Raw genomic sequence first — 131,121 nt, forward strand, 5'->3', positions numbered from 1 at the left:
TAGTAGATGGTTTAAAATAATAAAGCTGGCATTGAATATCTCTTTGAGCATGGTGAAGTTATTAATGACACTTTGGATGATGTATCAATACACCCAGCCACTACAAAGATATAGGTATTGTTCCTAACTAGTTGCCGGAGAGGAAGGAAAACGCTCAAGGATTTCACCATGAGGCCAATGGTGACTTTAAAACAGTTACAGAGTTTAATGGCTTTGATAAGAAAAAACTGAGAATGGATCAACAGCACTGTAGCTACTCCACAGTGCTGACCTAAATGACAGAGCGAAAATAAGGAAGCCTGTACAGAATACAAATATTCCAAAACAAGCATCCTTTTTGCAATAAGGCACTAAAGTAAAACTGCAAAAATGTGGCAAAGAAATTAACTTTATGTCCTGAATACAACACAATACTGGGTACCACTCTTCATATTTTCAAGCATGGTGGTGGCTGTATCATGTTATGGGTATGCTTTTCATCGACAAGTACTAGGGAGTTTTTTAGTACAAAAAGATTTGCTTAAAAAAAACATTTCTCTCTCTGCCAACAAGAGGGGTCACATGTGTTACAAGGTGTGGGTTTGTTACCAGGCCGATAAATGACAATATCCATATGGACCTTTGCAACCTAGGACATTCGTGTGACAGGACCTTCTTAAATAGTACTTGTGTACCCCTGATGTATACTAGTAGATCAGATTGAGAAAATATGTTAATGTGGATATACATATTAGACAGATCTGTCATGTTCTGTAATCTGTCAGCAAGATAAAGGATACCTGGGAGAGTTGTTGTTCTCTAAATATGAACATATCTGAAAATAACACTGTCATCCTTATAAGACAAACTGTTATAATAATTGAATTGCTTTACTTTTGCATTTTTTCAAAAGTTCTGCAAGCCAGTTGTCTCTTCTCTCACTGATTCATCCAGCAATCAGTTGATTCTATCCCCTGGGTGCTGAGCAACTCTGGACAACAGCACTTTAGGGATCCAAACATATACTCAACTTTTTGTCAAGATGGAGAAGGATGATGATAAAAGAAAATGTTTTAAATAAAAGTAATGACTAGTGTCATAGCTATACATAGATCTGAGCCTTATAGAAAGGTGGTCCTGTACGCACACTCTGTGTTGTTGGAATCTTTGGACATTAGACAATGTCTTGAGGGCCTGCTTTGTTGTCTGGGGTGTTGTTGTTAAACATCTACACTAGTTTCTCTGCAGCGCTGGCTGCATTCTTCTCCTTTCTGTATATAGAGTGGAAGGATATTGCCCCGATCGGATTCTTAATTAGCATGCCAATAAGACTTATAATAGGAGTAGTAGAAGGAAAAGCAGCCAGCAAGTGCTCAGCATATGTGGGAACTCCTTCAAGACTGTTGGAAAAGCATTCCAGGTGAAGATGGTTGAGAGAATGCCAAGAGTGTGCAAAGCTGTCATCAAGGCAAAGGGTGGCTATTTGAAGAATCTCAAATCTCAAATATATTTTGAATTGTTTAACACGTTTTTGGTTAATACATGATTCCATGTGTGTTATTTCATAGTTTTGATGTCTTTAATAGTATTCCACAATGTAGAAAATAATAAAAATAAAGAAAACCCCTTGAATGAGTGGGTGTTCTAAAACTTTGGACCGGTGGTGTATGTAATACTTTTGCATAGATGGAGGATGCACACAAGTTTTCTTCTAGTTTTAACTGATCTAGTGTAACACGGTAAATCATGACTTATATTTCCATTCTACAATCTATAGTGCTTTGCATATGACCATAAGGTGTGTGCCATGTTTGTAAAATAGGTATGGTAGATGTGTAGGGGTGAATGACAACCTCATGTTGGAGATTTACTGCCGAGGGGAACGCAAAGTGTGGCAGGTTAGGCCAGGCCTTTCATGAGAGATATCAAATTCCCTTTGAGGGTCCCCCTCCTTCTCTCCACATCTCTCTCTTTCCCTGTATGATTCTGAACTTTCCATCCACTCGCGCTCACTCTCTGTGTGCTTTGATCTCCCAACTGCTCTTTGATGGAAAGTCATAAAAAGCCTTTTTATTCAGGCCTATTTGATGGGGTTGTCACTTTGTACAGTGCTCTGAACCTTCCTTCCCATGCAGGGAGAGACAGGCCTGTGTGTCTGGCAGACCAGACAGGCCAATGGGTTCAGAGTGGGACCAACCAAGCAGGCCCAGGCCCCAGAAGCATAGCCAGCCAAACCCAGGAACTGACAGCCCATCCTGGGTTAGAGACAGCAGACAGCGCCGCCCTCCACCAGCACACATGCTTACCATTGGACCCTGTGTTGTGGTCGCTCACTGTAAATTATACCTCATCTGTCTCTCGCCACCTGCTTTCTATTCATTTCCACTCATTTTAATCATGGCTCCGGTATTCTACTCTTGTTTTTATTCTCTTTGTTATTTTTTCTCGGTCCAGACTGGGTTGGAGTAATTATTTTTTCCTGAATGAATGCACTTGTTGACATTTTTGGAACAAAATGATCAGGAGATGTATTATTCACATTCTTCCCACATCTAGTGATGGGTCGTTCGCGAACGAACGGCTCTTGTTGAAAAGTTATTTTTGGTGAACGTCGAGAACCGAATCACATCGGTGAAAGAGCCGTTCATTTGGCTCCCTGATTTGCATTCTGCTACTATAGCTTTTTGAGCTCCAGACAACAATAATCTGCTGATAAATTACACATTAATTCTCTCAATACTGTGAATCCTCACTGCAGAAACAAACATTTGTGGGGTGAGCGCGTCATTCTGGTCCATGCCAATTTTTTCATTGCATTTAAAAAAGGCTCTCTTTTTTGCAGCCAATCTAAGGATTTGGCCATGTAAAAATGTATTTGAAAAAAAATAGCATTTCACGTTCTGACATAATGGTAGCCTTCTTTCTCTGGGCTTTACATTTGATAATTGCACTTTTTTAATCATTCTAGGTTGATTTTTAAAGCCCCCATGCAGTCTTTTTATTTATTTTATCATCACTATAAGTTTAATAAATCACTGTGTGAGTTTATTTCATGAAAATAAGTCCAAATATATTTGCAATCACTTATTTCCCTGAGCCTCCTTTTGCCAATGAAATGCTCAGTCTGATCGTGTTGGTGTGTTAATACAAAAAATATATATCATCTAGAGTATAGATCCTACCTCGTTTACCCCTTCAAAGTAGGAGGATACATATGCAAATAAAAGATTATTGGTCAGAATAATCAGATCAAATTGTGATGTCAGGGCGATCTTTTTTTTTTTTTAGCTCTTTCACTAAAAGTGCATTATCATAATTTTCACAATTTCATATTTTACCCCCCCCCCTTTCCTCCCCAATTTCGTGATATCCAATTGCAATCCAATTACGATCTTGTCTCATCCCTGCAACTCCCCAACGGGCTCGGGGGAGACGAAGGTCGAGTCATGCGTCCTGTGAAATATGGCCCGTCAAGCCGGGCTTCTTAACACCTGCTCACTTAACCCAGAAGCCAGCTGTACCAATGTGTCGGAAGAAAACACTGTTCAACTGACGACCGTGGTCAGCTTGCAGGCACCTGGCCCGCCACAAGGAGTTGCTAAAGTGAGATGAGCCAAGTAAAGCCCCCCCAGCCAAACCCTCTTATAACGACGCTGGGCCAATTGTGTGCTGCCCTATGGGACTCCCAGTCCCAACCGGTTGTGATCAAACCCCAGACTGTAGTGATGCCGCAACACTGCGATGCAGTGCCTTAGACCGCTGCACCACTCGGGAGGCTTCAAAGTGTTATTTTGATTTCCAGAAGGGCAACCATCTCTGCAGCACTCCACCAATGAGGCTTTTATGGTAGAGTGGCCAGACAGAAGCCACTCCTCAGTAAAAGGCACATGACAGCCCGCTTGGAGTTTGCCAAAAGGCTCCTAAAGACACTCAGACCATGAGAAACAAGATTCTGACAAGCTTGTAGTGTCATATCCAAGTGTCATACCTTAAGCCATTTTGCCACAACTTTAGAAGTATGCTTTGGGTCATTGTCCATTTGGAAGACCCATTTGCGACTAAGCTTTAACTTCCTGACTGATGTCTTCAGATGTTGCTTCAATATATCCACATGATTTTCCCTCCTCGTGATGTCATCTATTTTGTGAAGTGCCCCAGTCCCTCCTGCAGCAAAGCACCCCCACAACATGATGCTGCCACCCCCGTGCTTCACGGTTGGGATGGTGTTCTTCGGCTTGAAAGCCTTCCCCTTTTTCCTCCAAACATAACGATGGTCATTATGGCCAAACAGATCTATTGTTGTTTCATCAGACTAGAGGACATTTCTCCAAAAAGTACGATCTTTGTCCCCATGTGCAGTTGCAAACCGTAGTCTGGCTTTTTTTATGGCGGTTTTGGAGCAGTGACTTATTCCTTGCTGAGCGGCCTTTCAGGTTATGTCGATATAGGACTCATTTTACTGTGGATATAGAAACTTTTGTACCTGTTTCCTCCAGGATCTTCACAAGGTCCTTTGCTGTTGTTCTGGGATTGATTTGCACTTTTCTTACCAAAGTACGTTCATCTCTAGGAGACAGAACGCGTATCCTTCCTGAGCAGTATGAGGGCTGCGTGGTCCCATGGTGTTTATACTTGTGTACTATTGTTTGTACAGATGAATGTGGTACCTTCAGGCATTTGGAAACTGCTCCCAAGGATGAAACAGACTTGTGGAGGTCTACAATTTTTTTCTGAGGTCTTGGCTGTTTTCTTTTGATTTTCCCATGATGTCAAGCAAAGAGGCACTGAGTTTGAAGGTAGGCCTTGAAATACATCCACAGGTACACCTCCAATTGACTCAAATAATGTCAATTAGCCTAACAGAAGCTTCTAAAACCATGACATAATTTTCAGGAATTTCCCAAGCTGTTTAAAGGCACAGTCAACTTAGTGTATGTAAACTTCTGACCCACTGGAATTGTGATACAGTAAATTATAAGTGAAATAATCTGTCTGTAAACAATTGTTGGAAAAATGACTTGTGTCATGCACAAAGTAGATGTCCTAACCGACTTGCCAAAACTATAGTTTGTTAACAAGACATTTGTGGAATGGTTGAAAAACTAGTTTTAATGACTCCAACCTAAGTGTATGTAAACTTAATTTGTTTTTCAACAGGACAATGACCCAACACACCTCCAGGGTGTGTAAGGTCTATTTGACCAAGAAGGAGAGTGAAGCAGTGCTGCATCAGATGACCTGGCCTCCACAATCACCCAACCTCAACCCAATTGAGATGGCTTGGGATGAGTTGGACTGTAGAGTGAAGGAAAAGCAGCCAACAAGTGCTCAGCATATGTGGGAACTCCTTCAAGACTATTGGAAAAGCCTTCCATGTAAAGCTGGTTGAGAGAATGCCAAAAGTGTGCAACACTGTCATCAAGGCAAAGGGTGGCTACTTTGAAGAACCTAAAATATAACATATATTTTAATTTCTTTAACACTTTTTTGGTTACTACATGATTCCATATGTGTTATTTCATAGTTTTCATGTCTTCACTATTATTCTACAATGTAATTTTTTTTTTTTACAAATTAAGGAAAACCCTTGAATGAGTAAGTGTGTCCAAACCTCTGACTGGTACTGTATGTAATTAGGCAGTGCTGTTGTCCCTCAACAGACAAAGGAAAGTAACAAAAAATAAGCTGTGTGTCCTGTCTGTATTTGGGGGTAAAGTGAGAGAGAACAAAGGGGGGGTGGAATGGTGGTGTGGAGGGGTGCCTGGGAACTTCCAAGGATGGACCTGTCCGGATGGCTCTCCTCTCCCTGTCCCCGCCACACAAAGGCGGCTGGATGAGCTGGCACAGGTCCAGTGGCGGAGCCCCCGCCGACCCAGGTGTAGGATTACGAGGCGCCATTCAGCCCAGGAAGTGTCCCATGTCGCACTGTCCCCTGGCCCATCAAAGGGCCTGCTATGTGCTCTCCATCTGCCCAGGCCAGGCAGGGGCCCATGGGCAGGCCCGTCAAGAGAGGGCCATTACCTGCTGCCATTAGCTCGTTCCCAAGCTCCTGTTCTGTTCTGTTCTGTCCACCTGAGCTGCACCAGAAAGGAAGGAAATGAATGACAAACAGAAACACTCTTGGAAAGACGTGCCGGCAGACTGTGTTACACCAGGATTTGGTTTAAACAAGGACCTTTTAGGATCCTTTGTTATTCAAGACAAATTTTCAACAATGGTTGGAGTGGACAAACTCCTCTCAGTTGGAAACGCTGGTTTCCAATGGCGTATTCTAAAAGCCAAAGCAGAGAGAGTGAGAGAGATATTGAGAGAGATATATAGAGAGAGAGACAGAAAGAGGGCAAGAAGGAGTTCTGAGCATTCAACCTGAGCTCCCTGAGTGTCAGTTTCCAACCAGATTTGGCCTGTAAAAATAAAAGTATCAATTTTTAAAAGATTCATTTTCACTGCTGACAATCTTATTACTTTCATGTTCAGACAGTTACACTCAGGAGCTATGACTCCAAGAGTATGCTAAACAGATGTGAAAAGGCACTACTGGCACATAATTTCTCTGTTAAACCAGTTTGATAAGCAACCTGTTTTCTGCTGGGCGGGAGGATTTCCTTTCCTTGCTGCTTTGTCTGTCTTCTCCATATGAAGGCTGTGAGGCCTCGTCTGTCTCGACTGACCCTAAATCACACACTCACATTCTGAAAACATCCTAAGAGCCATCTCAACTTGATTGCCACAATGTTATCTGTGCATTTCTAGACCAGGGTAAATGAACAGTTTAATTAGTTGTGACTAAGGAGTGGAGAGCATTGACTTACAACAAAACACAAGTAAGGACATGTTCATCTCACTTCAGTTCCTGGTGCATGGGGTTCATTCACTAAGTCAGCCTGCTTCTCATTTAATAATATGTCATTAAACACAGATATAAAAAAGATTCATCAAAACAAACCTGAGATGACAATAGAGAGGTACAAAACATAACATCACATCTAATCTATTTTCCATGAAAAACGGAAGTTACGAGTTCACCTTTATACATACACATCAAAGCACATGACTGGATTGACATCACCAAAGCAAGATTTCATTGAGAAATCAAGCCTCAGGTCACTGGGTCATAGAGCCACTGTCCACAAAGGAGGACAAATGGTCACCGGCTGACTGCACTCCTCTGAATAGCCGATCCCCAACCCTCACCACCCGTAATGACACAGTGTCACTGCGGGTGGTGTGGGGGCGGTAGGGGCGGCAAGGAACAAAGTGTGAGCCCCCTCGGATAGGGTAGAGGCCACATTTAGCCTGGGTCGGGTCGGATGGGTGGCAGGGAAGTCTGACAGGGAAGAAGGGGGCTAGATGAGGGAGTGACACTTTAAGCAGGGCTAGGCTGCATGTTGTTTCAGGTGGCCAAACTCACAGGCCCCCAGCTGGCTGCAGGATGCGGCCCTGGAGGCAGTATTGGCAGCTCATTAGCTCAGATCAAAGGGGACACTTCACCCTGAGTAAACCAGCTCCCACACACTGCCCTTTACCTTGCTCACCAACAGCCCATCTGATTGATATGCAGGCAATGGGGTTTCAATGAACAACATAAGAGTGACAGGGGAAGGAGTTGAGACTGATGGGGATGGTGACAGTCATCTCACCAACCCCATGATGATACAGAACAGAACACATTTGAACAAAATAACTCTGAGTCAGTCAACCCATTCCTCATCTTATATTTCCTCCTCTACAACTCTCTATTACCATTTAAAACACATGATGCATTTGTATTTAGCATGAATCAGCTACAGATTAAGAGAGAGCAGCCTGTCACATCCGAGGGTGGAGCACCTCGCCCCCTCACCCTCCTCAAACCTGCTGCCTCACAGGAAGTGGGCTAGCTGCTGATGTTGAAGTGTACTCTTCCCAGATGGAGCTTTTTTTTTTTAGCTGTTAGCCTGTTAACAGAAGCACTCAGGGGATGGGTAGTGCTGATGCTCTGTACACGAGCCAGGCCTGCGCTGCTGAATCAGGTCTTAAATATAGCATAGCCCCTGGTGACTCTATGATGCTGTTACTGCTGTGGGGCTTAATGAAGGTCAGCACGTCTCATGTCTCCGTGACTGACTGACTGACTGCTGAGGTACACACTAAACTGTCACTTCCTCTCCTCTGACTGCCTGCCTCCCACCCACACCCCGGCCAAGCTCTAGCCCCTCCCCCCTCCCCCACTTCCCTTCCTCTGTGAGGCAGAGGGTACTATATTCACACCTACTGTACCAAGGCTAACATGAAAGCTCCAAATGCTTAACGTGATGACAACGGAGATGAGTCACTCGATGGACAAGTGAGCTCAGAGACCCTTTGCCTTGATATAGTCATCCAGCAGGATTGAAGTGAATGAGGTTTTGAGAAGGATGTCTTATTTGAGGTCACTCTTGATAAGTGTGTTTGCTAAATGACTAAAATGGAACTGTGAAAGTACTTTTCTATTCTCTGAATTCTTTATTAGTGAGGTGTCGCAAGGGACCAAGTGGATGTACATCATGATAAGCGTAAGCATTGAAACTGCTGACAGCAAGCCCATGACTACACACACCCCCACACACATTTGACTAAGAGTTTACATAACGTCTAACAAACGTTAATAACTCAGCTTTTCAAAATGTCTTAAAGGTAAGTGCAGAATACCATCATGCTTTTCCTGACGAATAAATCAAACTAAATCCTCATTGCATTAAGCAGGCATTAGTGTGAATCCCAGGCGGCTGGTGGGACCTTAATTGGGGAGGACGGTTCATAGTAATGGCTGGAACAGAGTTGATGGAATGGTATCAAACAAATCAAACAATTTGTTTCCAAGTGCTTAATACCATCCCATTCCAGGTATTATTATTACCAGCCTGTGCTGTGAATGTACAGTAGGACAGCCATGCTGCCCTGATTGGGGCGCCCATTTTACACAGCCTGATGACAGTTTGATATGATGTATAATTCCAGCCATGTAATTACTTCCTGGTCTGGGCTGCTAGGCTGGGCCAGCCCATTGTTGGACTTGAATCTATCCAGTGCCACAAGATGCGAAGTGGAGAGCACCACTTTGGGCTGAGCCACACAGGGAGGATAAATATAAACCACACACACACAAACACACACAACGCACAGACACAGGCCAACAGGCTTTACCAGACAACCACAGGCGAGTACAGCCCTCCCACAAACCAAGCTGTCTGTAGCAGTGAAAACAGTCTAGATGTGCATGCCATACAGTGTGAGCATCCACCATGTCCATGAAGGCCCCGATGTAGGGCAGCCCATATGTAGCTCATAGGTCTCTATTCCTCTCCAAGTGGGATGTACCGCTATGAATCATGAGCCTGACTGGAGAATGAAGTGTGAGACGTCCCTCTTTCAGGGTTAAGGTTAGGGTCAGGGTTGTTTTGTGTTGTGGATGAGGGGGTACTGGGGTGGGGTCTCAGGGGGCGTGGATGATATGTGCACGGAGCAATGCGTGAAATGCCCAGAATGTGAGCGGCGCGAAGGGTGCTGCACCACGTCCCCAGCAGCAGTTCACGCTTCAGCGTTGGTTGGTCTTCCGGGTCCTGGTCACCTTCCACCAGGGTCTCAGCTTTCCCCTCTGTCACTGCAGGGGGATAAGGGATACTGCCTCCAGTCTTCCCACATCGCCCCCAGCTCACCAAAGGCCCACATCTCCAACATACGTTGTCCATATCAGCCCCTCTTCCTGTGGGTTACGTCCATGACCACAGAGGCCCTACAAAATATCTGTAGGTGGCCAAAAATCTGTACATTTCTGTAGGTGGCCAAAGCTGTGTTCATTTAGTATGGATTTTCTATCATATATTGTTATTTGAACTTGTGTATAATGGATCTGAATAGATTGAACAAACAAAAGTTATAGTTCTACATAGAGGAGAGGACAGTTTGTCAGCTGTGTGTTCGAGCTATAAAACTAATAAACATACCTTGCTTATTACATGATTATTACAGTCCATTGCTGAGTGTTATGAAATAAGACAGTGTTTACAGGTCCAATGAATTGAGCTTTGGTCAAAACTCATATTTACACAAGAACATTCTCCTTATATTACCTATGCTCATATCTAGATAGAAATAACGATTACATTTTGAGCAATTTCTAGGGAATATAGTGCTACTGTTTCTAAAAATGTGTATAGATCACAATGCAGTTCAAGAGTCATTCAATGCTCTCTGATTAAAGATATTGAAGTAATCACAATCAATCAATCTCAATTCTACCAAAAGGTGCTATATTCGGCTTTCGTTTCAAAATGGGAAGGCTCATCATATTATTATTCATTGAATTCAGATTGAGAAGAAATGCATATTGGCCAAAGTAATCAATCTTACATGAGACACTTACAATTATGATAGCGACACACAGACAGGAAGGCAGGACACATGCTCTTGTGTGTACAAACACACACACGTACTCCACACACACACACATACAAAAATATACACACATACTCCTCCCCTTCCTACTTCCCACAGACCTTTCTCTACTCCAAAGCACACAAACACACCTTCTGAAAACCCTGTTTCTGCAAATTCAGGAAGTCAATATTTGAGGAGTTAAAATTACCCGCCTCCATGTTTGAGATATGCCTTACTGCAAGGAACGTACTGCGGAATGCATGATCCCTCTCATGTTGTCATTGGGTCAGCACTGGAACGCCCAATCATTGCTTATTCATTAAAATCGTTTATTCTGTACAACAAGAATGGAGGTACCAAGAGGATGTGGGAGTGACCATAAAGATGATCACACTGACAAAGACATCTGCAATTCAACAGGCGCCCATGCATGCAAGCTACACAGCTGCAAAGATAGAGAGGTAACACTATGTTTGGATAGTTCATCTGTAGACGCTCTACAGACTACCTAGTCTATCAGTAATATTTCAACTAACTATCTACTGACCCTAACCTTAACCCTTATCCTAACCCTAAATGTAACCCTAGTCCTAACCTTAAACCTAACCCTAACTTTAGCAAGCAGTTGCTTATCAACAGATAGTTGGTTGATAGTGTGACCATCTACAGATGGAAAATCTAAACTATTCAAATCTGGACCATTCAAAGTGAGACTGAGACTGAGAAAGAGAAAGAGAAAGAGAGAGAGAGGGAGAGAGAGAGAGAGAGAGAGAGAGAAAGCTCAGTGGGTGCCACCAGGCAGGAAGAGAATTCCATAGCCATGTGTGATAGTGACCACTGCTACCCAAAAACACAATTGGAGCTGTGAAAGACCATCATTTCCCAAGTGGCATCCTAGTTCCAATGTGTGGTCATTAGCACTGAATAGAAATGATTACAGACTGGGCAGGAGATGTATCTATGTGTATTCACACTTTTCTAGTTTACCTTTATTTAACTAGGCAAGTCAGTTAAGAACAAATTCTTATTTACAATGACGGCCTACCCAGGCCAAACCCTAACCCCGGATTACACCGGGTCAATTGTGCTCTGCCCTAACCGCTGCTCTATAACAGAAGCTTTTATTCACATAAACTGATATAAAATAGCGTATCTCACAAAATTTTGAATCTAAGTGATTGCCCAATTGCTGCATGGTCTCAGATGAATTAATACATTCAAACCATTGCCTACTTATTTTCCCTTGAGCAAGCACTCCCAAACAATTACAATTTGGCAGTTAAAATAATGGTTAGGTTGGTTAGGTTGTCATGGAAATCTGTGCTAATGTAGTGGACTATTAACCTTTGACAGAGCATTACAGGCACAAGCTGGAAGCTGCTATCCGTGGGGGAAGGGCAGACAGTGGGATGTTAAAAAGGAAATTCACACTAATTTCCTTATTGTGGTTTCGGTCCTTATCAACAACATCCTGTTCTTTTGTGAATCCTGCCTGCCCTCATGCTGTTTGCGTTTCACAGTTTGGCGTCATAAACTGGCCTTTTACTGCGCAAGGACTCGACTCAAACTGCAACTGCACTAAATGGAGAAAGCAAAATGACCTTATTCGTAAATGTAAATAAATATAAACACAAGAGCTAGGCTAAGCAACAGCAATCTAAAAATGTCGTTGTTCTGCCCTTTGAATTGTGATCAACAATGTAGCCTACATGTAGGCCTACTAAAGTGATTGATATAATATAGTAGTAGTATAGTAGCCGATTTGCCCCAATCTAGGTTGGGCAAACATATTAATTTAGAGGTTTTACATTTGGGGCCAAGCTTTGATCTAACAAAGCTCTCCTGCATAGAATTTTATTCGCAGTTTACGCAGCTCTCCATGGGCTAATGCTTGTGTGTTTTCTGGAGAACATATTTAGATACATTAGTGTGGAATGTGGATGCATTTTCTATAGCCTACTCTATAATAACGACAAAATAAACGTAACCTTCTTTACACTACAATAGTGTGCCACATAATGACAAATCCCACTGGGCACAGACGTCAGTTAAATGTCTAGTTTTTATTGATATTTGGATGAGTTGTCAACTAACATGAATTCAACCAAAAATGACACCCAGTCATTGGATTTATGGTAAAAGGTCGGTGAAAAAATACAAAAATCCCTTACGTGTATGTTTTTTTTTTGCAAATCAATCCGTTTTCCACGTTGATTCAACTTCATCATATTGAATTTCTTGGTTGAAAATACATAAAATATTTATTTTCCTAATGTTATTTCCCATTACACAATTCAAAATGGTCACAATGGCCCTAACATGAGGTTAAATATTCGTAAATTAGCATTCCCTTTCAGGTCGAAGGCCCATTGGGAAACATGAATGAGTGAATGCATGGTGTGAGACTCATAGCTGCCTCATTCATTTAATTCTCTATGACATTGCCCTTGTGACGAAAAGCTCCCAATTCTTCCATTCATGAAATCTTGGTATTACGCTTGCGCAATGAAATTCGGAGTCCTCCCATTCATAAAAATGTAACCCCTGCATTTGAGCCCTGAGTCGTTCTGCCCTCCCATTCACAAAAAAATCGGTCAATGCATCTGCGCAGTTTGTTCTTTACCCTCCCATTCATAAAAACCCATTTCCCCATGTAGTTGCAACATCGTATCAAAAAGCCAGTGTCCTGACCGCAGTACGCATCGAGTGGATAGTGTTTAATAATTTTTCGCCTTGGCCTTTTTTCTTTACTTGGGAGTAATATCTTTGGAATATACATGCAGTCGTCAAGCTCAACAGAGAAATGCGCTGCTAGTCTGGAAAAGTAAGTTATTCTCTCGGATTTATGACGTTTTCGACATAGGCTAGGCGGGTTTGGGTATCCCATCACGTTTTGGTTGAACAAATTAGAATACTGTTGTGTTTACTTCAGTTTTGTGGTTTATGTGGGTGCGCTGAAAAAAAAGCTTGCTCTTTTGCAACAAGCTGTTCCCGTATTTACACGTTGTCAATATTTAACCATGGATCCTACAAGGTTGTGGGCGAGAGATGAATAATAATACGAATAATCGTTCATTATGATAGGCTAGGTTGTAAGCCGTTTATACACATCTGAGAAATGGTGTTGTGTTTAAAAACAAACCGTCTAAGGTATAACTAACGGACTGCTCACCATTCGCATTATTGAGGATCTTTGCGTGACGCTTCTCTGCAGCGTTTGAGCTGGCACATCATATGCATATGTCAGGTGGTTTTGTCATCTATTCCTTTAAATAACTCAACGTTTTAAAAGAAACCGTTTGTCCAATAAAATGAAGCAGTGTTTTGGTCTAAACGGCCACCCTCCTTTTATAAATCAATAGCGACTTGCGCGTAAAAAAAAAAAAAACAGCCTATGTTCTGTATGCGATGTGGCTATTATTGTGAATGAACGTTACTTGTCGAATGATGCTATCATCGTGTCTCGATTAATATTTAACCCGATTTTACATGTATTTAATATTTCTAGCGACTGTGGTGCCGCGTCGCCTCCGATTACAATCACTCAATTCACCCGCATTGAGGGGAGGGGGACACTTGTACCTTCTGTGGATTCACTAGGGTCCTACATTTGATCAGGAGCATTTGTCCCCCTGCCAGCAATGTCGCAACAGGTTTGTTCAGTTGTTCAGGTTTGTTCTTCATAAGCTGGTTTTTGCAGATCTGAGAGACACAGCCGTCACAATTAGGCTATATTCAGGTTCTGTGACTATTTCTCTGGCAAATGATCTGACAATCACATAATTATTTCAATGAAATAATCTATTGAGAGATGTATTGGTCAACACTATATGAAATATTATAAAGTTGATAGAATTCCCCTATACATGTTATTTTCTCTACATAGCCTACTCCATCATTCTTGACATGTAGGCTATAGGTCGATTTTCAAACAACTCTTTTATTACCTAATGCATTTCTACTTCCTTATGTCTAACAACCTGTAACCTACCACACTACATTGTAGTGGCTACTATAGAGTAACTGCTGAGTAGCAACTGTTTTTGTCCTGTAGATCTATTGGGAAGTTAAATAGTTGTAGTTATTGTCTAGTCTACTTACTCATTCTAGTTGTCTAGTTTCTGCATACTGGCTCGTAGTCATATGGAACCGTAGTCTGCATGCACCAAAAGAGATCCTCTCCAAACACCAGTGTCTGCCTTTTGTGAAGATCAGATGGGTACATTTGTTATTTGTTTTTACTACCATGAATAATTGTTCGTTTTTTTTTAACTACACACATTGTCTAGCCCTGTGAAACAGCCAAGGCCTACTTCATGCAATCAGTACATTACGAATAACTTACAACCTTTTAAGGCAAAATGAACACAGATCAAATGCAATAAAATCAACATTGCACATGGATTTATGTCTTCTCACCAATCATCTTTAAAAAAGAAGAAGCAATATCTATTGAATCTATGACTGGTCCTTTGGTGAATGTATTTATATCACTTAAAGTCATGTGTTAGTCTCAATCTGGTCTATGGGGCCCCTCTTGGTCTTAATCTAATTTGGTCTAGGTTGTAATTATTTTTGCACACAAGTCTTCCAATTAATGTTGGCCTTGTCGGTTTTTTTTTCTCATGAGAAAGTGTGGAATGTGAATTGAGTAAATTACATATTAATGTTGATTGTATTGCATTCGGAAACAATGTATAATTCAAATTTATTTGAAATAGCGTGCTTGTGAATATTAGTTGTAAACCGATACAGGACATTCTCTGAATGTTAGTTGTAAACCGATACAGGACGTTCTCTGAATGTAACTTTCATCAGTACCATCTACTGCTATGAGTCATTGTTGAGAATATAGATTTTATGCTGACTCATATTTTGCACAACCACCGACTGAGAGCCTCGTGTTAGATACGGGTTTGTGTAAGTAGGGTAGCCATTCCAGGAGGCTGACTGTCATCTCTATGTTTCTGCAGGACTGCTAGATGTTGAACTCTCTGTTTGCTGTATGAGGGACACAACTGCACAGATGGAGTCAAGGGTTCCCCACCACATCCCTGGAGTGTCTTCCTTCATTATATCCCAGCCGTTGCTGGACAGTAGTGTCCCCTATGGAAGGCTACAGCACCCGCTCACCATCTTCCCCATCGACCAGATGAAGTCCTCTCACATGGAGAACGACTATATTGACAGTCCGGCTGTGGTCTCCCAGCAACCCCCCAGCCAGAAGGTTGCCAAAAGGGGGCCCCACGAGCCACTGCTAGGGGCCCCCAAGCTGGCACGCTGCAACCCCAACGATGCCACCACACACCCCTGGATCTCCTTCAGCGGGCGGCCCAGCTCCATCAGCAGTAGCAGCAGCACCTCGTCAGACCAGAGGCTGCTGGACCACGCAGCTCCTACCCCTGTGGTGGACCACAGGTCCACAGTAGTCACCACCAGGACCCCCTGTTGCGAGCCCAAGGTGCTCACTTCCAAGCCTCTGGACCTAAAGGCTGCTGCCCAGGGGGCCATGGTGGTGGACAAGAAGCACATGCTGCTGTGTGAGATATGTGGTAAGTGCCGCTGCACAGAGTGCACCCTGCCCCGGACCCTGCCTTCCTGCTGGGTGTGCAACCAGGAGTGCCTGTGCTCGGTGCAGAGCCTGGTGGACTCGGCCACCTGCATGTGCCTGGTCAAGGGCATTTTCTACCACTGCACCGAGGATGAGGACGATGAGGGCTCTTGCGCCGACCGTCCATGCTCCTGCCAACAGTCTAACTGCTGCGCACGCTGGTCCTTCATGACGGCCATGTCCCTGGTGCTGCCCTGTATGATGTGCTACCTGCCCGCCATGGGCTGTGTCAAACTGTCACAGAAGTGCTACGATAAAACCAGCCGCCCGGGCTGCCGCTGCAAGAACTCCCAGCAGGCCTGTAAGAGTATGGATGCCAAGGCTGGAGGCCAGGAGAAACAGTCGTCATGATACTAACTGGCTGTTGCCTTATCAATACCCTTTGGATAGACCAATCCCCCCACCTGCTGGAGGACTTCCCAAAAACGATGGTACTTACAGAAGGGTTCACACCTGTCCTTCTCAGTTCTAGTGATGTTATGCCACACAAGTTAAAATAGGTCTGTCTGCTAGATCTGTTGGCCTAGACAACTGCTTGCCTCAGAACCCATCCTTATAAGTGTAACAGACTGGTGGATTTTGTTTTATAAAATGGCTGAAGGCACAAGTCATACTCCCTCTACACGGCTCTGAATTTAAAGCTTCATGATAGCTAGCTACTCCATGACAAATTGGACACCAGTTGTTTTCCCCCTAACATAAAGATATATGTTTGAGAAAATAAGCCTCTTCCAAAGCAGTTTCCCTCTATTTTTTGCAAACTGTTGGTTTTCCTTTTTGGTAGTTTAGGATACTTCAAGTGAAACTACCACCTACTCTCCCCTATATATGAACATTCTTTAGATTTCAGTCCCACACAAGCTTTCCTGTTGCTAGCTTGATGTTGAGCTTTTTAGGTCAAGGTGACAAAGTGAGAGGTAGTCATGTGGCTTTGGAGCAATAGTCTGTTTTTTATATTCTTGTTTGTGTGCTCGTACGATATGTAAGGTCATACCACAAGTGAGTGAAAAACTGTGTTTAGGATTGCCTGACTTGATCACTTTCTATTTCCTTGAGGGGAAACGTAATATCGATTTTAACCTAGCTTTTACCAATCACTTCAGAAAAATTGCATGTCATGCGCTGCATGATGTAACTTAGTGCTTAACCCCAGTGCTAGATGTGGATGTGTTGTCGAAAAACCTCCTCAGGGATTGTTCCTCATCAGTAGAATTTGGTCTAGCACGTCAAAACTGCTTGAAAGCCCAGTTGACTTCACTTTGCACAAGAGGCGAAGAACCGTTTAAAAAGGGCAAAGGGGCAATGGTGAATTATTTAGGAAGATTGAGAGGAAATGGGTGGAAAATAGCGTTTTCAGGAAGAGGGAGAAGGTAGAGTGAAGTTGTAGCGTATCTAGCCAGCCTTAGTTAAATCCAATCTGCCACTTGCACAACCTTTTTAGATGAAGCAAACCTCTTATGATGGACTAAAGCACAGTATTAAGTATAAAGGCTTAATGTATTTTGCATTACTCTGTGAACTACTTTGAGTCCACATTGTATACCCCACTACTCAAAAAAAAGTAGAGTTTGTCTTATGTTAGAAATATTCTTTATCTTTATTTTCTCAATCTATTTTTGTGTCTTGCATGGAGTTACAATGACTTTGCCAAAAGGAGTTTAGTATAGCTTGTTTAGCTGTCTAAGGGATCATATGTGTTATGCACTTGCCAAATGGTCGGAAGGCAATTGTTCTTAAAGGTACGGTGCCCTTTTTGCAGTTTGCTTCAGTTTGGCATATTTCTGTCATGTTGGTTCTAAGGTCCCCTAATAACATTAGGACCTGTCACCTTCTGATGTTTGTACTTGTCTTGTTGCACAACGCAGAAAACATACAGGAAAAAACACTGTTCTTAGTCTTGAATGTATAAGGCAATATTACTTTCAAATGTTTGCAATTCAATCCAAGGAAAGGTGCCAAAATTGGGAATGATTTTGTGGCTGGCAAAGCCAGGGAAAAATTGCAAATGTGTTGACAATATGTTATAGAAATAGACCTATGCAGGTGACATGCTGTTGTAAATAGTTTCAAGACACGTGTTCTTTAGAAGAGTTTTAAATGTCCTTGAAAAATTGCATGGTACATTATAACTACAATTCAGTACAAAATATATAGAGATATGTAGATATATATTTTGGGGGTGAAGTTGAGGGGAAGAGGGTGGGGGGGAAGACATATTTCTATCATAAGCACTTGACTTAGAAAAGTGTGCCCTGCAATAAAAATACCTCTGTTTATGCTATTCACGCCTAATTAGCAGGAGAGAGGCGAAGCTAATTCCCAGTCCCTCAGTGCCCCTGAAACTGTGGACCCATTGAATCCACTGAAGGAATACAATTTCGGCCTATCCGGATCAACCCATTTAGTCCTTTTTGTGCTCAGTGTCGCAACTTTTTTTCCCTTCCCAAGTTGTCCGACAAATACCCTTGGCTTGATTGATAAATACAGCTGCTGTGCATAAATTGTCAAAACCACCGGTAGGGAAAGAGAACTCTCTCAAGCTACATTCCATTCCATCTTGTTTAATAGTGGTTGTCTTTTGCTTTTCTGCTTTTTTTTAAATGTCTGTCTCTCACTGTGGCTAGGGTAAAATCCTTAGCTCCAAACTGCATTAGCTTTATGTTTATGCCATGTGTTTGCTGGCCTGTTAAGGTATTGAATGATGACCAACCATGACAACTCAATGATTAAACTTTTTTTCCCTGTTAGAATGCTGTGACTTAAACTCCATTTTGTGGTACACTGTGGCCACTAGAATTTTCTTCAACTCAATCAAAAGAACCTTTTAAACTGCTGGCTTCTGCTATTCAATTTCTTTGCCTTTGCCATGTCAATGTTGATTGAAAAAGAGCTTTTGTTTTGTTAAAATATAACAAAAAGAAAAATTCTCACATATAACATTTTCCCTTTATAGATATATTTATTTTGAAGTTCTATTTTATATAGTATTTATTTAGATGCCAACTTTTGTTCGAAGAAAGCTTATGTCGAAACGGAATGTACATTGACATTGGAAATATATATTGTTAAATATAAACAAGTTGTGGTGTCTGTTTTTGTCTCTTGTTACTGATATTTATCTACTTGAATCATACACAAACTGAACTCTTAGACAGACGGGAACCATATCAGTCCCTACTCTGGCCTTCTGCCATGTCTTTTCAAGATGCGCATGGTTGGAGGAAGATGGTTATGTTTTAACGCTACAAAGGAGTTCAGTTTCCATAGTTAGACTTAGTTTGTCATTTTGTTGATTTTGGAGCTGGGGAGTTATGGTTGGAAGTTACGGAATAAAAACGTGGGTCGGAAAAAGGCTGTTTCCTGCTCATTCTCAGAGGACCAAATTAAAACTGTTAATAATTTTCAATCAAAACATTTAGTGGTAGTCACTGTTTCATTTGAATGTTTCCACTTTCTGAATTTCCTTCCTCTTAGTTTAAATGGTATTATTCTCGTATAAAAGAGCGGTAAGCCACACTCCAATTCAAGCCAGAATAAGCAGCTTGACCCTACATTTTTCTGCAAGAAAAGATTACATTTTACGACTAATAATTCAGATATTTCCTCAGTCAGACAGAAACATGCCCTGGTCAAATTTCCAATCAAAGTCAAAGATAAGGTCTTGGTTGTGTGTAACTGTAAGTAGGAAAGACCGTGCTGAGCAAATCCTTTCCTCAATTTGGAAAAAACAGCAACATGAGAGGGTATTATCCTTCCAAGTTGTGCGTGCAAACGCTGACTGCCTGCATAATTAAGGGGTGGTATTCTATGTCTAGATGTGAAACATTCCTTATCTCCCAACAAGCACACCACCGTACGTGGCTGGAATATCTCCCTCCACTCCTCCCCCTTCCCCTGGGCCGACCTTTGCCGATTTCCCCCCCACCCCCCCACCCCCCAAGGCGAGGCAGGGCCCTGTTTCCTGAGTGTTACCTGTAAGCACCTGGGAGAGATGAGTGAGAAGCTGAGTTGACTTCCCCTCCTGGCTGAGCTGAGGCTTCCGCTGCAGCCTGTGGCTCTGGGGCCTGTCTGTTAGAACAGGTGAGATCTGAGACAAACCTGCCTGTTTACCTGCCTGCCTGTCATCTCCCCACCCTGCGCTACCCTCCCTCCCTCCTTCCCTCCCACACACCTCCACCACATCATCAGCTCAGGCATTTAAATTGCAGCAAGTAAAGTGAACAAACCCACCTCTCTCATACAGGAGGGTGAAACCGTAATGCTGGTAGGGGCAGTGTTATTATCTTAGCTAACCCTAGTATTTCTTGGCTGAGCTGTTAGGAAGTGTGCTGCTTCATGCTTAAGGTCAGTGCACAATGTTGAGAATAAGGTCGTCACACCCCTTCACACAGCATATTCTCTCACCCTGCAGGTTAGAACGGCTGTGCTTTCTTGCTGATGGCTCCCATGTGCAGCACTTCCTAAATTCCATTATGATCAAAGCTGTGAAAATATCTGTTAAAGGGGGGTTACATGACAAATAAACAAACAGTTATGGCCGACTTCATCAAATAGAGTACCAGTTCCTATAATTTTTATTCTGGTTTGTCCTTACTCTGATAGTATAATTCTCCTACATTTTATTTGTCACATGCGCCAAATACAACAGGTGTAGACTTTATCTTGAAATGCTTGCTTACAAGCCCTTCCCAATGACGCAGTGTTAAAAAATATGAATTTAAATAAAAATATCAACACAAGAGGAATAAAATACACAAGAATGAAGCTGGATACAGGGAGTACCAGTACCAGATCAGTGTATGGGGTATTTGAGGTAGATACAGTGCATTCAGAAAGTATTCAGACCTTAAGAGGATCTGCAGAGAAGAATGGGAGAAACTCCACAAATACAGGTGTGCCAAGCTTGTAGCGTCATACCCAAGAAGACTCGAGGCTGTAATCACTGCCAAAGATGCCTAACAAAGTACAGAGTAAAGGGTCTGAATACAGTGCATTCGGAAAGTCATCAGACCCCCTGACTTTTTCCACATTTTGTTACGTTACAGCTTTATTGTAAAATTGATTAAAACGTTTTTTCCCTCATTAATCTACACTCAAAGCCCCCTAATGACAAAGCAAAAAAAGGTTTTTAGAAATGTTTGCGCGTTTATAAAAAAAAAACTTATATCACATTGACAGAATTATTCAGCCTCAAGTCTTTTCACACAAGCGATTACAGCCTCGAGTCTTCTTGGCACACCTGTATTTGGAGAGATTCTCCCATTCTTCCCTGCAGATGCTATCAAGTTCTGTCAGGTTGTTTTCATCAAGGATCTCTCTGTACTTTGCTCTGGTAATCTTTGCATCGATATTTACTAGTGTCCCAGTTCCTGCCTCAGATAAACATCCCCACAGCATGATGCTGCCTCCACCATGCTTCACCGTAGAGATGGTGCCAGGTTTCCGCCAGACGAAACGCTTCAGGTCAAATAGTTCAATCTTGGTTTCATCAGACCAGAGAACCTTGTTTCTCATGGTCTGAAAGTCTTTAGGTGCCTTTTGGCAAACTCCAAGCGGGCTGTCATGTGCCTTTTACTAAGGAGTGGCTTCCGTCTGGTCACTCTACCATAAAGGCCTGATTGGTGGTGTGCTGCAGAGATGGTTGTTCTTCTGGAAGTTTCTCCCATCTCCTCACAGGAACTATGGAGCTCTGTCAGAGTGACCATCGGGTTCTTGGTCACCTTCCTGATCAAGGCCCTTCTCGCCTGATTGCTTAGTTTGGCTGGGCGGCAAGCTCTAGGAAGAGTCTTGGTGGTTCCAAACTTCTTCCATTGAAGAATGATGGAGGCCACTGTGTTCTTGGGGACCTTCAATGCTACAGAAATGTTTTGGTAACCGTCCCCAGATCTGTGCCTCGACACAATCCTGTCTAGGAGCTCTACAGACAATTCCTTCGACCCGACGGCTTTGCTCTGACATGCACTGTCAACTGTGGGACCTTATATACTGTAGACAGGTGTGTGCCTTTCCAAATAATGTCCAATCAATTGAATTTACCACAGGTGGACTCAAATAAAATACAATTTTATTTTTCACATACACATGGTTAGCAAATGTTAATACGAGTGGAGCAAAATGCTTGTGCTTCTGGTTCCGACAGTGCAGTAAAATCTAACAAGTAATCTAACAGTTCCCCAACAACTACCTAATACACACAAATCTAAAAGAGGTGAATGAGAATATGTACATATAAATATATGGATGAGCGATGGCCGAGCGGCATAGGCAAGGTGCAATAGATGGTATAAAATACATTATATACATATGATATGAGTGATGTAAGATATGTAAACATTGTTAAAGTGGCATTATTTAAAGTGGCCAGTGATTGTATATGTATGTAGCCATGCAGGCAGCAGCCTCTGAGTTAGTGATTGCTGTTTAGCAGTCTGATGGCCTTGAGATAGAAGCTGTACTTCAGTCTCTCGGTCCCAGCTTTGATGCACCTGTACTGACCTCACCTTCTGGATGGTAGCGGTGTGAACAGGCAGTGGCTCGGGTGATTGTTGTCTTCGATGATATTTTTTGCCTTCCTGTGACATTGGGTGCTATATATGTCATGGAGGGCAGGTAGTTTGCCCCCGCAGACCGCACCACCCTCTAGAGAGCCTTGCAGTTGAGGGGCGGAACTGTTGCCGTACCAGGCTGTGATACAGCATGACATGTTGCTATCTCTCGATTGTGGATATGTAAAAGTTAGTCAGGGTTTTGGGTGACAAACCAAATTTCTTCAGCCTCTTGAAGTTGAAGAGGCGCTGTTGCCCCTTCTTCACCACACTGTCTGTGTGGGTGGACCATTTCAGTTTGTCGTTGATGTGTACGCCGAGGAACTTAACACTTTCCACTTTCTCCACTGCTGTCCCTTCAATGTGGATAGAGGGGTGCTCCCTCTGCTGTTTCCTGAAGTCCACGATCATCTCCTTTGTTTTGTTGACGTTGAGTGACACCATACTCCGAGGGCCCTCACCTTCTCCCTATAGGCTGTTTGTCGTTGTTGGTAATTAAGCCCACTACTGTGTCGTCTGCAAATGATTGAGTTGGAGGCGTGCATGGCCATGCAGTCGTGGGTGAACAGGGAGTACAGGAGGGGGCTGAGCATGTACCCTTGTTGGGTCCGAGTGTTGAGGGTCAGCGAGGTGGATATGTTGTTTCTTACCTTCACCACCTGGGGGCGGCCGTCAGAAAGTCCAGGACCCAATTGCACAGGGCGGGGTTGAGGCCCAGGGCCTCCAGCTTGATGATAAGCTTGGAGGGCACTATGGCGTTGAATGCTGAGCTGTAGTCAATGAACAGCATTCTTACATAGGTATTCCTCTTGTCCAAATGGGATAGGGCAGTGTGCAGGGTGATGGCGTTTTGCATTGTCTGTGGACCTGTTGGGGCGGTGTGCCAACTGAAGTGGGTCTCGGGTGGCCGGTAAGATGGAGGTGATATGGTCCTTGATTAGTCTCTCAAAGCACTTCATGATGACAGAAGTGAATGCTATGGGGCGGTAGTCATTTAGTTCAGTTATCTTTGCCTTCTTGGGTACGGGAACAATGGTGGCCATCTTGAAGCATGTGGGGACAGCAGATTGGGATAGGGAGCGATTGAATATGTCCGTAAACACACCAACCAGCTAGTCTGCGCCTGCTCTGAGGACGCGGCTGGGGATGCCGTCTGGGCCAGCAGCCTTGCGAGGGTTAACACGTTTAAATGTTTTACTCACGTCAGCCGCTGAGAAGGAGTGGGAGGGTGCAGTTCTTGTTAGCGTGCCACGACGGTTGCACTGTATTATCCTCAAATCGGGAAAAGAAGGTGTTTAGTTTGTCTGGAAGCATGATGTCGTTGTCCGTGATGTGGCTGATTTTCTTTTTGTTGTCCATGATTTCCTGTACACCCTGCCACATACGTCTCGTGTCTGAGCCGTTGAATTGCGACTCCACTTTGTCCCTGTACCGGCATTTCACTTGTTTGATTGCCTTGCAGAGTGAATAACTACACTGTTTATATTCAGCCATATTCCCAGATCTATTTCCATGGTTAAATGTGGTGGTTCGCACTTTCAGTTTTGCGCGAATGCCGCCATCCATCCACGGTTTCTGGTTAGGGTAGGTTTTAATAGTCACAGTGGGTACAACATCTCTAATGCACTTCCTTATAAATTCACTCACAGAGTCAGCATATAGGTTGATGTTATTCTCTGAGGCTGACCAGAACATATCCCAGCCCGCGTGATAAAAACAATCTTGAAGGGTGGATTCCGATTGGTCAGACCAGCTACAAATGGTTCTAGTCACTGGTACATCCTGTTTGAGTTTCTGCCTATAAGATGGTAGGAGCAAAATGGCGTCATGGTCAGATTTGCTGAAGGAAGTGCGGGGGAGGGCTTTGTATGCATCGCAGAAGTTAGAGTAGCAGTGGTCAAGTGTATTACCCCCGCGTGTAGTGCAATCAATATGCTGATAGAATTTAGGTAGCCTTGTTCTCAAATTTCCTTTCTAAAAATCATAAATCCCCAGCTACAATAAATGCAGCCTCAGGATATATGCTTTCCAGTTTACTTAGAGTTCAGTGAAGTTCCTTTAGGACCATCTTGGTGTCTGCTTGAGGGGGAATGTACACAGATGTGATGATAACTGATGAGAATTTTCTTGGAAGGTAATATGGCCTGCATCTGATTGTGCGGAATTCTAGGTCGAGTAAACAAAAAGACTTGAGTTCCTGTATGTTGTTATGGTTACACCATGAGTCATTAATCATGAAGCATACACGCCCGTGCTTCCTCTTCACAGAGAGGTGTTTATCTCTGTCGGCGCGATGCCTGGAGAAGCCCGGTGGCTGACCCGATTCCGACAACATATCCCGAGAGAGCCATGTTTCCATGAAACAGAGAATGTTACAATCTCTGATGTCTCTCTGGAAGGCAACCCTTGCTCGAATTTCATCTACCTTGTTGTCAAGAGATTGGACATTGGCGAGTAATAGACTTGGGAGCGGTGAGCGATGTGCACGTCTACGGAGCCTGACCAGGAGGCCGCTCCGTCTGCCCCTTCTGCGGCGCCGTTGTCTTGGGTCGGCTTCTGGGATTAGATCAATTGTCCTGGGTAGTGGTCCAAACAGAGGATCCGTTTCGGGAAAGTCGTATTCCTGGTCGTAATGTTGGTAAGTTGACATCGCTCTTATATCCAATAGTTCTTCCCGGCTGTATGTAATAAGACTTAAGATTTCCTGGGGTAACAATGTAAGAAATAATACATAAAAAAAACAAAATACTGCATAGTTTCCTAAGGACTCAAAGCGAGGTGACCATCTCTGTTGGCACCATCTTACTCCAATCAAGTTGTAGAAACATCTAAAGGATGATCAATGAAAACAGAATGCACCTGACACCAATTTCGAATCTCATAGCAAAGGGTCTGAATGCTAGTTTTTTTGTTTAGAAATTAGCAAACTTTAAAAAACAAACTGTTTTTGCTTTGTAATTATGGGCTATTGTGTGTAGATTACTGAGGATTTTTATTTATTTAATACATTTTAGAATAAGGCTGTAACGGAAAGAAAATGAGGAAAAAGTCAAGGGGTCTGAATACTTTCCGAATGCACTGTATGTACATCAAATCAAACTTTATTTAACTTTATGCGCCAAATACAAGCCCTTAAGCAACAGTGCAGTTCAAGAAGAGTTAAGATAATATTTACCAAATAGACTAAAGTAAAAAATTATAATAAAAAGTAACACAATAAGAATAACAATAACAAGGCTATATACAGGGGGTACCTGTACCGAGTCAGTGTGCGGGGTAAAGCAGGGTAAAGTGACTAGGCACAAGGATAGAAAATAATACGAGTAAAATAAAGAACAGAGTAGCAGCAGCATATGATGAGTGTGAAAGTGTGTGTGTATGTGTGCGTGTGTGTTTGTATGTATTTCTGTGTGTTGTATCCATATACATGTGTGTGTTATGTGTGTGCGTATGTGCGTATGTAGGTAGTCTGGGTAATCATTACAAATCCTGTGCGTCATCTAATTAACATTATAAAAAAAAAATCCCTTCAAAATTTCTCAGTTTGAACTCAATCCATCCCAGCCGCTATCGGCCTTCCGCATCTGCAGTGGAAAGTGGCAGAGCTTCAGCACTATTTGTCAGACCAGGAAACTGAAAACGTCTGTAGCTGTAGCGTCCGAACAGTTTGGCTTACTAACTATTATGACACTCTATGGAAAGATGAGACTCATGAACACGATGGTGTTCTCCGTTTGGCTCTACCCCCACAAGTGTCACTGGACTCGTCTGAAAATAACCCTTACAAACGAATGGAAGTATGGAGGTAGTTTTGTGCCAACAAAAGAAAGGGGTAAAAAAAATATTGTTATTTTCGGGGCTTTCTCATATCTCCTAGATATAGGAGTGAAACTATAAAACCTTATTCCTTAAGATTTTTGACTATCTTTTTTGCCATTTATGAAAGTGTTATTCAGTTAATTTCTATATTTTATCAAATAATTTTGTAATATATATATATATATATATATATATATATATGTCTTTTTTTACATATAGAGGTCCTAAAATTCAAAATCAAATAGCTTAATGATCCATGGTATGACCATCTTAAAATAATTCCATATGTTAGCTTAGTAGATAGCAAAGCCCTTCTTTCAACAGAAGTGTGTCACCAGTCCTCCACCTATAGAGGACTTTGTTCTGTTCAGGCCACATGTGCCCTACTGTAAGGCCACACCTTTCTGGAAGTCACAGTGAGAGAAAGCCACAGCCACAGCAGACACACAGTTGGACTGTCAAAACAGATCACCCTGTCCAACTTTGGCCACATAACATCCGTTGATCCTTCTCTTTTTTTGGGCTGTTTTCTTTGCTTGGTGTTTCTCATGTTCAGCAGCCATTTTGTGCAGCCAGTCAGTTCGTGCTGTGACTGGAACAGACCTGTCTGCACATTTCTCAAGTAAACTCATCCATGTTGATTTGGTTCAAGTAAATGTCCCCTTGCAGTTTGGATGACATATTGCAAAAGTCCTTTCCACATCTGGTGTAGTACTCATTCCCCTCTCTCCCTCCCCATCCCCTCCCCTCTCCTCCTCCCCTCTCTCTCCCACTCTCTACTAGTAGTGAATACAAATGACATGCACTAGAGAGAGAGAGTCAAACAAAGTGCCTCTGAATGATTTGTGAGGTCAGGGAATTGGAGGAGAGATCATTCTGGGTTTTCCTACGGGACATGTGCAGGTCTGCAAGAATGCACGCTCAGATGGGAGGAAATGGCAAGTGCACGCTGTTTGGAAATGTAACTTTGACATTTAGACCTGGAGATTGCGAAAGCCATCCTGCACCATTCTTTTACTGGTATTCAGAGCCCAACGAACCAAGTGTGACAGGAAGACTTCAGCGCAAGAGAAACACACTTCAACACTGCAAGTGGGAGAGAGGAAATAGGGGAGCGAGTTGTGGAGAGAAAATGGAGGGAAATTGGGGCGAGAGCGCTGGGGGGGGGCTGTGCTGGAAGGAGATAGAGATAGAGAGAACGGGAGATGGAATTCAGAGTTGGCCAAAAGTTTCAGAGTGCACCAGCCAGACTCCTTCATTATCCGAACTCCGTGGCATCTGGCCAAGCAGCAACTTGAAACAAAGAGCTACTGTCTTGCATCATTTCCCCTTTCCCGAGGCCGGTCAGGCCAGCACTTCTTATCGCCATTTATTGCCGCCCTGTATCAGAGCTTCCACTCTGCTAACACCCATTCCAAATGGATTTGCACTGCTCAAAACACAGACAGTTGTAAAACGCATAGCACTGGTGTCTTGCAAGAGCATTTCATCTTGTAAATATGTCCTCTTGTTCCCATTATATGATTTCTTCCATTCACTACTTTGTGCAGAAGGAAAACATTATTTCCAAGAAGGCCAACCGTTTCAGTCAATGTTTGTGTGCAAAGACATGCAGCATATTCATACACAATGCCTATTAACTGGTGGATAAAAGTCGAAGCTCAGTAAACTGGATTTTTTTCATCTTTTAAATGGCTCAAGGAATGGTAACAAAAGTGAATTGAGGTGAATGGTAGGGGACAGGAATCTTAATGAGGCTCTTCGACCCACCACCATTATAAATAGACTGTGTAGTTTGACAATTTAATACCTGATTCTGTTGTATATGTCATGTGGATGAATCTTTCAACTTGAATGTCTTATGCCTGAGAGGAGGACATGTGTAAAAGAGCATTTCTGTGACACAAGCACACACACACACACACACACACACACAAGTGCACACACACAAGCACGCACCCAAATGCGCACGCACACACACAAACACACACTCATTCAGATACTCAAAACACACACACAATTCTCCGGCCTATGCACTCTCTGTGCTGCGTGAATAACAGCTCTTCCATAGAGCGCAGCAGTCCCCCGAGGCGCCAGAGGGGCCAGAGCCAACCAAACTTGGCTTCCGACCCCACAGCGCTGACACGCCCACTTGGACTTAGCTGCAGTGAATTCTTTGTAAGCGCATTGTCAAAGCCCAACACTTCCTCTGGAGCTCAGCCAAAACAACCGCAATAACATTTCATACATTTATTTCTCACAGAGAACACTGTTGCAAAACCTTCCCTCTCCATGTCTCCTCTCTTCTCCTCCCCTCTCTCCTCTCCCTCCCACACCCAGTCCAACTCTCACTGACTTCTTCTTCTCATGTTGATCCCAGGTGTTGTTAGTTCCATTACGTTATGTTGGTAACTACTTTGAACCCATGTTTGGGAACATGGAAAAGGGAGTGATGACACCAGTCTAGTGATTGTCAGTCTCGTGTCCTCTCTCAGTACATTCCATAAGGATAAAGGAATTTAGTGTATGTACCTGGCTATATGATGCAAATCCGTTTTTTATTTAACCTTTCTTCCAGTACCGCTGCCCTGCAGATCTACCATAGTAGTAGGCTAGAGACTCCAAGGCCATAGACTCAGGAAGCTGCTTTCTCTAGGCCCTGAGGGAGTATGGGAAGTGTGCTTTTCCAGTTTGCCCTGAGGTCCTGTATACGAGGACCATGAACAGAAGGATAACCAGTCAGAAGATATGATCTGCTATTTATGCAGCCCTCAGTGGCTCCTCTACTCAGGCAGCCGGCAGCTGTACTATGGGTCTTCAGCCACATTGTCTTCACTACTAATGTTTCTTGCTCTCTATTGTGTTTCCTCTTTTTACCAAACCTGTCTGAGGAGGTGTAGCCTGGCTGCTGCGGTTGCATTGTGAACAGGACACAAAAGGGGGAGGATTCCTGAGGTGAATGGTCAACATTGTTGTGTCTGTCCTCCTCACCTAGATAGATAGCGCTCTGCAGTTGGCTGAGATGTCTACTGCCGGGGGATAAGGAGGCGTTCTATGTGTCTGTGTGTGTGTGTGTACGTGCGAGTGTGCGTGTGTCATATAAAACAGCTCAACATCTCAATCAGTGGAGGCTCCTCAGAGGAGGAAGGGGAGGACCAACCTCCTCAGTGAATTTCATAAAAATAAAAATAGTGAAACATAAAAAACCGTATCCGTTTTATACTAAACACTATACTAAATATATTCACGTCACCAAATAATTGATTAAAAAAACTGTTTTGCAATGAAGGTCTACAGTAGCCTCAACATCACTCTGTAGGGTAGCACCATGGTGTAGCCGGAGGACAGCTAGTTTCCTCCTCTTGGTACATTGACTTCAATACAAAACCTAGGAGACTCATGGTTCTCACCCCCTCCCATGGACTTACACAGTAATTATGACAACTTCCGGAGGACGTCCTCCAAACTATCAGAGCTCTTAAAGCATGAAGTGACATGTTGTACACCCAATCAAAGGATCAGAGAATTAATCTAGTAGTGAAAGCATAAGCTATAGCTAGCTAGCACTCATTGCCTAAAATGTGGTGAGTAGTTGACTCAAAGAAAGAGAAAGACAATAGTTGAATAGTTTTGAACAAATCAAAAAATTAAGGAAAAGCAAGAGTGAGAGAGTTATCAAATCAAATCAAATGTATTTATATAGTCCTTCTTACATAAGCTTATATCTCAAAGTGCTGTACAGAAACCCAGCCTAAAACCCCAAACAGCAAGCAATGCAGGTGTAGAAGCACGGTGGCTAGGAAAAACTCCCTAGAAAGGCCAAAACCTAGGAAGAAACCTAGAGAGGAACCAGGCTATGAGGGGTGGCCAGTCCTCTTCTGGCTGTGCCGGGTAGAGACTATAACAGAACATGGCCAAGATGTTCAAATGTTCATAAATGACCAGCATGGTCAAATAATAATAATCACAGTAGTTGTCGAGGGTGCAACAGGTCAGCACCTCAGGAGTAAATGTCAGTTGGCTTTTCATAGCCGATCATTGAGAGTATCTCTACCGCTCCTGCTGTCTCTAGAGAGTTGAAAACTGCAGGTCCGGGACAGGTAGCACGTCCGGTGAACAGGTCAGGGTTCCATAGCCACAGGCAGAACAGTTGAAACTGGAGCAGCAGCACGGCCAGGTGGACTGGGGACAGCAAGGAGTTATCATGCCAGGTAGTCATGAGGCATGGTCCTAGGGCTGACATATGCTGACATATGTAATTGTTTTAAGATGGTCATACCATGGATCATTTAGCTATTTGATTAGAATTTTAGGAATCCTGTATGTAAAAAAAAAAAACATCCCAAAAACGCTTGCCAAACAGACCAAACAGACCAGGGTTTGGTGTTTGAGAAGTCAATGAAAGAAGTGAAAAATTCTTTCTTAGTTGTTAATTTTCTCGAAATTTAAAGGCACAACCTAGATTCGAGCCAATGTCTTAAATAGTTGAACATGTTATTACTCCAACCTTGTGAATGTGACAAACTGACTCATTTAAATTTGAGTAAAAAATAACTTCATATTGAAGGATTGCCTTTGATTTGACGGCCTGCACAGGCACAGTTTGGAGCGAGACAACCGTTATACCTACCCATGAGCTTTGCTAGCCAACTTTGCCATGACATCATCTATAATTGTGATCAGGGATTTCTATTGGAGTACTCTTGTGATTGGTGAGATTTAAACCCTCATCTCTCACGGGAGAAGCCAATGTTAATATACAGTGCCTTCAGAAAGTATTCATACCCCTTGACTTATTCCACATTTTGCTGTGTTACAGCCTGAATAAAATGTAAAAAATCAGCACCCATCTACACACAATACCCCATAAAGTGAAAACATGTTTTTAGAAATGTTTGCAAATGTATTGAATATTAAATACAGAAATATCTCATTTCCATAAGTATTCACACTCCTGAGTCAACACTTTGTAGAAGCAGCTTTGGCAGTGATTACAGCTATGTGTCTTTCTGGGTAAGTCTCTAAGAGCTTTCAACACCTGGATTGGGCAATATTTGCCCATTGTTCTTTTCAAAATGATTCAAGCTCTGTCAAATTGGTTGTTGATCATTGCTAGAACCATTTTCAGGTCTTGCCATCCATTTCCAAGTAGATTTAAGTCAAAACTGTAACTTTGCCACACAGGAACATTCACTGTCTTCTTGGTAAGCAACTCCAGCGTAGAATTGTCCTTGTGTTTTAGGTTATTATCCCGCTGAAATGTGAATTCAACTCCCAGTGTCTGGTGGAAAGCAGACTGAACCAAATGTTCCTCTTGGATTTTGCCTGTGCTTAGCTCTATTGCGTTTCTTTTTTATCCTTGAAAAATTTCCCAGTCCTTAACCATTAAAAGCATACCCATAACATGATGCAGACACCACTATGCTTAAAAATATGGATAGTGGTACATAGAAACATGTTGTATTGGATTTGCCCCAAACATAACACTTTGTATTCAGTGAAAAAAAGTTTTTTTGCGGTATTACATTAGTGCCTTGTGGCAAACAGAATGAATGTTTTGGAATATTTGTATTCTGTATAGGCTTCTCTATTTTCACTCTGTCAAGTAGGTTAGTATTGTGGAGTAACAACAATGTTGTAATAGCCATTAAACTATGTAACTGTTTTAAAGTCGCCATTGGTCTCATGGTGAAATCCCACTTTGACATTATGAGGTGTTGGCCAGTGACCAAAAAAAATCACAATTTAATACATTTTTCATTCTGTGTAACACAACAAAATGTGGAAAAATTCAAGGGGTGTGAATACTTTTTGAAGGCACTTTAGATGACATGGAGAATTCAATAAATCAGAGTTTTAATAGGAATAAAGTGCCAAAATTCAGCATTTTGACATGTCCCTGTGTCAACCCTGTGTCACTTCTAGGACATTTTAACACACTTAACCCCAAAATGTATGCAAGTTTTCACCCTCATTGTAAAGCCGTAGTTATTATGTTGCTTTGACAAAGTAATTTCTGAAGATTATTATGTATTTAATGTGATTAGTGATTAATTTATGTCTGTCCCTCCTTTTAAGAAAAAAAAAAGAAAAACCATATCCCTCATTTTAAGGTCAAACCTGTTATGTGAACTGAACTCTTGTTTTAATATGGTGAAAAGATTCATTTCAAAATATTTTTTCAAAAGATACATTGAACATCTAATAGTCAAATCATAGTGTAAAAGCAGGTGAGCTGGTTCTTCTATTTTTGGCAATTTTCTGCCGTTTTGTGGTTGAAAACTGAGCGGATCGAGCGTAACACGTCGACCCTGTTACCCATAGACTTTTTGTGAAGCTTGCATTCAATTGCCACTCCCTGTTGCACACAACAAAGAGTATTTCTGGCTGATTTAAGATTAAATCATCAACCCTGTTATGGTCAACCCTTACTTTATTTGGCACTTAATAGGCACTACTATAGTATTTGTTTTTATTTAATCTTTTGAGATGAGGAAATTCATTTTTTTAATGAAGTTTAACACGTGCTCTTTGTTACGTAATGTACAATTAGGCTAAATACAAAGTTTTCTTTTACCAAGTTACGTTACTTAAACGTCACCGAATTGATGGAATGACCCAAATGCAAATGTGATTTTTACGTGTAAACATCTTTCAGAAGTTGAAACTGCAATTCACATTTGAGGTGAAACCATGTTATTCTCCTAACATGAAAAGGTGGTGTTAGCATATGAATTATAATTGTAATACGTGTGAAATTCAAGCTCAACGTGTGAATACAGCCATTTCACATGTGAAAACTTTTTTTGTAAGGGATACGAAGGGCCCTATGGGTCCTGGTCAAAAGTAGTGCACTGTGTGAATAGGGTGCCATTTAGGGTGCAGTAACTAGGTCCATGAGGACAAATCTTCCTAAAGGCTTATAACATAAAATGTTGAAAAATACCCCCAGTCCTGTTTGAGGATGGGAGTGACCATGGCTCAGAGAGAGAGATGGTGGTTGGTTTCCAGAGAACACAGAGAGGTTTGTAAATCCAGGATGTGAGTAGGGTAGGGTAGGTGGTGTGTGTTGCGTATGAGCGAGCGGTGGCCTGGTCTGGAGCTGGCCGGAGGGCGGCTGGCAGCGTGCCCCCCTGGCCTAGGCTGCTGCTCCTGCGGCTCCTAGCGTAGGATGTGGTGTGTCACGATGAAATGCTTACGAGACACATCCTTCAGCGCCCGTCCTGTCGTCCAGGAGCATCGGATATTGGATTAGTGTGTTAATCTCTCCCTTACTCTTTTCTCACGTTCTTTTTTCCTGTCTTTCTCTCTCTCTTCTTCCCTCCAATCATCCCTCCCCTGATCCATCTTAACCTCTTAACCCATCCTCCACTCTCTCTCTCTCTCTCTCTCTCTCTCTCTCTCTCTCTCTCTCTCTCTCTCTCTCTCTCTCTCTTCAATAACCCACACTCCGCATCCCCATCCCTCCCTCCTCCCCTTCTTCTTCTTCTCTCCTGGTATTAGGGTGCAGAGGGAGGAGAGGGGGGTCAGTTTAATAAAGTCCAGTTCATGTGCTTGAGGATTTCCTTTATTTGTGAGAGAGAGAAGATCAATAATGCCCTTCCCGTCTGACGATCAGAGCGCATCTCTCTCTTTCTCTCCTCTATTCTGTATCATACTCTCTCCACCTTTCTGTATAATTTCTCCATCGCTCTCTCTCCCTCCATCTCTCTCTATCCCATGGGAGAGGAGGGGGGCCAGCTGGGAGAGAGGGGGCTCTCATCCGCCCACCCGCACGATTCTTTCCTGCCCCTGGGGGGCTGGATACAGGAGCTCCCCACAGCGAGAGGAGAGTGGGTAAGACAGCACCTGCTAGGCGACGGTGCCCCAGACAAAGGTACCTCTGTCCAGGCCTCACAATGGTGGCCCCTGCCTGCCTGCTCTGGCAGCCCCACAGCAAGCCATCCTTACAGTCCACATGTATACTCCCCTCCACAGCCTTTGCACAATGACTGACTGTTGTTCCCAGGGTCCCTCATATTTGGCCTGAAACCCTTCCTTTATAGCATAGTAAAGGCTGATCTCTGGTCGTGTGAATGGTTGGTGGTGTACCCCACACAGTTTGTCTAATAGGATGGTGCCCTGGGCCGGCGTGAGGGAGAGCTGATGGTCTGAGTGACTGGCAGAGAGTGTGGAGCCGCAGCACTGACCACTATATCTCTCTGTCTCTGGCCCTCTGGCCTTTGTTTGGATTCAAAGATGCCACTGGGCGGAAACAGCCCATGGAATTGATTTCTGGCCACTGGGTCTAGTTTTGAAGTGGTGGTGAAATGACTTCTTCTTGAGCAGCGGCTCCTAATAATGCATGAAGGAATTTTCACTCAGCCGAGATCTGCATCTCACTGGAGTTCATGTTTAAGGTTTCATAACCCCCCTCGCACCTCCACATTCACACACTAACAAACACACACACAGAGAGCCTGCTCAAATTTTAGACAGGATGTTGTTGTTTTTTACGGGCAAAAGTAGGCAGGTCACAATAGTCTTAGACCATTCCTCCATACAGAATCTTTCCAGATCCTTGATATCTTTTGTCTGCTCTTATGGACTGCCCTCTTTAATTCAAACCACAGGTTTTCAGTGGGGTTCAAGTCCGGAGACTGAGATGACCATTGCAAAATTTAGATTTTCTGGTCAAGTAACAATTTCTCTGTGGATTTTGATTCGTGCTTGGGGTTATTGTCTTGCTGGAAGATCCACTTGCTGCCAAGTGTCAGCTCCCTGGCAGAGGCAACCAGGTTTTTGTCTAAAATGTCCGGGTACTTGGTAAAGTTCATGATGCTATTGACCTTAACAAGAGCCCCAAGACCAGTGGAACAAAACAGCCCCATAACATCAAAGATCCACCGCCATATTTTACCATACGTATATGAGGAACTTTTCTGCACATGTTTCAATGTTTCAATGCCAAACCCACCAAAGAGCTCTATTTTCATGTCATCTGACCATAGCACCGCCTGGAGTTTGATAAACGGCATTGGCACTTGGATTGGAACCGGAAGCTATGGTCGGCAGAAAAGTACTTCATACTAAACGGTAAAGTATGGTGGTGGATCTTTGATGTTACAGGTCCCTTGTTAAGATCAATGGCATCATAAACTTTACCCAGTACCAGGACATTTTAGCCCAAAACTTGGTTGCCTCTGCCAGGAGGCTGAAACTTGTGGACTTGTGGATTTTTCAGCAAGACAATAACCCCCATAATTTTAAATTTGGTAGATTGAAAAAATACTCTGATCACGTATATTATTTAGGGTTAGGAAAATATTAAGGCTCTACAGGTTTGTGGAGACTTTACGCACTAAATATATTGGTGAATCAAAAAATACAGTGGTTTGATTCATCCTGAAAGTTGACATATTCAATTGTTCAGGCCATTAAATAATGGAAGGTGAGAAGTGTACAATAGGGGTTGAACAGTAGTCTATATAGTAGTCTATAAATCCTCACTGATCATGAAACTGCGATGACAACGGTCCAGTCCTCGTCAACTGTGTGCCAGGCTCCAGGTTTAAACTGCTCTGTATGGTCTGCCTTCCATAATGATTCAAATAGGCTACATGTCCCAAATTATTGCACAACTTGTAATACGTTAGCCTAATATGATCCGCTATTGCTAGCGATCCTTAGGAACAACAACACAAACGTCAGTGAGGAAAGAAAGGTAAACTAACGATGTAGTGGAATGATGCAAAATGTAAGGAAATGAACACTAAAGTTACAGTTATAAATGTATTTGGGAATAATTAAGAGATAATGCCCGAGAAGCCTGTGTTTGGAGGATATATTGGCACGGGTGTTGTGCGGCCCGAGACTAAGTCAAGTAAATGTTTAAAAGTATGAGAACAGCCATAATTCATACACATCGAAAGTGACCCATGAACATTTCTTTAAGATAAAAAAAAATGTAAATGTGAAATATTGGCGTTTATCGTGTTTGGAATTAAACCCAGCGATTTTTTCACGTGGCTTGTTCACGCGTGTCCAAAAACCATGTGTTTTTTAAAATGTTATTTTTTTTGTAAGGCTATACTCTGAGGGACTAGCATTTCTCTGTCCTTGGCTTTATGGTATATTCCATTCATAATAATCCTCCCATAACAGTGCATGCAGTCGAGGCAAAGGCCAAACACATGCAGGAGGTCCAATAGGTCCCTAATCCCTATTGCAGCACCTGTATATCACCGAATTATTCAATACGGTGCGCAGAACCATGTCTGTCAATCAGCTTTGAGAGAGAGTCCTCCGAATGAATTAATGTTAGCGTCTCTCTCTTTGCTTTCCCCCTGAGCTGGGTGACACTGGGTATTACTCTCCCCCTGCCTGCTCAAATGGCATCCAGATGAGGTTCTGCTGGAAATGAATAGCGAACGGAAACAAGGAAGTGAACGTTACATGGACATGCCATATGATTGGTTTAATTAGCGGAGGTGTATACAATGTGATTGCTAATCGGGGGAGGGATTGTAAGCAGCGCTTGATCCTGTCTGCTAATTATGCGACGACTAGGTTTCCTAAACCGGTGCCTCTGTCTTTCATCCGACCCAGGGAAGAAGAGGAGGGGGTCGGGAGGGTGGGGAAGGGAAGGGAAGGGAGGGGTGGCTCTGGGAAGGCTCACATGCATCTATAAACGTAAACATAGACAGTATGTACATAGCTTAGCTCACATGCACTGTCTCGTCTCTTATCATCAATAAAATCGTCTCCAAAAAGACTTCCCACACTGGTTGAAGGTGATGCACACCATGCCAACACAAATGCGCAGTTTAGCCAGTAAGCTAACGTTGGTCATGTTCTCTCTCTCTCTCTCTCTCTCTCTCTCTCTCTCTCTCTCTCTCTCTCTCTCTCTCTCTCTCTCAGTGATGAAGGCGGTTAAAATTGTGTCTACATTGGCCTACTCGGATTAGCGGTCAACCATGGTTGGCTAAATAATGTCTAGAAAGTGTTGCATAGCTCATTGGAGTTTGTGGAAAGTTGAGGGTGATTTATACGCAAGTGTACAGTATATCCGCAGTATTCTTGTTCTGTATGAAACCATAGTGCCTCATGGAGCAGATATTATTTATGGGTGCTGATGTGGCCGTATGCGCTTTTTGTTTTACATCACAGACTTGGCTTGAGCTCTCAACAGGAGAGAGGAGGTATAATTCAATTATGAACACAGTACAACACAGTGTGAACATAAGAGCACAGGGTAAGTGATGGTTTGTTGTGGTAGCGTGCGGGATGAAAAAATGAGCAGTCATAGCCGGGTATGACTTCTGTCCCCCTCTCTGGAGTGTACACTACTGCACTTTCCCTCCGTCAGACTGGATCTGGTCCATGTAACAGAGGTGGTTCAGGGAAACTCGCTCGGGTGATGCATAGTTTGCCTGAGACTTGCGTTAGCTCCTCACGGTCTTGTGGGGCACATTGAGCAGACACTCTTTTCCAGAGCAACTTACAGTCAGTACATTAAACTAAGGTAGGTAAGACAACCACATATCACAGTCATTAAGTAAAACCTTGATGTGCTGAATGATAATGGCAGTATGGCTCTAGCTGTTCTCTCTTTCCCTCTGTGCTCTAGCTAGCTATCTGCAGTGATTCCCTGCAGAGTTTTCAGACTTGTCTGTCCGCCACACTAGAGCCTCTAGAGCCCACCGCATGGCAGCCAAACTCCTCCTGAATATGGCACCACTGACTGATTAACCCATTGAATCTTATTTGCTGTTATTGAACACTGAGGGCTCTCTTTGACCGAGTCTATGGCTCAGTCAATACAACCTATTGGATTAGAATACATTACCTTACACCAGTCTCAATGGCTGTGTCTGTACTATAAAGCAAATGTGTTTGGTCTTAAGTGTGAAAAATGTTGCACCTGTTATGTTTGACCCAGTAAACGTTGTCCAATTTATTAAATCACTTAAATGGGACTTGTATCCTTACTGATGCAGGATGTGATTTATCACTTGCTATGTTTAAATTCCAACCTTTCCGGACATAGGGGAGAGTGGGGTAAGTTGGGCCATTTTTTACGTCCAGCATCACTCTGTCAAGGAAAATATAGTATTCTTTCTAACAAAGATATTTACATATCTTGTTAGAGCATGTTGTGTATAACTGGAATTAATCAGAACTAATGCAAACATTACAGTTTTGAAAACATAGCTTGTCCAAAAATGTAGCCTCTTGGCACGACTTACCCCGGGTATGGGGTAAGTTGAGCTAAGGGAAAGGGTAAATTAAGTCGCCTAGAAATTTCTGTACTGATTGAAATATTACCACTACCTTTTTAAAACCATGTCTATCTATATTTCCCAAACACAATCACAATCGCTTTTTTGTCTTTTAATCATTTTAAACATATTTTAAACACAGGCGTAACACCTAAAAAACACTTTGTACTTTTTTTAACATAGGCCAGGCCCTGTTGTCACCTCATATCCCAGCGATAATGCCCTGCAATACACTTGGGAAGAAGACACTTGCTATTGGCTCAACTTACCCCATGGCCATTGGCTCAATTTACCCCAAGGCAAACATTTTGGCAATATTAACCCACACAGCTACAAGGATGCACTTTCATGCTTGGTTTAGGACCTCATTATTGAAGCTTATAGAGACCCCAACTGATGTATAGAACAATCTTAAAATGATCTACTTTGGTTTAGATACAAGCATCATGAAACCTCTTGATTAAAATATTTTTTGGGGACCTAACTTGCATATCACTTTTTCCATGTGGTTTCTTCCTTGACAGACTCCATTAAATGATGACATTTTCCTAAATATTTGGTGAAATGATTCATTTTGTGTATGGTTTCCCAGAAACAAGGGTAGCTCAAGTTACCCCACTGTTCCCTATAGAGGAAAGTGAACAAATGTATATGAAGTGAAGATATGGATGAAGGGTATGGATAAAGAACCTATACAGTGTTTTCTATATCTTTGTGTTCTTGATTACTTTGTAAGAAGAAAGAAACTCTACTCCTCTGATACAATTAGCAGACATTTGCAGCCTTTGCAGCTGCATGAAACACTGGGACATGGAGAGTCTCCTCAGCTTGTAATGTTTCCCTTCTAATGAGAGAAAAAATGGTTTGAGCAATTTGGGCTGAGTTCTTTTTCCGTGCAGCAGCGTGGAGCGAGGGGTTGGGGGGGGGGGGGGGGTGAGGCTAGAGGTAAATTAACGTGATTGTGTTTATTTGTGGGATGTGTGTGGGACACAGGAAGCCTTGGGGGCCTGGCCTCGCACGGCCTCTGTCCTCCATAACTGCTGGGAATGGAGCCTTTGTGGAGCCAGCCCAGTGCAGAGGCAGACACTGTTTTCTTCAAACACATGCAGCAAACACCAGACACTTTTAACCCTTCCTCAGTACTACTGTAACACTTTATTTAACATGGCATGAAGATACAAGCTCCTATTCCATTTTTGTTTATATTCAATCTTATTTTTCCCCACCTCAGTGTATCTCCTTCTCTCTCATCCCCTCTTGCTTACTTCTCCTTCACTGCTTTGAACAGCATGTTGTAAAATACAAACACGTCCGTCTTTTTTTCACTCGCCTGAGGTTTCCCTTTAGTTTCCTTTAGTAATTTGACATTTTCACCACATCCAGTTTGGTTTTCTTGCTGGTGTCCTGGCTGGGAGCAGCAGGGCTTTTTCAGGAACATTCTCCCCCCTGCAATGCTCTCTTGTGTGGTTTCCTTATTGAGGGCCTCCAAAGCACATGGCTGTGGTCCCAGAGGAGGCCGGAGCAGGTTCTGAACCAGAGCAAACACGGTCAGACCAGCACAGCACAGAGCAGAGCTGAAGAGAGCAGAACAGGCCTCTCTCACTAGGCATAAACACCATGTAGCCAACACACACCAAGACATGTTTCATTGAGTAATTTTACTATTCCCTTTTTAACTTTATACAGTTTCTGCTACAGAAGGGGAGAGAGAGAGCGAGAGAGAGAGAGAGAGGGGGGGGGAGGGGAGAGAGAGAGAGAGAGAGAGAAAACACTGGAGCTCTGTCCAAACAGGTCATCTCCTCTTTGCGCCATTCAACCCTTTCAGTGGGAACACAAGCAGAGCCAAGACGTCTCCTCTGGCAATCCCTCTCTCCCACAGCTTATATGGGAAAAATATGAGTATAAAACTCAAATTTGTTAATGAATAATTTCCGCAGTCAGAATCTGTTCCCTGTCATTTGTCTTATTTTACATGCAGCAGAACGATGTCCAGAATTCCAGAGTTCAAATCATGATGTTTTGGGGCAAGAGGTAAAATATTAAATGGATTTGGGAAAATCAAAGCCAGGAGGTCATGCCGGGCAGATTGGAGTCAAGCCATTGTTCAGTCAATAAAGCCAGTTGTACATGAGTGGGTCTGATAAACACCAAGGGCCTGTCTCTTGCTTCCTGGGGATGAGGATTGGAACATAAAATGAGGTTTCTTTCTGATTGCCACACCACCCCCCAAACATGTTCCAATCCTCATCCCCAGGAAGAGAGAGACAGGCCTGAGTGGGTCTGATAAACACCAAGGGCCTGTCTCTCTCTTCCTGGGGATGAGGATTGGAACATGTTTTGGAGGTGGTGTGGCAATCAGAAAGAAAACACATTTTAGCTGATGGATTGACAATTCAATTGACAATTAAGCACAAATAATTCACTGTCATAATGTAAAATCCCCAGACTAGATCTATTAAACAGATTTCAAATGGACAAACATTTCAGCAATGCCTATCCAAAAATGTTGGAGGAAGAGGAGGAGGAAGAGGGGGAGGAAGAGGGGGATGAGGATAATTTAAATTAGGAGGGGTGGGGGAGGAGTATGCAGAGGGGAGGATGAGGAAGGAGAGGAGGCAGAGAGGGAGAGGAGGAGGAGGAGACAGCATCACTTAGCACTTAATGGATCATACTTCCTTCACACTAGCTAATTCCCAAATTTATTGGCACTGGAAAAGTGGCGCTGATTCCTGGAGCCGAGCCGCCGCTGAGCCTGCCCTCTACGCCTCACTGCATTTATCAGACTGGAGCACAGTGAGAGACTGTAAAAGGCAACATGACCCTTAATCTCTCAGCGAGAGAGAGAGAGAGAGAGAGAGAGAGAGAGAGAGAGAGAGATGGAGGAAGGGGATAGTGGGAGAGATGGAGTGGTGGAGAGAATGAGAGGGAGAGAGAAAGAGTTACGGAGAGGAAGAGAGAGATGGATAAAATAAAGAGGTGAATATAGAGAAAATGTGGTCAGAGAGAAAGAGAGAGGGGGATAGAGAGAGATAGCGAGAGAGAGAGAGAGAAGATTGTAGGGAAAAAGTAACACAAGGAAATAATTAACCTAATCCAGGACCAGGCCATGTATTTTATGGTCACCCAATAAAGTCAGCAGGATGTCTGGCTCAGGAGGGGAAGTGTGCCATATATCCATTATTTATTTATTTGTTTATTCCTTTAATTACTTACTTTTCATGTCTCAATACTTTGTTTTATAAGACAGGGATAAAAGCATTGATTCGTATTTGTCATTCTATGAAGGAAGTCAACGGAGTGGGTTTTCGTGGATTTTTTTTAGCACCATTTTTTTTGTTGAGTTATTATCATGATTTTTATTAAACAAACATTAGTGATTGATGTGGCTTTTCTGCATGTGGTTGATATTTTGGGTTCTGCCATGGCTTTAATGAGTATGTTGTAGCCCACTAATGTATGTGGAGAATAGCTAGTGCAAGACTAAGGGTTGTGAAAGGGACTTTTGGCAGTTTGCTGCACTGAATTGAAAAATCTAAACTGCAACATAATCAAATGAATGACGTTGTTTAAATTACCGCACAGACATTGAGGAGAGTACTTGGAAGGGAAGGCCTGGCTGTACTGGGAATGCCTGGATGTACACATCAGATAGCTCATTCTGACAGTGTACAGTGACTTGAAGACATAGACATTGTGAACACATGCAGACATTAGGTGAATAGTCACACCCAACATCCATGGAGACCAGATCACCCTAGGGTGATTCACCGCAATTCAGCTCTTTCCTCCAGCAGAGTAGCTGCGGTCCCTTTGGTCTAACAGCTTTCAAATCTGCACCCACCCAACTCTCCTACAGGCTTCCAGAGACACCCACCTATCTCTCCTACAGGCACGTCTCTCTGATTTGAGGACGAGGAGGGCTTAGTGGTGTCAGGGAGCAAGGAGGGAGCATTGTCCTGGAGGACAAGGAAGAGGACAAGGAGGAGAAGGAGGAGTAGGGGAGACCAGGGAGAGAGCACTGTCCCGAGGACCTATAGCGAGGAGGATCACGAGTCGGAGACTCTTGTTTTTTAATTGGCAGGCCAAGGAGGGAGAATTCCTCAATGACATGTTCTATCATATCCTAAGTGCAACCTCCTCTCTGCAGCATAAATAAAAAGGCCACCTGTGATCAGGGGAAGATAGATGATCCCCTCTCTTGGCTGAGGTGAGCCTCTAGTGACGTGTCTCGGCTCCCAGCAAGCTTTGCTCACCGCGTGGAGAAGGGAGAGAGAAGGGCAGATAAATTCCCTGTTTGTTTTGTTTAACGTGACAGCAGGAAGGAGAGCAGATTAACAAGCGCCGGGCCCTAGGCACCCAGGCACATGTTGATTGCACAACCAGGCAACTACTCTTATACACACTCATGCACACATATTCTGGCGTGCATACACACATACGCGTACACTCACACACATACACCACAAGCATTCACACGCACCCATGTGCAAACGCACACACTTACACACCTATTCATTTGAAATCCGTATGAACACTTGCATAACAAGGAAACTCTCCAATCACCCACACCAGCACACTAGTCTCATTAGTCCCAAGCGTGTTGTTGGTATACCATACAAAAGCTGTAATAATAGCTATAGCTACATTGCGAAAGACGTGGTCATTCAGTTGAAGTCAGAAGGCAACGATGAGCATTTGTGCATGAGGGTAACTAAGTGGAGTCAGACTCTGAGCAGGAAGGAGAGAGGGCTGCAGGGCTGCATCAGGCAGCACAGACTAACATCTTCTCCAGGTGGAACGTCTGTTATTATATTCTGCTGCTCAAGGGTCCTGTGCTGAAATTTCCTCCCTGAGATTTATTGACCCAGAGGACCCATGTGGAGAGGTGCTGGAGCTTGGGAGTTGAGTGGTGGAGAGAAAGAGAGAGAGCTGGAGAGAAAGAAAGAGAGAGAGAGAGAGAGAGAGAGAGAGACGGAGGAGCCCTTGCAGTACCATGAGCTGAGCATTCACATAATATTACACACACATCTCCTATTATGGTGGTTCTGCCCTGATCACTATCATGCATCTTATTTAGAAAGAGACTTAGCAAGAGACTATAGTCTTTTACATATCATCCAGAAAAGCCCATTCCTTCATTTCTGACTACTGGGCTTGTCAATCCCTCATACTTCATCCTTGTACAGTGTCTTGGGCAGGGGCGCAGCTTTGGTTTTAGAAGTGGGGGGGACATTATTTATTTATTATTACCATTTTTTTAATCCAGTCGGATAAACACTCTAAACAGCCTACCTGAGGCATCCCCATGGTCCTAAACCACACCATTGCCTCGTTTTGCATCACAATCCAATTATAAAACTGGGGGGAGACAAAAATGCAATTTCTAATTTACAGTGGTACCTGGGTTTTGACATGTGTTGATTGGAGAGCACATACTGTACGTACACTGTGTGTATGGGGAGGTTGAGGGCTTGTTCATGGTCATGATGACCAGCCAAGCAGAAAGGACCCCCATTTTACCCATTAACTTGCTGCGACCACTCACCTATGACCCCTGATCTGCCAGAATGGAGTTTTAATGGAGGGCAGATGGTAACGCCAAGTGGGCAGGAGGGGTGGGGACGCTCAGCTCGGCCCTGTGGACAACTCACCACTGTCTTGGGACTCTGCCTTCGCTCCCTCATTTTCCCTCAGGAGCAAGCCTAGTGAGGGTCTGGGAGAATGGCAGGGAGAGAGAATGAGAGTGAGCGAGAGAGAGAGAGAGAGCAAGAGAGCGAGAGAGCGAGAGAGCGAAAGAGAGAGAGAGAAGACTCAGGAGAGGAAGTTTACACAGCCAACTTTGGAGTGCTGCAGGAATATGGTTATTTATAAAGCTAGCATTCCCTTGCTAAAAACGAATAAATATGCACAATTGAAGGCATCCTGTTATTTTACGGTGAGGGTTGAGGAAGTTATTTTGTGGTACACTGATAACGTTGGTTAGAACACCAGGCTATAAATACTGTCAGCGCTGCTCCCTCACTCCAAATGAAAAACTGTTGTTGGACAACAGCAAAAAAAAAGCATCAAGTGGGTCATAAAAAAAGATCAAACGTTTACAACTGAGCTCCGTCAATCTCCATTCGTGTCAGATTCACTGTCACAACTCTGCTCTGTAAGACCCCACCATGGCATTGAGAACACATGTTGTCACTACACGAGGCCTGCCAAGAAATTCTTTCAAGGGCATGTTAATATTCCAGATGCTTTTGCATATAAACAATGGCAAATCGCACAGCGGAAATTTGAAATTTGGAAGCAGTGCAGCGTAGCAATAAAGCGATGTCTATCACATCAGCAGCCTGTCACCAGATCTCTGTGGTTGCTCAGCCCGGCTAGTCTCTCACTGTTTGTTCAGGATAAGGTCCATGTTTGGCCACTAGCTAGAGTCTCTGGGGGACATGTTTTTATGTAGAGCACTAGCTTATAATGCTTCAGTTCAACAGAGGGTCCCTCCCTCCCTCTATCCCTCCCCAGCAGTATTTAGCCATTTAGCCACCCCACTGGCCGTCTGTCTCCAGTCTACTCCCTGTGAGACCCAGACACACTCCCAGAGTTCACAGGCTCCAGGAGTAAACTGAGGGCAGCATGCCCCGCTGAAAACAGCGAGTCTAAGGAAGGGGAGAGGAGGGCAGGGGAGAGAAGGGAACACAAATGAGCTCTGACCCTAGTTTGGGAATGTTAACAACAACATATGTTTAATGACTAGGTTACTGGGCAAGGAGTCTTTCCTGATTATGTGACTGACCTGACCAGGAAAAACTCTTGCCTCTGGCTATACCCTATAGTAAGGGCCCAGAGTTTTTTGTATCAGGTCACAGCATGGTCAGGAAAAAAACTCCTCAGGAATGACAGCCTGTGATTCAAACCTGGATCTAAGTTCGTCTAAGGTCGTTATCATTAACAGAGATTACACTGTTGAGCTCCCTCTCATGAACCCATCTCTCCTACAGTCCCCTTAAAGATTGATTTTCCACTGCACCGCAGGTGGCAGCCTTCATTTTCCATGGTGAGGCAGACAGACGTCCACGCAGACTTTAACTACCGGCAGTGGCTTTAGGAGGTCCACCCAGCTGGAACATTAGCACCCTTCCCCATCCCTCCCGTCCCCCTGTCCCTGCCCCCGGCAGTCTAGCCTATGCAGCAGCGGGTAGCCTAGCCACCATGACCCCGGCCTGTTGCCGTGGGATATGAGCTGGAGCCAGCCAGGCTTGTTTAAGCCTTGTTTATGGCCTCTGAGTGGCAGGAAGTGCCGTGAGGGATTCCTGTTGAACCTGTCTTGTAGTTAATTTTACTGCCACTTTTTATTTACTGATAGTTGTGCTGGGGCCTTGTCATTCCATAAGAAACAAGCAAGCCCTTTTTAACCTCCTCCGCCCTTTTTAACCCCCTCCTTCTCCCTCCCCCCTCCGTCTGTGGAGGAGGATGATAGTGGGAAAGCCGGTCGGGTCAGAGGGAGATGCTGGTATCATTCGTTTCAATCAGCGGGTTTTGTCCTGGGAGTTTTCCCCGGGCATCGGAACTCTCTGTTTATTCCTCTCATAATATGTTTCATTCACTGGGGGACATCTTGATTAGCCAAAAGGTCTGTTTTTCATTCAAGACGTAAGATGGGAAAGAGAAAAGGCTAACCCCCCAAAAATAATGTCCTATATGCTTTTGTAATGTCTGCTAAAGCACGAAAGTAAAGCTTGACTAATCAAGGTTACATTAAGCTAAAGGTTGAATTACAGTTCACATCTACAAAGTTGCTGTAAGACCAAGAATAATTGAAATCAATGACACAGTGGCTTACTTTATTTCCCCTCACAATACAGATGTTGATTTCGACATAAATATCAACGTTTGTGTTTACGCCCTGTGAAGGACACGCGCGTGTATGATGTAAGCGTCAAGCGACTCGGTCCAAGAGGCTTTGCAGAGAGCGGTTTTTCCAGTGTTCACGTGGCGTCCGGCGCTATCCCAGGGTGCCCCACTCAAGGGCCATGTTTATGTGACTGGGCCGCACTCACGTGACAGATAAAGACTGGCAGCGTAAACATGAGTGGAGATACTGTACTGATAGAGTGTTCCCATGCTTCCGCTACCTTCTATTTACCATCTGATGAAGTGGGCAATAAGCCACGGCGAGGTGTGTGTGTGTGTGTGTGTCTATGCGTGGGCCTGTATTTGTGTACAGTGTTGTGTGCACTGGCCTGTTGGAGCAGAATGCCTGCTGCAACAAAAGCCCATTTCAACCTGGAGTGCAAGTATTGTCCGATGGGCATCAAAGTTAGGGCCAGGGTCAGACGGTGGCACCCCCCCCCCCCCCAAAGTTGAACACGTGTCCCGGGAAGACAGACGCGGATCCCCGTCCCACAAGGTAATCAATCTCAATGAAAGCACAGCCGAGCTGAGCCCGACACAGTTATCCTCATGTTCAAAGATAATAGCAATTAGCAGCCCAGAGTTGAACTGAGGGCAAATATCCGGTAGCACCTCCATCCTCCTCCCACACATGCTTTAATAATCACCTGAGAGCTGCTGCTGCTGCCGAGGCACGTGGAGGGCTGGAGTGAGACAGTAGTCAAAAACACCAGCCTTATTGAAGGCTAAAGTTATCTCATCCATAGTCTCCTAAATGCACTCTGGCTTTGGGTATGGAGGGGTCTTGACTTGTCTGATGCTTGAGGGATCTGAACAACATAGATCATTCCTGTTAGCTCATACCTCAGACTGTTGATGTCTTTCTCATTCCTGACTTATACAGGTAACTGCCAAAATAAAGGAAACATTTGAGTTGCTATGAGGGGTGCATTTTTCTGGCATGGGTTAGGTCCACTCAACCCCTTAGAGGGCAAGGTATAAACAGCAAAAAATAAACAGCCATTCCGAGTGACCACCTTCAACCTATGGTGAAGCATTCCTATCATGATGGGAGTGGTCTCTTCCAGGATGACAATGCCCCCATCCACAGGGCACGAGTGGTCACTGAATGGTTTGATGAACCAATTGTGTTCCACCACCATCAACAAAACACCAAATGATGGAATTTCTCGAGGAAGAATGGTGTCGCATCCCTCCAACAGAGCTCTAGACACTTGTAGACTCTATGCCAAGGTGCATTAAAGCTGTTCATGTGGCTCATGGTGGACCAATGCCTTAATAAGACATTTGTTGGTGTTTCCTTTATTTTGGCAGTTACCTGTATATTAACCGGATTGGCTACAGCAACATCAATGGAGACGGATCCTATTCCCTATATAGTGCACTGCTTTTAACCAGGGCCCATAGGGAAAATAGTGTACTATATAGGGAATAGGGTGCCATTTGGGATGCCCTCTGATAGGAAGAGCACTTGCACCACGATCCCAGTAGCCGGCGTCTCCATCATCGCAGCACTCTGTGTCGCCACATTCCATCCCCAGGCACCGGTGCATGAAGAGCCATGGCGTGAAAGAGGAGGGCTACCAGACAAAAACTTTCACAATCCATCACCAGGGACACCCTGTCCTGCTCTTGACCAAATAACCACTGTGTTCTCTCAGACCATGGGAATAAAGTCAATGTGCATAGCGACTTCTTTGGGGGTTGTGACAAAGCAGAGAACACATCTTCTACTTGTTTTGTCATTTCTGCAGTGGGAATATTGCTGTACACTAGATAATGACACATTATAAACCTTTATTTAAACAAACAAAGGAACAAATGAAACAACCTACTACTAAATGGAGGTGTACAGCCTCCGTTTTGAAGGGCCGATGTGAGGCCTATCTAGGGAAGTGGTTGACTGGGGCTGGCTGTGTAAGAGCATACAGGCAGGCAGGCATGCAGGCATACGGGAGGGAGGGCCTTATTACAAACAGGATGCATGTTTTGGAATATTTTTTATTCTGTACAGGCTTCTTTCTTTTCACTCTGTCATTTAGGTGTTGTTGATCCATCCTCAGTTTTCTCCTGTCACAGCCATTAAACTCTGAAACTGTTTTACAGTCACCATTGGCCTGAAATCCCTGAGCGGTTTCCTTCCTCTCTGGCAACTGAGATAGGAAAGCCGCCTGTATCTTTGTAGTGACTGGGTGTATTGATACACCATCCAAAGTGTAATTAATAACTTCACCATGCTCAAAGGGATATTTAATGTCTGTTTATTTTTTACCCATCTACCAATAGGTGCCCTTCTTTGAGAGACATTGGAAAACCTACCTGGTCTTTGTGGTTGAATCTGTGTTTGAAATTCACTGCTCAACTGAGGGACCTTACAGATATGTAGTCATTCAAAAATCATGTTAAACACTATTATTGCAAACACTATTATTGCACACAGAGTGAGTTCATATTATCTGACTTAAGCAAATGTTTACTCCTGAACTTATTTAGGCTTGCCATAACAAAGGGGTTGAGTACTTATTAACTCAAGACATTTCAACTTTTAATTTTTAATGAATTTGTAAACATTTTTAAATACATAATTCCAATTTGACATTATGGGGTATTGTGTGTAGTAAGCCAGTGACACAGATCTCAATGTAATACATTTTCAATTCAGGCTGTAAAACAACAAAATGTGAGAAAAGTCAAGGGGTGTGAATACTTTCTAAGGCACTGTAACAAAACAGGTTATAGGGGCACACAGACACACTGTGGCTGGAGTAGGGTTGGCGCATGGGGTTTAAAGGCCTTGTTCTGTCCGATCCAAAAAAAAGACAGACAAAGCTCTGCCCAACCCAGCCACCTGCCACATTCCCCGGCAAGGACAGAGCCAGCGGAAGGAGCCATTATTCAGGAAGCCCAGGCGGCTCAGGAGATCCTCTTAAACCCATTACCAGCGAGAGAGCCAGCACGCTTGACTTGAGCGTTTCAAAGCAGGAAAGAGCTAGCCGCCACCGTGCACATTTAAGGGGGAGGTAGGAGGGTAGGTAGGGGTAGAGGGCAGGGGTGGGGGGAAGACACAAACGGATTAAAAACAACCATTAACCTCGCCGGCAAGCTCCCACACCTACCTCACCTCAGAGATAGCGGGCGGGGGGCGGTTTGGGTTTGGGCAGACTCCCTTACGGCCTACGAAGTAGGAGAAATCCCTTCCCTTAGTGTTTGTGAGGGAGCAGAGACAAACTTAAATCAGAAGAGAGGAATTCTGCAGAAAACTTGATAGTATTATCAATCCAAGACATGCTCACAGAACGTTCATTTCCTCAAATGTCTTATCATATGATGAATAATAGGAAATTGTTCTGATCATTTTTATCATCTTTATCCTCTTCTTAGGCAAAGAGCCAGACACAGGCCATCTGGTTTATTCTGACACACACACCCCAATCCAACCCCACAACTTTAGCAAGAAATGTGATATTGGTTACTATACCCAGCCATAATGCTGATTGGTCATTCCCCACTGGTGACAAACTGGTTAAATCAACATTGTTTCAATGGAATTTGTCAACGTATTGTGATGTGGAATCTATGTGGAAAATACATTGGATTTGAAAAAATTTATCAACTGTTATAACTGTTGTTATGTCCACTATAGACTGGGCAGCACCTCCTACTGGAGAGTTGATGTATTTACAGCTATTCAGTTGGTCTCCCGTCCAGGGTTTTGACCAAGCCCAGTTTAGCATTGACATTTGTCACTGACTACTACCAATGTCCTATGATTAAGCCAACGAAACTATCCAAGCATTACATATCCTTTACATGTTAATATTTGGTTGCGTTGTCAACCAAACACAATTCAATATTACTCTAGTAAGACAGTAAATAGCCTGAAGTTAAGGCTATCTTACAAACTAATGGAACGGTATTTATTTAACCTTAAAATTAGTAACACATCCATGGTCCCATTTTCAGGTTAACCTACAGTAACTATACAGTATATGTCTTCTTATGTAATCGTAGAAAGCATGCATGTTCAAGTTAGCATGCAAAGGTTACAGGTCTGTGGAGATCATCACAAATGCTCAAATAATCTGTGCAGGATCTCAAACAGCAATGATCACTTGCGGTATGTACCTTTAACGTAATCTCAACTGCAATCCAGGTCATTTGGTTGTGCTATTAGATGAAGCGCAGTGATAACACAATAAGTTGTATAAATACAGAATATCTGACATTGTATTCCCATTTGAATTTGCATTGTGCTTTTAAATGGTTGAAAGCGCAGTGATAACACATTTAGGCGACAACTAAAACCAAAAATATGACATTGTTATCCATTGGAATTTGGTTGTGCTTTTTGATTGTTGAAAGCATAGTGATAATGCACCGGGAATTCAACACATTTCTGGCTGTCTTTTTGAGTGGGCGAATCAAGGCTGAAAACTCATTGATCAATGTCTCAAACAAATGTTACCCACATTTCCACGCTGAAATGACGTGGTGTGCCCAGTGGGATGAGGAATGCCGGGTTATCAGTATCACCATGGATGCAGAGCCCTCTGATTTATTAACAAGGATTTCCATTGCCTATACATTTAAGAAGTAATAAAATCCCCCTCTCCGTGTAGCATATATGAATGACTTTCCTACACAGCTAAATTAAAACACCACCATTCAACAAGTCTTGGGAGGCAGCAGGGAAATGTGAAAACAGTGCCTGTGTCTATATGTTTAAAGATGCAGTCTGGGATCTTAAGCACTTACAAATCCGTTACATATTCTTCCGAATTGCAAGTATAATTGTTTATTTTTGCAGGACGTAACATATCATACGAAATGGCGTAGTACACAATTGTGCACAATTTTCAGGGACCGGTTTCGGCTCGTGAACACTACTTTCAAACCTCTACAAAATCTCTGGAGCATCTCTTAAACAATGCTCTTTTTCCTACATGTTTTCTCAGTCATTTGGGCTGATTTAAGACCATTAAAGGCCACTCAAAGACTCCAGATTAACCACTTAAGATTAGGACCTCTTCCATTTCCCATCGTTATCCCCCACATCAAGGAGCACAACAGGACAGTCAGGCCCACCCTCTGTGCAAGACGGGGATCCATAAAATTACCCTGTTTTCAAGTGAGGTCACTGCCAATTAGGGTCCAGCCCTGGGCCTCAATACACACCCTCAACCCAGGAGGGGCTCAGCAACAAAAACCACGGCCCTAACTCTCGCACTGACAAAACCTCTCTGCTTCTCTCTTTACACACCCAGCCTGCATGGAGTGTACCTCCAGCCCCCAGCCTCCCACGCCCTGCCTCACAAGTTCTCCCCTTGTCCCTGCACTCCACACCAGTTCAGCCTTAGCCCTCGCACTCTAACCCCGCCTCCAGCACCTGTGCCCCTCCGGAGGGGGAGTTCCGGAGAGGAAGCCCTCCAGGCACTTCACAGATGGTTCCCAAATTACACCTTCATTATCCTTCCTGGCCCTCCGCCTCACCCTCCTCCTCCAGCCAGCACTTCCTCTCAACACCGCAACACTTCACAATGACTGTTACTCCAACACCTCAGCCGCTGACAGCTCACTGGGGGCACAGAGCAGGCAGGCTGTGGTGGACAGCCTCCCATCTACCACTCTCTCACCCTGCTGGCCCAAACACAACAACAACCCACTGTGGTGACTGGCGTCTATCAATCGGATGATTTAATTACAGGCTCATTAGAATGATATTTCCTTGGGTTTGATTCCTTAGGCCTTTTTAGGTCAGTGGAGATATCAAAAGGACACAACACTCCTGATGTCATGAGAGTGGAATGTGTATGGAGAAATAAAACAACATACACTGATGGCTGGCTATTCAGTGTGTCAGATTGTAAATGTGGATCTGAAGCCGTTGGAAGAATACCTGCCTTGTTTGATAATGACCATTAACCGCTCTGAGTATGTATCTCATTTTCCAACCTTTTAACGGGCCAACGGGAAATCACAGGGCCCAGCACACAGCACAATTAGTTCTGGTAGGAAAGCAGAAAAAATATGCACCTAACATGCATGACCAAGTGCCATTTCCAGGAGTTTATTGTAAAATGAATGTACCGTAGCTATGTCCCCCTTCCCCAAGCCTCTCCTTTCACCTTCACATTCCCCCCACAGGGAAGTGGGCTGCCTGTACTGCCTGCCTGGGCTACATACAGGATGCAGCGGAAGGGAGAGGAGGACCCTGAGGGCCAGGCAGTAGGGAGGCAGGCAGGCAGTAGGGAGGCAGGCAGGCAGTAGGGAGGCAGGCAGGCAGTAAGGAGTCATGCAGGCAGTAGGGAGGGAGGCAGGTTGTAGGGAGGCAAGAGGGAGGCAGGCAGGCAGTAGAGAGGGAGGCAAGCTGTATGGTGGAAGGGAGGCAGGAAGTAGGCATGGAGGCAGGGAGGGAGGGAGGGAGGGAGGGAGGGAGGGAGGGAGGGAGGGAGGGAGGGAGGGAGGGAGGGAGGGACTGACTGACTGATGACTGACCACTGCTGCAGTGCGATGACAGTGGGAGTGGTTGGATGAGTCATAGACAGGGCTATCTTATGGAGCGCATACATACATACATACACACACACACACACACACACACACACACACACACACACACATACACACATACACACATACACACATACACACACACATACACACATACACACACACATACACACACACACACACACATACACACACATACATACATACATACATACACACACACACACACACACACACACACACACACTCACACACACACACACACACACACATACACACACACACATACATACATACATACATACATACATACATACATACATACATACATACATACATACATACATACATACATACATACATTACCGTTCAAAAGTTTGGGGTCACTCGGAAATGTCCTTGTTTTTTAAAGAAAAGCAGATGTTTTCCATTAAAATAACATCAAAATGATCAGAGATACAGTGTAGACATTGTTAATGTTGTAAATTTCTATTGTAGCTGGAAACGGCTGATTTTTTTATGGAATATCTACATAGGCATACAGAGGCCCATTACCAGCAACCATCACTCCTGTGTTCCAATGGCACGTTGTGTTAGCTAATCTGTTAGCTAACTGGCAGCTTCATTAAATAGTGCCCGTAAAACACCAATCTCAACTTCAAGAGTGAAGAGGCGACTCCGGGATGCTGGCCTTCTAGGCAGAGTTCCTCTGTCCAATGCCTGTGTTCTTTTGCCCATCTTAATCTTTTATTTTATTGGCCAATCTGAGATATGGGCTTTTTCTTTGCAACTCTGCCTAGAAGACCAGCATCCCAGAGTCGCCTCTTCACTGTTGACCTTGAAACTGGTGTTTTGCGGGTACTATTTAATTAAGCTGCCAGTTGAGGACTTGTGAGGTGTCTGTTTCTCAAACTAGACACTCGAATGTACTTGTCCTCTTGCTCACTTGTGCACCGGGGCCTCCCACTCCTCTTTCTATTCTGGTTAGAGGCAGTTTGCGCTGTTCTGTGAAGGGAGTAGTACACAGCGTTGTACGAGATCTTCAGTTTCTTGGCAATTTCTCGCATGGAATAGCCTTAATTTCTCAGAACAAAAATAGACTGACGAGTTTTAGAACAAAGTCTTTTGTTTCTGGTCCTTTTGAGCCTGTAATCGAACTCACAAATGCTGATTCTCCAGATACTCAACTAGTCTAAAGAAGGCCAGTTTTATTGCTTCTTTAATCGGGACAACAGTTTTCAGATGTGCTAACATAATTGCAAAAGGGTTTTCTAATGATCAATTAGCCTTTTAAAATGATATTGGATTAGCTAACACAATGTGCCATTGGAACACAGGAGTGGTGGTTGCTGATAATGGGCCTCTGTACGTCTATTTATTTTTAATTTATTTTTAATTTTTATTTCACCTTTATTTAACCAGGTAGGCGAGTTGAGAACAAGTTCTCATTTATAACTGAACTGGCCAAGATAAAGCAAAGCAGTTCGACACATACAACAACACAGAGTTACACATGGAATAAACAAACATACAGTCAATAATGCAGTAGAGAAAAAGTATATATACAGTGTGTGCAACTGATTTAAGATAAGGGTGGTTAGGCAATAAAATAGGCCATGGTGGCAAGGTAATTACGATATAGCAATTAAACACCGGAGTGATAGATGTGCAGAAGATGAATGTGCAAGTAGAGATACTAGGGTGCAAAGAAGCTAAATAAATACAGTATGGGGATGAGGTAGTTGGATGGGCTATTTACAGATGGGCTATGTACAGGTGCAATGACCTGTGAGCTGCTCTGACAGCTGGTGCTTGAAGTTAGTGAGGGAGATAAGAGTCTCCAGCTTCAGTGATTTTTGCAGTTCACTCCAGTCATTCGCAGCAGAGAACTGGAAGGAAAGGCGTCCATCTAGGAATTGGCTTTGGGGATGACCAGTGACATACACCTACTGGGGCACATGCTGCGGGTGGGTGCTGCCATGGTGACCAGTGAAATTAGATAAGGTGGGGCTTTACCTAGCAAAGACTTGTAGATGACCTGGAGCCAGTGGGTTCGGCGACAAGTATGAAGCGAGGGCCAGCCAACGAGAGCGTACAGGTCGCAATGGTGGGTAGTACTGTACATGGGGCTTTGGTGACAAAACGGATGGCACTGTAATAGACTGCATCCAATTTGTTGAGTAGAGTGTTGGAGGCTATTTTGTAAAGGACATCGCCGAAGTCAAGGATCGGTAGGATGGTCAGTTAGCGAGGGTATGTTTGGCAGCATGAGTGAAGGATGCTTTGTTGTGAAATAGGAAGCCGATTCTAGATTTAATTTTGGATTGGAGATGCTTAATGTGGGTCTGGAAGGAGAGTTTACAGTCTAACCAGACAACTAGGTATTTGTAGTTGTCCACATATTCTAGGTCAGAACCGTCCAGAGTAGTGATGGACGGGCGGGCAGGTGCAGGCAGCGATCGGTTGAAGAGCATGCATATATTTTTACTTGCATTTAAGAGCAGTTGGAGGCCACGGAAGGAGAGTTGTATGGCATTGAAGCTCGTCTGGAGGTTAGTTAACACAGTGTCCAAAGAAGGGCCAGAAGTATACAGAATGGTGTCGTCTGCGTAGAGGTGGATTAGAGAATCACCAGCAGCAAGAGCGACATCATTGACGTATACAGAGAAGAGAGTCGGCCCGAAAATTGAACCGTGTTGCACCCCCATAGCGACTGCCAGAAGTCCGGACAACAGGCCCTCCGAATTGACACACTGAACTCTATCAGAGAAGTAGTTAGTGAACCAGGCGAGGCAATCATTTGAGAAACCAAGGCTTTTGAGTCTGCCGATAAGAATATGGTGATTGACAGAGTCGAAAGCCTTGGCCAGGTCGATGAATACGGCTGCACAGTATTGTCTCGTATCGATGGCAGCATATGTAGATATTCCATAAAAAAATCTGCCATTTCCAGCAACAATAGTAATTTACAACATTAACAATGTCTACACTGTATTTCTGATCAATTTGATGTTATTTTAATTGACAAAACAAGGACATTTCTAAGTGACCCCAAACTTTTGAAAGGTAGTATACATACATATATGTACATACTAGTGGTTATGTAGTGTACAAGTAAAGAGTGCTAACAGTGTTAGCGTCTATGAAATCCTCCTGAAGTAATTACAACATTATGGTTGCTATATATATCGTCAGAGTGGGAGACATATAAAGATCAGAGATCTTTGACACAGTACAATTCAGGCCCAAATAATAGGACAGTCATTGCTTGTGACATTCCAAACTGCAGCTGAGCTTGCTCTCAAGAGACGCCCACCTACAAGCTCTATATCCACCCTGCCCCTCACACACATGCACTTCCTCTTCCCCATCCCCTTAATCTCTCTCTCTCTTTTCTCTTCTTTCTCCAGCTCTGTTTTGCATTGGTTTTCAAACCTCTCCTCTTGGACCCACAGACACCTGATTCACCTAGTCAAGGGCTTGACGGTTAGTTGACCATTCGAATCGGGTGTGCTAGCTGCAGAATAGTTCAAACGCATGGATCGGCTGGGGGACCCCGATGCGAGGTTTGAGAACTTCTGCATCCAAATCCATTTGGTTAGATCATCGCAAGACAATAAGCTATGCAGGCAGCTAATAATAGGCCACACTGTGGAGCGGAGGGCCGGATGTGACAGCATGCAGCGTTAGTGGCAGTGCGTGTGCGTGCGTTTGGCCAGGCTTACAGCAGGAGATCCAATCCCAGCCCCTCCCACAGAGCACTGCAGCACTGACTCATACGCGATCAAGGCAGAGACGGCCAGGGTCTGCTGACTGACAATGAGCACACGCAAATACATTCCTCTATCAGCATCACACAGGCACAAATGCGTGCGCACCCACACACAGACACACACACACACACACAGCCTCACAGCCTACTGAGCACAGCTGGTTATCCAGGGAAAGCTCCAAAATACATTAATGTAATTGTATCAGCAATTCATTGACGAAAATGCCACACGCTAAACTGTTATGAATGAACGTTATGTGCATCCTAGAATTCTAGACTCTTTAATTAGACCGATTTTCCTTTCGGTCAATGTCGCACGTGCATGCAGGTTGCAGCAGGTATTTGACAAAAGTCACGGACAGATATTCACATACATGCAAGACAACCAATATCCACAGGCATTTCAGTATGAGTGGATAAGGACAACTCTCATTCACAAATACTGTACACACACACACACACACACCTACGTAGGCGGCAATGGATGAGATCAGCATACAACTCATTTCAGAGCTATTCAGCCCGGCTACTTTGGGAGCTCCAGCTTGCCTTCTTTTTTATTTGTGAATGTGTGACGCTTTGCTGCTTGGCTCCCTGACCCCACTCCCCTCTTCTCCTCTCCCCCTCCCCCCAGTGAAAGGAGAGCGGTCCATTCATGCATTCAGTCAGCCAGCCAGTCAGTCAGCTGGGAGAGAGAGAGAGAGAGAGAGAGAGAGAGAGAGAGAAAGAGGAAGCGGGGGAGGGCTGTGACGAATAGGTCACCTGGATTACATCACTGCTAGAGCAACCAAGCGATGGAAGCAGTGGGGGAGGGAGAGGGATAGGAGGAAAGAGCAGACCCCCTTCCCCTCCTCCCCTCTCCCTGCTACTCCTCCCCCTCCTCCCCTCTCCCTGCTCCTCCTCCCCCTCCTCTCCTGACGGTATGAGTCAGAGGCAGCCCAGTTCCCTTGATGCACTGCGGAAGCCTAGTGTGACGTCTCCCCAGCCATGCAACCCCCCCACTCTCCTCTCCCAGGCTCTGTCCGTTGCCTACACAGACCTGAGGACCGACTCAGCACTCTCTCTCACACATACTAACACCACAGAGCAAGTATCATTCACAAATACATTATCCTTACAAGTGAAATGACAAATGAGAAGCAGAAGACAAGGCAGGCGACAATCCAAAGCACTTCATTCATGAGCTACATTCAGATATGTCCTGCCAGATTTAGCCCAGAGATGAGAAAAAGGCATGATTCACCATAACAATGTAAGCCTTTTTTTTTTTAAGTGATGCCACTGGAGAGGAGGAGTGAGTCAGAGTGGTGAGGATGAGGAGCGGGTGGGGATGAAGATGAAAGTGAGGCTGAGAGGATGTGCTGAGCAGAGCAAGCATGTGGGGGGTAGGGAAGCTCTGGGCTGAACTACCTGCTGTCTGCCCCATGGCAACGGCAGCCCAACGATGAGTCACCGCTGCTCAACCGTCACCCCCGGCAACCAGCCTTCCCTCCTCCCTCCTCCCTCCAGCCAGTGTGAGCTAACATCCTATCCTCTCTTCTCCGCCCACTGTCAGGCTGACCTTATCAGTACAGAGTCAGCCGCATACACAGCCCCTGCCTCCCATCCCCCAACAAACTGTCACACACACACACACACACACACACACACACACACACACACACACACACACACACACACACACACACACACACACACACACACACACACACACACACACACACACACACACACACACACACACACACACACACACACACACACACACACACACACACACCTCAAATGAAGGGCAGGGAGGGGAGGAGCGATTGGGAGGGCCAGCATGATGTCAGTAGCAACTGGTGACACCCCCTCCTCCACACACAAACCTGCTCACTACACCCCTCCCCCTGAATACTCTGTTTAAGTTTTACAATCAGGTGATGGGCCTGCAATTTACTTGAGGCTGAATTTATTTTATTTTTATATTACCTTTATTTAACTAGTTAAGAACAAATTGTTATTTACAATGACGGCCTACCCCGGCCAATCCCGGAATACGCTGGACCAATTGTGCGCCACCCTATGGGACTCCCAATCACGGCTGGATGTGATACAGCCTGGATTCGACGCCTCTTGCACTGAGATGCAATACCTTAGACCACTGCACCACTCGGGAGCCCAATGTGGGTTGACGATCAACAGCAGGGTCGTTCCACGAAATGGGTGCCTTTTGCGTCCCTTTGATATTTTAAGTAGAAATTGTGCAACAACATATAATTTTAAAAGCCTTTTTAAATTCTCTTTAATATAGACCACATGGATAATTACATGAATCATAAAAATTCTGCATTTTGACATGTCCCTCCATTAACCTGTGTCACTTCTAGGAAGATTTCAACCCACTTAATCAAACCATTTCTCCATGTTTCTGTAACTCCCTGGCCATAGAGAGGGGTTTTTTGTTCTTTATTTTGGTTAGGCCAGGGTGTTACATTGGGTGGGCGTTCTATGTTCCTTTTTCTATGTTTTTGTATTTCTTTGTTTTGGGCCATGTGTGGCTCCCAATCAGGCACAGCTGAAGCTCGTTGCTGATTGGGAGTCACACATAAGGAGCATGTTTTTCCTTTGGGTTTTGTGGGTAATTGTTCTTGTTACAGTGGTTGCACCTGACAGGACTGTGTTGGCTGTCAGTTTATTGTTTTTGTAATTGTATAGTGTTTCATTAAATATATCATGAACACTAACTCCGCTGCGTTTTGGTCCACTCTCTCTAAAGGCAGTCATTACAGTTTCACCATTATAGTTATTTTGCTGCTTAGTGCACAGGGTTGGGGAGTAACGGATTACATATAGTTAATTACGTGTGAAGGATTACAAAAAAAACGGTAACTGTAATCCGTTACATTACCTGCAAAATAATTGTAATCAGATTACAGATACTTTTGAAAAACTACATAATTACTTTGAGGATTACTTTTACATTCAGAAAGGATGTTTGCGAAATAAATATTTGACACTTCTCTGTTTACTCAATGACATTCAAATCAGGCTTGAAAAAGGTGCTAATGTAAATTTGTTTCAACTGCGCGTGTTCGACCACTATGATGACACACCAAATGTGTTTGATGGATCATAGGAAAAGAGCAGGAATCGGCTTTTGTAGGCTACAGTCCAAGCTATGTCTTCCAATGGTGTGACTGCTGTCGGCATCCAAAGATTATCCAACTTGAGTAAACGCTTGGAGGTAAGGATGACAGCAGTGGTGTAGTCTATGGTGATGTGGTGATATGGATATCACTTATTATTGATATCTACATAGCGCATTGATGTAAATCACACTGCTGTTCTATCATTTAGCTATTTGCGTCTTACAGATTGTGGTTGTTGTGGATGGCTGTTCACAAATCTAAATGTGTATTTGAACCCAATACTGGTTGAAATCAAGAAGATTAAGCTGCCTATCAATCATTGTTTTTTAAACCAGTGGACAGCCAGTGAAAAATGCATTCTTGCAACAGCTGCATAGTGCAGATCCCAGTCTATGGAATAAAAGTGAGGCTTTTATTGCTCAATCTAATTCATGGTGATATTTTTTTTACCCATAGTCCTAATGGACACATGCTCAAACTCGCACACAATCTGTTGTTGCAACATCCATTTTTTGACTTCTAAATTATATATATATATATATATATATATATATATATATATATATATGTATTTTTTTTATTATTTAACCTTTATTTAACTAGGCAAGTCAGTTAAGAACACATTCTTATTTACAATGACGGCCTACCGGAGAACAGTGGGTTAACTGCCTTGTTCAGGAGCAGAAAGACAGATTTTTACCTCCTCAACTCGGTTACTGGCCCAACGCTCTAACCACTAGGCTACATGCCCCTATGGCTATCATTGATTGATTATTGAAGAATATAACTTAGAAATGGCTCATGAGCTTAGTTCAACTGTCACACTCCATGAGAACATTAAATATAAGCTTGTTTTTCTCCAATGTTTGTAAACATTGTAAATGTAAACAAACACTGTATAGCCTCATAACATGGTTAAAACAATCATTTTGATATCATGGATGGTCTGTCCTTGCATGCATAGCTCTGTCTATTAATCTGAGAGTGGTTACATTTCTCCAGGCAATCCCTCATCTTTTTACCAAAACAGAGGCAGGGCAACCATTTTGTTATTGTTTCATCTGTGGACTTGGCTTTTAAACAGCTGCATATTATCAAGATATCAAAGTGCCAACAAAAAGGTAAACAATGGGCCTATAGCAAATGCAGCATATGGCATTAATTTTTCACATGTAAATAGCACTTTTCAGTAGAGCTCAAAGCATGCCATTCCATGAGAGCAGCATTTATTTTTCAACTCAAATCAATGAGCCCAATCAGTCCTCCATGACAACAAAATAAACAACAGAGTAGGGCTGGCTAATAAGTCCTTAGTTTTGGGGTTATACTCAAGTAAAACAATTTGGCTAATCTATACTTCCATATTTCCAAGTCCTATTCTTGAAGATCAAGGGGTATAACATTTATTGGAATGACTGGAATTCTGAAAGACTTTGGTTTTTTATGTAAAGATATAATTTAATCGTATTATTATATGTAGTAGAACGTGATGGGTTAGAAGAAGCCTAAATAAATAACCCATAAAGTAAAATTGAACATCCCCATATATGTCCAGCTATGTAACTTTAACATTGACTTGTCCTGCAATAGATGTCGCTCAATTGGTAACATACATTTTTGTCTTCTTCTAATGCCTTTTAAGGGGAAAGTAATCTAAAGTAACAGATTTTTTTTTTTTAATTGGACAGGTAACTTGTAACGGATTACATTCAGAAAGTAACCTACCCAACCCTGTTAGTGCATGCTCTGCAAGCAATACAACGGATGAAGGCGTGGCAAGAGCAGATAGACATGGTTATGGGCAGCGAGGAAGAAAGTAAAGAGCTGAGTGCAGAGGTTTGATGTGTTTTGAGGAAGAATGGCGCCAAGTACAAACCGCACTCTGCTGTCTCTGATAGCTTTGCAATTTAACCTGACAAGAGTGAGGATGAATTACCTGTGGTTGTAGGTGTGATGAAGGTTAAATCAAAAATAAATCAAAAAGATATCCAAGCCTCACCCTGATGGTCATGCAAAGGATGAATTTGGCCCAGTGGGATTGTCATTTTTGGAGAAAGTGGATCGCTGCCTTTTGGCTGGCCCATATGTAGTATCAGGCTGGGTAGAAAATAAGTTGGGTACTGTTAAATCGGTGAAGGTAGTTCGAAGTGGTCTTGTGATGATTTTCGGTGTTTCTTCCGCTCAGAGGGAGGGCGCACTTTGCGTCACGTGCCTTGGGACAAAACCTGTGGCTTGCTTTGCTTTCAGGAGCAGGGCGCCTTTGAAGGAGTGATTACTGGGGTGGCGTTAAGTGTTGTGGAACAACTGAAATTGAAGATTTCCTGTGTCTGTGACGCCCGCCGTTTAGTGCAACGCAGACACAGTGGCGAGCATGGTGAAACTGAGAACCCACTGTCTGTAATTTTTTAGTTTTGAAGCAGAATATTTACCTGACAAAGTAATGTTAGGATATGTCAGTTATCCCGTGAGAGCTTTTGTGCCAAACCCACCAAGGTGTTTTAGATGCCAAGCTTATGGTCATATTGCAGCAGTGTGTAGGAGGGAGATTCCGAGATGTGAGAAGTGTGCAGGAGGGCATGGGACAAAGGAATGTGTAGCATCGGTGGAAAAAATTGTGTCAATTGTGAAGGTGCCCATGTTGCTGGTGATCAGAAGTGCCCGGTGGGAGATAGACAGGTTGAGGTTGCCAGAGTCAGAGGGATACAGGCTGAGATTGCCAGGGTCAGAGTAGCACAGAAGGTGTCGTGTGCTGAGGCAGTAAAGAGAGTAGAGGATGATGGGGGGAGTATTAGGCCTAGGCTAACACAGATTGATACAGTTTTGTGCTTCAGTAAGGTTGGCTTCTTAGCATTCATTTCCATGGTTATCAACTGTACTATAGAAATGGATGGTCAATCACAGAAAATAGATGTTGTGGTGGCAGCTGCAGAAAATTGCTTAGGTGAAGAAGGGTCACTTTTGATAAAATAGTGGTATATAGGTGTAGGGTTAGTTGGCGGTGCAATTTTTTCCTTTCCCGCTTCCTTTTTATTTTTGTATCAAAATGTAACATGATCTACCTCACAGTAGGTGGCAGCATGCACAAACACAAACAAATGCCATGATACCAAATAAGAAGAATAAGAAGAAGAAGAAGAAGAAGAAGAAGAAGAAGAAGAAGAGATCAATTGGGTTAGGATTTCTAAAACTAGATCCTGTCCAGAAACTTCCCATATGCACAAAAACGTAGGTTTTGCAAAAATTTGATTACATCCCTGTTAGTGAGCATTTCTCCTTTGCCAAGACAATCCATCCACCTGACAGGTGTGGCATATCAAGAAGCTGATTAAACAGCATGATCGTTACACAGTTGCACCTTGTGCTGGGGACAATAAAAGGCCACTCTAAAATGTGCAGTTTTGTCACACAACACAATGCCACAAATGTCTCAAGTTGAGGGAGTGTGGAATTGGCATGCTGACTGCAGGAATGTCCACCAGAGCTGTTGCCAGAGAACATAATGTTGATTTTTCTACCAGAAGCCATTGTCATTTTAGAGAATTTGACAGTACGTTCAACTGGCCTCACAACCGCAGACCACGTGTAAACACGCCAGCCCAGGACCTCCACATCCAGCTTCTTCACCTGCAGGATCGTCTGAGACCAGCCACCTGGACAGCTGATGGAACTGTGGGTTTGCACAACCGAATAATTTCTGCACAAACGGTCAGAAACCCTCTCAGGGAAGCTCATCTGCGTGCTCGTCGTCCTCATCAGGACCTTGACCTGACTGCAGTTCTTCGTCGTAACCGACTTCAGTGGGCAAATGCTCACCTTCGATAGCCACTGGCACCCTGGATGGAGAAGTGTGCTCTTCACGGATGAATCCCGGTTTCAACTGTACCGGGCAGATGGCAGACAGCGTGTACGGCATCGTGTGGGCAAGCGGTTTGCTGATGTCAACGTTGTGAACGGAGTGCCCCATGGTGGGGTTAGGGTATGGGCAGGCATAAGCTACGGACAACGAACACAATTGCATTTTATCAATGGCAATTTGAATGCAGAGATACCATGATGAGATCCTGAGGCCCATTGTTGTGCCATTCATCCACCCTCATCACCTCATGTTTCAGCATGATAATACACGGCCCCATGTCACAAGGATTTGTAATAAATTCCTGGAAGCTGAAAATGTCCCAGTTCTTTCATGGCCTGCACTCTCACTAGATGTCACCCATAGAGCATGTTTGGGATGCTCTGGATTGACGTGTACGACAGCTTGTTTCAGTTTCCCGCCAATATTCATCAACTTTTCACAGCCATTGAAGAGTGGGACAACATTCCACAGGCCACAATCAACAGCCTGATCAACTCTATGAGAAGGAGATGTGTTGCTCTGCATGAGCCAGTTTCATCATAGCGCTTGATGGTTTTGTGACTGCACTTGAAGAAACTTTCAAAGTTCTTGACATTTTCCAGATTGACTGACCATGTCATAAAAGTAATGATGGACTGTCGTTTCTCTTTGCTTATTTGAGCTGTTCTTGCCATAATATGGACTTGGTCGTTTACCAAATAGGGCTATCTTCTGTATGCTACCCCTACCTTGTCACAACACAACTGATTGGCTCAAACACATTAAGAAATTCCACAAATTAACATTTAACAAGGCACACCTGTTAATTGAAATGCATTCCTGGTGACCACCTCATGAAGCTGGTTGAGAGAATGCCAAGAGTGTGCAAAGCTGTCAAGGCAAAGGGGGGCTATTTGAAGAATCTCAAATATAAAATATATTTTGATTTGTTTAACACTTTTTTGGTTACTACATGATTCCATGTGTTATTTCATAGTTTTGATGTCTTCACTATTATTCTACAATGTAGAATTCAACCCCTCTTGCACTGAGATGCAATGCCTTAGACCACCGCGCCACTCGGGAGCCCAATGTGGGTTGACGATCAACAGCAGGGTCGTTCCACGAAATGGGTGCCTTTTGCGTCCCTTTGATATTTTAAGTAGAAATTGTGCAACAGATCATTTAATGTCCCTCCATTAACCTGTGTCACTTCTAAGAAGATTTCAACTCACTTAATCAAACCATTTCTCCATGTTTCACCATTATAGTTATTTTGCTGCTTAGTGCACAGGGTTGGGGAATAACGGATTACATGTAGTCAATTACGTGTGAAGGGATTACAAAAAAACAATAACTGTAATCAGTTACATTACCTGCAAAGATATTGTAATCAGATTAGAAACTTTTGAAACATGACATGATTACTTCGAGGATTACTTTTACATTCAGAAAGGATGTTTGCGAAAAAGATTCTTGGACACTTCTCTGGTTTACATGATTCCATGTTTTATTTCATAGTTTTGATGTCTTCACTATTATTCTACAATGTAGAAAATAGTCAAAATAAAGAAAAACCCTTGAATGAGTAGGTGTCCAAACTTTTGACTGGTACTGTATCTGTGACCAACAGATGCATATCTGTATTCCGAGTCATGTGAATTCCATAGATTAGGGTCTAACGAATATATTTCAATTGACTGATTTACTTACACAAACTATAACTCAAAAAAAATTGTTGTATGTTGCTTTTAGGTATTTTTGAACAGTTAGCTTAGCTAATTTGCCTGGGATTCTCCTTGAAATGTCTGAAATGCACTGACAAACCCTAACTACAAGGTTCCAGTGCATTCCTCTACCACTGTATTGACTAGGATTTCCAGAGCAAATTAAGCTTGAATACAAAATCATTCTGTTTTCTCCACATTGAAGGCTACATCTTAAAAAGTGACTTTAATTTCATTATCATATACATCAAGAACATCAATAGATTTCACTCGATGCTCCTATTCACAGACAACTCTATGGGTAGTTCCACAGGGTCAGCATAGAGCCGAGCTGTCTCCATATCAAACACTTTGAAAGAGGACAGAAAAAAGACAAAGACTGCCCCCTATTGTTTAACAGGAACAGTACATGCCATTGTTAAACAGATAATACAAATTATATAAATCAAATTTTATTTGTCACATGCGCCAAATACAACAGGTGTAGACCGTACCGTGAAATGCTTACTTACAAGCCCTTAACAATGCAGTTAAGAAAATATTTACTAAAACTAAAGTAAAAAATAATACAATAAAATAACTGAGGCTATATACAGAGGGTACCGGTACCAAGTCAATGTGCGGGGGTACAGGTTAGTCTAAGCATTATTTATACGTCACAGATTTGATTGCAAACAGCACTTGAAATAAACCACTAATGATTGAATAGTTACAGAATTGTCAGCATCCACTAGTTTACATCAAGAGACATAGAAATGATTTTGTCCAATTTATCGGCAGCAAAACAAGAGGTGTTTCCTCTCTGTTTTTCGTGATGGAGTTGAGGCCAGATAGCGAACTTTTCTAAAGAAGAGCTCAGATTTCCCCTTTTAGTAGATGAAAAGGACTCTGGTTCTCGGGAGACTAGAAAACGAGTCTGCCATTTTACGGATCTTGGCGTAGTTAATGAATCCTCTGAGGAAGAGCAAGAATCCTGGAGGACAGAGAATACAGTAGATTAGGGCGATAAGGGTCATTGTTATTTTAGCAGGATTTAACAGTAGTTCTTTTTCAATATTGTTTTTTGGATTAGCACTTCCCAACTTCCAGCTCCACAAACAAGAGTGCACCTTTAACACACACTATGCCAAAATCGCTCTGCCATTTCCTGGTTGATAAAATTCCAATAGTTCACCTAATTTCAGTTTGTGACAAAACCCACCACAGCCAGTGTAGAGAACCATATGTACTATCTAAACCACTGTGAAATATCTTCTCCAGAACCAAAAATATTGTATTTTTAGCTGTTAGAAGCTGGTGTACAAAACTGAAAAGTAAAAGACGCAAAAACAAAACTTAAGAACGAGAAGCATAGAAATAGTGCACATAGAACACATATGCCGCTTCTTTGACTTGCTTTCAATGAGAATGATGCATCTATAAAACACACATTTCTATGTGAATTTGGTTGAATCTCCCAAAAAGTTACATATAGAAGAGTTAAAGCTGCAATAAGGGTCATTGTCATAATGTATTGGATTTATGCACTCTATCTATTGAATAGATACCTTTACACCAATGCTACAATGTTTCTGTATTTAATACTACAAATGAGAAAGACAGAACTGGTTGTACTTACCCAGTACCAGGAACACCCACCACAGCCAGTACTGCCCATCAAAGTAACCAGGGAAATAGGTGGAGAACTAGGGAGAAAAATAATAATCACACAAACATAAAAGATAAGTGGACTGGTCATAGTAACCATGAACGTGATCTTGGGCTCTGGAAGAGGGAAACCTACACCAAACTGAAGTGCTTTGCCACTAGATGCTTCTTATGTTAAGGAACCACAATCTACTCTGACCAAAATATCACAACATATCATTTTAATAAAAGTATTTATTTGTTGTATATAAATATCAGGGAAACCTTTGTCTACCACCTTTACATCTCAGAGAGGGTTGGTAGGGAAATCTTACCCGGACAATGAGGATCCACTTGATGAGCGACAGGCCGAAGCCAGAGATGGCCCCGTAGCGGCCTGCTGCCGAGGTGGTCAGACAGAAGGACAGGAAGAAACCGATCCAGTTGAAAAGGAATGCCACTAAAGTGGAGGAAGAGAGGGAAAGAGGCGGTGTATATGGTCTACTAGGATGGGCTTTCTCCTCACAATATAACATTCTACGATCACATCAAATATCCATCAGATACCTTTATCGTGAAATAAATACATTACATGACTGTTCTTCATGTCGCCGTCGTGTATTATACCAACCCCCGTCCCAACCAAGGAGAAGGTTTTACTTCAAGATGTGACTTACTAAAAAAGGTCAACATGAAAATGCCATCGTTCCCTATCCGCAGCTGGTCTGCATCCTCAAAGTCGTCCCTGGCTACAAAGTCTTCATCCTGCAGAGATAGAGATAAACATACGGTAGAGATCATTATCAAGTCATTTTATGATGGAAATCCTATTAAAAAGGGTATATCAACCAAGAAAGGAAACATTCACGCTACAAAGCACAACTCCTTCTCTTCATTGACCCTTCGCTTTACATTTCTCTAATGTCGTGGATGGAGAAGGCATTTAGCTGGAAAGCTGCTGCAATTTAGTTGAAAGAATAACATTTGATGTGCTATCAGGAAATGCACCACTAATACGCTACAGGTCGATAGACAGGTCTCTGCAAATGGCTGCCACATCTTTGCCTAATGGTAGTATTCCATTCCACACACTTCCACCCCATTACTGTACCTCCAGTGCACAGCAAGTTAGTACATCATCAAAAGTCCCCAGTTGTTCCCTGTGCTGTACGCAAGGCAAGCAGTGTGTGGCAAAGAAACACAGACCAGTCATTTAAATGTTATGACAAGGTATGGCAAAACATTTCCCACTAGAGGGCATAGATGAGCAGTCTCATTATCTGACAGTGATTATTAGGGTGTCTGCCGACAATGTATGACTCACCATTTCAATACACTACTGAGTACAGTATATCTACACACACAACCATAGTTAAACAGGTTTGCTTTGATATTATATGCAATTAGATGCAATGGGGTTCATGGTGTTATACTCAGAAACTAGCCTACCTCCAGCGCTAAATGTAAACAGTACACAAAACAGAAGTGAGGTTGGTTGGGAGATCGGCCACACCTTTAAAAAAAAATATATACACACATATATATATATATATATATATACACACACACACACACACACACACACACACACACACACACACATACATATATATATATATATATATAAAATAGTCTGGCAAAACCACAAGGGAGAATTACGTGGAGTTTGTAACAGTGGGACACTCACCCTTCCAGCCACCAAGGGAACATGGGCTTCAGCCTTGGTTCGCTCCGCCTCGTCATAGGAAGGGAGCGTTGTGGCCACGTTGTATGATGGTGGCTTGGGGAAACCCCCATTTTCTTTGTAGTCAAAATAAGCTAAGAGAGATAAATAAGTTAAATTGCGGCGCATAAGCTGCTGTGTTACACTTCAGTGTTATCTATCCCCTTATGGTGGGCTAATTGCTGTAACAGCATAGGTAAACCTAACGTTAGTAGGGAAATCTCCACTGTGTCCGAACAAAGATACTTGATGGTCATAGTCTAGTTCTGGACTGTGTAATGTCCCTTGGAGTAAAGGTAAGGACATTGATTCCCAGGCCAAACCATAGTGCTGCTCTGTGATGTGTGTGTATATTGCGCTTTCACCTGCATTTTCTTCTGCAATGCTGCTGTAAGGGGGTGGGGCATCGGCTGCCACTTGGAGAGCCTCCTCTGGCTCCTCTTCATTGGGCAGCTGCATGGGGGAGGAGTCAATACACTGGTTAGGCCTAGATGACCGTGACAACGTCAACATGACAAAGAAATCAGTCCAAGAAATCAGTCCAAGCACTATTTTGCCCTACCAAGCAAAAAGACAGTAACTGCTCATAGCGTGGAACTGATAAATGGCTTTTAATTTACCTTGGTTTCACAGTAACTTTATGCAGTTACTGCTATCATGACCCCCATTTTCTCCAAAACACAATACAGTAGAGGCAGGATACTTGTTCACATGATTAAGCATGTATTTAATGTAGCAAAAAATGACATTCACTCATTTTTGACCAAATGAGCAGTTACTGCCTTTTTGCTTGGTAGGGCAGTATTGAGATGTAGCCTAAGGAAAACAAGCTACCTAAGCTACAGGGTCAGGCAACTCCATATTATAGCAGACTTATGGACAAGACACACCACAACGAACACCGGCCGTGCGCAACATGTCACCTGCTGGGTGTCAATGAACGATGGCGATTCAGCATGTAGAATCGTCAGGAAATGAACTGAAAATGAAGGCCAATGTTCAGTGGTCAGATGAGATAGGATGGCTGCCCGCTGCACAAGGTCGACGTTGAGATGGCATTTTCCCTCTTACAGGGTCACGCTAGGATTCAGCCAAAGATAGTGGATAAATAACAATGTCTTACTCAGGCCGTTTATCATTGAAAAAATGTCAAGTACTGGTCTGCTTAACGGGGTGGTTCTCCCATAGGCACCAGTGGTTCTCCCATAGGCACCAATGCAATAGCTGCTGGGTCTGGTCTGCTTAGTTCATTGACTTTCATTGAACCAGAAAAAATGAGCGAGTGGGATGTTTTCCTTCCTCTTCCGTCTCTGGTTCAGCATTACTCTTTGATCAGACCTCACATGACCTAGCTACTCATGTAACAAAATGGAAAGCAGACACCCACTGTTCTCCATTTTGGTTGTATAACAGAGATTGTTGTCCTCTTCAACCCCCCAATAAATGTTTATAGTATTTTGTATCAGTATGCAGGCCCATCAGTTGTCATGTTAACTCATTACTAACTTCCAAGAGGATTAGGCTCCAGAATATTGGTGAGTTTGGGCAGAGAAATACAGTTCACAGATGGGGCCAGCTGTCAACTACACTGTATAAAATGGTAGAAATCGCACCAAAGAATGTCACTTGTGATAATGAGCTAATATTGTTGATAAGGGCAGTCATCAGTTTCCTACTTACACTAAACCTAGCGGTAATGGGAGATAAAGGGATCAAATTCATGGAGGATATTGCACTAGCCCTCAATAGACTTCACCTAGCAACCTGGTTAGTCCATTCACAGACGCCAACTACCTTTACCGCTTATTGATGAAGGCATCTTTTTATTAAGTGCCCTGGTGCTCGCTCTAAAACATTAACACCTATCACTTGCGGTACGGTTTTGGAAACATAAGGAATGTACACTACATGACCAAAAGTATGTGGACATCTGCTCGTCGAACATCTCATTCCAAAATCATGGACATTAATATGGAGTCGGTCCCCCCTTTGCTGCTATAACAGCCTCCACTCTTCTGGGAAGGCTTTCCACTAGATGTTTGAACATTGCTGTGGGGACTTGCTTCTATTCAGCCACAAGAGCATTAGTGAGGTTGGGCGATTAGGCCTAGCTCGCAGTCGGCATTCCAATTCATCCCAAAGGTGTTCGATGGGGTTGAGGTCAGGACTCTGTGCAGGCCAGTCAAGTTATTCCACACCGATCTAGACAAACCATTTCTGTATGGACCTCGCTTTGTGCATGGGGGCATTGTCATGCTGAAACAGGAAGGGCCTGCCCCAAACTGTTGCCACAACGTATGCTGTAGCGTTAAGATTTCCCTACACTGGAACTAAGGGGCCTAGCCCGAACCATGAAAAACAGCCCCAAAATAAACTTTACATTTGGAACTATGAATTGGGGCAGGTAGCGTTCTCCTGGCATCCGCCAAACCCAGATTTGTCTGTCGGACTGCCAGATGGTGAAGCATGATTCATCACTCCACAGAGCGTATTTCCAATGTTCCAGAGTCCAATGGCGGCGAGCTTTACACCACTCCAGCCAACCGACGCTTGGCATTGTGATCTTAGGCTTGGCCATGGAAAGCCATTTCATGAAGCTCCAGACGAACAGTTCTTGTGCTGACGTTGCTTCCAGAGGCTGTTTGGAACTCGGTAGTGAGTGTTGCAACCAAGGTCAGACAATTTTTACGCTCTACACGCTTCAGCGGTCCCGTTCTGTGAGCTTGTGTGGCCTCCCACTTTGCGGCTGAGCTGTTGTTGCTCCTAGACATTTCCACTTCACAAAAACAGCATTTACAGTTGACCGGGCAGATCTAGCAGGGCAAAAATTTTACAAACTGACTTGTTGGAAAGGTGGCATCCTATGAGGGTGACACATTGAAAGTCACAGCTCTTCAGTAAGGCCAATTCTACTGCCAATGTTTGTCTATGGAGATTTTATGGCTGTGTGCTTGATTTTTATACACCTGTCAGTAGTGGGTGTGGCTGAAATAGCCAAATCCACTAATTTGAAGGCGTGTCCACATACTTTTTTAGGTGTATATATATGTATGGGCAGGCATAAGCTATGGACAACCAACACAATTGCATGTTATCAACCGCAATTTCAATGCACAGAAATACCATGACGAGATCCTGAGGCCCATTGTGAGGCCCATTTCTTTTAAGGTATCTGTGACCAACAGATGCATATCTGCATTCCCAGTCCATAGATTAGACTTAAATGTATTTCAATTGACAGATTATTTTAAAATTGTTGCGTTTATATTTTTGTTCAGTTTTTATGGTGTGTGTACAGTACCTGTTAGATATTGGGGGCTTCCTGGGATGTGCTTTTGTTTGTTATTGCTGTAAGAGCGAGTTAGCTAGCTTGCTTTAAATTGTAACAATCGCATTAGCCCCTGCTAATTCAGTTATTTCCATGCTAACAGACGAATCACGGATCTACAGTGTCATGACTGGCCTGTTCGGGTCAGGTTACCGTGGACCATAATCCTACCGAGATATCTCTCACACCCACCAGCGGGGGAGAGATCGAGAGGTATGGAGGTGGGGTTGGGGGGGTTTATGACAACTCCCGCCCATTGTAAATCTTAAGGCAGCAGACAAAATCCCTTTCGTCCTCTCAGTATGGAGGGATGAAATGTATGATGGGCCTATGGAGAATCTACCTCTGATCAGTAACATACAATAAATGGACTTTGGGACAATATGTTTCATCAACCAAAATGGTAGTAGTGACGATAGATGGAACACGAAAATGAATGTCGTTTTTGTTATGTTATTAAAAGTTAAATGACGACATTATAATGAAAACATTGTAACTTGAAGAGTTTTCACACTATGTACTTGATGTTTGCATACTGTACGTTGTGTGGAAAATGTCCAGATCAAAGAGAATGTTTTTGTAAAGACGAAATGTGAAGTTAGTTGTCTAAATTGGATCTGAGTAAAATCCAGGCCTTGCCTTGTAACTAGTTACGCCCAGAGAACTTGCCCTAAAGGCGGAAACGCCCATTTCTGACCCAAGGGTATAAAACATGTAGTTAAGAATTAACATAGCAGACTAATACCCTGACTACACCTCTTGCGTCGCGTGTGCGAACATTGCAAAATACATTTTGAAATCTATATTATTCTATTATTGTGCGTGCCAACGAGCGTCTGCGTTGCCAAAGGCTAAATAGAAGTCAGTTCTATTTGTGACGCAGATCGCGGTGGAAGTCCTGCCTCTCACATCTCCTCATTGGTTTATAGAAGCAGGTAGCCACGTGCCATTTCCTCATTGGTTATACCCACGTGGGTGACTGAAAGACGAACGAGGTCGGTGGCGGTAATGCACCTAATTTATGAAAGTTGCCAATTGCAATATAAAGTCCAGAGAAGAAAAAGCCTGGAAAGAGGATGACTAGATTCGGTTGACCGTTTTATGTGTGGATTAACATTCGGAATAGAGGACCTTGTGCATTTCAGGTAAAATAACAACTCAATGTTTATATCCCAGGACAAATTAGCTAGCAACAGCAAGCTAGCTAAATAGGACAAATTAGCTAGCAAGTGCAAGCTAGCTAGCTAAATTGCCATAAATGTTTAATGCTTTTCGACCTGTCCCCAAATTAATGTAATTGGTTCAGAGTTTGTTTTGATATTTTAACCTGCGTGTCGTGATCGCGTTTGGTGTGGGGGGACAAAATACCATTATGCACGATAGCGCGCACACACACAGCCGGTTTGGGTTCCGTGTAAGTGACCACGAGCTGCAGCCAAGGTTCGAATTAGTTGTAAACCCAAAATTCAACACGAGGTTGAAGAAGACAAAGGAACCTTTTTACAATCTATGCTACGGATGAGTAGCTGTGTCTAAGAGGGTGAATTCAAGCAGGACCACCCGGTTACCACTCTCCAAGGAATCGTGTGTCTACACTGCTTTCATTCCCACGCTGGAACCATCCACACGGCTGATTAGCCCTCCTCCGAAGAACCCTTTTCAGAGCAAGGGCGAGGAAAAAGACCACTAAGAGAAAGGACACTGACATCGTGAGGACAAACAGAGTTACACCCGGTAACCGAAGACGTGCGGTCATCAGAGAAGTCAGAAACCGGTCCACGATGAGACACCCCATCGGAGACCTTCAACATGTAATTACATCATTATATTCTGACCCATAAGAGCAGCAGTTCGAGGCAAGGTTAGGGTTAAAATCAGCATAGTTGACAAATGTACCCAAGTGTGCTTTTCACTCATTCTCTTTCTCCCGCTTTTGAAATCCCCATTTTGTGTAACGTGTCATATTGTGTTGGCCCGCTAGGGACCTGTTTCATTGTACTAAGTTCTAATCAATAGCCTAGACTGTGTGTATCTTATATTATCATTTTAGCTTGTTAATAAATAAATAATCAACTCAATTGGTGTGGTACGGACTTATTTAGTGGGACTCCGGTTTGTGCAGATTCCCGGATTATGCGATGTTCAGAATAAGACTGTAGAGGAATGTAATTAATTAGCGACTGTTGTAAAAATCAATATTCTTTGAGTTCATTTGGGAAATAGAAACTCAAAGCCAAAACTTTTGCATGGTGCTGGAGGTTCATTTGTTAATTTAATCACGTAATTATAAACCGTTAATCATTTGATGAGCAGCAGTCGTCACATTAATCAATACAATGTTACGACAACAGCCGTCAACATAGACTGAGTGTACAAAACATTAGGTACACTTGCTCTTTCCATGACAGACTGACCAGGTAAATCCAGGTGAAAGCTATGATCCCTTATTGCTTTACTTGTTAAATCCACTTCAATCAGTTTAGGTGAAGGGTAAAAGACAGTTTAAAGAAGGATTTTTAAGCCTTGAGACATGGATTGTCTATATGTGCCATTCAGAGGGTGAATGGGTGAGACAAAAGATTTAAGTGCCTTTGAATGGGTTATGGCAGTAGGTGCCAGGCGCACCGGTTTGAGTGTGTCAAAAACTGAAACGCTGCTGGGTTTTTCACGCTCAATTTTCCTGTGTTTATTAAGAATGTTCCACCACCCAATGGACATCCAGCCAACATGACAACTGTGGGAAGCATTGGAGTCAACATGGGCCAGCATCCCTGTGGAAAGCTTTTGACACCTTGTAGAGTCCATGCCCCAACGAATTGGGGGGGAAAAGGGGTGCAACTTAATATTAGGAAGGTGTTTCTAATGTTTTGTACACTTAATGTAATGTTGTCCTGCACATCTAATGTGCTTCCTTGTGTCAATCGTCAGATACTTACATGTACTGTATTTTATACTATTTTTGTCATTGTTATTATGTTTGATTACAAAATACCCAGTCTGATATTGACATGCAAGCATGAATCACGAATCTACAGCCATTGTCAGAATAAACACCAATTAACTGTGGTCGCTGGCTGAGTAGTTATTTCTTTAAAAACACAACACAAGAGACTTACGAAATACGACTGCATAGTTAGACTGGTGCCGAGACCAGTCTTGTCTTCGTGGGACATCTGTTACACTAGCTGACTAAAACTCAACACCACGATTTATGGAGTTGAGCGGCGACTAGTGTAGGCGGATTTGAGCTCCGAGGTCACATAGAATTACGTTTTTCTCATAAACGAACTACGGATTTCAGCACTTAAAGAGTAACCACTAACCAGCAATTACACAGAACGTCACATGTGTAATATTCGGTTATTTTTACGTGCCGAAATGTGTCGTTTTTTTTGTTATGCGATGTCTGCGCTCCTGTCCTGTCAGCACACACTAGTCGCTGCTCAACTCCATCGTAAATCGTGGAGTTGAGGTTAATCGCCTATTGAGTAGCTAGCTAGTGCAGGGCTCTCCAACCATAATCTAGCACACCCGATTCTAATAATGAACTGGTTGACAAAATAAACCAGGTTAGTTACAACTGGAGTTGGAGCGAAAACCTACAGGAGGGTAGCCATCCAAGGACAGGGTTGGAGGAGCGAGTGTGTACAGTAGTTAGCAAGTCAAAACATCACCTACAAATATTTGACCAAGTTAAATAAAATGTATTGCTAACCAACAAAAATGACTAGCATTTTAATTTAACTATAAAGCATCATGACGTGTTGATATTAACTTGTAAACTGACGTTTCAGTCACGGTGCCGTCACAAAACAATGAGGCCTAGATCCAGCCCGTTACCAGTGTTTCTTAGTAAACAAACCACAGTTAGCTAATGCTTGCTCGCCGAGACTTTTTTTACTCACCTGCTGATATCTAGCACACGGCTCAGCCATCCTAATATGAACAGACTCAAATCTTTGAATTAAAACAATCGATAGCCAATGTATTCAATACAGAAAGTATAACGGAAATATAAACTATTGGGACGCTGTCTGCTCAAGTCCCTCCCCTCTTTCTCTGCGTGCTTGTTACGTCAATACTCCAAAACTAGGTCACGCATCCGCTCTTTACTCTACTGCCCCCACAAAAACACAGGCATTGACAGTAAAATAATATCCATCTAATATTCCAGTTATTGTACATTTTGGCTTAAAGTGGCAATACTATGTGTAGACTACTCACTGTATTCCACTATTCAAAAACTTTAAAGGTGAAATAATATAGGTTACCTCTGAAGATTACATGCTGTGTTGCCAGTTCTTGTAGTTCAGCAATAATGAATACAGCAACATAACACTTAGTCTTGTAAGATGTATTGTATCTTTATTTAAAATAAAAAGACTAAAACAATACTCATGACACTTGGGTAAGAGTGTATTTGAGTCCTGTTTGATTAGTTTTTTTGTTCCTTTTGATATTTCACAAGAACAGGGTAAGTTGTGCCGATATGCTTCTGGTTGTAGTGGTGACAGACAATATCCACCTCATAGATACTGAAGAACACTTTGACACGCTCATTGGGTGAGACCAGGAAACACAGGGTATAAAGGGCAAACTCAAATTCAGGACTGACGCCAACGAAGATGCTGCCTTTGGGTTTTATTCCATTCTTCCAACTGAATTGTAGCGCCAGGATATGCTTGTTCTCGTCAGGCTGGTTTTTAAATAAAAGAGAGAAGAGAGAGACAACAATAAAGACATACAGGCCTACACCCATGGGACAGTCATTCAGTAGGTTTGAAATTTCTCACATTATTTCCAAAGAAGTGCCCTGGAATTAACTACCATCTCATCACAGTCACACAACTGATTCAACATGATAATCAAAACATACATTCATAATTTCAGTATTTTTTATCTAACCTGGGGGGAATTTGCGTTCACACTGTAGCCTTTGTAATCAATGTGTCCCAGCTTCTCTTGCAAATACAACTGAATCCAGTTATGAAAGCCGATGACTGTGCGGCCCCCTCTGGTCTCTCCGACAAAGACATGCTCAAACCCTGAGGAGTCTGGCCTGGAGGAACATGGGAGAACATCATGAGGCTGGAAAATCAGACTACTAATTTTACACCCTTTTTCTGAAGGGATGATATTGGGCAGGTCTAATGGAAGCTCATCCACCACTTGCGTGGCAGTACACATGATGAAATTACAGCACAATCTGGGTGTTAACATACAGTATAAGTATTAACTACTGAAAATAATAGACTACTCTTCTTCTCCTCCTAGGAATACACAAAGTTATGTGCAAATCAAGTCCAAATCATGCATTGTAATCGCAATTCAAGTCCAAATCATGGATTGTAATCTTGAATCAAGTCCAAATCATGCATTGTAATCTCAAATCAAGTCGAGTCACAAGTGGGTTTTTTTCAAGTCTCTAGCCTGAGTTTAATTTGGTAATTTTTTCCCCTAGATATAATGACTAATGTTCAAGTAGCTGTCCTTCGTCTACTCATTGAATGAAATAGCGGCCAGCCATTTTCATTTGTCTCATACAGTAAAATAAGATATCAAATTCTGACAAAGCAGTATAGAAACAGGCATTTTTAAACAATCCTTTCGAGTCATCAGTCTCAAGTCAAAATCGAGTCCCGAGTCTTGAGGCTCCAAGTCCAAGTCAAGTTTCAAGTTCTTTCCTGCCAAGTCATGTCTCAAATAATCAAATGTGTGCCTTGAGTCAGACTCGAGTCCAGTCTTGACCTGCAAGTCCACACTCTTTGCCATTTGAAAAGACTGGCATAAAGACAAAGGAAAAGAGAGTCTGAGGTGATGATACAGCTTTCTCTAATTGTGAATGGATTTTATACTGACTGAGCCTAACCCTAACCAAGGAAGAGAAAACATTTAGCAGCCTAATGATGAATTATTTTGACATCTGAAAAGTAACAGTTACGTAAGAGGAGAGTTCCACCCACTTGCTAGCTCCTCGTCTGGCGTACAGCTCAAACCAGATACGGTAGAGCTGCTTCTTGAATTCCGGTAATCCCTCTGGGGAGAGCTGTTTCTCTACTAGGTACTTATGTGCAATCTAAAAATGAGAGAAACATATGAAGACAATTTCAATCATGGGATGTTGATTGACTCACTTTCGCTGTTGATGTTCCAACTTGGCCATGGTTCTCCCTGTGAATTGATGTCACAGACATATTTTTTTTACTTTTTCTGATCACATTTATCTGTGATTTGACTTATGTTCCTTTTCATCTGATAAAATAAATACAGTTTTCTTTTTATCGACCCCTCCACCATATGTTTTAACTGGTACCTTCATGGTGGGCGTTCGAAGCATGCAGTCCAGAAACTTGTGGTTTTCTGCTTCCTCCTCTGGGGTTACAATCTCAGGCTCACCTGTATCACTTTCATAGTTATCCAGTAGAGAGATAAAGGCTGGAAGAAGACATCCAGTTTAGTTTAGAGTGTAGCGTGTGTTCTGATCTAGTAAGAGCCCAGCAAACATGACCCCATTGGCCCCATGTGGGTATTTGGTGGGCAAGGTGGGCAGGGGCTAGCCCACACAAAGCCTAAATCAGCCCAACATGGGCTAGCCCACAACAAGCCCAGCACGGCCTAGCCCACACCAAGTCCAAACCAGCCCGACACGGGCTAGCCGACACCAACCCAGCAAACTAATGGACACCAGCCCAACATGGGCCACCCCACACCATAACCAACACGGGCTAGCGTAGAGTAGGGGCTCATTAGAATATTTGCAGGCATGGTGTACAAATACCCCATTTCATGTTGTTAAGTAAAAAATAATACAAGATAAAAATTGCTGACACCATTCAAACCAATGAGGGTTCAGAACTTTACAGCCAATTATCTTTTAATTATATTTTTTAAGATACAAGTTCTTTTTGTGCAACCTTTACTGAGTCTCACTCCAAAAAATGTATATTGTACACTGCCAATGATGAAGTGGCTGTGTTTACACAGGCAGACCAATTCTGATCTTGTTTTCACTAATTGGTCCTCTGACTAATCAGATCAGCTCAGAAAAAGATCTGATGTGAAAAGATCTGTTGTGATTAGTCAAAAGACTAATTGGTGGAAAAAAGGTAAGGATTGGACTACCTGTGTAAACGCAGCCTTAGATAAGTGCATATGACATAAACTTTTATTTCTCTGCTAAAAATATGTATGACAGTAACAACTTTGTTCTCTTTCTGATACAATGTAACTGGCAGCCGATCCAAAAGGGTGGGCTTATTTCAAGTGACGTGAGAGCTGCCCTTGCGCCCACCTGCCCTGGGGCCAATGTGGAGTTTATGGGTTAAAGGCACATTGGCCAATGTGGGCAGCCTACATGAGGCCAATATTTTAGGCCGCATTGGGCCTACATCGTGCCAATGTGGACATGTTTGCTGACAGGACTAGTTTGTTTTGTCTATCCACATGTTCAATCAGTGGTGACCCATCATTCAGGTAGGGCTGAGCCCCACCTGTTTTGTTGCCTGTTTTGCATGTTATTTTGGCATTAGTACGTGTCACATATCAGTTTGCAAACAATACAAAAAAAATACATAATTGAGTTAATAAAGTTGCATACAAACATGGTCTCTTTTTTGCTTTCTTGAGTAAGGCAGCTCCAAAATGCAGGTGTTTGAGCCTAGCTCAGTGCTTTCTGTGGTTGTGGGACAGCCAGCGGAAAATACAGAGCGTAGGGGTTGGTAATGTTCTCTAGTTACGCCATAATTGGCGTCACCGCAAAATCTACAGGGGAGAGCTCGAAAATTCAAGCCCCTTGGGTGCTGCATAGATTTACATTAGAAGTGCCCATCCAAGAAGGCTTATGGTCATTGGCCACAGATAAAATGATGTCAGCTCACGTTATATCTACCAGTAGATTGTCAACATCATACTTTCAACATCATACTTTCAAAATCTTAGCTAGCAAGCTAGACAAGCAGTCATCATCATGAATCAAGTTGACAATCTACTGGCAAATTCTTTTCAATCCTTGTCATATGAAGAGAAATTATAGATAAATCGTATCGGTGCTCATTGGCCATTGGAAATAAACATTATACAACAAGTCGGAAATCGCAAATTCAACATTGAGTGTTTTGGAAGGAATCGGTGGCTAACTGCAAGCTTTGCAAAGCAATCACTAGCTTCAATAATTTCACTTCTATTCAGTGGAGAGGGTTTGTGGTCCAAGTCTGGGTTTAAGGGTCTCTTTTCCAAGCTTAAAAGGATAAACATTCACATGCAACACCATGGGCCAGAAAAGGTTGAATACAGTGGCCATGCTGTTAATCCAGGTGACTTCTGCCGCGTTCAAAACAACTGGAAACTCAGAAATCTCGGACTTCAGTGAGTTCAAGACAACTGGGAACTCTGAAAAAAAACTAGCTCCGACTGGAAAATACGTTTTGAACGGTCATCCAACCCGGAATTCCAAGTCGGGAACTCAGCCTTCTTCTACAGTAGAGCTTCGACCTGAAGATCACTGACGTCATGATTCGACCTTGTTTTTTTCAGGGTTCCCAGTTGTCTTGAAAGCACCATGAATCCAGAGAATGCCAGAGTATGATGACAAAGTGTGATGACAAAATTTGCCCACAAGAAGGACTGCCACCCCACCTTCCTGTTCAAGTGAGCACTGCACAACAAGATTAGTCCAAAAATGTATTATATGCTGCTGCATAAATTATGTAATATGCCAGGGAGATACATATACTGTAGCTAAGAAAGTAATACTAGGTGTACGTTGTGTAGTAAGCTATTAGTGGCCCATGTGCCTCACCCTAATAATTTGGTCCCTTTCCCCCTCATAACTTAGCCTACTGTTCTGACTTGGTGGTGCACATGTAGCCTATAGCCTGTTTTAGAGATATATCATAATTTAATATTGTAAGAGCTTTCATTGTTTGCTTATATGCCCCCTTTATTTATCCTACAGTTCTGACTTGGTGTACAGGGAGAATACTGTAAGAACAGCCCATGCTCTGAATTCTGTCGCTTACATTTCAAAAGTGCTGAACAAATATTTATATTGACTACGTCCGTCTTAGCTCGCTCATTAATGTCTATATCAAAATTACAGATTGCCTCTTATCCGCTCATCGTTCCCTTATGCCATAGTTTGTACATCTCAATTGTCAGTAGAACCTACATTTGTTTAAGAAAGTCAGCCATATCAGCTATGTTTTTTTTTAAATGCAGTAAACAAGGCTAAATGAACTGTTTCACTGCCAGACAAGGCTATGCCGATAGCCAGGTGTAGCAGTGGTAAGGATTCACTCCATGGTGTTGGAAAGAAAGCTCTGCTGTTGGGACAGGTTTATGTAGGCCCTAACAGTTTGTGGGCACCGCTTGTACCCGTTATAGTGCAATTAATGTATTGTTTAGTTTTGTGGCTTTGCTGGCATGCATTAAAAAAAAGTTTTGAGTTTGCTTCACCAAGATTTTCATGCTAAAATCACCACTTTGTTCAATTATACTTGAACTCCTGCTACTCTCTGCTTATGTAATACATTGCAGATATGACAGAACTTCCAAAGGAAAACAATGATAACACACAGGAAACTGCACGGTTGAAGGTAAAAGTTGATCCCAAAGCTCTAACCCTCACACGTCAGGCCCTTACCTAAGAAAGACTCCTTTTTGAAAATGCGTTCATCGACAAATGAGAACAGAGGATATCCGGCTCCATCATTGTCATCATTCATGTCATCATTCATGTCAGCATTCACAGGCCCAGCTTTCCCCTGCACAAAGCACAGCAGAGGAGGAAGAGCAAATCAGTTACATACAGTATTCCAAATGTCTAAGCACTCCCACCAATGATCCAGGAATATATATATTTTTACATTGTAACCCCTTGATGGAAAAGAAACATGACCCAGTGCCCTATAAAGCTGCAACTCCAGTGTTTTGTTTATGAGAGCCAGGAAATTCTAACAACAGCAGCATGTTTTCACTTGACTTGCATTCTCTCTCTCTCTCTGTCTGTGGCAGCTCTCTGTCTGTGGCACAGTGTCTAACATGCTATTGTGTCCTTTAGAAAGACACCACAGAGCAACAATCTAGAGCATTTTAGGGATCTAGATTTGTTCAATGTACTCTGACCTTCCTCATCAAATGCTTGTGGCCTCATGATGTTGTGCAAAAACATCCATTAGTTAATTTGGAGTAAAATACATCTGTACAATTTGTCACGGGAATGATGTGTATAAAAAAACATCCACAGCAGTGCCATTTGGATCGTTTTCAGTTTTGCTACCTGCAGAGAGATCCGGTAGTCTGTCCCTGGTTTCAGTCTGTTGACGTCTTTATCCCATATATCCTGCACCATGGCTGATAGCTCTCGGTCAGCTTCAATCATGATGTGACCGGTTGGTCCCTCTGTACTCTGCAGGCTACAGCTGACTGGGTCAGGTTCCTCTGGTGTGAAGAAATATCACATCATGTACAGTGACTCCTACGCTTACGTTGCTATACAACAACTCTAAATGGTGTTGTCAATCCTGCATTCCAACATCTGTACATTATACATCTTATACAATGTATAAATTACACAATCCTACTAAGTGTGGTAAATATCCCCCCAAAAATGTATACCCTCCATAAAATTGATATAACACATTTATTGGTCAATCAAGTCAATCACAGAGAAAAATTAAGTGTATGACAATTAACTATAAAATACAATTTCCAGATGTTATCACTGAATCATTCAGTGAACTGATAATCAACACACCAAAAAATTTGACAATTTCAAGCTAAAAATATTACATTAACACTTTTAGTTCAACATTCAGGTTTTGATTGACACTATCATCTAATCAGTATCTCACCATCGACGCAAGCTACTCATCATATATTACTGACCTTGTTCAGCTTTGGCCTGCTCACTGGCGTATAAAGAGAAGTGGTCTGTGGGTTTGGGGCAGCTAAGGGGATTCAGTCCTGTGGTCGAATTTGTGTGTGTGGAACTGGCCTGTTTGAAAGCACAAATCTTTACTAACATGCTGGGGGGGCGCTCCTATACCACGAGGCATGACAGAGGCCATTTTAAAAGGTTATCCACTGTCAGCAACTTTAGCCAAAGGGATTAAACTGTGTTGTACTGAGTGCTTTTGAATCACTTGCTACAACATGGACTCTCTTTGTTTCTTTAGTACTGTATTGTTCTTCTCCTGTCTCTGTGTCCTGTCCCTCCATCACCCTGTCCCCTTCCCAAGTGAAAACACATGGTAATAGTTGGTATAAATAAGATTAATTATTGTGTGTAATAAATAAGGTCCCTTGATAGGCATGGAGACCAGGGAAGCTGTGTTCCTGCTGAAGGACAGATTATAGGGGCCAGTTGAATCAAAGACAACAGTTACATTGTACTGTGTGTCTGTAATATCATGACAAACAGCTAAAACAATGCTCTCAATTCTCAAACATTTTGTAGATGAGTGGCATAAATCCAAAACATGTTTTAATACAGACCTGTTAAATTCATGACAGGAAATTCAAATATGTTTGCATTCTAAAATCGAAGGTTGATTTCGATAAAAGGCTGACTAAGTGATCAGGATTTAATCGAAGTCAGAACCTTCGATTTCAGAATGTAACCATAATCAGCAACATGTCTAAAACCTCTTCATGCTAGTTCATTACTTTTAGTCCAACAATCATTCTTGGTTTCCTCTGCCACCTGTATGACTCAGCAATGCCTTCTGTGTTAAAGACAATGACAGCACAGCCCTTGCACACTCTTGTGGAAGGAAAAGGCATTGTATGTTCTTGTTGGAAAGGTTGCGTCCTTCGGATGGGTCTCATCTCATCACTAATTCTGCAGTCAGATTTTCAGCAAAGCCAACAGTTAACTTACAAGGGAGGCAATATAATTAAAACGAGTAAGTACTTTGTTTAAAACAATGCCAAAAGGCAGAATTCTACCAGTAGATGGGTGCGACTATGGGACAAGATATAAGGAACTATAGTTGCATGCAGCGGTATCAAGCTTTCGCAAGTATAGGAATGGACTTAATGTTATCACATGTTCACTCTTAATACAGTGACAAAATAAACAAGGGAGTACATTTCTGAGTAACTTCATAAAACATGTATTTAGAAAAGGAACACATGAAGAATGTCCTAAAACCCCCAACATGGGAATGAACACTAAAACCAAAGGGTTTATTTATGTATGTTTATGGTTATTACAACACTTTTTAAATTCAGGACTACTGCAAATATCAACATTAACAGATTAAAGTGAAAGCACAATGTAACTATTTTAAGGACAGGACATGTATTCTGAATGTGATTTACATTGATGTCCATTTCCAAATCAGCCCCACTTTCTGCGATGAAGATCATAATGTGAGTAGGTAGTAACTATCAAATGTCAGGGTGGTTACGGACAGATCTTTTGTACTGAAACAATGCCCTATTTAACCTAATCAACAGTGTGCGTCAGAGGAGGTTGGTAGGAGGAGCAATAGGAGGACAGGCACATTGTAATAGCTGGAATGGAGTAAATGGAATGGTATGAAACATATGGAAACCATGTATCAACCCATGTTGTATTAATTCCATTCCAGCCTTTACAATGAGCCCTTAATCCTATAATTCCTTCCACCAGCCTCCTCCTGAGTGTGTCCCATTCAAACAAATCATGTTACATGACAAATAAAGTGTACCTTCTGGTGAAAAAGGAACAAAAACATACAAAAAGGACAATAGTGTGTCTAAAAATCATTTTCCAGAAACATAACATTAAATCATATTTCTTGATGGCCATTGGATGAATGTCACATTTGGCAAAGCTTTATTCAGCCTTTTTTTTTTTTTTTTACATCAAGCTGTGAGCTCATGGTTTAGATGGTATCCAGGTATACAGAGAGTTAACTCATGATTAAAGTGATTCTAAAAGGACAGACATGAAATTGTATAAACATTATCCCAAAATGTTGTCCTCTGTTCTTGATTGTAAGATTTCACCCCTGAATTTCCTTTTTATATTGAGATTGATAAAACATACCAACGTTATCTGTTCAAATCATCTAAACAAACTGTAACCCATTAGTTTTTGGTACACTCGCTCACACTCTCTTCATGAGTATTCTTTCAGAAAAATACTGGCCCTGAGTATTTGACTGCTGTATGGAGTAAGGTAATGTGCCTACTTCTAACTGGAATTGCTCTCCGCTAGCCATTCAACCATTAGAAATGACTGATATATTTTGGGTAAGTAAATGCCTGATCAATGATGGTGAGAAATTGTATTGGCTAAATCCATGGGCGGTTAAAGTGCATACAAATGAAGCACGCATGGGAGGTATTGCACATCAGTCCTCTTCATCACTCCAAAAGGCATCATCTTCATCAATATCCACACCCTGGAACAGCCTATAAAATAACAACAAAGAAAGAAGAAATTTGTAATTTTCACTCATTAATTAAGAAGCCAATAATAATAAAAAAAAGGGTTAGATAGACATTCTATGGGGCCGATTCAGACTTTGGAAATGTACGCCTTTCGTACACACCTCTCAGTAGTTGGTATTTAGAATTACCTTATGGAGGTGCATAACGAGGTTTGCGGGCGTGGTTCCCTTGCGCGCACTAAATACATTTAATTCAATACCAGAAAACACAATTTGATCAGTGAGTTTTTGTTCAATTAGTTTCTGTTCATTTATCTAAAGCAATCCCTTTAAATACGGTGTTGATTTAATTTGATCGGCCCAAGACTTGAATGTATGGAGAACGCGTTCAGAATATACAAAGATATGCATATGTTTTCATGGCTATTTGTCTCCGTTTCAGAACCCAAAAAATATTACATGAGTGCTCCCGAGTGGTGCAGCGGTCTAAGGCGTCACTACAGTCACTGGTTCGATTCCAGGCTGTATCACATTCTGCCGTGATAGGCAATCCCATAGGCCGGCGCACAATTGGAAATGGAGATACCTAGTCAGTTATACAACGGAATGCATTCAAGTGAAATGCGTCTTCCGCACTTAACCCAACCCCTCTGAATCAGAGAGGTGCGGGGCGCTGCCATAATCGACATCCACGTCTTCGGCGCCCGGGGAACAGTGGGTTAACTGCCTTGCTCAGGGGCAGAATGACAGATTTTTACCTTGTCAGCTCAGGGATTCGATCCAGCAAGCTTTCGGTTACCGGCCCAATGCTCTAACCACGAGGCTACCTGCCCCAGCGTCGTCCGGGTTTGGCCGGGGAAAGGCAGTCATTGTAAATAATAATTTGTTCATAACTGACTTGCCTAGTTAAATAAAAAATATATACATATGGAGTCACTAGAGTGCGATGAGCCAAGAACTGTGTGAAGGCAAGTGCCAAGTCTTGCGCCAAGTTCAATGTACGGTTTGAGCTCCATAATAAGCCTACATGTTCCGATTTATTTTGACTACAATTTGTATTTGGCATTCATTAAATAGTATCCACCATTACTTGACACTCCGCCACAACTACGTAGCAGTATTTACGGAGGAAATAAATAAAGGTAGGCTAAATAATACGATGTAATGGAATAATACGAATGTAGGGAAGGGAACGAACACTAAATTGGCTGTTAAATATACGTGGATATTACTTATGGTTGCTACCGATAGTGGTTAATAATATTTAACAGACTATAGCCTACAAATTTAAGGAAACAGAAAAAGTCGGGGGCATATGATTAAAACATTCTAGTGAGGAAAAACGGTACATTTGGCACGACTCTGTCTTGTCATCCAATTTGGCTTGCGTCTCCAAATTGAATCCCTGCAAGTTATAAGGCCATCCAATAGTAATTCTGTATAAATGGCACAGCATTTCATACTTCACTGTGGGAATGGGGCATAAATAGGCCTACCTGTCATGTTGATATGCTTTTCAGTTTCCTGCCATACTGTATGACTGGTTTCACATGAATCTCCAGCGATCATAAGGTAAAATTGTAAACATAGATAATATAGCCTATCGTTTTATCTATATTAACAATCCCATTATCCAAACGGATTATTAATTTACCTAGCTCTTTTGACAATTTATAAATTACAGTACATGGAGAATACAGTTGTTAATATTGGAAAAAATTAAGTAGATGCTTTTTCCACTTGGAACCAGCAGGTTCACTCAACTGTATTCACTGTTTCCTCGTGCGTAAAAGTGGTGGAATTATTAGGGAATTAAGTCCAGGTTAGAATAGGATGCATCTGTAGACACACCTCTGCCACACCTGTTTCTTTGATCTCCACCCTAAACTCTTACCTTGCTGGCAATGGTAATCTCCCCATGCTTAAGTTAAAGTTCAGAATACGCATAGAGAGAAAAGTGAAATTTAAATTGATGCACGTGTAACTCGCGTCTGAATTTCCCCCTATGTGCATAATCCTTATGTATCCTACACCTCAAAAGGACACAGAGCCAACTGTCACTGACCTTCTGCTGAAAAAGAAAGGAGGACAAAAGCAAAGCCACTCACTGGTTGTAGCAAGGCGAGGAGGGGTTGTTGAAGTGGCTGTAGGGGTTGACACGTGTGAGCTGGCCCAGACACAGCCAGCAGAAGTACTGTTTACACGAGGTACAAGTCATCTTGTTGCAGCCATCAACCTTCTACACGTAAAGACAGAACAGAGAAGATGATAGATCAAAATCATGTAGGAGCAGAAAAACATATGCATACTAACTAGTTATAAAGCTGTGTGGTGCGGAGAGCAACATACCTGTATATTAGTGCCACAGCGAGGGCAGCCTTTACAGTTCTCATTAAGCCAATCCCTGCTGAAGGATTCCTCCACAGCACGCTGGATGACCCGCTTCCCAAAGCGCTGCTCCATGAACTTCTTCCCCTCGGCACTGGCAGATATATACTCATCCCGCAGGCCTCGCAGCTCATCTACAAGGCAGGAGGTAGAGAACACTCAATACCATAACCATTACTCTAACCTACATTTAGATTGATAATCTTTAGTGTATAGACTGTGCACAGCATAACTCATTAATTGTCAGGTAATATACTATATAATACAATGTAAACTATTTCCTTTACCTGCTGTGACCTTGCAGTGGGACAGGCCGTGGTATCCCCGTTTGCAGAGGGTGCAGAAGGCGTACTGGCAGGCAGGGCAAATGCCCATGGTGGTGTCTGGCTCCACCATCACAGCCTGGCAGCAGGACTGGCGAGGGCAGTACACCACGTCAGCCATCAGATCCAGGCTGGACTGAAGCAGAAGGCGGTCATAACGCGCAAACAACTCCTCCCCGACAAGGAGCTTGACCTGGAAAAAGGGGCAGTGCATTAGGCAGTGCTCATAAGATTGTCACAAGAGCTCATTAATGTCACAAGAGTCAAAGTTACCTGTGAGGGTGTAGCCAAGGAGGTGCACTTGGGCTCGGGGCAGTTAAGGCACTGAACGTTGCCGTCGCGGATCTGAATCTGGAAGTATTCCGTCATGCAGGTCTTGCAGTACACGTGCTGGCATTCCTTAAAGCACAGGCAGCCCGAGCCCAGCTTCTCCATGAAGCAGATACCACAGCAGAACACCTTGCCGTCAAACACCTTCTGCCGCTGAGCTTCATCAAAGTCCAGGAGCTGAGGTAGGATATCAGTATGGGGGTCAACCACCAGGACAGCACGGGGGTCCAGCTCCAGCAGGGGCTCCAGTTTGTCCTTCTCCCCGGTTAGACTCCCCGCCCGCTTCACACCAGCCTCACTCCTCTTCCACTCCACCGGAGCATTGCCCCCCCTGACCACCTCCAGGGGAGACTTGACGTCGAGGAAGGCAAAGGCCTCCTCCTTAAGGAACTGGATCCATGTGAAGAGAACAACACAGCCCTGGTTCTCCTCCCACAGCCCATCCAGGCGCTTGCATAGAGAAGTCATCTGAGGGGGAGAAAGAGAAGGGTTGGTGAGGAGCCTGTAGACCCGACATCGAATTTCATTGAATTCTACATCGGGCATAAGTGAGCGTTTGGATCAGGAAAGTTTCCTCTCACGATGTCTACAAACCAGAATGTTGAATAAAATTATATTTTAACTTACTTTACCTGTTGTCCGTGAGGTTGGTTCTTTTGCAGGTAGGAATTATCCACAGGAAAGTATAATTATATAAACTTTTCAAAGCACTGGTAGTGCTTTACGATTTTTATCACCTGAAGCATGCACAGAAGCATGTAGACACGTACACAAGCTTGGCAAGTATGCATGCATCTTGTGTGCATGCTTCACATGATACAAACCTGAATACACTACCAGCGCTTTGAAAAGTTAATGTAATTATACTTTCCTGTGGATATATTGTCTGACGTTCCTACCTTCAACAGGACCAACCGCTCGGACAACAGGTAAAGTAAGTTAAAATATAATTGTATTCAACATTCTGGCTTATAGAGGTCATGTGAGGGACAACTTTCCTTATCCAAACGCTCATTTATGCCCAACGTAGAATTCAATGAAATTCAAAGTTGGGTTTCCAAGCTAGAGGACAAGGGGAATATTGTTGAAACATGTTATGTGATTTATTGTCATGTTTATGCGTCTACCTCACCTGGTCCCTTGACAGCCATTTGGAACTTAGTGTATAGGCCGGAGATGAGGAAGAAGGGTAGTCAGCAGGAAGTTCAAAGTTAAGCACCAGAGGAGGTAGGAAAGATATGTCATATTCGGTCTGCTTGTTTCCTGCCAGAAACATACAACACATTTGATTGTTCAGGTTTTAATGCTGATTGACAGTTGATTCATTTTAAAAGGGACACTCATTATTAATGGAGAGGAAGGTAAACAGCCTTACCATTGACTATCAACTTGAAACTAGGAGGAAGTTCAAGGCATAGCTGTATCTCACCACCCTGTGCAGATGTGGCTCTGTGAAACTCCTCTTCGTCGTAAATACTCGCTAGAGCAAGCAACTCATCCTCCTGGGCTTCCTGGTCCTCCGACATTTACATTCCTGTGAGGCAACAAAAGTAAAACCCTGTGAGGCTCTGCGGGATAGCCAATCTCATATGGATTGGTAGTATATTGGCCCTGTCGTGTAATTGATTTCCAAGCCAATTACAATCGGTAGCTAGCTAAGTATTGCTTTAATAATACGGAGAAGTATAGCACCAAAACATAAACACAGCATTAAAGCTAAAGTGAGCGGTAACAAGGTTAAATAAACTAACTCTTACAACGTTTCAGGATAGAGCAGCATCCTCATAATGATAATGCATGGGTATTAGGTAAGTTAGCTAGCTAGCAGGCTGATTAGAGAGTCGTCTAACGTTATCTAGCTAACAGTTACCTAGCTAACGTTATATAGTTTCAACTAGAGAACCATGTTCTAAAGTGACCGTAACAAATCTAGCTAGGCCCTGATCTCAAGGGCTGACGACGTTAACGTAACTTTAGCTGGCGAAGTGCCTCTTTAATACTAAGGTAGCTACCTATCTATCATGACTAATCAGACACTGGGGGAGATATATATAAAATGACTATTACAACTAGCTATCATTTTCTTCGATCATGTTCTGTTATTTACCTTTTACTCCAGCCCCCACAAATGACGTTTTGGTTTTCACTAGTTAACACAGCCACAAAGTCATAAACTCCGCCTATTTCTACAATTTATCTTCTTAAAATCTGATTTTAAACCAAACTGCTAACATTTTTGTTTTCATAAATGTTTACGATATTTGTCTTTGTGGCTGTGTTATCTGGAGGAAACGCAGTTTTTGGATGACCACTGAGGTATAACTAAGAGAACTCTTCTATTTTTTATTAACAACAAATCAATACAGGAAGTACATGTTGGAAGTGGAACACAAGTATATATAAATAATATACATTACACATTACACAAGGACCTTAAGGGACATACATACACTTATAATTCTAACCGCTTTTTTGTTAGTAGAGTATTTAATTGTCTTAAAGTGTCTTACAGTTCAATTTATTTTTGTAAGGTAAGAAAATGTGGTTTTGTTTGTAAATTTACATTTGTGAATATGAAATTTGTCCAAAAGAATAATGAAATTAATTACATTAAAATGTTTCAGCTTATTTCTATTGTAGGTAAAGAATCCAAGCAGTACATTTCGCCACATGAGATGGAAAACTCAATTGGAATCGTATTAACGCCCATTGCGTACGTTGTCGACGTGTCGTCAATGGGCCGCGGGGTGCATTCTGGGCGAAACTGTGACAAGGAACGCTGTCAAGGAGTGAATGGGAGTGAATTGGTATGGGATGTATTGAATTCAAAATAAAATAAATCGTGAACATGAAAAATAAAGCTGAGAATGTAAACATTATATTTTCGAGGACGGGTGAAATAATGGATGTTGAAATCAAAAACCAAATAATTGAAAGCAAAATGTATAGAATTGTAAACAAAAATAAGACATCAAAGCAAAAACTAAAAACTTGTAAGCAAATCATTTTAAAGCGAGAGCAAAACACTATGACAATTGATTAAAAAAAAGATTTGAAAACGAATGCAAAAATCGTTTTCGGTTAAACTTTCCCAGCAACCAATCCTATTGATACATTTTGCCTACGCTCCTTTTTATTTTGTATTTGTATTTTTAATTAACGACAAATCAATACAGGAAGTACATGTGGGAACACAAGTATATATAAATGACAATTGGGCTAGGCCCTAGGCCCTAGCTTGAGTACTTAGTTTGTCAGCACCATTGACATATTTATCAGCTCACGGGTGGGTATAATTTGTTGGAATGTTCAGCGCATCGCATCGATGCTGCAGGAATACAGGAAAGAATGGCACGACTTGAATGTGTTGTCAGAAGAACATACTCTGTTCGGTGTCCTCTTTCCCTCATACATGTGGACACCAACCACAAATTGATCACATAAACAGATAATCCACAGATTATGTGGATACAATGCTGCCTCTGTATTTTACCGCAAAACTTTGGCAAGTATACAAAACTGTCCAACGGTCTTTCAACAGATATGGCTTTTTATATTTGGTGGTATAGACAGCTTCTCAAGAAAGTTAAACGATTGATCTCCCATGGTATTTGACGTTTCTGACTCAATGTGGATAATCCAATGCTTTCTATTCAAAATGGGTTTGAATTATACAACAGCCCAGCTGTTTTTATATACATGTTATTTTTTTGTATTACACAATCAGTTTCATAATGATGTCCTATAGATCATGTACATAGTGCAGCAACCAACAACAAAGCATCAACTGCCCTTGGTTTCTTCCTGGAGTCTGTAGAGAAACTTGGCTTTCCATTAAGGTAACAGCATCATTCCCTCAGTAGTGCTGTGTGGAATCAGGCACTTGTTTGTATATGGACACCGTTGGTTGCTTTGTATATGGACTCGAATCAGACCATATGCCAGGTCTGTCTGAGGCCTTGTCTATCAAGACAAATATATATTTATGTTGACCAAGTTTCATACATCACAGAGGAGAGTGACTGAATTACACCTTGAAATATGATCAACAGTTGTCTTGATTATAATCCTAGTCTCTGTCTGTCAGTATCTAGGGTGAGTGGAGAATGTAGACATTGCAAGATGCATGTTTCATGTCCGTGGTTTTCTGGTAAAAGCGTTCACAATCAACATTACGTTCCACCACTATTTGTATGTGCTGAATAGATAATGATCACATTGAAATTTCACTAAGACTATAATTTATAGAGTATAGTTAGACAAGTGGCCTACACCTAAATTATAATCCCTACACTGAGTAGAGAAGACAAGCTGTGCTGTTTCTTGCATAACTGGTATTTAAATGCTTTGCAAATGTAGACAATGTTTCTATTGAGTTTTTAGGCAAGTACTGTATAAAAAATTATGACAGCTGTGATGGAAACAGAAAGTTTCGGTACAACTTGATAAATGCCGACAGATCATTTGTTTGGACATGGTGCGATCTTGCCGGTAATATTCATTGTGTGAGAAATGGCTGTGGAAATGCCTTTGTCAATATTGATATAACCATCATATCGAAGTAAACTTGGAGTCACGCGATGATAGTGTTGTGTGGTACTCCCACTATGCCTCTGGAAACCATGCAGTTTATTAGACTACAGATGAAATAAATTATGAGCATCACAGGGTGGTGAAAGTGCACAGTGATGGGGTTGAAACAGGTCAATTCAACTAGAGACGGTGAAGTAGAAATGCAAAGAAGAACAGAATACTTTGACCAATTACATCTCCTTATGCTCAAAGGTTAAAATGAATTGCAGGACAGAGGACTGGGTATGATGTTGAACGTTTCATTATGTTGCTTCAAATGTTCTCTCCTATGCTAACGGTTATGGCGGGATGTGGGGATCTCCGTGTCAAACATTTTACAATGTCCTACAGTTTGGAAGATTCCCTTGAAGGCTGTTTGACCTATTCTGTGCCCACTGTATTCCTCCCGTGCTTCCAAGCAGACCTAGACACCTTTACCAATGGATGGGATAAACATCCTCTGCACCCCGAGCAAAATCTGACCCCCAACCAGCTATGAGAAAGTACAGAATCCTGTCACCTTCCCTGGCAATGTGGAGGTATAGATTTTAAAGGAGCCACTATGAAAATGTAAGTCTTATCTATAAAAAAAGTGGTTGTTTGTAAATTTAACATGAGTTTCCATGTTTTTAGGATTTAAACAACTTGGATGATGCCTGCCTGCTGGAGGAGCATGGCCAGGGAATTGAGGTCCCACCAGGGGAGTGCCCGCTGAGAGCAGGATATGACACTGCTCAGAGCAGCCATTGACCCAACCTCACTATTTCGAGACTATGGACAAGATATTTATGCATCTGTTTTGAAGTATGTGCTGCTACTTTTGGCTGAATTATCCTTATACATCTGCTTGATACTGTTGCAAGGAATAAATCTAGTCCAGTAATTATAAATTGCTGCAGTGTTATGAAATGTGGTCGCAGCAAAATGAGACCAATTGGCCTTTCTTTATATATTTTTTAATTGAATAACATTTTCCACAACATTAGTAACCAAAGATTCGGGCAGACTATTTTAATTGTATAATAGAATAGTCTTCAAACAAGGAGCTGCAGGGAAGAACTCAGAGTAAATGGTTACATGTCCCTTTATGTAGTGAGAGGTAATAATACAATCCTATTGTTACAAGTTATTTATACAAGCAACAGTTCCAGAATACAATGGCATTGTGTTAGGGTGCAGACTCCTAGTATGTCTGCACCCTATGAAAGGCATATCACAGTCCAACACAGAATAGGCTACAGAACAGCTCACCCCAAATTCTGCCACCACACTATGGACAAAGTTTATTTAAATAACTAAAATGGAACTGTTGAAATACAAATGGTTGCAGTCATTAAATGTACAAAAAAAACAAAAACGTTTTAACTATGGGAAAAGGTGATCCTTTTGACAGAAAATAAACCTTCAAATAGAAACAAGTGACAGAATGTCATGTGACGCAATTAAGCAAGTGGAGTAATGAGTAGGATTCCGTGTTCACATGTAAAGTGATTGCTTTATCTGCCGTCCCAATGAAAACTAGTTTGAACATTTTATGGAAAAGATATGTATGTCTCTGGACGATGCACCATGCTGCTTTGTTGACAAAATGAAGGACATTTCATGGGCCATAGACCGGTGACCTGCGGCTCAGCATAATTTTGGATGTGCCACTTTCCTATATGAGGTCAAAAAAAGGGTAAAATATTGTTTTATTTGTCTTATTTACAGTGAGTGTCTAAGGCCTACATTTAAAAAGTATTTGTATAAAATATTTCAACTAATTTCTTATGTGCCCCTCACCCATCAGCCATGGCATAACTTTAGGGACAGTGGGAACTGTTAGACTGGATGGCTCAACATCTTGTCCGTCTTTCTCTCCTACTAATTCACCGTGCACTGCCGCTTACTTTTCCTCCATTCCTCCTGAAACAATTATTGGTGTGTTTGATGGTGTCAATGTGAAAAACGTTGTTTTGTTCATAGTATTAACTATGGCTGTTGAAGGCAAAGTAATTGGACTATGTTACTAGGTGAGTAATCCAATAGTTACCATTTATAAACTGGTAATCAGCAGCTGAACACATTTATCTTCCCAACCCTGTTGGTTTATGACCATTAAATGCTGACAATTAAAAAAAATAAAGGCTGAGGCTCACCTGCAGTTTCCACATCTTCAACAAAGTCCTTAAAGTTTGACTATGGCAGCCCTGAAGGTTCTTCTCCCGCTCATTTCAGGAGCGATGAGGCCGACTACAGTGTCAGCATCCGACTGAAAAATGATCAATTAAATGTATAAATAAATCTGACTCTCATACAACATAACTAGTAATAAAACATTAACTACAATCTTCCCCCAGGGACAGAGACTCTTGCAGAGATTTGGCTGCTTCTGACGGATTTCCAGGAAGCCGTAGACTGAATAAAAGGTTTCTGGGCCTTTGTATTCTTGCCTGGTGTTCTAGAAGAAGTGTTCATTTTTCTTTTTCCAGAGGCAGCCTGGCCCTGGAAGAGGTTCAGAAAGGACCTTCAAGTAAAAGGGAGAAAATTCACATTGATAAGGCTATGTTTGAGTTTATTTAATTTCAAAATTGTAATGAGAAACAGTGTAGTGAAGTGGAAGAGGTATACAAGACAGTGTGTCACTATCAGAAAGAGAGCAATTTAAGTGTGCGTCACTATGTATCAGAGAGAGCATGTCTATTCATCTTATTTTGTGTTTGCAAATGTGTAAAGTACCAAAATAACTTTGGATGCGTAACAGTTTCAAAGTGTGAGTGCGTGAGACATGAGAAAAGTAATACAATATTTACAGATTGGCTGAATTGATTAATCGTCAAAACAGGGTAGACCCTATGATGGGTTGAGTATAGACAGCAAAATTACACATTTCCTGTATTCTAGAACCATTGATATGCACCTGGCCATCCTGGTTACTGGAGGAATGCAGCCATCTCTGGGTTTGTCCCTGCACCTCTGTCAGCTGATGATGCCCATGACCAAGCAATTGATGCACCTGAGCTTGCTGATGCGGTGGCACTGGACTCTGGCCCGATTCATAGTCTGGGTCAGCACAGAGATGAGGCCAAAACCACCTCTGAATACTCTGCTGTGAACATCAGCTGGATATATGGGGAAATGCATTATCATACTTGACCAAATTAGAATGTCTCTAGCTTAAATAGCCAGCTAGTCCAGAACATTTTTCTAAGGGTAATTCAGATATGACTAGTATGAAAGTATGCTTTTAGTAAACCAAGTAGCTGTCCGTACAGGGCGAAATGTCATTTCAATCTCATGATTTAAGAGTGTCGTCATGGTGGATACATGTAACGTTACCTAGCTAGCTAACTGGATACATTATGGCTTATTTCGACGTGACTTGGTTTAATAAAAACATATGGACAACCCTACAGCTGGCAGCGACTTTAAATCATTTGATTGAGTTTTGCTCTCGCTTTAAAATGATTTGCTTACATAGTTTTTTGGTTTTGATGTCTGTTTACAATTCTATTTTGATTTCAACATCCATTATTATTTCACCCGTCCTCGAAAATGTGTTTGCATTCTCAACTTTATTTTTCATGTTCACGATCTATTTTATTTTGAATTCAATACATATGGCGTGAAATTGACCCCATAAATTGGGCGCTAGCTAAAAAAAACAACAACTTCGTCAACAAGTACAATATTACAAATATTTTACGAGATAACGTGTTCTCTGTAATATCGTATAGTTTTGGAATCGTGACATTAGCTACTTTCGAGGAAAATAGGCAGGTTTCTTGACTCATACTCTGACTTTTAAATCAACGATTACTTTAGCAGCTGCATGCCAACGTGAACGCGATTGGTCGACAGTCTGAGGCGTAAACACGTTTTCCTTTAATTTCCCAATGGGTATCCTATCTTCTTTAATGTAATATATCTTGCTATATGCCGCATTCAAAACAACTGGGAACTAAGAAATCTCCGCCTTCCGAATTCAGTACATTCTAGACAACTAGGATCAAATCGTTTTGAACGGTCATCCAACTTGGAAATGTGGGCATCTTTCTAGAGCTCCGACTTTCTGACCTAAGATCACTGACATGATTTGACCTTGTTTTTTTCCCCAAGTTCTCCAGTTGTGAAAGCACCAATAATAGATGACAGCCTTCCTTTCACTCACAGAGCCGGCGCAATTATAAGCAAGCTCCCCAGAAAAGTGTGGTCCTACGGAAAGAGGCAGTGCATTACAGCAACACTTTCAACAACATTCATTAATGGATCATCTTTCTGCAAGTCTGTGCTGGGGAATATTTTCAGATCCTCCTGTGGGGAAAGAGTTTGGGAGATGAGTGGAAATATCTTGACTTGATGTAGTGATAAAGCTGAATTTGTGCTGTGTGTGAGAAATACTGCACTATTGGAGCTAAAACAAGCATTTCACTGCACCTGTGATCAGAAAATCTTCCGCATTGCATTTTTAAATAACCTTTCAGTGATCTTTCACATTCTCAGACACCAACATTTATTTTGCTTTTGGTTAGTGGTAACAGCACCAAACTGGTCTTCCCCATTCATTCACACTGTTGTAGAATAGAAAAACAAAACAAGTTTATACCAGAGAACAACTCACAGACCATTGCTTTTAAAAGAGACAGCCTTACATTAAAATACTGCATGACAGTAACTCAAATCTAATTGAATATAGTGGACAGATAATTGGTGCCTCTATAATACCCATCTCTGAATACACTAACCTTTGTTCCATCCAATCTCTCCCCCAGCAGGGTGTACTATACATTTATCCAACAGCTGCAAGATTTAAGTGAAACAAATGCACAGTAAGTCATATCCAATGGGGAATAATGATGCTAAGCTTGAACCTCTACCCCCATTCAATAATTGACAATTTCACCAAACGTCTTTAACAGTTTCCTCTGCGTACCACCTCTTAATATGACATTGAAGCGAAACACAAAACAAGTTTCCATCCTGCTGCGCTTACAGTATTTTATGTCAAACAGCCTGATCAATACGCTATCATTGTATATCAACAGGTAAAATGTTACATGCCAAGAAGGCAGATTGAGAGTATTTATAGGAATAGTCCAATTGTATAATTAAAAGAGAGGCCATCATCAGTAAGATGTCAGAGGGGTTAGAGAGGCAGCTGCAGCAGTTAGTCAATGTCCATCTCAGGCAGTTTGTTGCCCTCTGCAGATTCAGGAGCCGCCGTGCCCCCTGCTGCACCCTTCTCTGGGCTGCCTGGCTGGGCCTCTGTGCCCTCCTGTCCATTTACGGGCCCATTCTGCTCTGCCTTCTCATCCTTGGGGACCTCAACTTTAGGTTTGGATTTTGACACGATTGGGTTGCAAGCCGAGTCAAGCTCCTACAAAGATGGAGAGAGGATATCATAGTTAGATATCTGGGACATTTTCACATTTGGATGAACATACGTCATATTAGGACCAGGAGTTTACCTTAACCATGTGACCTGACCAGGCAAAACAGAGTTATTGGAAAGACTATGCAAACCGATTATTAGCACTTACCTTTGTTTTTGCCTGAATCTCTCGGACTTTGACGGCAGGCTCCTGGTTAAGATTGTGCTTGCTCTGCGCGTTCATTTTGCTGTTCATCCAGATCATGGCATCGTTCACCTGCTTATCCACCTTCAACATCTCCAACTCATCCAAATGCTCATACTGCTCCTCCTGGATGTCAAGACAGGCATAAGGAACATTTCAGTGCTGGGAGACATTGAGATATCATTAGATGTCCAGTAGATCAAGGTTGATAAAACTATGTAATAATAATTTTAGAAGTTACCTTTGTTTTGTAAGCTTCTACAATCTTCATGAACTGTTGGATATGCTTTCCGAGTTCATCGAATGCTTTTGGCCTTTCCTCAGCCTCATTGTATCTTTCCTGGATGGGCTGCCCAAGTTTCTGAAGATGGGACATTCAGTTCAGTCACAATCTATCCTATGCTAGAACCAGAGACATGAATTGACCGACAATGTTACCTTTAATTCAGCCAGTTTGTCGATGTACACTTGTTTCTGTTGGTCCTCGCCGTCTTCATACAACCAGTTCTCGGTGTCCTCAAGTCTTAACGAAAAGGTGTCTCTGTCCTGCATTTGGAAAGAATTAACTTGAATAACTCCACATCATTTGTTTTCAATGCGTGTAAGGTTATATAGAGGCAATATACTCACAGATTCACTGACAAACTTCTCCAACAATCCATGCAGTTTGTCTCTCATATCATAGACGTACTCTTCTACGTTGTTCTTGGCATCGTTCCGCTCCTTCTCCAGCTTGTCTTGCATAATCATCTTACCCTGAGGTGGACACATCAAATACAAAATGTTATTGTTTTTTTACTTTCCTTCCCATCACAGCCTTGCTGTAGATCAAGATTAACATGCTCAAGCAAGTCATTAACCTTCAGGTTGAGTCATACAAAAATAGTGTACACTAGCCTTACGATTTACAATAAAGTGTCAAGGTTATGCTTGTAAAACAATTGCTGAGACAACGACATACATTTCATGTCAATACAGGTTTTCAGCTAATTAAAATGAATTCATGATGGGACAAGTTGCCATGGTATCCTACAATATTACCTCATTCTCCACAAACAGATTGACCGTGTCGTTGGTTAGTTGCCAGCGCAGGCTGTTTTCTATTGGGAGCTCGACAGTCTTCGTTTTCACTTTCGGTTTCTTTGCTGATGAAGCTTGATTCTTCTCTTTTCCATCCTCTGATGTCTAAGATTTAAAAAAAAAATACACCTTTTAGATAAATGTGCACTGGTCCCATAAATAAGGCTATATCATGGGCTCCCGAGTGGCGCAGCGGTCTAAGGCACTGCATCGCCTGTATCACAACCGGCTGTGATTAGGAGTCCCATAGGGCAGCGCACAACTGGCCCAGCGTCGTCCGGGTTTGGCCGTGTAGGTCGTCATTGTAAATAAGAATTTGTTCTTAACAGGCTTTCCTAGTTAAATAAAGGTTACATTTAAAATCATTCATACATCTAGACAATAAGCATCCCCTTAGAATGTCAGTGGTAGAAAAACATGTTATCGCACTGTATTGCAAAGAAAATACGCAGTCCATTAGCTACCTCCATTTCCTCAGTCTCAGACTTCTTGTCAGCATTGTCTTTCTGTCCATCACCTTGGGCTTTCTGGTCATCTTGGTCAGTCTGCATCTTACTCTGATGGAGATGAGAAACATTTGATTAGCCATTAATGTGGAGTTAACACCACCAAGAGTTAGCTTGGCATCCCAGTGAGATGGCCAGATCACACATTGGAGAAAGTCATCATTGTGAAAGAAGAAAAAACCCAGCAGGGAATAGAAAATGGACACATCTGTCCTGGAACACATCTAACTTGTTCAGACATGACAGCTGAATTACCTGCCATTTTACTAAATATGTCTGGGCTGATCATTTTCCAATGAACTGGGTGTGGGTAGATTATAGGCTTGTAAAAGCGGAGCCAAAACAAAGCACACAAACCTCGTCTTCCTTCCCCGCAAGGTCCGTCTCCATGGGCTCCTCTCCCTCAGTAGGTTTCAGGACCTCCACTAGAGAGGCACTGGACACACTGAAGACACCGTGGACATTCACCCTGACTTTCACCTTGACCTTTGAGCTTTCACCATTCGCCTGGGGAACCACTTTCTGGACCATGAACTGACCTAAGGAGTTCACAAGTGGATTATTAGACACTGATTAACATGGCCTTAGAGACAACCATTCAAAGTAAATAATCAACTGAATATGTGCAAGCCTATTGCTTATTAGAGTGGTCTAGAGTTTCAGGCCTGTTTGTTTTGGTACCTATTGTGGGGTCCGGGTATGGCAGCTCTTTAGGGTTGTTGTAGTAGGCCTCCAAGGAGAAAGGCTCTCTCCGGTAGAACGTCAACACTTTGGAGAAGGGTGCTGCATGGTTCTTTGGGAATACCTCGCAATCACTGACATTGGAGGAGACAAGAAGATTGTGAGTTACTGATCTGAGTTGAGTGCAATCAGTGTCAAATAGGCCTATGTCAAATGTAAAGAATAGAGTTCATACCTTAACCCCTCCTCTGCAGCAGAGTTCCACTTCAAGGAGATGGGATAGGGGACAACATCAGTGATGGAAAACTCTCTGACTTTGAAGGCGGGGGACAGGATAGCACACTGGGGAAATCAATCACATGCATTATAACACATTTCAGGGGGGTTACATTAACAACTGTATACAGTAGTTCATGGCATGTCAACAGTAAGATTATTTACTGCAAATAGTTTGTGCAAATCAGGTTGACAACTAGTGATATCAACCAGTACCGTGAGAGGCTAAAAACAGCATGCCCATTTGCTGAAAAGGTCATTGGGGACAGTGAGTCATGACATGATACCTGCAGTGCACATCCTCTTGCAACAGCCTCGTCTGCATTTAAAGTCATGCTCAGTTCTTTTCCAAAGAATTTGCTAACTCTTTCTTTGACAGCTGGGATCCTGGAGGCACCACCCACGATTTCCACAGCGTAGAGGTCTTCCTTCTTCAGCTCTGAACAATGCATGGAACACACCACCAGTCAAATTAAACAGCCCACCCAGGTGTTCGCAAGAACATGAACAGGCTGTGCTGAGGGATACTCCTGCTATACTATTAGTACTACTACAGTTACTCACTGGCTTGTTCCATTACGCTGCGCAGGGGAGCCTCTACTTTGGCCAGAAGCCCTGCACACATCTCCTCAAAGTGGCCTCTGGAACAACAGTGGTCATGGGATATTAATAGATACCATACACACATGCAGCTGCTTACATCATGACGATACACAGGCACCGAATGAAAACACTTCCTGACACATGGTTTTTCCACTGCGGATGGACCTAAATGTAATATAGAGGTACTGTGATGACTGAGAGGACTTGTATTTTGCTTCACCAACCTGTTAAGTTTCCCAGTTACGTCAATGTCATTCATGAAGCACTCAATGTTGAGTGGCAGATCAGAGGAATTGGCGCTCATCAGCTTCTTAAGCTTCTCACACTCCTGGTAGAGACGAACCAGGGCTCTGGGCTTGGTTTTCACATCCAGCTTGTACTTCTTGCCAAACTCCTCACAGAAATGGTTCACCAACACCTCGTCAAAGTCTTTGCCACCCAATGCTGCGTCAGACGCAGAAGCTAGCATCTGAAAGAGAAAGAAAGAACATTCATTCCATGCCTTATTCTATTAAAAAAAACTTTTACACATCTTTGTACATATCAACAACATACTTTGAGCTTTCCTTTGTTGAAGGCACAGATAGAGACCTGATAACCAGAATGGCCCAAATCTACAAACACCACATTTCTTGGCTTTTCCTCAGGGGCAGGGAGATCTTGTTTATAGATCCCATATGCCAGTGTAACTGGAAGAATCAAAGAGACAGAAAAATGTGTTCAGACCAAGATTACATGAGTTAACATTGCTCAGTGTTGGCATGGTAATGGCATTACCTGCAGTGGTCTCATTCATAAGTCGTAGGCAGTTGAGTCCTGCAATCTGAGCAGCATCTATAACGGACCTCCTCTCTGCGTCAGTGTAGAAGCTGGGGACCTGGAGCACATTTAGGACAAATTATGACCCTTTAACAAAAACATAATCCTTGACTGCTTATACTGTGTGATAAAACATTTACTCTTTAGAAAAGATATGGAGTTACAATAGGGCATAGTTTAGGAATGACATTTTGTTAACCAAAAAATACTGCTCTGTATCTTTACATCTCTGGGCCTCGTCTAAGTTGATGTAAAACTGCTTACAGAGATGACACAATCAGCCACAGGTTTCTTCATTGCGGTCTCAGCAGTCTCCTTCAGTTTGGTCAGCAGCATGGCAGTGACTTGTTCAATGCTGAAGACTTTCTCCTCCTCCATGTACATCACCTAGTAAAAAGTATAGTAATGAAGTACAAACGTCTTGAAGATTGAATATCTCAACCGTTCAGCCTCTACCACCATGATGGATCAAGTGCTATATCAGAAAGTATACTTCACTTTTGATCATTTACCTTGATCCCGGTCGACCCAGAAGGCAACTGGGCCAGGTCGTAAACCAGGCTAGATTTTGCTGACTGGACGTAGGGGTCTGAGAATGCCCTGCCATGGAATCGCTTGAACCCTTGAACAGTGTTCTTACAATTTGTTACAACCTTTCAAAAAAAAATAAAGAAAATAACAAATACCATGATCAAATAACATTCTATTTTATTTTAACAAATTAATTGTATTAGCTATAAGGTTTAAGCTTACCTGGCCTTTGGCTGCCGCTCCTATTGAACGATTACGTGGTCCGAAGGACACGCATGCTCTGAAAAAAAGTGAAGATGTTATTGATAACAGATCCTTCCCTGTGTGCATGGTGCTCAAATTGTTTACCCTACATGCTTAACTGTCACAACAAACAAAAGGTGCATTGCCAAAATGTAGGCTACATTCTAAAGGGCCCTTTGGTCCAAACTCTTCTGTCATCACTGGTAAACACAGATGTCAATGGCAAAAGCTCACACTACAATTACTGTCAACACAAGTGTGCAGTTGTTGGTGATGTCAGTGAGAGGTTAATGCACCAAAATGTAGACAACACAATTGCATGCCGATGTCACTACACCCGCATAGTAAAGCTGACAAGCAACGTAATAGTAAATCTTACAATGCAGTAATGTATAACGAAACCTCATTATTAATAAAAGGCTCACAATAATTATCTTACACAGTTTAGTTGCTACCCTGTTTAACAACTTAATCTCAGACCGATTTGACGATATAATCTCAGACCGAGGTCAGGAATTTCGAGACTACCTGCCAAAGGTGATTACTGATTAGGGTGGCAGGTAGTCTAGTGGCTAGTGCATTGGGCCAGAAACCAAAAAGTTGTTGGTTCAAATACTCGAGCCGACAAAGTGAAAAATCTGTTAGTGTGCCCTTGAGCAATGGCTGACCCTGTACAGCAGGGCTGCCCAACACTCTTCTTGGAGCTCTACTGTCCTGTAGGTTTTCAGTCCAACCCTAATTTAGCATCTCTGATTCAGCTAGTTAAGGTCTTGTTGAGCATCTAATCATAGAATCAGGTGTGCTAAATTAGGGTTTAACTGAAAACCCACAGGACTGTAGATCTCCAGGAAGAGGGTTGCGCAGCCCTGCTGTACAACAACACATTCACTGCACCTATCTGGCGTATGTGTCAAAACATCCATTAAATGTTTTCCTAACTAGTGGAAATATACTGTATATCAGAATCATCACAAGTAGTATGTAAAATATGGATGTGTGATATAGAGATTAGACAGTGTCACTCACTGACATTTATTTTAGCAACCCCTCTCTGTAATAATTGGAACTGACAGCGTTTTAACTATACTGAACAGAAATATAAATGCAACATGTAAAGTCTTGGTCCAATTTTTCATGAGCTGAAAGAAGATGCCAGAAAATGTTCCATACATACAAAAAGTACAAATTTGTTTACATTCCTGTTAGAGAGCATTTACATTTGCCAAGATAATCCAGATACCTGACAGGTGTGGCATATCAAGAAGCTGATTAAACAGCATGATCATTACACAGTATGTGTCCCGTGCACCTTGTGCTGAGGACAATAAAAGGCCACTAAAATGTGCAGTTTTGTCACACAATACAAAGCCACAGATGTATTAAGTTGAGGAAGTGTGCAATTGGCATGCTGACTGCAGGAATGTCCAACAGATCTGTTGACAGAATGTAATGTTCATTTTTCTACCATAAGCTGCCTCCGTCGTTTCAGAGAATTTGGCAGTACATCCAACCTGCCTCAACTGCAGAACACCTGTAACCACGCCAGCCTAGGACCTACACAGCCGGCTTCTTCACCTGTAGGATCGTCTGAGGAGGGGAATGGGGGTGCTCAGGCGTATTTATGTCTGTAATAAAGCCCTTTTGTGAGAAAAACTCATTCTGCCAAACTGGACCTGGCGCCCAAGTGAGTGGACCTGGCTCCCAAGTGAGTGGACCTCCCAGGCCCAGTCATGTGAAATCCATAGATTAGGGCCTAATGAATTTCAAATTGACTAATTCCCTTCTATGAACTGTAAATCAGTAAAATCGTTGTTTATATTTTTGTTCAGTATACTTTGTAGATATTAATAATAATCAGTCACAAATATTAAATTCCAAGTTTATGGTTCAAAACCAATTTTATAAAGAGGTTTTAAAAATAGGTTCTATTTGACTCAAAATACCATGAAATACAGTAAGGCATTTCTGGCAGAATAGATGGATTCAGTACAATGCATGATTAATATAATTCACCAATAGATTTCTTGGTAGTCAAAGAAATAATGCTATCAGGTTGTAAATCACAGCTGGGATGGTACATTGTTTGCTGCCTCCACCCATTCGGATGCATTGTTTCAGTTTCAATTACCCAATATTTTGAACAAAAACAGGTGATGGTAACTAAGACTGGGAAGGTCAATACAATCAAACTAGCAAGGGCAATGATCACAAGTCAGTCATAACATGGCTAATTGGCTAGCACACGTGTCAAACAAGGCCCGTAGGCCGAATACGAAACACAAGCGAGAAAAATAAGTTAACATTGGAGTCATCTACACTGAACAAAAAAATCCCATGTTTCATGAGATGAAATTAAAGATCACAAAAATGTCCATACATACAAAAAGCACACAACACAATGCCACAGATGTCTCAAGTTGAGGGAGCGTACAATTGGCATAATGACTGCAGAAATATCAACCAGAGCTGTTGTCAGAGAATTTTATGTTACTTTCTCTACCATAAACCACACCCAATGTCATTTTAGAGAATTTGGCAGTACGTCCAACTGGCCTCACAACCGCAGACCACACGTATGGTGTCGTGTGGGCGAGCAGTTTGCTGATGTCAACATTGTGAACCGAGTGCCCCATAATGGCGGTGGGGCTATGGTATGGGCAGGCATAAGCTACAGACAATGAATACAATAGCATTTTATCAATGGCAACCTGAATGCACAGAGATACCATGATGAGATCCTGAGGCCCATTGACGTGTCATTCATCCACTGCTATCACGTTTCAGCATGGTAATGCACGGCTCCATGTCGCAAGGATCTGTACACAATTCCTGGAAGCTGAAAATGGCCTGCATACTCAGACATGTCACCCATTGATCATTTTTGGGATGCTCTGGATCAACGTGTACAACAGCGTGTTCCAGTTCCCATCAATATCTCAAAGTAACCATTTCACTGTAAGGTGTTGTTTTCAGCACATGTGACAAATAAAAAATGTATTTGAATATCCTGCAACTTTGGACAGCCATTGAAGACGAGTGGGACAACATTCCACAGGCCACAATCAACAGCCTGATCCACTCTATGTGAATGAGATGTGTCACGCTGTATGAGGTAAGTGGTGGTCACACCAGATACTGACTGGTTCTTATCCACGCTCCTACATTTTTATTTAAAGGCATCTTAAAATCCATAAATTACGGCCTAATGAATATATTTAAATTGACTGATTTCCTTATATGAACTAACTCAGCAACAACAAAAAAACGGTGTGTTTATATTTTGGTTCAGTATACTTTATGAACTTACAGCCTATTGAGCTTGCGTCTGTGAATTCAACTTCAATTGTGCTGCTTTCGTGTGTCCCGTTTACAGCGCGCAGAGGGAAAGTGTACAGACATGCCACAGTCCTAGGCTCCTAAAATATTGCAGTCTGGCGTCAGTTTTTAAAGCTTTTAAAGCCAAAAAACAAATCCTGCAATAAAACACCATGCAAAGAAGAAATATGTAGGCCTATTACAACAACATTTGAGCAGTAGCCTATGCTGCCTACTCAACTACAAGACATTGAGTGCACCATACAGAAATGCTGAATTCAACCACCCTGGTGATCCATGCGTGTAAAAAAAATGAAAAACATGTTAAGTTTAAAATGTTACAACAACCTATAGCTACGTTTTTTTTACTTGGAGTTACTAAATACTTTTTGATTAAGGTCAGAGTATAATTTTTTTCATTTTGCGCTACACAGCATTCCTAACCTGGCCCACAATGTCTGCTGTGGGGATCAAGCAGTCAACAAGTTGGGCAGTCATTTGAAAGCGTAAGAAATTTTCAGCGATCCAACGCAAAGGCGAAATCCAAGATAATGGAATTCATCGCCCTTGACAATCAACCGTTCGCTGTCGTGGGTGATGTTGGCTTTCGCTGACTGGTTGAGCACCGGTACACACTACCAAGTGCGCCATTTTTCAGATGTTGCCCTACCGGAGTTACACAGTAATAGCGTCACTGCTATTAGCTTCACAACATACATACTATGGAATGCCGTTTGGGCCTTCGCGTGTCAAAAAAGATACAGTAGCACTGTCAAAGCTTTACAAAAAAGTCTGCAAACAAGCAAACACAGGCCACGAACAATGTGTTTATAATACAGCGTTGGTAATAAAGCATCAGTTGTTCAACCACAACTTCTGGGGTAGCGAGATTTAGCTTGGTACCTAGCTTGCACCAATACAACCAGCCTGAAAACAATGAGCAGTAGAAACTGCAGTCATTTTCATTATTCTTAGCAATGATTTAGGAATCCTTGTAAGTTTTAGCTAGCTTGCCACTTGCTGTTCACCTATTGAAGTTGAACTTCAGTTCATGAAAATAAATAGCTAGCCAGCTACTTAGCTTTGGGCAACAGGGTTAACGTTATAAGCAGCCAGGAAGCTTCATCTGGCTAGTAAGGCTCGACCAGACCGGGTTATGTGTTGTGAAGCTAGCCACAATAAAGACTAAGCACAATAGTAGAATTTGCGGGTTGCCTTCTAAATAAAAGTATGTAATTGACAGTGATGCAAATGAATACAAATAGTATAATTATGCCATACTTATATTTTGAAGGCTAACCGCAAAGTCCACTATTGTGGCTAATCCCTACTGTGGCTAGCTTCACATAGATGGGTCTGACCACCACTAATCAAATAAGAAATGTCTTATAAATTAAGGTTATTTTAGATTATGACACATAGCTATATAGTTAGCTATCTAACTATAGCTACTGAAACAGATAATGTTGTGTTATTTGACATGTCAAACAGTGTTATTTGACGTGTATCTTTTTTTCATGTCTTATCCAAGATGGTGAAGCAATAAGACGTCTTTGTCCTTCGTCTTGTCGTGTCTCATGTATATATATTTTTATATATTTTTCTTTGCATATCTTTTTATATATTTTTCTAAACCTCAACTTCAAAATACTCCCCTGCAACCCGCCTCACCCAATGTGGTGTGGATCTGTTTTTTCTAAAGTATTTTTATTTACCTCGGAACCGGAATCCCCCAACAGAAGCTAGCCAGCTCACTAGCTAGTAGTCAGCTAACCACTGCTAGCGGTCATCAGCTAACCTTTAGCTCGGAAAGCTCTCGCCAGTTTGTACAACGCGACTCAAACCAGAGCATACCCGACCTATTTTCTCTCCATATCCCCGGATTCCTACCGCAAGCTCTGAACCTTTTCACCTGGATCATCGCAGCTAGCTAGCTACTATCCGAGTGACTACTCCTGGCTAACGTCTGTCCTGAAGCAAGCACCAATTATCCTGGAGCTAGCCCATGCTAGGCCCATTCTCCCAGCTAGCTGAAGAGGTCCATCAGCCACTCCTGGGCTACAATACCCGGACCCCTTCTACTGCAAGTGCGGGAAACGGAACCCCGCCGATCCTACATGGCTGGACCACGACGTAATCTGCTTGAGGGGGTACTCAACTGGCCCCTACATCGCGACATCCCCTGAATGCCCATCTGCTAGCTGCGGCCCGTTAGCTGTCTAGAGCATATTGGACTGTTAGCTGAATAGATCCATCGGCCAAAGTCTTGGGCCACTATACCTATTTTGCCAATTGGACTTGTGCCCCTCTGCTACTCGGAACCCTACTAATTCCATCATGACGTGACCGCACGCGGAGGCTAAAACAGACTTTCCTCCGTCAAGACGTCCATCTAAGGCCCTTCTGCTAGCTGTTTGAATCGCCGTGTCTCCAGCCAGCCCAACCACTCACTGGACCACTATGATCACCCGGCTACGCATGCCTCTCCCTTAATATCAATATGCCTTGTCCATTACTGTCCTGGTTAGTGATTATTGTCTTATTTCAATGTAGAGCCTCTAGCCCTGCTCAAAATGCCTTTACCAACCATTTAGTTTCACCTCCCACATATGCGGTGACATCACCTGGTTTAAACGTCTCTAGAGACAATATCTCTCTCATCATTACTCAATGCCTAGGTTCACCTCCAATGTACTCACATCCTACCATACCTTTGTCTGTACATTATGTCTTGAATCTATTCTTTGGCACCCAGAAACATGCTCCTTTTACTCTCTGTCCCAAACGTACTAGACGACCAGTTCTGATAGCCTTTAGCCGTACCCTTATCCTACTCCTCCTCTGTTCCTCTGGCGATGTAGAGGCTAATCCAGGCCCTGCAGTGCCTATCTCCACTCCTACTCTCTAGGTGCTCTCATTTGTGGACTTCTGTACCCGTAAAAGCCTTGGTTTCATGCATGTTAACATTAGAAGCCTCCTCCCTAAGTGTGTTATATTCACTGCTTTAGCACACTCTGCCAACCCGGATGTCCTAGCCGTGTCAGAATCCTGGCTTAGGAAGACCACCAAAAATCCTTAAATTTCCATCCCTAACTATAACATTTTCCGACAAGATAGAACTGCCAAAGGGGGCGGTGTTGCAATCTACTGCAGAGATAGCCTGCAGAGTTCTGTCTTACGATCCAGGTGAGAAACAAGTCTCTCACCGTTGCCGCATTCAATAGACCACCCTCTGCCCCCAGCTGTGCCCTTCACACCATATGTGAATTGATTGCCCCCCATCTATCTTCAGAGCTCGTGCTGCTAGGTGACCTAAACTGGGACATGCTTAACACCCCGGCCATCCTACAATCTAAGCTTCATGCCCTCAATCTCACAAATTATCAATGAACCTACCAGGTACAACCCCAAATCCGTAAACACAGGGACCACATAGATATCATCCTAACCAACCTGCCTTCCAAATACACCGCTGCTGTTTTCAACCAAGATCTCAGCGATCACTGCCACATTGCCTGCATCCGTAATGGGTCTGCGGTCAAATGACCACCCATCACCTGACCTTGACCCAGCAAAAAAAAAATTCTGTGACGTTCTGCATTAGCATCGAATAGCCCCCGTGATATGCAACTTTTCAGGGAAGTAAGGAACCAATATACACAGGCAGTTAGGAAAGCTAAGGCTAGCTTTTTCAAGCATAAATATGCATCCTGTAGCACAAACGACAAAAAGTTCTGGGACACTAAATTCCATGGAGAATAAGAGCACCTCCTCCCAGCTGCCCACTGCACTGAGGCTAGGAAACACTGTCACCACCGATAAATACACTATAATTGAGAATTTCAATAAGCATTTTTTCAATGGCTGGCCATGCTTTCCACCTGGCTACCCTTACCCAGATCAACAGCCCTCCACCCCCCACAGCAACTCGCCCAAGCCTCCCCCACTTCTCATTCACCCAAATCCAGATAGCTGATGTTCTGTAACAGCGGCAAAATCTGGACCCCTACAAATCAGCCAGGCAAGACAATCTGGACAATCTCTTTCTAAAATTGTCTGCCGAAATTGTTGCAACCCCTATTACTAGCCTGTTCAACCTCTCTTATCGTCTGAGATCCACAAAGATTGGAAAGCTGCCGCAATCATCCCCCTCTTCAAAGAGGGAGACACTCTAGACTCAAACTGCTACAGACCTATATCTATCCTACCCTGCCTTTCTAAGGTCTTCGAAAGCCAAGTTAACAAACAGATTACTGACCACTTCGAATCCCACCGTACCTTCTTCGCTATGCAATCTGGTTTCAGAGCTGGTCATGGGTGCACCTCAGCCACGCTCAAGGTCTTAAACGATACCATAACCGCCATCGATAAGAGACAATACTGCGCAGCCGTATTCATTGACCTGGCCAAGGCTTTCGACTCTGTCAATCACTACATTCTTATCGACAGACTCAACAGCCTTGGTTTCTCAAATGATTGCCTCGCCTGGTTCACTAACTACTTCTCGGATAGAGTTCAGTGTGTCAAATCGGAGGGCCTGTTGTCCGGACCTCTGGCAGTCTACGGGGGTGCCACAGGGTTCAAATTGTCAGGCCGACTCTCTTCTCTGTATACATCAATGATGTCGCTCTTGCTGCTGGTGTTCTCTGATCCACCTCTACGCAGACGACACCATTCTGTATACTTCTGGCCCTTCTTTGGACACTGGTAACTAACCTCCAGACGAGCTTCAATGCCATACAACTCTCCTTCCGTGGCCTCCAACTGCTCTTAAATGAAAGTAAAAATATATGCATGCTCTTCAACCGATCGCTGCCCACCCCTCCAGCATCACTACTCTGGACGGTTCTGACCTAGAATACGTGGACAACTACCTAGGTGTCTGGTTAGACTAAACTCTCCTTCCAGACTCACATTAACCTGTTAGGGCTAGGGGGCAGTATTTACACGGCCGGATAGAAAACTTACCCGATTTAATCTGGTTACTACTCCTGCCCAGTAACTAGAATATGCATATAATTATTGGCTTTGGATAGAAAACACCCTAAAGTTTCTAAAACTGTTTGAATGGTGTCTGTGAGTATAACAGAACTCATATGGCAGGCAAAAACCTGAGAAGATTTCATGCAGGAAGTGGCCTGTCTGACAAGGAGTCGTTCTTCTTGTCTCTGTTTATTGAAGAGTGAGGATCTTAGCTGTAACGTGACACTTCCTATGGCTCCCATAGGCTCTCAGAGCCCGGGAAAAAGCTGAACGATATCGAGGCAGCCTCTGGCTGAAACACATTATCGCCTTTGCCAAGTGGCCGATCAGAGGACAAAGGGCTTAGGCGTGTGCCCGAGTCGAGCCCGTGCTTTATTTTCTTTCGTCTGTTTACCTAATTGCAGATTCCCGGTCGGAATATTATCGCTTTTTAACGAGAAAAATGGCATAAAAATTGATTTTAAACAGCGGTTGACATGCTTCGAAGTACGGTAATGAAATATTTAGAAATCTTTTGTCACGAAATGCGCCGTGCGCGTGACCCTTATTTACCATTCGGATAGTGTCTTGAACGCACGAACAAAACGCCGCTGTTGGAACATAACTATGGATTATTTTGGACCAAACCAACATTTGTTATTGAAGTAGAAGTCCTGGGAGTGCATTCTGACGAAGAACAGGAAAGGTAATCAAACTTTTCTAATAGTAAATCGGAGTTTGGTGAAGGCTAAACTTGCTGGGTGTCTAAATAGCTAGCCTTGTGACGCCGGGCTATCTACTTAGAATATTGCAAAATGTGCTTTCACCGAAAAGCTATTTTAAAATCGGACATATCGAGTGCATAGAGGAGTTCTGTATCTATAATTCTTAAAATAATTGTTATGCTTTTTGTGAACGTTTATCGTGAGTAATTTAGTAAATTGTTAGTAAATCCGCCGGAAGTTTGCGGGGGGTATGCTAGTTCTGAACGTCACATGCTAATGTAAAAAGCTGGTTTTTGATATAAATATGAACTTGATTGAACAAAACATGCATGTATTGTATAACATAATGTCCTAGGTGTGTCATCCGATGAAGATCATCAAAGGTTAGTGCTGCATTTAGCTGTCTTCTGGGTTTTTGTGACATTATATGCTAGCTTGAAAAATGGGTGTCTGATTATTTCTGTCTGGGTACTCTGCTGACATAATCTAATGTTTTGCTTTCGTTGTAAAGCCTTTTTGAAATTGGACAGTGTGGTTAGATTAACGAGAGTCTTGTCTTTAAAATGCTGTAAAATAGTCATATGTTTGAGAAATTGAAGTAATAGCATTTCTAAGGTATTTGAATATCGCGCCACAGGATTCAACTGGCTGTTACGTAGGTGGGACGATTTGGTGCCACCTGCCCTAGAGAGGTTAAACATCTCCAATCCAAAATTAACTCTAGAATCGGCTTCCTATTTCGCAACAAAGCATTCTTCACTCATGCTGCCAAACATACCCTCGTAAAACTGACCATCCTACCGCTCCTCGACTTCGGCGATATCATTTACAAAATAGCCTCCAAACCCTCTACTCAACAAATTGGATGCAGTCTATCACAGTGCCATCCGTTTTGTCACCAAAGCCCCATATACTACCCACCACTGCGACCTGTACGCTCGCGTTGGCTGGCCCTCGCTTTACACTTGTTGCCAAACCCACTGGCTCCAGGTCATCTACAAGTCTCTGCTAGGTAAAGCCCCGCCGTAGCTCACTGGTCACCATAGCAGCACCCACCCGTAGCACGCGCTCCAGCAGGTATATCTCACTGGTCACCCTCAAAGCCAATTCTTCCTTTGGCCGCCTCTCCTTCCAGTTCTTTGCTGCCAATGACTGGAACGAACTGCAAAAATCACCGAAGCTGGAGACTCATATCTCCCTCACTAGCTTTAAGCACCAGCTGTCAGAGCAGCTTACAGATCACTGCACCTGTACATAGCCCATCTGTAAATAGCCCATCCAACTCCCTCATCCCCATACTGTATTTATTTATCTTGCTCCTTTGCACACCAGTATCTCTACCTGCACATTCATCTTCTGCACATCTACCATTCCAGTGTTTAATTGCCATATTGTAATTACTTCACCACCATGGCCTATTTATTGTCTTACCTCCCCTATCCTACCTCATTTGCACATACTGTATATAGACTTTTTCAACAGTATTATTGACTATGTTTGTTTATTCCATGTTTAACTCTGTTGTTGTATGTGACAAACTGCTTTGCTTTATCTTGGTCAGGTCGCAGTTGCAAATGAGAACTTTTTCTCAACTAGCCTACCTGGTTAAATTATGATGAAATAAAAAATAAACATGTAAAGACCCAAACGGCATTCCATAGAAATCCTGCTTGAGAATTAAACGACAGCAAGTAAGTGAAAGAAATAGGTTTTGATTATGTTTTGCTGGCAATGGGGACATACTTAACTGACAACAAAATAACTTTTTGGTCAGTGTGGTGTGTGTAACCTTTAACTAGGCAAGTCAGTTAAGAACAAATTCTTATTTACAATGACGGCCCGGACAACGCTGAGCCAATTGTGCACCGCTCTATGGTACTTCCAATCACGGTCGGATAAGATACAGCCTGGATTCGAACCAGGGACTGCAGTAACGCCTCTTGCACTGAGACGCAGTGCCTTAGACCGCTGCGTCCGTGTGTGTGTTAAATATTTAACTGTGCTAGAATGCTTAAAAGAATGCTAAAATTTGAAATAAATAGGTTATCGGTGTCGTTTTTTGGGGGCAAGGAAAATATTGGATATCAGTATCGGCAAAAAATGTCATATCGGTGCATCACTAGTTAAAGTGTTAAAATGCAATATACAGCATCCTATCTACTTAAATTAACATTATAATGAGCCATATTATTTCTAATAAAACAATGGCCAGTTTGGGTCGCAGTTGCACATTTTTTTGTAAAAACAAATATAGGATATGTCTGGTCCGCAAATTTGCTGTTTTTTTCCCCCAATAAAGCCTGTGCACTGAATGAGTTTGACACCCCTGGGTTAACATATCTATTTATGTAGCTAGCTATTTATTTAACAACCTAAAAACACAGAGTCTAATGTTAGGTGCTAGCTGATGGGAGGATGTCATGTCATTGGAGTAGTGGGTGAGGGAGTGACTCTTCCCCCTCATATTGTTTTTTTGGTTGCAACAGCTAGGGATACAGGTGTCATTTGGTTAGCTTGCAAGATATGTAAATTCCTTTGCTAGCTTTGCTGAACTTGAACAACTTATCTACAGTTAGCAACTATCTTAGTTGACAATCAAATGTATTTGGCATCGATTAAATGGGTGGGCAGACAGGCAAGTTCCCATTCAGTAGTCAAAATGTGGGTTGGGACAAGCATGCAAGCTGCAGAAGGACGAGCAGGCTACTATTCCCCATTATTTATCAGGGCAATGTTGAGGTCCAACTAGCTGAAAAAGTTGAGCGTTTATCGAATGTGCCCTCATTATATTTGAGATAATCGCGCTCTGGCTAGCATTAGTTGTTGATCTTGTTTACGTGCATAGGCAACTGACCCTACCTTTACATGGTTGTTTGACCAATAGGACTGAAGTACTCAAATGTAGGACTTGAACTTCCCCCATGGTATTCACATATTTGCAGGAATCCATTCAGGTGTATTTTGTGGCAAATGCGTTCTAATGATCTAAAGTCGCACTGTTACTGAACACAGTCCAGTTCAAAGTGAATGATGGCAGGCTGGTGTGGCAAATGTCTTATTTGCATATAGGCCTACTGCTGCTCTGATTGGCTATGGTGCACTGGTCTGCATAGATTCTGGTCCTGGACAAAACATATGTTTTTTGGTGGTTTTATTTGGTGCAGTGTCTATTAGTTGTCCAAAACGCATGGCCGCTTTCTCACTACAATGCCATAGAATTTTCACAAATGCCTTACACTCTCTCTCATATATATCTAATTTCCAAACATTCTATGAATTTATGAAAATTACCACATCTAAGTGCTCGCTTGTCAGAAAACGTTAAAAAAAAAAGTTATTCTCCCTGGGGGTAAATATGAACAGCTTTTAATATGATTTAATTTAGCTAAAACACTGTAAATCTGACACTAGATGTAAATTAAAACTGTTGCCAGTGGTGCCATAAACGAATATGGAAAGGATAAGAATATATTTTTTTACTACATTTGGGGTCATTACATCTCATTATACTTTACGACGTAGCTTTACGCTCTGCAAAATTGCTAGAATATTCCTACCGGCGATTGACGGATGTCATCATACATAGGAAGCAAGCTACTACAGTAAGCAGTTTCCACTAGTTACCCCAGCGACAAAGTAAAAATGGCTAAATCGTAAACATTCTTGAAAACAAACATTTGCTTTTTGGTCTTCATTTAATGTTAGGCATAAGGTTAGCAGTGTGGTTACGGTTAGTATTAATGTTACATTTAAAAATCTGATTTTCGTTAGAGAAATGGTAGAAATGGCCGGGGTTTATTACTTTATGGCTGCGTTAAACTCAGTAAGCGGTGAGTTAGCTAACTGGCTAGTTACTGGCTAGTTAGCTAGTTAGCTATGATAGTAGGCACCCTCCTTATGATAAGTTACTGCTAGTAAGCAACCATTATCTAGTTAAATACACATGTGAAATAAGTCCATCTGATAATAACGATAATTACAATTGCCGACAAAACGGGATGAATAACGCTATCCAGCGGAATTCACGTGCAGTAGCTAGTAACGTTACCCTACACACACACACAACTGTTAGCTAACGTTAGTTGTCAAGGCCGCAGAAATTGGCCACTCACAAACCAAATGTATTTGTTTCAAGTGGATGGCTAATCTAGACTAGTGAAACGAGTTTTAAAATGTTCTACTTACGGTGTATTTCGGTCGCTATATTCGTTAGCCACGGTTTCAATTCCTCCGGCTCGAGCAACAGCAACATAGCAGCTTTGAAAGCCCACATCAATTCCCACCACTGACATCTTCCACGCTACCTTGCCTGTATTCTACTACTGTATGAAATGCAGACGTAGATAACTCTTTAAAAAAAAATGTGTTTGAATTATTTTGAAAGACGTTTAAAAGTCAGTGGATAATGTTAAATCAAAAGTGTCAATTCAAATTGAATTCATAATCCACAGCACAATACGGAGTACTCTGGTGGTAGTGGTGCACACCGGTAGATGCAAGGTGGTTTTGCGAGTTCACGCGGAATCTTAAAGCTATATCGCGAGAATTGAATAGTTCTCGATGGCTCCAGACCTTTCTGTCAAGAGATATTTGGCTCTGGACCTTTCTATTTGAAAGATTTCATTCTGAACCAGGACCTTCTTATTCTATCAACTTTATATGGCGGTTGGCAACCAACTTTAAGGTGCATTACCGCCTCCAACTGGACTGGAGTGTGGACAAGAGACTGAAGGTCTAAATCCGACCTGGCTCTTCAACCCCATTACTCCTCAAATCTAATAACAATCGCTCCCTTTCCCTCACATATTTCTGGCACTGAAATAAATCAAATCAGATTGTATTTCTCACATGCGCCGAAAACAGCAGGTGAAGATCTTACAGTGAAATGCTTACAAGCTTACAATGCAGTTTTAAGAAAAAAGAATCTTTAAGTAAAAAAATAGATAAGTAAAAAAAATAGAAAATAAAAGTAAAAAATAATTAAACAGCAGCAGTAAAATAACAATAGTGATATAATAGTGATATAATAGCTATATACAGGGGTACAGGTGCAGAGCCAATGTGCGGGAGCACCGGTTAGTCGAGGTAATTGAGGTCATATGTACATGTAGGTAGAGTTAAAGTGACTATGCATAGATAATAAACAGAGAGTAGCAGCAGCGTAGAAGAGGGGTCTGGGTAGCCCTTTAATTAGCTGTTCATGAGTCTTATGGCTTGGGGGTAGAAGCTGTTAAGAAGCCTTTTGGACCTAGATTTGGTGCTCCGGTAGAACATGTTCCACTGTCTCCATCTCCTCCTGACAATGATCACACCTCCCAGTCGGATGTTTCCCCACCAATTTCAATGTACTATTGAGCCTTGTGTATCCCAGTCTCAGCCTTGTGACTACACTTTCCTCCCTTCTCTCAGCCTGAGGACCTCCCTGCCCCCACCTTTTCCAGGATCTTATACAGGTGTCTTCCCTTTCTCTCCCTGTTCCACAACTCTTGCCATTTGTTTTTAACCACTTTTCTTATTAACCCCTTGGCTTCTGCTTTACTGACTGACAATTCCATCTCAACATTAGGATGTCTAAGAGCCGGCTTGGCGATGACATCCACATCCTCATTCCCCTCTACTCTCATATGAGCTGGTACCCAGAGGAACATCACAAATACCCTAATCTGTTTCACCCTACAGTTGTGGCCAAAAGTTTTGAGAATGACACAAATATTAATTTTAACAAAGTCTGCTGCCTCAGTTTGTATGATGGCAATTTGCATTTACTCCAGAATGTTATGAAGAGTGATCAGATGAATTGCAATTAATTGCAAAGTCCCTCTTTGCCATGCAAATAAACTGAATCCCCCAAAAACATTTCCACTGCATTTCAGCCCTGCCACAAAAGGACCAGCTGACATCATGTCAGTGGTTGTCTTGTAAACACAGGTGGGAGTGTTGACGAGGACAAGGCTGGAGATCACTGTCATGCTGATTGAGTTCGAATAACAGACTGGAAGCTTTAAAAGGAGGGTGGTGCTTGGAATCATTGTTCTTCCTCTGTCAAACATGGTTACCTGCAAGGAAACATGTGCCGTCATCATTGCTTTGCACAAGAAGGGCTTCACAGGCAAGGATATTGCTGCCAGTAAGATTTCACCTAAATCATGAAGAACTTCCAGGAGAGCGGTTCAATTGTTGAGAAGAAGGCTTCAGGGTGCCCAAGAAAGTACAGCAAGCGCCAGGACCGTCTCCTAAATTTGATGCAGCTGCGGGATCGTGGCACCACCAGTACAGAGCTTGCTCAGGAATGGCAGCAGGCAGGTGTGAGTGCATCTGCGCGCACAGTTAGGCGAAGACTTTTGGAGGATGGCCTGGTGTCAAGAAGGGCAGCAAAGAAGCCACTTCTCTCCAGGAAAAACATCAGGGACAGACTGATATTCTGCAAAAGGTACAGGGATTGGACTGCTGAGGACTGGGGTAAAGTAATTTTCTCTGATGAATCCCCTTTCCGATTGTTTGGGGCATGCGGAAAAAAGCTTGTCCGGAGAAGACAAGGTGAGCACTACCATCAGCCCTGTGTCATGCCAACAGTAAAGCATCCTGAGACCATTCATGTGTGGGGTTGCTTCTCAGCCAAGGGAGTGGGCTCACTCACAATTTTGCCTAAGAACACAGCCATGAATAAAGAATGGTACCAACACATCCTCCGAGAGCAACTTGTCCCAACCATCCAGGAACATTTTTGTGATGAACAATGCCTTTCCAGCATGATGGAGTACCTTGCCATAAGGCAAAAGTGATAACTAAGTGGCTTGTGGAACAAAACATAGATATTTTGGGTCCAAGGCCAGGAAACTCCCCAAACCTTAATCCCATTGAGAACTTGTGGTCAATCCTCAAGAGGCGGGTGTACAAACAAAAACCCACAAATTCTGACAAACTCCAAGCATTGATTATGCAAGAATGGGCTGCCATCAGTCAGGATGTGGCCCAGAAGTTAATTGACAGCATGCCAAGGCGGATTGCAGAGGTCTTGAAAAAGAAGGGTCAACACTGCAAATATTGACTCTTTGCATCAAATTCATGTATTTGTCAATAAAAGCCTTTGACACTTATGAAATGCTTGTAATTATACTTCAGTATTCCATAGTAACATCTGACAAAAATATCTAAAGACACTGAAGCAGCAAACTTTGTGGAAATTAATATTTGTGTCATTCTCAAAACTTTTGGCCACAACTGTATACAAGCACTGCAAAACCTCATACAATACATCCTGTCTGCTCTGAGACACAAATGCATTTAAGCTCATCAGTGCTGCACAGGAGTCAGAGCAGATGACTACTCTGTCTGGCCTCACCTCCTCCAGCCATTGTGCAGCCAATAGTATGGCCAACAACTCCATTGTGTAAACAGATACATGATCTGTTTCTCTTTTGGTCACTGCCACCTTAAACTCAGTAACACTAAAAGCTGCACCTGTCCTCCCTGTTTTAGGGTCCTTAGATCCATATGTGAATATATTCAAGAAAGCATAGTATTGTGTTCGTAAATATTCACTTACAACTGAATCTACTCCTTCCTCAACATCTCTTACCCTCTCAAGCAACCCTAGATCAGTCAGTGACTGAGAGAAAAACCAAGGTGGGATAGCAGGAAGAACCACAGAGGGGCTAAACTCCCTCCCAAACAACCCCATCTCTCTGGCCATGCCATTGCCTATCCACCCAAAGCTTGTATTCAGATTTCGTTAATCTTCCCAGTACTCTAGGAGTACCTTTTCTGTAGGTGTAACCTTATGTCATTGTAGAATTACTCAATATGTCACGGCCATCTGTTCTTAACTTTAACGGCATCTCTCCCAAAGCTACCTGTATCACTACCACCGGGAAGGTCCCGAGTGCTCCACAACATATTCTTAGGGCTTAGGCCTGGATTACATATATTTTTTAAAGATGTCTGAGCTGCTGATTACTTCCATAATCTAGTGATGACCTTAACAGCGCTATATACCGTGCATTCGGAAAGTATTCAGACCCTTTGACTTTTTCCATATTTTGTTACGTTACAGTCGTATTGTAAAATGGGTGAAAGAAAATCTTCATCTACACACAATACCACATAATGACAAAGCGAAAACAGGTTTTTAGATATTTTAGCAAATTTACAAAACATAAAAAACAGAAATATCTTATTTATGTAAGTATTCAGACCCTTTGCTATGAGATGTGAAATTGAGCTCAGGTGCATCCTGTTTCCATTGATCATCCTTGAGATGTTTCCACAACAGTCCACCTGTGGTAAATTCGAAAGATTAGACATGATTTGGAATGGCACACACCTGTCTATATAAGTTCCCACAGTTGACAGTGTATGTCAGAGCAAAAACCAAGTCATGAGGTCGAAGGAATTGTTTGTAGAGCTTCAGGACAGGATTGTGTCAAGGCACAGATCTGGGGAAGGGTAGCAAAACATTTCTGCAGTATTGAAGGTCCCCAAGAACACAGTGGTCTCAATCATTCTTAAATGTAAGAAGTTTGGAACCACCTAGACTGAGCAATTGGGGGATAAGGGCCTTGGTCAAGGAGGTGACCAAGAACCCGATGGTCACTCTGACAGAGCTCCAGAATTCCACTGTGGAGATGGGAAAACCTTCCAGAAGGACAACCATCTCTGCAGCATTCCACCAATCAGGCCTTTATGGTAGAGTGGCCAGACGGAAGCCACCCCTCAGTAAAAGGCACACGGCAGCCTGCTTGGAGGTTGCCAAAATGCACCTAAAGAACTCTCAGACCATGAGAAACAAGATTCTCTGTGTCTGATGAAACCAAGATTGCGTCACGTCTGGAGGAAACCTGGCACCATCCCTATGGTGAAGCATGGTGGTGGTAGCATCATGCTGTGGGGGTGTTATTCAGTGTCAGGGACTGGGAGACTAGTCAGGATCGAGGAAAAGATGAACGGAGCAAAGTACAGAGAGTTCCTTGATGAAAACCTGCTCCAGAGACCTCAGGACCTCAGACTGGGGTGAAGGTTCACCTTTCAAGAGGACAATGACCCTAAGCACACAGCCAAGACAACGCAGGAGTGGCTTGGGGACAATTGGAGAGACCTGAAAATAGCTGTGCAGCGACGCTCCCCATCCAATCTGACAGAGCTTGAAAGGATCTGTAGAGAAGAATGAGAGAAAATCCCCAAATAGAGGTGTGCCAAGCTTGTAGCGTCATACCCAAGAAGACTCGAGGCTGTAATCACTGCCAAAGATGCTTCAACAAAGTATTTAGTAAAGGGTCTAAATACAATTTAATACTTTTAGAAATAAAGCTGTAACGTAACAAAATGTGGAAAAAGTCAAGGGGTCGGAATATTTTCTGAATGCACCGCATATCATTTTCAACGCCATTCTATCGGCTCCCCCACTCCATTCCTGACAAGCAACACATCACATTCAATATTTTCTTTCCTTTGACAACTACTCTATTAATATGCTCCGCCCATGTCATTCGAGTGTCAAACCAGACCCCCAGGAACCTAAACCCTCCCACTCTCTCCAGATTCCTTCCATACAACTTCAATTAGATTTCCCCCCCAACTTTTCTTCTAGAAAAAAACACAGTCTATGTTTTCTCAACTGAAAACTTGAAGCCCCACCTGACGGACCACTGCTCAACTTCACTAATCGCTTCATGAACTCTGGCATTATGGGTAATATTTCTCTGTCTCTTCCACAGTGCCCCATCATCCGCAAACAATGACCTCCCAATATCAGGTCTCACCTGGAAGAATAAATCATCAATTATACAAAGGACTAATGACACTTCCCTGCAGGGGGTACCATTATCTACATCATAGCTCCCCACCCTCACTTGTGTTGATCGCCCAAAAATGTAATCCTTTATCCAGTTAAAACCCCTTCCTCCAACCTCATGTTATCCGACTTGCTAAGTAGGCCTTCCTTTCACATCATATCATAAGCCTCTTTCACATCAAAAAACACGGCTACCACCAACTCTCATTTGCCTGTGTCTTCTGTATGACTGACTCAAGGCACAGTATAGGATCCATCGTTCCCTTGCCTTTCCTGAACCCACTTTGATCTGGTGACATTATTCCTCTACTCTCCAGAAAGTACGTCAGTCTTTCCGTCATCATCCTTTCCATAAGTTTACGTACATGAGATTATTGTAATGGCCCAATACTTTCCCTATTGCAGTGTCACTGAGATGAGCCATCATGATGTAACACATCTCATCCTTCCCAGGAGATGTTATCTCAGCTTTAGCTAATGCGCTCTTCATCTCAGCCAACGTAAAAGGGACATTCAAAGCATCCCCCACCATCGCTCTATGATCCAGGACTCCCGGATGTTCTCCTCTGACCCGCTCTCTCCCACACTGCCCCTTTTCTATCAAAATATTTGAGCTGTGGACCTTCACAAATACGTGGGCTAACATCTCTGCCTTCTCCATATCTCTCACTGCAACAATCTCCCCACTTTTCCAGAATAAGGCTTGAATGCAAAATATAAATGTTTATTAAAACATCATGGTGCTCCAAACAAAATTATGGTGCATAAATGAAATGTGAAAACAAAACAAATGTTTTGGCCTCAGACCATTATCAGTATGAATGTCGGCACACACACTCCTTGCTTCTATTTCAAGGATAATTGCATGTCCCATGATCAAGCAATAAAACACATCAGAAAATCTAGGAATCAGTGCCTAGTAGAATAGAACGCATGATCTAGATTATATACAAAATATATAAAAGTGGACAGTTAGGGGGAGTGATGAGCTCTACAGCAGAGTCTCACAACTCAATCGCTGGTTGAAAACTGTGTTCTGCCCCTCCCAAAATATAGAATTTGTAGATAACTGGCCCTCTTTCTGGGACTCACCCACAAACAGGACCAAGCCTGGCCAGTTGAGGAGTGACGGACTCCATCCTAGCTGGAGGGGTGCTCTCATTTTATCTACGAACATAGACAGGGCTCTAACTCCTCTAGCTCCACAATCAAATAGGGTGCAGGCCAGTCAGCAGGCTGTTAGCCAGCCTGCCAGCTTAGTGGAGTCTGCCACTAGCACAGTCAGCGTAGTCAGCTCAGCTTTCCCCATTGAGACTGTGTCTGTGCCTCGATCTAGGTTGGGCAAAATTAAAAATGGCGGTGTTCGCTTTAGTAATCTCACTAGTATAAAGACCTCCTCCATTCCTGCCATTATTGAAAGAGATTGTGATACTTCACATCTCAAAATTGGGTTACTTAATGTTAGATCCCTCACTTCCAAGACAGTTATAGTCAATGAACTAATCACTGATCATAATCTTGATGTGATTGGCCTCACTGAAACATGGCTTAAGCCTGATGAATTTACTGTGTTAAATGAGGCCTCACCCCCTGGTTACACTAGTGACCATACCCCCCCCCGTGCATCCGGCAAAGGCGGAGGTGCTGCTAACATCTACGATAGCAAATTTCAATTTACAAAAAAAAAACAATGACGTTTTCGTCTTTTGAGCTTCTAGTCATGAAATCTATGCAGCCTACTCACTCACTTTTTATAGCTACTGTTTACAGGCCTCCTGGGCCATATGCAGTGTTCCTCACTGAGTTCCCTGAATTCCTATCGGATCTTGTAGTCATAGCAGATAATATTCTAATTTTTGGTGACTTTAACATTCACATGGAAAAGTCCACAGACCCACTCCAAAAGGCTTTCGGAGCCATCATCGACTCAGTGGGTTTTGTCCAACATGTCTCTGGACCTACTCACTGCCACAGTCATACTCTGGACCTAGTTTTGTCCCATGGAATAAATGTTGTGGATCTTAATGTTTTTCCTCATAATCCTGGATTATCGGACCACCATTTTATTGCGTTTACAATTGCAACAAATAATCTGCTCAGACCCCAACCAAGGAGCATTAAAAGTCGTGCTATAAATTCTCAGACAACCCAAAGATTCCTTGATGCCCTTTCCAAGGACGTCAGAGGACAAAAATCAGTTAACCACCTAACCGAGGAACTCAATTTAACCTTGCGCAATACCCTAGATGCAGTTGCACCCCTAAAAATTAAAAACATCTGTCATAAGAAACTAGCTCCCTGGTATACAGAAAATACACGAGCTCTGAAGCAAGCTTCCAGAAAATTGGAACGGAAATGGCGCCACACCAAACTGGAAGTCTTCTGACTAGCTTGGAAAGACAGTACCGTGCAGTATCGAAGAGCCCTCACTGCTGCTCGATCATCCTATTTTTCCAACTTAATTGAGGAAAATAAGAACAATCCGAAATTTATTTTTGATACTGTCGCAAAGCTAACTAAAAAGCAGCATTCGCAAATGGAGGATGGCTTTCACTTCAGCAGTAATACATTTATGAACTTCTTTGAGGAAAAGATCATGATCATTAGAAAGCAAATTACAGACTCCTCTTTAAATCTGGGTATTCCTCCAAAGCTTCATTGTCCTGAGTCTGCACAACTCTGCCAGGACCTAGGATCAAGGGAGATACTAAAGGGTTTTAGTACTATATCTCTTGACACAATGATGAAAATAATAATTGCCCTCGCTAGAAGCCTGTGTTTCAGACATAAGGAAGTGGATGGCTGCAAACTTTCTACTTTTAAACTCGGACAAAACAGAGATGCTTGTTCTAGGTCCCAAGAAACAAAGAGATCTTCTGTTGAATCTGACAATTAATCTGGATGGTTGTACAGTCGTCTCAAATAAAACTGTGAAGGACCTCGGCGTTACTCTTGACCCTGATCTCTCTTTTGAAGAACATATCAAGACTGTTTCAAGGACAGCTTTTTTCCATCTACGTAACATTGCAAAATCAGAAACTTTCTGTCCAAAAATGACGCAGAAAAATTAATCCATGCTTTTGTTACTTCTAGGCTGGACTACTGCAATGCTCTACTTTCCGGCTACCCGGATAAAGCACTAAACAAACTTCAGTTAGTGCTAAATACGACTGCTAGAATCCTGACTAGAACCAAAAAATGTGATCATATTACTCCAGTGCTAGCCTCCCTACACTGGCTTCCTGTTAAGGCAAGGGCTGATTTCAAGGTATTACTGCTAACCTACAAAGCATTACATGGGCTTGCTCCTACCTATCTTTCCGATTTGGTCCTGCCGTACATACCTACATGTACGCTACGGTCACAAGACGCAGGCCTCCTAATTGTCCCTAGAATTTCTAAGCAAACGGCTTTCTCCTATAGAGCTCCATTTTTATGGAATGGTCTGCCTACCCATGTGAGAGACGCAGACTCAGTCTCAACCTTTAAGTCTTTACTGAAGACATATCTCTTCAGTAGGTCCTATGATTAAGTATAGTCTGGCCCAGGAGTGTGAAGGTGAACGGAAAGGCTGGAGCAACGAACCGCCCTTGCTGTCTCTGCCTTGCCGGTTCCCCTCTTTCCACTGGGATTCTCTGCCTCTAACCCTATTACAGTCACTGACTTACTGGTGTTCTTCCATGCCGTCCATGGGAGGGGTGCGTCACTTGAGTGGGTTGAGTCACTGACGTGGTCTTCCTGTCTGGGTTGGCGCCCCCCCCTTGGGTTGTGCCATGGCGGAGATTTTTGTGGGCTATACTCGGCCTTGTCTTCGGACGGTAATTTGGTGGTTGTAGACATCCCTCTAGTGGTGTGGGGGCTGTGCTTTGGCAAAGTGGGTGGGGTTATATCCTGCCTGTTTGGCCCTGTCCGGGGGTATCATCGGATGGGGCCACAGTGTCTTCTGATCCCTCCTGTCTCAGCCTCCAGGATTTATGCTGCAGTAGTTTATGTGTCGGGGGGCTAGGGTCAGTCTGTTACATTTGGAGTATTCTCTTGTCTTATCCGGTGTCCTGTGTGAATTTAAATATGCTCTCTCTAATTCTCTCTTTCTTTCTTTCTCTCGGAGGACCTGAGCCCTAGGACCATGCCTCGGGACTACCTGGCATGATGACTCCTTGCTGTCCCCAGTCCACCTGGCCATGCTGCTGCTCCAGTTTCAACTGTTCTGCCTGCGGCTACGGAACCCTGACCTGTTCACCGGACGTGCTTGTTGCACCCTCGACAACTACTATGATTATTATTATTTGACCATGCTGGTCATTTATGAACATTTTAACATCTTGACCATGTTCTGTTATAATATCCACCCGGCACAGCCAGAAGAGGACTGGCCACCCCTCATAGCCTGGTTCCTCTCTAGGTTTCTTCCTAGGTTTTTGGCCTTTCTAGGGAGTTTTTCCTAGGGAGTTTTTCCTAGCCACCGTGCTTCTTTCACATGCATTGCTTGCTGTTTGGGGTTTTAGGCTGGGTTTCTGTACAGCACTTTGAGATTTCAGCTGATATACGAAGGGCTATATAAATACATTTGATTTGATTTGATAGAGAAATATCAATTATTACTTTTACAAAAACCATGTGAACATTTCCACAGGATTGTAAGAATAGGGAGCTAGAGATACCACTAGATGGAGTGCCTGATGGGTGAAGAATTTTTAAATAGAACATCCACCTGCATTCTGTCTGGAGAAGACTATAATTTCAAGATTACCACCCCTATGTAAATGTTTTATTTGCTGTATAGCCCAGAAGAACATGGAATGTGCAATAGGGATTTTAGGGTAATTTCTCCTTATAGCACTCTTGTGTTCTATAATATGTGTTCTCATCTGTCTACTGGTTTTGCCCACATATTGCTTATTGCATGGACAGGAGAGAAGGTACAGTTGAAGTCGGAAGTTTACATACACTTAGGTTGGAGTCATTAAAACTCGTTTTTCAACCACTCCACAAATTTCTTGTTAATTAACAAACTATAGTTTTGGCAAGTCAGTTAGGTCATCTACTTTGTGCATGACACAAGTAATTTTTGCAACAATTGTTTACTGACAGATTATTTCACTTATAATTCACTGTATCACAAATCCAGTGGGCCAGGAGTTTACATACACTAAGTTGACTGTGCCTTTAAACAGCTTGGAAAATTCCAGAAAATGATGTCATGGCTTTAGAAGCTTCTGATAGGCTAATTGACATCATTTGAGTCAATTGGAGATGTACCTGTGGATGTTTTTCAAGACCTACCTTCAAACTCAGTGCCTCTGCTTGACATCATGGGAAAATCTAAAGAAATCAGCCAAGACCTCAGAAAAAAATTGTAGACCTCCACAAGTCTAGTTCATACTTGGAAGCAATTTCCAAACGCCTGAAGGTACCACGTTCATCTGTACAAATAATAGTACGCAAGTATAAACACCATGGGACCACGCAGCTGTCTTACCGCTCAGGAAGGAGATGCGTTCTGTCTCCTAGAGATGAATGTTCTTTGGTGCGAAAAGTGCAAATCAATCCCAGAACAACAGCAAAGGACCTTGTGAAGATGCTGGAGGAAACAGGTACAAAAGTATCTATATCCACAGTAAAACAAGTCCTATATCGACATAACATGAAAGGCTGCTCAGCAAGGAAGAAGCCACTGCTCCAAAACCGCCATTAAAAAAGCCAGACTACGGTTTGCAACTGCACATGGGGACAAAGATTGTACTTTTTGGAGAAATGTCCTCTGGTCTGATGAAACAAAAATAGAACTGTTTGGCCATAATGACCATCGTTATGTTTGGAGGAAAAGGGGGGAGGCTTGCAAGCCGAAGAACCCCATCCCAACCGTGAAGCACAGGGGTGGCAACATCATGTTGTGGGGGTGCTTTGCTGCAGGAGGGACTGGTGCACTTCACAAAATAGATGGCCTCATGAGGAAGGAAAATTATGTGAATATATTGAAGCAACATCTCAAGACATCAGTCAGGATGTTAAAGCTTGGTCGCAAATGGGTCTTCCAAATGGACAATGACCCCCAAGCATACTTCCAAAGTTGTGGCAAAATGACTTAAGGACAACAAAGTCAAGGTATTGGAGTGGCCATCACAAAGCCCTGACCTCAACCCTATAGAAAAGTTCTTGGCAGAACTGAAAAAGTGTGTGCGAGCAAGGAGACCTATAAACCTGACTCAGTTACACCAGCTCTGTCAAGAGGAATGGGCCAAAATTCCCCCAACTTATTGTGGGAAGTTTGTTGAAGGTTACCCGAAACGTTTGACCCAAGTTAAACAATTTAAAGTCAAAGCTACCAAATACTTATTGAGTGTATGTAAACTTCTGACCCACTGGGAATGTGATGAAAAATAAATAATTCTCTCTACTATTATTCTGACATTTCACACTCTAAAAATAAAGTGGTGATCCTAACTGACCTAAGACAGGGAATTTTTACCAGGATTAAATGTCAGGAATTGTGAAAAACTGAGTTTAAATCTATTTGGCTAAGGTGTATGTAAACTTCCGATTTCAACTGTATGTATGCCATATCGCTGCCCACCTGCCCTGTAATCTCTGTTCTAGATGCTCCTACTGATCTCTCCCTTGAACCTGTATCTCCCTGGACCTGGACCACCCTCACTGCCTCAGCATATGACACCCTTCTCTCCACTCTCACTTGTTGCACCTCCACTGCCTGCTTCAATGCCTCACACCCACTATATGCCACACTATGAGCACCCTCACAGCTGCAGCACTTTGGTTGTACACCATCCCCACACTTCCCATACTCATTCTCTTTACAGGCTGTTGCTACATGCCCAAACTTCTGGCAGTTATAACATCTTAAATGCTTCGGTACATATGCCCTCACATAATAACTCATATATCCTATGGTTACTTTATTTGGCAGCAGCCTGTCCTTGCAGTGTAACAGAATAGATGGGCTATCTACTCTAACTCCACACCTTGTTGCTTGCAATCTTTGACCATTCACTAGAACGACTCCTCTCCAGTTGTCCCTTACCTCTTTAGTGCTAACACTCACAGGCACTCCTGTTATCACCCTTTTAATCCACTGCTTCCCTGTTTGATCAGTCCAGCTGCTCAACACCACCTTACACTTCCCTATTTGCTTCACTCTGAAAGCTTTTTCCCTCTGCTCCATATCCTTACAGAACACCAACAATCTCCAATCTCTTACACTTTAGCATTGACAACTTCCCCAACTAACTATTTTATCACAGCCGTCAACCTTATCGGACTCCCCTTCCTCCCTAAACTTCAGAATCACTTTATCCTCGTCCTCACCTCCATGCTCCCCTTGCGACTTATCTTGCCCTCTCTACCTCCAAACAGTCTCTAGTTTTGGAAACTGTTTGCTCACCTCAAACTTATCTTTCGGCCTTCATAGACCTCTCGCTCGCCTTCAAACCCCTACTCCCTTTCTTTTCTCTTTCTTACTCGCCCCTTTATTTGTACCACTATGCTCCATACCTGCTTCACTTTCTTCTCCATAACTATCTCTCACCCAGTCACAGCACAGCCGTGCCGCCGACACACCGAGTAAAATTTGATTGTTTGTTTATCAACGATTGATCGCTAGCCACAGCTTTCAGCCTCTCCCTCACTTCCGTCCTTTTTCGCCGATTGTGGTTTATTTTGTGTATATATTTATTATTTATACATCAGCTCCATTCAGACACACAAGCAAGACAGCAAAACGGTCACAGATGCTGTCATGAAGGGCGCCGAGTGACGGAAAATCCCATCGCCTGAAATCCAATTTGTAGCAAACAATACTAGGCTCTCCCAAGAACGGGCCTGCAGCCCAATTCAATGCCGTGTTTAAGACAACTCGGAATCTCCGAGTTACAATTAGTGTCCGTTTTTTGCCTAGCGCTTCCTATTCCTGCCTAAGGCACGAAACAGAAGATCCATTTTGACACACTCCAGCATGTCACGTTTTTTTGTTGTTTCGCCCACCAAGCAAGGACTTGTGTATGGAGGTCAATGAGCGTTGAATTTGGTCAACCAAAAAATGAATGGCTTATTTGCTACGTGAGGTTTATTTGATCAAATAGAAGATGCATAATGCTTAAGTTGTTGAGTGTACTTGTGTAAGTATAACATGTGACATCCCAGCAACTTGAAGAAAAAACACTTTATATTGGATATGTCTTGAGATGGCTATGCATATTCATGATATGAGGAAAGTAGCATAGCATCAATCTCCAGTGAATACTGGCAGTTGACGTCAACAACCACCACTGAATATTCAAAAAGGATTACAATAATAAGATGTATCCACCAATCTAAAGAAAGACAGCCTGTCGTGACAGCCTGTCGTGCCGCTTTGTGGATGACTCCCATTGTTAGGGTGGAGAGACATGTATGTCTTGTCAGTATATCCATAATCTTTGTTGTAGATGATGTCCCACACGCCATCTTGTCACTTTTCAAAGTGTGTTGCATTATTATATAAAAATTGTCTGACTTGCGTCTACATGTCGACCACATGAAGTTCGATCAAAGGTCATGGAGTTTTGACTGCAATTTTCTGCAGTTGCTCTTCACCAACTTCATCCTGCAGCCATCACCTGCATTGTGGGAGGCTCTATTGTCAACCAATCATGGTGTTTTTGTTTGACCCACAAGAACGTGACCAAAAAAGTGCCTGAAACAGGAACCAACTTTGACGCAGTTCTACAATGGATATGTACAACGTAATGTGATATGAATCTCGCTCACCAATTGATTGTACAATATTGGAGACATGTTTATTTCTACATAATAAAGACAAACTTTTTAAAACAATGGCAACACTGCTATTTTGCACTGAGCCTTGCTGTTGGAAAA

General features: G+C 42.6%; 5 protein-coding genes and 2 long non-coding RNA genes across 8 annotated transcripts; 2 read left to right on the forward strand and 5 right to left on the reverse strand.

Moving 5' to 3' along the window:
• The first annotated feature begins 12,934 nt into the window (after positions 1–12,934).
• LOC115148519 (protein sprouty homolog 4-like) lies at positions 12,935–19,067 on the forward strand. The gene is made up of 2 exons (XM_029690469.1): positions 12,935–13,201; positions 15,351–19,067. Exon 2 carries the CDS (start codon positions 15,383–15,385, stop codon positions 16,337–16,339), a length of 957 nt encoding a protein of 318 aa, XP_029546329.1. The 5' UTR covers positions 12,935–13,201; positions 15,351–15,382; the 3' UTR covers positions 16,340–19,067.
• A 46,627-nt stretch (positions 19,068–65,694) lies between these two features.
• Positions 65,695–76,235, reverse strand: LOC115148520 (NEDD4 family-interacting protein 1-like). The gene is made up of 7 exons (XM_029690470.1): positions 76,078–76,235; positions 69,210–69,297; positions 68,809–68,939; positions 67,799–67,886; positions 67,457–67,581; positions 67,114–67,180; positions 65,695–66,468 (listed from the first exon to the last, which is right to left on the reverse strand). Exons 1-7 carry the CDS (start codon positions 76,105–76,107, stop codon positions 66,365–66,367), a joined length of 633 nt encoding a protein of 210 aa, XP_029546330.1. The 5' UTR covers positions 76,108–76,235; the 3' UTR covers positions 65,695–66,364.
• Positions 76,236–76,520: 285 nt separating this feature from the next.
• Positions 76,521–84,209, reverse strand: endou2 (endonuclease, polyU-specific 2). Its single transcript, XM_029690475.1, has 7 exons — positions 83,057–84,209; positions 82,449–82,609; positions 81,813–81,933; positions 78,486–78,607; positions 78,136–78,248; positions 77,078–77,231; positions 76,521–76,868 (listed from the first exon to the last, which is right to left on the reverse strand). Exons 1-7 carry the CDS (start codon positions 83,193–83,195, stop codon positions 76,608–76,610), a joined length of 1,071 nt encoding a protein of 356 aa, XP_029546335.1. The 5' UTR covers positions 83,196–84,209; the 3' UTR covers positions 76,521–76,607.
• A 152-nt stretch (positions 84,210–84,361) lies between these two features.
• rnf14 (ring finger protein 14) lies at positions 84,362–90,789 on the reverse strand. 2 transcript variants are annotated; one of them, XM_029690473.1, is made up of 8 exons: positions 90,700–90,789; positions 89,968–90,126; positions 89,725–89,855; positions 88,536–89,060; positions 88,227–88,455; positions 87,901–88,073; positions 87,660–87,790; positions 84,362–85,573 (listed from the first exon to the last, which is right to left on the reverse strand). In XM_029690473.1, exons 2-8 carry the CDS (start codon positions 90,116–90,118, stop codon positions 85,513–85,515), a joined length of 1,401 nt encoding a protein of 466 aa, XP_029546333.1. In that variant the 5' UTR covers positions 90,119–90,126; positions 90,700–90,789; the 3' UTR covers positions 84,362–85,512. The 2 variants fall into 2 exon arrangements, with proteins under 2 accessions (XP_029546333.1, XP_029546334.1); XM_029690474.1 differs by lacking the exon at positions 90,700–90,789 and adding an exon at positions 90,350–90,432.
• Positions 90,790–90,824: 35 nt separating this feature from the next.
• LOC115148525 (uncharacterized) lies at positions 90,825–94,054 on the forward strand. Its single transcript, XR_003866685.1, has 3 exons — positions 90,825–90,908; positions 93,587–93,703; positions 93,798–94,054. It is a non-coding gene; the product is annotated as an uncharacterized LOC115148525 (long non-coding RNA).
• Positions 94,055–95,016: 962 nt separating this feature from the next.
• Positions 95,017–95,401, reverse strand: LOC115148526 (uncharacterized). Its single transcript, XR_003866686.1, has 2 exons — positions 95,303–95,401; positions 95,017–95,069 (listed from the first exon to the last, which is right to left on the reverse strand). It is a non-coding gene; the product is annotated as an uncharacterized LOC115148526 (long non-coding RNA).
• A 2,231-nt stretch (positions 95,402–97,632) lies between these two features.
• Positions 97,633–117,044, reverse strand: LOC115148521 (heat shock 70 kDa protein 4). Its single transcript, XM_029690472.1, has 19 exons — positions 116,646–117,044; positions 103,438–103,495; positions 103,197–103,337; positions 102,949–103,071; positions 102,643–102,742; positions 102,421–102,554; positions 102,090–102,334; positions 101,827–101,903; positions 101,550–101,701; positions 101,222–101,328; positions 100,987–101,120; positions 100,663–100,844; positions 100,264–100,356; positions 99,761–99,904; positions 99,350–99,475; positions 99,158–99,265; positions 98,961–99,080; positions 98,684–98,845; positions 97,633–98,520 (listed from the first exon to the last, which is right to left on the reverse strand). Exons 1-19 carry the CDS (start codon positions 116,750–116,752, stop codon positions 98,311–98,313), a joined length of 2,523 nt encoding a protein of 840 aa, XP_029546332.1. The 5' UTR covers positions 116,753–117,044; the 3' UTR covers positions 97,633–98,310.
• Between the last annotated feature and the right edge of the window lie 14,077 nt (positions 117,045–131,121).

Source organism: Salmo trutta, chromosome 15, assembly GCF_901001165.1.
Source record: "Salmo trutta chromosome 15, fSalTru1.1, whole genome shotgun sequence".
NCBI classification, from domain to species: domain Eukaryota; kingdom Metazoa; phylum Chordata; class Actinopteri; order Salmoniformes; family Salmonidae; genus Salmo; species Salmo trutta.

Excerpts from the sequence above, each read along its gene's own strand:
- rnf14 (XM_029690473.1), bottom strand. The coding sequence starts at position 90,118 with ATGTCGGAGGACCAGGAAGCCCAGGAGGATGAGTTGCTTGCTCTAGCG. Across the intron at positions 89,061-89,724 it reads AATGGCTGTCAAGGGACCAG|ATGACTTCTCTATGCAAGCG; the intron begins GTGAGGTAGACG and ends TCTCCCCCTCAG. Across the intron at positions 88,456-88,535 it reads CCTTGGCTACACCCTCACAG|GTCAAGCTCCTTGTCGGGGA; the intron begins GTAACTTTGACT and ends CCCTTTTTCCAG.
- LOC115148519 (XM_029690469.1), top strand. The coding sequence starts at position 15,383 with ATGAGGGACACAACTGCACAGATGGAGTCAAGGGTTCCCCACCACATC.
- LOC115148521 (XM_029690472.1), bottom strand. The coding sequence starts at position 116,752 with ATGTCAGTGGTGGGAATTGATGTGGGCTTTCAAAGCTGCTATGTTGCT. Across the intron at positions 103,338-103,437 it reads GAGCGGCAGCCAAAGGCCAG|GTTGTAACAAATTGTAAGAA; the intron begins GTAAGCTTAAAC and ends TTTTTTTGAAAG. Across the intron at positions 99,266-99,349 it reads AGAAGTTTGTCAGTGAATCT|GACAGAGACACCTTTTCGTT; the intron begins GTGAGTATATTG and ends TTCCAAATGCAG.
- endou2 (XM_029690475.1), bottom strand. The coding sequence starts at position 83,195 with ATGTTAGTAAAGATTTGTGCTTTCAAACAGGCCAGTTCCACACACACA. Across the intron at positions 81,934-82,448 it reads ACTACCGGATCTCTCTGCAG|GGGAAAGCTGGGCCTGTGAA; the intron begins GTAGCAAAACTG and ends TGCTTTGTGCAG. Across the intron at positions 78,249-78,485 it reads TTCGAACGCCCACCATGAAG|ATTGCACATAAGTACCTAGT; the intron begins GTACCAGTTAAA and ends TCTCATTTTTAG.
- LOC115148520 (XM_029690470.1), bottom strand. The coding sequence starts at position 76,107 with ATGGCTGAGCCGTGTGCTAGATATCAGCAG. Across the intron at positions 67,582-67,798 it reads TTTCATGTTGACCTTTTTTA|TGGCATTCCTTTTCAACTGG; the intron begins GTAAGTCACATC and ends CCTCCACTTTAG. Across the intron at positions 66,469-67,113 it reads GTGGGTGTTCCTGGTACTGG|GATTCTTGCTCTTCCTCAGA; the intron begins GTAAGTACAACC and ends TCTGTCCTCCAG.